At 40.3% G+C, this 144,179-nt stretch overlaps 4 protein-coding genes, 2 long non-coding RNA genes and 1 pseudogene across 26 annotated transcripts in view; 4 read left to right on the top strand and 3 right to left on the bottom strand.

Annotated features, from left to right (window-relative positions):
- The window catches only part of Washc3 (WASH complex subunit 3), a 123,043-nt gene extending 114,054 nt beyond the window's left edge, over positions 1-8,989 (bottom strand). For 8 of the 11 annotated variants that reach the window (XR_003948780.1, XR_003948781.1, XR_003948777.1 and 5 more), the window contains exons 1-2: positions 8,794-8,986; positions 8,176-8,274 (exon numbers count right to left, since the gene is read on the bottom strand). Coding sequence is in view for 4 of the 11 variants with exons in the window: in XM_030245232.1 (XP_030101092.1) it covers positions 8,176-8,274; positions 8,794-8,844 (150 nt within the window). In the remaining 7 variants the exon portion in view is untranslated. Of the gene's footprint in view, positions 1-8,175; positions 8,275-8,793 lie in introns of all 11 variants that reach the window. The other 3 variants (NM_026070.3, NM_001122960.1, NM_027487.1) reach the window with 1 other exon arrangement.
- A 22,701-nt stretch (positions 8,990-31,690) lies between these two features.
- On the bottom strand, positions 31,691-63,110 carry Nup37 (nucleoporin 37). 3 transcript variants are annotated; one of them, NM_027191.2, is made up of 10 exons: positions 63,014-63,094; positions 61,707-61,924; positions 56,438-56,562; positions 51,156-51,228; positions 49,116-49,210; positions 38,001-38,091; positions 35,519-35,700; positions 35,153-35,203; positions 32,920-33,013; positions 31,691-31,952 (listed from the first exon to the last, which is right to left on the bottom strand). In NM_027191.2, exons 2-10 carry the CDS (start codon positions 61,860-61,862, stop codon positions 31,839-31,841), a joined length of 981 nt encoding a protein of 326 aa, NP_081467.2. In that variant the 5' UTR covers positions 61,863-61,924; positions 63,014-63,094; the 3' UTR covers positions 31,691-31,838. The 3 variants fall into 3 exon arrangements, with proteins under 3 accessions (NP_081467.2, NP_082610.1, XP_006514120.1); NM_028334.4 differs by having other exon boundaries at positions 62,917-63,015; XM_006514057.3 differs by lacking the exon at positions 32,920-33,013 and having other exon boundaries at positions 63,014-63,110.
- Positions 45,013-45,124, top strand: Gm26357 (annotated as a pseudogene).
- A 6-nt stretch (positions 63,111-63,116) lies between the features above and the next one.
- On the top strand, positions 63,117-118,688 carry Parpbp (PARP1 binding protein). 9 transcript variants are annotated; one of them, XM_006514269.4, is made up of 12 exons: positions 63,118-63,234; positions 63,508-63,590; positions 65,991-66,146; positions 69,990-70,220; positions 76,888-76,992; positions 83,759-83,929; positions 85,124-85,278; positions 95,385-95,565; positions 98,312-98,490; positions 99,706-99,787; positions 116,356-116,491; positions 116,900-118,042. In XM_006514269.4, exons 3-12 carry the CDS (start codon positions 65,994-65,996, stop codon positions 117,229-117,231), a joined length of 1,725 nt encoding a protein of 574 aa, XP_006514332.1. In that variant the 5' UTR covers positions 63,118-63,234; positions 63,508-63,590; positions 65,991-65,993; the 3' UTR covers positions 117,232-118,042. The 9 variants fall into 9 exon arrangements, 8 of the variants coding, with proteins under 8 accessions (XP_006514332.1, XP_006514330.1, XP_006514331.1 ...); XM_006514267.4 differs by having other exon boundaries at positions 63,438-63,590; XM_006514268.4 differs by lacking the exon at positions 63,508-63,590.
- On the top strand, positions 74,233-75,523 carry Gm6653 (predicted gene 6653). The gene has a single exon (NR_169022.1). It is a non-coding gene; the product is annotated as a predicted gene 6653 (long non-coding RNA).
- On the bottom strand, positions 117,712-119,014 carry Pmch (pro-melanin-concentrating hormone). The gene is made up of 3 exons (NM_029971.2): positions 118,701-119,014; positions 118,200-118,398; positions 117,712-117,946 (listed from the first exon to the last, which is right to left on the bottom strand). The coding sequence occupies exons 1-3, from the start codon at positions 118,947-118,949 to the stop codon at positions 117,897-117,899; spliced, it is 498 nt and encodes a 165-aa protein (NP_084247.1). The 5' UTR covers positions 118,950-119,014; the 3' UTR covers positions 117,712-117,896.
- A 724-nt stretch (positions 119,015-119,738) lies between these two features.
- Positions 119,739-142,013, top strand: Gm30233. The gene is made up of 2 exons (XR_871930.1): positions 119,739-123,236; positions 141,387-142,013. It is a non-coding gene; the product is annotated as a predicted gene, 30233 (long non-coding RNA).
- Positions 142,014-144,179: the final 2,166 nt, after the last annotated feature.

The raw sequence follows: 144,179 nt of genomic DNA, 5'->3' as shown, positions 1-144,179 counted from the left end.
GTGCACACATATGTGTCTAGGTGGAGGCCAAAGGTCAGCACTGGCATCTTCCTTAACTCATCTCTACTCTAGGTTTTGAGACAGGGTAAATCAGTTCTAATTCTTCAATTAGACTGGCTGGAAAGCAGCTCTGAGGAACCCTCCTGTCTCTGTCCTCTGACACAGATTAAGTCACCTCCCTGCTTTATTTGGGCTCTGAGGAATCAAGTTACGGAACTCCTACTTTCAGGGTAAGCATTTTATCACCTGAGCTATCCCTCCAGTGCCCCAAATTAAAGTTTTAGGTTTTAATATATGCCCATATAAATATACACTTTCAAACATTTAATATTATAAATGTCTGAGCACTTATGTATAAAATACTGTATCTGCAACCTATCATTGAAGCCCTCACACCACCTCTATGAAGTAGGGATTATTTTGCTAATTTTAAGGAGAAAAAGAAAAAAGTGAGATAACCTGGACCAAAACTCTTCAAATCCAGAGCTGATAGAAGTTTGCTAGGACACTATGGTAAATCTGGGGGCTGCAGACTATGTTCATTACCCAGAGTTAGGAAACAATTAACTAGCCTCTCAGCAAGCCTCGGGCCATACAGATGGGAAATCTATTGTTCCTGATCTTGGAACACTTGCTAAGGCGGATGCCCTTCACCTGGAATTATTTTTCTAATCAGTATTAATTACTCTCATGATTAGAATATAAAACTAACTTGTCACTGAGTACTGAGCTGGGATTCACATAGGGTTGGCTGAAAATGGAAACACAGAGAGCTTAGAAATTAAGCAGGGGTGGGGTGGGGTGGGGAGGGAGAAGATGGTTGCTTGGTTGGAAATCTACCTCCTGACTAGACTGTCAATCACTTCAGAGCAGTAATTCCCCTTTCTGCGTCCTGTTGGACTGTTGTGGTACCAGCGCCCCTTCACTTGGAGCTCACTTTATTACTCTCCTCTGCTGCTCTCAAAGCCTCAGATGGGGAGGTGCTTGATCCTTGCAAGACATGAAAGACTGACAGCAACAGCAATACAAGTTAGTATATAACCTTTTATCTAAATGCCCTTATAAATACAATTATCATAGTTGTCTTTTCCTTACTATGGCTACTACCATCTATGTTAAAGATAGGTAAGCCAATGTAAATGTAATTTCAAGAAAGAAAGAAAGCAAGTAAGCAAGCCTAGCAGTTTTCTGCTACATTGAGGTTCTAGAAACTCCTCCAGAAAGTCTACCTATTGATTTAAAAACTCATGCGAGTGCTGTGTGCTAAGTGATTCTCACAAGTGATACAGAATAGAAAATCCTGAAACACTGAGCATCTGAGATTCTCAACCCAGCCCCAGAGAAGGCTAATTAATACCACTGAGAATAATAGGATGCCATAAACTTGTGATTATGAAATCCTGAGCATGTCTAGCCACATCTCTACGAGCGTTCTAAAGTACCTCTCAGGGTACTCTGCTGTGTTTGGTGTCCTAGAAGCCAGCAAGGGAATGGATCAATGTCTTTATTAATCTGCATATAACTCTTATGCCTCCCCACTATAAAGATGTGGCAAAAAACAAAACAAAACCGGGTTTAAGAAAGACATCTGTTTAAAAGTGAAGTTCACTGTGGGCCTAAAGCTTGGCTATAAGAGATAAACACTATAAATTTGTTAGATGAGAACTCTCAACACCTTTGCCTGTATTTAGAGACTTTTTAGAAGAAAAAGATTAGAAATGATTTGAAATCCAGTACTGTGTGTATCAAATGTGAGTCAAGATAGAACATGCACGTCTCGTTTACATGGGGTGGCTGACTCTGTAATTCACAGTTAGAGTTTGCAGATTTTACTGCACTAAGAACTCGAGATGGCCCTGCCCAACGAGTGGTGAACTGTACTGACAACTCTGGAACTTTGGTTTTTTTAAAAAACACAGAAATAAGACTATGTTTCCATTTTAACCCCAGGTGTGGGGATATGGGGCTGCTTCAGACTGTCCCCAGCAGCTGACTATACTTTGCCACTGCTCCAGCAGAGGTATGGCTTTGCCAGTTGCGGATAGTTTCGGTGATTGTGTGATGTTTGGAATTCAAAGGGTATATAAATGCTAGAGCCCAGAGAGGCAGGGGTAAGTGGTTGGTGCTTGTTCAGGATTGGTTAGGGTTTGTTAGTAGTTATGTTCAAAGGAGAAACAAGAAAGCAATTAGATTCAAGGGTCTCTATCTCTTTCCCCTCTATCCTTCTTTCTCTCCTACCTAGTGATAGGGGGTGAACTGGGGTGGGGGGGGTGGGATGGGGGAGAAAGGGTGGGAGAAAGAAGAACCTACAAAGTAGCAAAGACCAGCTACAGTGGGCCATCATACAGTTGTGCTGACTAGGACAGAACAAAAATGTTTACTGAGGATTTGTGAAGGAAGAGGAGATGACCCTAAAAACTTTGTAACTTGGGTCTGATTCAACTTCCTTCCTTTCTCTGGCCTCGGTTCTCAGCAGGCAAAGAAGAATTATTTACAAAGTAGCCTAGTATGCATGGAGTTTTAAGAAAGTTGAGTTCTTTACAAAAAATAATAAAAAAGAAGTCCTAAACTCTTCTCTTTATCAGAGAATTCTAAGAAACAAAATAACAGATAATGAAGGAGCTCAGTTTGTTTCCATTTTAATCCCAGTTGAGGCTGAAATGGTTACATTTATGCCAGATTTAGATCAGATCAGGGTGTTGGTTGGTGGGTGGGTGGTTGGGTGGGTGGGTTGGGTGGGTCTTTCTCCCTGCAGCTCACTCCTAAGTAAAAAAGCAATAGCTGATGCTTTTTTTCTTTTAGGAAAGTGATCATTTTGGTTTCTGTTAAAGCTTGCCAAACAAGGAGAGGTTTCCCAGGGGCTCTGAACAGATTAAAAAATGATTCCAGAAAGCAACTTAGAGATACATTTATAATATCTTCAAAAGTTATCATATTCACAAAGATACTACATTTAGTAGATACAGAGCCACAGAACTATAATATAGAGAGACTTTTTTAGTTTCTTCACTTCGATAAGGGCTAGAATCTCAGTTCGGTTCTTTGGGTTCTGTGCTTCTCTCAGCCAGTTAGAGTGTATCACACAGCTAGAGATAAACCCCAGGGACTCAAATAGTGTGGAATGAACAGAGAACAAACCAGGTCAAACCCCCATATCTGAGTTTGTGGACACGCCAAAGAGAGATGCCTGGACCTGTCCTTAAGGAAGGGCTGTGACAGCTAAACACATCTAATTCAGTTAGTATCACTAACTGCATATAGCTTACAACTGACAAAAGTATAAAAAAACTGCCAAAATATCAACTGTAATTAATGAATCATATATTCTATTATCAAACATAAAACCAAAAGGCTGGATAGCAGGAAGATGGTGACCTAGGACTTTCTAGTACCCATGTACAAGCAAAGGCATTGATTTAATCAAAGAGCCACACACAAAGACACTTCCACAAGAGCAGTGGTGTGTGTATGTGTGTATGTGTGTGTGTGTGTATGTGGTGTGATGTAATTTATGTATGATGTAGACAATTCATATTTCTGGGCTTACCTCTCACCAAACCCCAAAAAGAAGAAACACCCCAAGAAGCGAGAACCACCCTCTGCCTCAGAACCCATCATAAGGACCACCCCAGGCAAATCTAGCACTAGACAAACCCCAGTGGCCCCAGATGGCTAGTACCACTCATTATCTGTTCAGATTTCAGAATTTCAGACTTCATGCCTGGCCCACTTGACACTAGGTGAACTCTACTGGTCTAAATCTCCAGATCAACCCAAGATTCAAGACAGCCCAAGGGTCAGGATACTCCTCATAGACTCCGTTTCCACCCTCAATAGGGCCATGATGCCCAGACTCAGCCTTTAAACTAGCCTCTGGGAATGCAGGTTCTAGGTCTATCTTACATTCTAATTCAGCCCAGAGCCAGGCAGACCACACAACTTAAGCTCCAGGTTTATGTCTCTGTCTCTGAGTCATCAGAATGACATTCACGAACACAGTGGGGCCATTCCCTCCAGTCTCACTATCCAGTCTGACTACAGAGCTTCAGGCTCTGATGGACTCAGCCCAGAACAACCTTCCCAGACCTACGATTCAGGCCAATATATGCAGTCCCTGGTTAGTTTCCACAACTCCAAGTTCCAGCCCTCTAAACATGTGGCCCATAGAATCAGCCCAGCACCCATTATCCCATACTATAGACCAAGCTTGTGGATGTAGGCACTGTACGTGGTGGCTAGTCCGCGGAGCTAGCTACGCAGACTCAGAATCCAGGTAAAACCTAAACAGACCCTAAAGCCCCCACAAACTAAGGCTCTCAGAAGACCCCTGCAGATGCAACCACCAGATTATACAGAGTGGACTGGATCTACCCTCTCAGATTCAGGTTTCCAATACATCCCAGAGGGTACAGGACTGGCCAGGTCCACAGCCTGACTTTGTAAACTCAGGCTCAAGGCCAACTACAATTCCAAATCAGTCTCTGTAGACTTGGTATGTAGGATGGCTTCTTAGAGACCAGACTCTAGGTCTTTCCTTGCAGATCCACATCCAAGGCCCACCTCCTAAGCTTCTCAATACATCCATCTCACTGGATCTAAGCTCAATGCAGAACAAAGGGTGTGAGATCTGTATACCAAATGCTATAAGACATCAGAGAAATCAGACAGAAATAAATGCAAAGACATCCTGTGTTCATGGGTTTGCAGAATATTGCTAAAATGTACAAATGACCTGAAAATGGTTTATAGATGTAACATAATCTCTATCAAAATTTCATTATTTCTTACAAAAGTAGAAATTGTTTCATATAGGAATGCACACACACACACATACATATACACACATACACACACACACACACACCATACAGACTCAAATATCAACAGCAAATCTAAACGAAAAGCCTAACTAGAAGCATCACATGACCACACAGAGATGGAGCTTATACAGGGCTCACTAACAGAGACTGTCGTTCACCAAGGCTGACCTGGTTACAGCGGCTGCTGAGTGCCAGCAGCTGCTGAGTACCGGAGACCAACAGCGAAGCCCTGGCAGGCACCATTGCCCTGGGTGACCAGCCAGTCACCTGATGGAAGGGCTACTTCACTGGGCTTCTTTCTTCCTGGAGAGCTCACTGCTTTGTCGTTACTGGAATAGATACTTCTTCTGGCCATGGATTTGCCATTTCTGCAGGTATTGTCTCTGCCAAACTACCACTAGTGGACTCAGAAATGCCATCTCCACCATCACAGTGTTCCACACAGCATCCTTCTGACCCAGGAACTCACTTCATAGCCAGAAACGTGCAGCCATGGGTCCAGGCTCATGGAACTGGTCTTACCATGGTCTCTATCATCCTGAAGCAGCTGGCCTGAGAGAAGGGTAGAATGGCCTTTTGAAGACAGAGACAGCAACGGTGAGGTGGTAGCTGACTGGAAGATGGAGGCAGGCTTCTCTAGAAGGTAGTATATGCTTTGAATCAGCACCTAATACTTAGTACAGTTTCTTCCAGAGCTAGGATTCATGAGTCCAGGAATCAAGGGGTGGAAAAGGGAAGGGCTCCACTCACTACAGCCCCTACCTAGTGACCCACTACAAGAAATTGTGCTTCCTGTTCCTATGACTCTAAGTTCTGCTAATGTCGGACTTCAAAGACTGACGGCAAAGCTATACAGACCAAAACAGGATGGTACTGATCAAAACAGGCTGTGGAACAGAATAGGGTACCCGAAATAAAGCCAACCATTTATGATCCATTGATTTTCACAGACATGCCAAGAACACACAATTGGAAAAAAAAAAAAAAGACAGTTTTTCCAATAAGTGGTGTGGGATATACATAAGCCAAAGAATACAAATCAGAGGCTATTACACACCATGCACAAAAATCAACTCAATATGGACAGAACAGTCGCACGTAAGGCCTGAAACTATAAAACCAAAATCAAACTCAAAAAACAGAGCAAAGAACAGAGTAAAAGATCAGCGGGGGGATGGGAGAGGTGAGGGGCCTGGAATGGTATTGCTCAAAGGCACGGAATCTCAGGAGAGAAAGTTCACTGGGTTCACTGTACACTATAGTGACTGCCGCTAACAACAAAGGACACTCTCAATCAAGAATGATGAGACCACAGTGGGGCAATGGTGGCTCACGCCTTTAATCCCAGCACTCGGGAGGCAGAGGCAGGCGGATTTCTGAGTTCGAGGCCAGCCTGGTCTACAAAGTGAGTTAGTTCTAGGACAGCCAGGGCTATACAGAGAAACCCTGTCTTGAAAAACCAAGTAAAAAACAAACAAAAACACCACAATTTTCATTCTTTCCACACATAGCAAAGTAAGTGAGGCAGCCCGCATGAGCTTAGATATTCTATAGTGGGCACAAGAACCAAAACAGCACGTTTTACATCTGAAAGACTTTGTAATTTTTACTTGTCAAAATGAATACAAAAAAGAGCGAAAGGGAGTAGGCTAACTTTGTATGATCTGAGCTTTTTATCCAACACCACTTTTCTCTGGAGTTCAGGGAAACACTAGGAGAAACGGACCAATTGTGGGGAACGTCAGGAGTGTGAGAGCTGAGGGGAAAGTGTGGTTCTGAAGGCTCTGCTGCATTAGTGCTCAGTGAGGTGACACCTGCCATCTTTGATCCTGGTCGTCAATAAGCAGACAGCGGAAACTGAGGGGACTACAAAGACAAGGGGTTATCCTCACCCCAAAGCAGCTTACAGCAAATGGCTTTTCTACTCATTTGCTAGTTTTATTTACCTCAAAAAGGGCAAGCGCACAACCATAGAAAATGAATATCTGCTTTCTTCTGCTAGAAGCTCAGTCTTTATATACTCTAACCTAGCATAAAAAGGGTAAAAGAATTCATATAAGAATGGAAAGGTAAAAAACCCCTTTACTCAGTGGGTTCCTTATCCTATTTAGAGAAGCAACTGTGTGAGAGAAATACCGACAGGGCAGACGGCTCTGCAGCTGAGAGCACTTGGGCAAAGGACCCAGGACTGAGTGCCTGCACCCACAGCGAGGCTCATAAGTGTCCATAAGTACAGTTCTAGGTAGCCTTCAGCATTCTTCCGACCTCCATAGGCATCAGACATACATGCAATCAAAACACTCACACACATATCATAAAATAAGTACATCTTAAATGTTCTCATAAACCAAAAAGAGAAGAGAAGAAGTGAGGCCTAGGAGCAAGCACCAGTCTTGGGGCTGTTCAAACACAAGGCACGCAGAACTGGGCTCCTTACTGCATCAGCACATGTTTTACTTTCATTTGTCTCAGTGGAAAAGCTGAAGGAAATCTGATAAAGAAAGAAAGACCACGGCCGGGCTGGGGGTGTCGGGGCAGAGTGCATGTGCGGAGCATGTTCAAGGCCTTAATCACAACCCATCATAAACAGATCAAACTGTACTCAAACCAGAAGCTTCCTGTCTCTGGGCAATTCCGATGAACAGCCACACATTCAGCAATCACCGTTTTCTCAACGATAAGCCTCACATATGACAATATAAGAAAACAGGATATTAAATCGATCCGGCTGTGACTTGTCTATAGGTTTCTAATTTGTTATTTCCTTTCTTAAATTCAGTTTCAATATATATTCCCCATTTTCCTCTAAAATAAACAAAAAACAAAACTTTTTGCAAGCTCAGGAGAGGTTCCTGGACCTGGCACCTAATTCTTATCTATGTACTTAATTATCACTTCATGATGTATCCAGTTATTTGCAGAAAAGTATTTTTTGAAACATGTATCTCTAGGCTGCCTCCATGAATCCTTTTTGGCACAAAGGATGGAAAGCAATTCGATATAAACTCGAACATACATTTAAAATGTAATCTCTAGAATAGGAAGATGAAACAAAACCTTTCAAATAAAAAAAAAATTCCACTGTGAAATTCTGGAATTCCCTTTGTTATAATTACAACAAACTTGGCTGAGCTATCTCATGGAAGCTTCTAGAATACTAATTCAGTTGAGACAGCGCACAGGACTTATGGGGACAGAATCAGAGATGCTAAGGCCTTAAGACATTTGAATTTCATGGCAAAGTGAACACACGAAGGCTGTAATTCTTGTTTGACTTCATTTGACTACATTTGTCACCACGAAAGACGGAAGGCGACTTCTCGGCCGCTCCATGAAGTAGTAGCCCGGGACCTACCTCCTCACAAACTGCGGAAAACCGGTTGAGAAACTGCACAGTGTGCACCACAAACTGGTTTAGAAAGGCCACGGTTCTTTTCTGTTGAATAGCTGGCACCTGTGTCATGTAAAAAAGCAAACACGATTCTTACAGGAGAAACACACTCTCTGCAATCCTTTGGATATCTGGATTTCATAGAGGGGGATGGATGGTCTTTGCCCTGGGACATGTGGTTCACGAAGGGCTAAGAAGAGTCGCTGATTTGTTTTTCTGAATCTTGTGTGAGTCAAACACACACACACACACACACACACACACACACACACACACACACACACGAGCAGCTAGAGAGTCGAATAAGAGGTGAAGTGTCAGAGGTGGTACTATCTCCAGACTGTCAACCTCGGGCGTAGAGACACGTGATGTGGGGAGCAAAGGCTGCGTGGCACACCAATTCTTTTCTTAGCCCAGGAGGGACCCCTTTCAAAGTGGACTGCAGGGCTCCCCCCATTGCCCAGAGTAGGAAAACAGGGGCCCGGATTGGGCCTGGAGAGGTGGCGTCTCCCTGGGAACCAGGGCCCCTTGGCCAAGCCTCCTTCCCTGTTTGTCGGACGCTCAAGTCGGTCTTTTACAAACCTTGGTCAGGTCTATGCCTGACCCCATGAGAGGAAGCCCATCCTCATCCATCTCCTCAGCGGATGGGGACCCCGGGGCTCAGGCACAAGCTCCTCCCAGCCCAGTAGAGAGCCCAGACTCCTTTCCCAAGTTCCTGCCTTCGGGGCCTTTCCGGAAGAAAGCGCGAGTGTTCACCATTCAATGGGTGGCTTCAGAGAGGCCGCCCCGCCCCCTCGCTCTCGCTCAGCATTCTGGGATTGGTAGTTCATGATTCCGATTGTAAAATTGGGCCGGGGAAAAGCTGCTGATGAGCAGGTTTCACAGTTGCTGTTTTAGCTGTAAAATCTGAAAAAATCTGAAAAAGAAAAGGGGGTGGGTGGGTGGGAGTGGTGGAGTGAGGGAAAGAGACGGAGAGAGAAATAGAGAAAGAGAAACAGAAAGAGACAGATTCAGACAGACAGAAACAGGGAGACAGACGCAGGGTTGGGATGAGGTCAGACTGGGAAAGTTAGAAGCTGAGCTGTATCCGTTTTGAGATTTTAATTGCTTAGTCCTGTTACAAAACAAACAAACAAAAAAAAGATCCATAATTCACTGAAGAGCACTTCTCTTTTTGTGTAATCCTACTAAGTGCCAGATACTCTGTTAGCCCTTGTGAAGTCTAGAGAAGTCTGTCAGAACTTGTCTTCAGCCCTGGCAAGCCTCATGCACTGGAGATCCGTTTCTAAGGGTGTTTGTTTGTTTGTTTTGACATAACATAATTTCAAGCAACAACTGAGACACACAGCTGTGAAAGTGACTGCACTTACGTCATGTAAACGATCTTACACCTACAGTATGAAGATTTTGGTTCAGAGTTTGGCTGCACATTTTACCAGCGATGTGAGTTAGGGCAGGTCACCTAAGCAAAAGTAAACCTTTTTATTGTACCAAAACAAGTACTGAAGAAGTGACAGGATCTCCTCTGCTACACTAGTCAAAGGGAGGACATGCAGAATTTTGATGTGCAAAAGTTAGATGGACGTGCAAACAAACTCCTGTGAAAGTTGTGGCATTGCAAATTAGCATGTACAAACACTTGTAGATCCACGAGTACATGCACACCACATGCAAAGTGTGCGGTTCTGTGGATAATAGGAGCTTCTAAGTTGTACAAGAAGAGGAAGCCGACTTTAGTATCTACTTAACATTAAGAGCAGTTAAGATGACAATCTGGAATAAACCTTTGTCCAAACAAAGGTACAGAGACATGAGGGCATATGGCGTTTAAGGCAAAGGAAAGATTGTTTGGTGGTGTAAGTAGAAATGCCCAGAAGTGGAGAATAATGAAACAAGGCAGAAGTAGACACAAAAGCTGACGAAGGGCCTTTTATGGCAGAAGAAGAGTCATGTTTTTCTGAATGGGATTCGTGAGCTTCTGTTTGGGAGTGCTTCTTAAAACGCCCACTCCAGGGCCGGGCGTGGTGGCGCACGCCTTTAATCCCAGCACTTGGGAGGCAGAGACAGGTGGATTTCTGAGTTCGAGGCCAGGCTGGTCTACAAAGTGAATTCCAGGACAGCCAGGGCTATACAGAGAAACCCTGTCTCAAAAAACAAAAAAACAAAAAAAAAACAAAAACAAAAAAACAAACAAACAAACAAACAAACAAAAAATGCCCACTCCAGAGGTTAGCCTTAGACAAGCCAAATCAGGATCTCTTTTGGATAAACGTGAATACTTGCATTCTAAAATGCCACTCCCTGGAAAGCTGTGTGGCTAGCATAGCCACCTTCTTCATTGATTGTTTCTAGGCCTTCATTGTGTTACCTGCAGCAATGCTTTTACTGTCAGGGTCTATGGGACTTCACTGACCAAAAGCTCTAAAAGAGGTAATCCATTCCTAGTTCTAGGCTTTTTGTTAGCCTGCAGTATCTAGCAGGGGCATTGTTGCCATGAAATAGGGCAGTTCCATTAAAATTATATATGCACATTGTATTACTCAGGGTTCTCTAGAGCCACAGTCTCTACATACCACCACTCCTGAATCTGGGACTTGCTTTGTCCCAGGCTGACCTTGAACTCAGAGATCTTCTTGCCTTAGTCTCCTAGGATTCATAGCCACTCTGCCTCAAGATCTCCATGCCAAGATCCAAGTCAGAAATTTGTATCTCCCAGCCTCAAGATCTGGGTCACAGGTGAGCCTTCCGATTCCAGATGGTAGTTCATTCCAGATATAGTCAAGTTGGCAACCAGGAATAGCCATTATAATCCACCCCTTGTCACTTGACATAAATAATATCTCATGTCCCCATGAAACAATAACAAGATCACGAATATGCATAACATAATATAACTATTCCTTGTAAAATTGCAAACGCATTTGTAAATTTACAATGGGGAAATGTCCCTTGGGAACGTTATTTTAGTATCTCAACGTAAATATCAATTGATATTAAATAAATTGGAAGAAAGCACAAATAACTACACAAATATGTTCTTAACAGAATAAAACAGAAGAATTCATATTACTTTATAATCCTTGTTTCTGCAACTGGTTATGTGGCCTTAGATGGTATTTATAACTACCTTTCTTTACTACCCATTCTGTATTTCCTTTACCCTCGGCAAGGACCTCAGCAGGTCTTGGCTCTTTTCTTGGAGGAGTGACCCATACCTTCATTTCTGATGGGTCTGTGTCCTTTGTCATCCAGCTTGGATTAGGCTGTTTTTGTTTGCCATTGACTTTAGTCACAGGACATGGTAGAACTAAGAGAAAACCTATGGGATCTCCTGCACTCCAGACATAATCCCTCTTACCTCCATTGTGGAGAGGTGATCCAATTTCTCCAAGGTAATCTGGATCTATCACCCCTCCTAACACTGTTATTCCTTTCTTAGCCTGTTGGGCATTAGAAGCCCAAAATGACCAGTGGAAAGTCCCAGCTCCCAGTTCAATGTAATGTTTGCTGTGGCTCCTGGTACAAAGCACTCCCCACTCCGAAACAAAAATTTTTAGGCCAGCAGAACACAGAGTTGTGGGGACAGGAAGCAAAAATTTTCCTAGAGGGTCACTAGGAGTGATAGTGAGTGGAACTATTCCCTTTTCCACCCCTTGATTCCTGAACCCATGGATCCTGACTATGGGGGAAACTGTACCAAATATCAGACGCTGATTCAAAGCATATACTGCCTTCTGAAGAATTCTGCCTCAGCCCTCATAGTTGCTGCTGCTACATAATTGGCGCTGTAACCGTGTCTTCAAAAGGCCATTCCATCTTTCTATCAGACCAGCTACTTCATGATGTGGAACATGGTAAGATCAGTGGATTCTATAATTGTGGGCTCGCCGTCACACTTCTCTGGCTGTGAAATGAGTTCTTTGGTCAGAGGCAATACTGTGTGGAATACCATGATGACGGATAAGGCATTCTGTCAGTCCACAGATGGTGATTTTGGCAGAGGCATTATGTGCAGGAAAGGCAAATCCTTAACTAGAAAAAGTATCTATTCCAGCAAGAGCAAAATGTTATCCTTTCCACAGAGGAAGTGACCTACCTGACCCCAGGTTGCTGGCTGGTCACCTTGATGAATGGTGCCATGTCTGGGGCTCAGTGTTAGTCTCTGCTGTTGGCAGATCTGGCATTCAGCAGCAGCTGTAGCCAGGTCAGCCTTGGTGAGTGGAAGTCCGTGTTCTTGAGCCCAAGCATAACCCCCATCTAGGTTACCATAGCCATTTTGTTCTTGTGCCCATCCAGCAACGACACGGCTGGCTGCAAAAAGAGGTCCTTTGTCCATTTGAAGAGATCTAACCACATACTTCTTCCCCAGATGTCTTTCTCACCAATTTTCCAGTCGTGATCTTTCCAAGTCTTTGACCATCCAGCCAATCCATTGAGCTACTTGAGATACATAGAAATCAAAATCATATCAGGTAGACTTTGTTCCATTTACAGAGCACAGAAAGAGTAGAGAATATAAATCTCAAGGGCCCTCGGTTTTTCAGAATGGTAAATTAGCATTGGCTTCAATGAAAACCCTCCAGCTTCTTTAATTCCTAACAAGAGAATCAGTCTGGCCCTGGAGGCTTTGACAATGGCATGGACATATCTCTGGCTATAAAAGTCTGACATGGCATCTTCCAATAGAAGGCTGTTCCCTCTGTGTTGAAAGCTGGTTGGCTAGCATAGCCACCTTCCTCACTGACTGTTTCTAGACCTAAGGGATATCTTGCTGCATCTTCTGCATCATCACTTGCTGACTTCATTGAACAACTTCTGCTAGCATCAAACTTGCCTTTCTTTGGTGGGGCCTTCCCCTGTCTCAATTTTCATAGAACTGAAGATGATCAAGACCTTGTTCTGGATTAGGCTTTGACTAAGGAGAATATGGTGGCTGGACTGACTTGCTATGCAGACCAATAGCTTTCTCCATATTAATAATAAAGCTTTTTTAGGTTGGTTTTATTATCATTCATATTAATTCCCTTCAAAAAGTTCTTCTCAAAAAGTTTTGTTTTTTACTTGCAAGTTTTAACAATAAGTTTTATAAAATCCAGTAAGTTATATCGTCTAAAAGCTTTGGCAACTTGATTGTTTGAGAGAACGGGAGTGGTTTGGGGCATGCCAGTGCTCTCTTCACACCTTCTTCACCATCCTTAACTCTTTTACCATTCGGTTTTAAATGAGATAGAGGAGATTCTTCGTTCACATGGGAATGTAATACACCACCATGTGTGAATTTACTGTTTTCATTTATTTTTTTGCTGTTATTTGTTTATTTTACAACCTGATCTCAGTCCCCCTCCTCCTGCCCCCCCCCCCGCCTCTCCCCCTCTCCTTCCCTGTGAGAAGGGAAGGCTCTCCTGGGTATCAACCCACGCTGGTACATCAAGTCACTGCAAGATTAGGCACATCCTCTCCCACTGAAGCCCAGTTAGGGGAATGGGATCTTCAGGGAGGCAAGGGTCAAGGACAGCCCCACTGCTAGGAGTCTCAGCCAGAGTCACCCCCATAGACTCCCTGGAGCATCCCTCATCTCAGGTCTCCCATGTCCTAGAGACATCCCCCCTGCTGCCTATTTACAGTCTTTTCTCTAGGCTCTCCCTACACTTGATCTCAAAACCCTGTTCCCATCCCTATCCCCTTTCCCACCCAGTTCCCTCCCTCCCTCCACCCCCTCCTCCTTCCCTCTGTCCCTCCACCTCCAATGTTTATTTTATTTCCCTTTCTGAGAAAGATTCAAGCATCCTCCCTTGGGTCCTCCTTGCTATTTGGCTTCCATGGGTCTGTGGATTCTAGTGTGGCCCATTATTGTGTTTCAGAGGCGAGAGGGAGACATAGGTGGATGGACTGGTCAGGACACAGACGATGCTTATGGGTTAAGTCTGCCACCTTATATGGGCATGATTTGTGGCACTCCAAAACAATCACGTAACATCAATGGTTACAGATGCCAAATTACTGTAACAGACACAATGAGAAGGTTGGAAATGCTGAGAACTTCTAAGATGTGATTTAGATGCCTGGAGTGAGCACACACTGTTGGAAAAGGGATTAAGAAATAGACATGCTCCATGCAGTTGTCACAGAGCTTCAGTTTGTAGGGAGAGAGAGAGAGAGAGAGAGAGAGAGAGAGAGAGAGAGAGAGAGAGAGAGAGAGAAGCAATTATCTGGAAAGCCCAGTAAAACTAACCACAATAAAAGGAGGTATGCCTAAACTGTACTTGTGCCACTAGTATAAATAACATACACACTGTGACAGTTCTAGGCAACCGCACTTATGCTCTGTTTTCTCCCCTTGATAAAGTCCATACGACCTGGAATTTTTCCACTAGGCTGTAAATTCCTTTGAGCAAAGGCTAGTCTTTTCTCTTGAGTCTTCAATTAGTACCTGCCATGCTGCTTTCCAGTGAAAACTCATTAATAAATTAAACATGCCATTTTAAGGGCTTATTATGACGCAGACACAGTCCTTGGCATTAAAGTCATCCTTCTATCCATTCCTTCAGCCATCTCGTCAAACATAATGTATTCAACTTATTAAAAACAGGCATATGGAAGTGAACAAAAAAAGAGATACAGCTTACATTCTCGTGTATATAAACATGATAATGGGTGTGGAGTTGCTCACAGTCTAGACCGGGAGACAAATACCGGAGAGATTAATAGTGTCATAATGGCTAGGCTAAAGTGTGCCCAAGAACAGAACCTAATAGATCGATGAATTCAGGCTTATCTTTTTAGAGGACCTGCTGCTTAGTTTTGAAGATATAATAGTTAGATGAATAAGACAGAGGTAGGAACCCCACAGCATGTACAGGAGATGGTGTGCTACACTGATGACCTTATTCTTCCTAGTTCCCAACCCCCCTGCTCTGACAGGCAGAAACCAGCAGTGGGCAAAGTCCCCCTTAGCCTCTCCTGAGGATGCTGCCACCTGTGTAACCTCTCTCTGGTCCTTTCCTCATCTTTAGACCCCTTTCTGTATTATGGGGGTGGGGGAGGGGAGGAGATGGCCATTTCCCTTGCTCCTCATTGGACCATTAACCTCTGTAAACATGCCTCCACAGTTCTGTGTTCACGCTCTAAGAGATGCTATTCTCACAGTTGGCTTTCTCTTGCTCATCCTCTTTTGAATGTCTAGAGATAATATGGATGCCCTGTTTTCTCAGTTCCTTTAACTGTCCTCCTAAATGCTTTTCCTCTTCAAACAAAGAACTTTCTGATGCTTAATCTCTAGTCCCTGTAGCTTCTTATTGTATCCTCGCCCTCTCCATTTTTTACTGAAACATTTCTGTCTATGTTTTGCCTTTCCAGTTTACTCTCTTGTCACAACTTTAATAGTTTTGAACTACAAGAAGGCCACTCTTTGTTCCTGGGGTTTTAATTTTTTTTTAAATTAAAAAACAATTATGTTGTTTCTCTTCTTCCCTTACCTCACTTCATCTACTCCCATTCTCCCTCTAAAATTCATGGAACACACACACACACACACACACACACACACAGACACACACACACACATATATATATACACACACATATATATACATATACACATATGTATATATGTATCTATCTATATATATATATATATATACAAACACATACATATGCAATATACTAATACACATATATGCAATATGCATGTTTGTGTATGTATACACGTATGTGCATATATGCACAACTATGTATATACAGTTTCGCCAGTCTATTTAACTTTACTTATGTGTGTATGATTTCAAGATTGGCCAATTGGTACTACATAAAGGCTCATTCCTAGAGAAGACTGTTTCTCCTACTCTAAGCCTACCTTAGTTGCCTATAGTTCTTTGTTAAGAGGCAGGGTCCTGTGAGGTTTTTCCATGTCCATGCCTACTGGTGTTGTACTTGTTTGGGTCTTGTTAAGGCAGCATATTCTTGGGGTGTCATGAGTGACGATTCTCTGTTATCTCAAGGAGATACAGTGTTGTAGATTTCCTAAAAGTTTCCATTTTCACTACCTCTCCCTTCCAGTATGGCCTCAGTTTGTCCCCTGTGTTTTATTATAAGAACTATAAGTTTGCTTGTCCCCTTTTGTCATACTTGTCTGGCAACATTTAAGTGCTTTTTTTCTATGACTGTCGTCTGTGGTATATAACTACCATTGGCTGGCCTACACCAGAAGCCCTTAATCTACCTTGAGGCTAGACTTGCAATGGTCCCTATGCTCCATCCATTTCTGATCTATATCAAAGTCTTTAAACATTTACTTGCCTTCCCTTAGTTTTGGATGCATTGTCCTTGATCCAAGGAAAAGACAGTTCCTCTACCTGAGCCCTAGATACTCACCCCCAGTACATCATTTCAATGGCTGCTTTCTCCGCAACACCATCGGCATGGTCTTTCATTGGCTCATTTGTGCCTCTGAGTGTGCCTCTTTGTGCAGGATAGAGTGAACATCTGCCAAGAACTACACACTGCTCCTGTTAGGAACTCTGCAGGGGATCTAATTTTGTGACTGGGGGCCTTCCAGACCCAGGTCTGACCCCACAGCTTATATTGTTAGCAAGGATCCACCTGATTTCTTCCTCTTAAGTCTTCTTGCGGGAGGATGCTTTTCTTTCTCCATCTGCCGTTTCCCTTCCACAGCGCCGTGTTCACCTGTGCGTCTGAAGAGCAGCCTCTTCAGAATGTGGTTCATCAGGGTCAGGCTGTCGTTGCGTCTCAGGACTCCCATGGAAATATTTGAGTGTTGCTTTACTTTGTTGCTTCTTATGATGGTGGCTTTGGAAGGCTTCCTTACAACTTTCTAGGTCCCAACCATTAGAAGTCATACCACTCCATCCTTAGTCTCTCTAATCTGCCCAAGGATGTCATTCTCCTGAGTATGCTGCCAGCCAGATCTGCTTAATCTTAGCAAATATACCTTTTGATCAATGGACTAAGGTACTGCCTGTTTGCTTAGAGCCCTGTTGGGAGTCAGTTTAGGGTGCAGTCTGCCTTGACTCTACTTCAGTTCAAGCCCAATGTTTGCTGCATAGCAGACTTTTAATAAGTGTCTCTGCAATGACACTTAGACCTTTGCACTTTCATGCCTGTGTCTTCCACGGACTCTTGACTTAGGTATAACTCAGAAGTTGAAGTCTTTCTGGGGTACAGCTTAATCTGTTGGCTATTCTGCCCCTCTAGAGTGAAGACAGGTTCCTGGTCTAAAGAGGGAAAATCCAAGAGAGAGTGAGGGGTGAGACCAAAAAAAAAAAAAATCACCACTACCCACTGCCTACTTGTAAGCAGTGTTTGTGTGAATATAATACAGGACTGTCAATGTCTAAACTTCCCGGTTGGTCAAAGGAAGGTCACAGAAGTTGTTTGATATATGATATGTATCAATAAGTATAAATAAATAATGCTGGAAGATGCGATGTCTAGTCAGCAGAAAGCACGGCTGTTTCTGACTGCCTTCTTGGGTCCTGGATGAGGATGGTTCGGCCATCATCCATAGTTCTGACAATAGTGCCCTGCTTAGTGCAAAAATGGACTTTCTAGGACTAGTAAAAAACAATCCATACCTAGCAGTTTTGGCAAACTACCATGAATCTTCTGACACACACACACACACACACACACACACACACACACACACACACATTCCCTACCCTGGCAAAAAATAAAAATAAAAATAAAACGTATTGCCAGATTTCATTTACTATAGTGAATTGTGGCAGAAAGCTGAGCAGATCACAGTGGACACTGACTTTAAGGATAGAGATGCTACCTGTCCCTTCTTACATTTATTTGCCCAAATAAAACAAGCTTTCAAATTTTAGGCACTTACTTTTGTTTTTGTGGGTGATTGGTAGATGGCTTTAACTCTTTCTTGGGTAAGTTCTTAGGTGGGAGAACAGATGAGAGATCGGCTCCCATTTTTACTCCATTACTTGTTTTAAGGTGAGAAGGTCTGGAATGCACAGAACTGGTCTGAAATCCCAGGAAGGATGAAATGCTTCTTCCTCTTATCCCCTCCTCTAGAACCCATGCCTTAAGAGTGATGCAACCCTCTGAGGAGACCCAGTTTAGGGAAGGAATTGTACTCTATTTATTCCTTGTGTCTGCTTTAGACTACTGCTAAGTGATCTGGCTTTCTCTCTCTCTTTTTTTTTTTTTTTCCTTTGGGGGGGTTTACTTATTTTCTTTTTTTGTTTTTTTTTCCATTTTTTATTAGGTATTTAGCTCATTTACATTTCCAATGCTATACCAAAAGTCCCCCATACCCACCCCCCCAATCCCCTACCCACCCACTCCCCCTTTTTGGCCCTGCCGTTCCCCTGTACTGGGGCATATAAAGTTTGCAAGTCCAATGGGCCTCTCTTTGCATTGATGGCTGACTAGGCCATCTTTTGATACATATGCAGCTAGAGACAAGAGCTCCGGGGTACTGGTTAGTTCATAATGTTGTTCCACCTATAGGGTTGCAGTTCCCTTTAGTTCCTTGGGTACTTTCTCTAGCTCCTCCATTGGGGGCCCTGTGGTCCGTTCAATAGCTGACTGTGAGCATCCACTTCTGTGTTTGCTAGGCCCTGGGTCCTTTCAGCAAAATCTTGCTAGTGTATGCAGTGGTGTCAGCGTTTGGAAGCTAATCATGGGATGGATCTCTGGATATGGCAATCACTAGATGGTCCATCCTTTCGTCACACTTCCAAATTTTGTCTCTGTAACTCCTTCCATGGGTGTTTTGTTTCCTATTCTAAGAAGGGGCAAAGTGTCCACACTTTGGTCTTCGTTCTCTTGAGTTTAATGTGTTTAGCAAATTGTATCTTATATCTTGGGTATCCTAAGTTTCTGGGCTAATATCCACTTATCAGTGAGTACATATTGTGAGAGTTCCTTTGTGATTGGGTTACCTCACTCAGGATGATGCCCTCCAGGTCCATCCATTTGCCTAGGAATTTCATAAATTCATTCTTTTTAATAGCTGAGTAGTACTCCATTGTGTAAATGTACCACATTTTCTGTATCCATTCCTCTGTTGAGGGGCATCTGGGTTCTTTCCAGCTTCTGGCTATTATAAATAAGGCTGTTATGAACATAGTGGAGCATGTGTCCTTCTTACCAGTTGGGGCATCTTCTGGATATATGCCCAGAAGAGGTATTGCTGGATCTTCCGGTAGTACTATGTCCAATTTTCTGAGGAACCGCCAGACTGATTTCCAGAGTGGTTGTACAAGCTTGCAATCCCACCCAAAATGGAGGAGCATTCCTCTTTCTCCACATCCTCGCCAGCATCTGCTGTCACCTGAATTTTTCATCTTAGCCATTCTGACTGGAGTGAAGTGGAATCTCAGGGTTGTTTTCATTTGCATTTCCCTGATGATTAAGGATGTTGAACATTTTTTCAGGTGCTTCTCTGCCATTCGGTATTCCTCCGGTGAGAGATCTTTGTTCAGTTCTGAGCCCCATTTTTTAATGGGGTTATTTGATTTTATGGAGTCTACCTTCTTGAGTTCTTTATATATATTGGATATTAGTCCCCTTTCCGATTTGAGATAGGTAAAGATCCTTTCCCAATCTGTTGGTGGTCTTTTTGTCTTATTGACAGTGTCTTTTGCCTTGCAGAAGCTTTGCAATTTTATGAGGTCCCATTTATCGATTCTTGATCTTACAGCACAAGCCATTGCTGTTCTATTCAGGAATTTTTCCCCTGTACCTATATCTTCAAGGCTTTTCCCTACTTTCTCCTCTATAAGTTTCAGTGTCTCTGGTTTTATGTGGAGTTCCTTAATCCACTTAGATTTGACCATAGTACAAGGAGATAGTAATGGATCAATTTGCAATCTTCTACATGATAACCGCCAGTTGTGCCAGCACCATTTGTTGAAAATGCTGTCTTTTTTCCACTGGATGGTTTTAGCTCCCTTGTCAAAGATCAAGTGACCATAGGTGTGTGGGTTCATCTCTGGGTCTTCAATTCTGTTCCATTGGTCTACTTGTACTGCTATACCAGTACCATGCAGTTTTTATCACAATCCCTGTTTAGTTTCTGTTTCCACGATCTGTCCATTGGTGAAAGTGGTGTGTTGAAGTCTCCCACTATTATTGTGTGAGGTGCAATGTGTGCTTTGAGCTTTACTAAAGTTTCTTCAATGAATGTGGCTGCCCTTGTATTTGGAGCATAGACATTCAGAATTGAGAGTTCCTCTTGGAGGATTTTACCTTTGATGAGAATGAAGTGCCCCTCCTTGTCTTTTTTGATGACTTTGGGTTGGAAGTCAATCTTATCAGATATTAGGATGGCTACTCCAGCTTGTTTCTTCATACCATTTGCTTGGAAAATTGTTTTCCAGCCTTTCATTCTGAGGTAGTGTCTATCTTTTTCTCTGAGATGAGTTTCCTGTAAGCAGCAAAATGTTGGGTCTTGTTTGTGTAGCCAGTTTGTTAGTCTATGTCTTTTTATTGGGGAGTTGAGACCATTGATGTTAAGAGATATTAAGGAAAAGTAATTGTTGCTTCCTGTTATTTTTGTTGTTAAAGTTGGCATTCTGTTTTTGTGGCTGTCTTCTTTTAGGTTTGTCAAGGGATTACCTTCTTGTTTTTTTCTAGGGCGAGGTTTCTGTCCTTGTATTGGTTTTTTTTCTGTTATTATCCTTTGAAGGGCTGGATTCATGGAAAGGTAATGTGTGAATTTGGTTTTGTTGTGGAATACTTTGGTTTCTCCATCTATGGTAATTGAGAGTTTGGCTGGGTATAGTAGCTTGGGCTGGAAGTTGTGTTCTCTTAGTGTCTGTATAACATCTGTCCAGGCTCTTCTGGCTTTCATAGTCTCTGGTGAAAAATCTGGTGTAATTCTGATTGGCTTGCCTTTATAAGTTACTTGACCTTTTTCCCTTACTGCTTTTAGTATTCTATCTTTATTTAGTGCATTTGTTGTTCTGATTATTATGTGTCGGGAGGAATTTCTTTTCTGGTCCAGTCTATTTGGAGTTCTGTTTGCTTCTTGTATGTTCATGGGCATCTCTTTCTTTAGATTTGGGAAGTTTTTTTCTATAATTTTGTTGAAGATATTTGCTGGTCCTTTGAGTTGAAAATCTTCATTCTCATCCACCCCTATTATCCGTAGGTTTGGTCTTCTCATTGTGTCCTGGATTTCCTGGATATTTTGAGTTAGGATCTTTTTGCATTTTCCATTTTCTTTGATTGTTGTGTCGATGTTCTCTATGGAATCTTCTGCTCCTGAGATTCTCTCTTCCATCTCTTGTATTCTGTTGCTGATGCTCACATCTATGGATCCAGATTTCTTTCCTAGGGTTTCTATCTCCAGTGTTGCCTCACTTTGAGTTTTCTTTATTGTGTTTACTTCCCTTTTTAGGTCTAGTATGGTTTTGTTCATTTCCATCAACTGTTTGGATGTGTTTTCCTCTTTTTCTGTAAGGACTTCTACCTGTTTGATTGTGTTTTCCTGTTTTTCTTTAAGGACTTGTAACTCTTTAGCAGTGTTCTCCTGTATTTCTTTAAGTGAGTTATTAAAGTCCTTCTTGATGTCCTCTACCATCATCATGAGATATGCTTTTAAATCTGGGTCTAGGTTTTCGGGTGTGTTGGGGTGCCCTGGACTGGGCGAAATGGGAGTGCTGGGTTCTGATGGTGGTGAGTGGTCTTGGTTCCTGTTAGTAAGATTCCTACGTTTACCTTTCGCCATCTGGTACTCTCTGGAGTTAGTTGTTATAGTTGACTCTGTTTAGAGATTGTTTTTCTGGTGATTCTGTTACCGTCTATCAGCAGACCTGGGAGACAGACTCTCTCCTCTGAGTTTCAGTGCTCAGAGCACTCTCTGCTGGCAAGCTCTCCTCTTACAGGGAAGGTGCGCAGATATCTTGTGTTTGGACCTCCTCCTGGCCGAAGAAGAAGGCCCCAAACAGGACCTTTCCCAGAAGCTGTGTTGCTTTGGCAGGTCCCAGAAGCTGTCAGCTTCTGTGGTGCACCCTCTCACCTGTTCAGACTAATTTCCTAAGTTCGGTGGAGTCCCAGAACCAAGGTGGCGCCTGCTGCTCCTGAGGCTGAGGCCTTCTGAGCCAGGCAGACACCTGTCCTCTAGTCAGGACAGTAGCCGGCTGTCTGCGGCCCAAAAAGGGTGCTGCCTCAGCGGCTCTGTGGCTCCGCCTGTCCCAGAAGCTGTCCAGTTCTGTGGTGCACCCTCTCATCTGTTCAGACTAATTTCCTAAGTTCGGCGGAGTCCCAGAACCAAGATGTGATCTGGCTTTCTCAAGGCCACTCAGAACACTGACCATAAATTTATATGCTGTTGGTGGGAGACTAGATTCCTCTTTAGAAAGCCAATCACCTCAAGGGAAGGGGCCGAAACACATTCAGTCAGAAAGTCCTCAGTAAAGCTATAGACAGCCCAGTGTTATTCTGTAGGTTTTTAATTTTATTTACTAATTAGTTAACTAATTAATTAGAAGGCTTTGGAGGAGAAAATTCTATCTCACTTTTCTAATCCTGGGACTTTTATTTAAGGAGGTGACTGATACAAAGAAACTGGTAGCATTGAAAGTGTTATTGGTCAGCTGGCTAGGATCTTTCTGCTCTATTGGGTAAGAATGATAAGTATGTGGGAAGCCATTCTTGTGAGCACCTTAGTTTGGGTTTCATTGCTATGAAGGGACAATATGATCAAGGCAACTCTTACAAAGGCAAACATTTATTTAGGGTAGGCTTACAGTTTCAGAAGTTCAGACCATTATCATCATGGTGGGAAGCATAGCAAGCCTGCAGGCAGAAATGGTGCTGGAGGAGCCGAGAGTTCTACATCTCCATCCAAAGGCAGCCAGGAGGAAGGTCTGATTCCACACTTGGTGGAGTCTGAGCATAGGAGCCCTCAAAGCCCACCTAGATAGTGACTTGCCTCCTCCAATAAGTCCAAACAACATAAAAGTGCAACTCCTTATGACCCAGCACTCAAACACATGAATCTATGGGACCAAACCTATTCAAACCACCACAGCATCCAAGTCCTATAGCTTGGATTCACAGACCCAGTGGCTTACAGTTCCTGGTTCTGTGATGCCTGGCTGAAGGCTCATAGCTCTGGGGCCTTGGCAGTTGTCACCTTTGGCTTCAGCAAGCAGAAGTATTTGATATCTTCTAATGCTCTCTCATACGGGCTGTAAATGCCCAGGGTCACAGCTCTTGATCCCAGAGTGTTAGGATTCTTGGTCCTTAGGCTTGGATAATCACAGGTTGATCTCCAGTAAGCAAAACCTGCAGTGCCCAGTTTCTAGCTCTTCTCGTCCCTCATTTGCTTTGCTTTTTGCCCAGCTCACCCACTGTCACCACTGCAGTGTCTGCTGCTGTCCTTCCTTCACTCTGCTGAGGGTGAGAAATCACACGCAGGCAAGGGAAGACCTCTCTAGAGAAGCCGTCTAAGGATAGTAGTCTTGCCCCACCTGGGGATCAATCCTATATTACAGTCAGCAAACCCAGACTCTATTGTAGATCCCTAGAAGTGCTTGCTGACAGGAGCCTGTTATAGCTGTCTCCTGAGAGGCTCTGCCAGAGCCTGACAAATACAAAGGTGGATGTTCACAGCCAACCATTGGACTGAGCACCAGGTCGCCAATGGAGGAGTTAGAGAAAGGACTGAAGGACCTGAAAGGGTTTGCAGCCCCATAGGAAGAACAGCAATATCAACCAACCAGATCCCACAGAGCTCCCAGGGACTAAACCACCAACCAAAGAGTACGTATGGAGTGTCCCATGACTCCAGCCGCATATGTAGCAGAGGATGGCCTTGTCAGATATCAATGGGAAGATAGGCCCTTGGTCCCTGTGAAGGCTTGATTCTCCAGTGTAGGGGAATGCCAGGGTAGGGAAGGGGGAAGTGGGTGGGGGAGCACCCTCATAGAAGCAGGGGGGAGGAGGGTGGGATAGTGGGGTAGTTTTCTGGCCAACTCAGAAAGTGAGCCCAATAGTGTGATTCTACCATTAGAAAGTGGGTGCCTGCATTCACCACGGCAATGACCGACTGGCCTCGAACCAGAGACCGTCTACTGGGCCATTAGAGGCAGTATGCCTCCTCTGCTCTGGGCTGAAAAAGTGAATCTTGAGTTGATCAAGGTTTTTTTTGGTGGCTCAAAGCTCTGCATGAGATGTTTGAAACAACTGCAACTGAGACAGGGCCTTTAGGAGTATAGCTATGACTTTAATAGCAAGCAGCTGTGGTTACTGGCTAGCCTCCTCAGAGTGGTCATTGCTGGTGGGAGGGTGATTTAGCTAGCTGCTTAGTTGATAGATCTCTGCTTGAGGCAGCCAAAGCACTAGGGAAGGGTCTATCGGTTGTCAGTTAGGGAGTCAAAGTTCCCTGGCCTCCCATACCTCAGCTTAAAGGAGACATAAACAGAGGGTGATTACAATAGACACATCATTAACAATGCTCTAGCTGCCTACACCAGCGCTGCAGGAAGGCTGACTCTGCTCTAGGGAGAGGTAGGTCTTCAGCATCCATCCTAACCAAGAAAAGGAGGCAAGACTCCACATCAGGCAGATGAGGGAAATGTCAGACCTTGTTCAGGAGACAAGGCAGCACCATAGCCTTTATTGAGACTTTTCTCAGGAAGGCAGGACAGGGCTAACATCTTAGGATTAAATAGTTTAAATGGTTCTGGACATCCTGAAGTCAGCACCAGACCCACCATTTGTTTGGCGAAACTTGGCAGGCCTTGATCACCAGCCTTTGCTTAGTTCTGCCCATCTTTACCCACCTTTAAAGCAAAGGCCTATTTTTTAAAGATGCATCGAACTGATGCTCCTCTCAGCCGCTTCTCATTAACCTCACCTGGCTTTTTCTGTAAGTGACTCAGCACCTGGACCTCCGAAAGCAGTCAGGTTCCCTTGAATCACAGCTTCATACAGTCATGGAGATGGACTCTAGCAGCTCAGCATCTACGTTTCCTCTTGAAGCTTTGTTTCTGGACTTCAAAACGATGTTGGAGTTGGATTAGAACTGATCCAAAAAAAAAAAAAAAAAAGACCAGGACAAAAGTTATGAGTACAACAGCTCAGAAAAGTGGTAATAATGTTGAGCATGAGAATCAGTCTTCTGTCCTGTTTTGATTTCTATTTTTTTTTTTCATTATTGGGGACCATACCTTAGGGCCTTCCATGTGCTAGGCAAATGCTTCACAACTGAGCTATTTTCTGAAGTAGAGAAAGACACAGAGAGAGAGGGAGGGAAAGGGAGGGGGTGGAGAGGGGGAATTTGATAGTTGCAAGACATCTGATAGTCACTGGACAAAAGTAGACATATTGCTGAGGAAGTATGCATATTAAATGGAAATGGGAAATTATTTCTGGAAATCAATAACAATATCCCATCTTTCTAGTCAAGCACACTATTTTCCTCCTTTATTTTCTAGGCTAGATTCCACTCGTTTTCCTTCTGTACCTTGCTTTAGAAAGCCTTTTTCCTATGTAACTGTGGCAGGAATGACTGAAGTATCCTGGTTTTCATCTCAATACCAGAGGCAAACCCAGAACCACATAGAAACCACCAAGAAGAAAGACTAACCTGGATGGATTAACAATTGAAACTTAACTTCCTCCAGAATTCTGGATAAGGACTGTACATTCCAACATGTTGAAGAATAAAGGTTTTACTGGCAGTCTTACTTCCCCTTCCTAGTTTGAAATTTTGAGGGTAGGAGGTGGCAGATGTCAGGACACATTAAATCAAAGTCCACTAGAGATATGTAAGCAGATTTGATTTTGGAGTGTCTATTATTCCAGGATCCTAAGAAATTGTCCTTTCTAAGGTTTTAATAATGATGCTATGAAATTATTTGTGTTCTGTGTGTTTTTCCTTCAGTAGGTCTGAGGAACAATAATGCAAGGTCTTGTTAAGATTATCTCTGCATAGAACACTTCTCAGAGATTGTAGCATCTAGGTGGTATGGCACAGAAAGGACTCAGACAATAACACTCCACACTTTCAAAACAGCTTGTCAGACATGAGTGAAATGTATCTGTCAGGCCAATCCAGGAAGCAGTAAGACCACTGAAGCAGATGTACACATGATTTGTTGAAAATCAAGTACGGGGGAGTCTTACGAGATAAATAGTGCAGAGCTCCACACACTACAGCTGAGGGATATGTCCACACATGTTCTCTAAGACCAGGCAACCTGGACAGGATGCATGATTGAGCATTTATCACACAGCTTGAGGTACCAGTGCACAAGTCTAAGGAGAAGAACCCACAAGAAATTTGTACACAAGAAAATTGTACATAAAACTCCTGAGTCTAGATATTATTGAAAAATATGATTTTCTTTGTTAAAATACATCTGCTTCGTTGTATTTTAGTTCATTTTCACTAGGGTTAGTGGAAGACAGACAAAAGAAATATTGCCATGAAGTTTATTAAAAAGTAACTTATTTTGGTCTGATTTAAACTTGATGTGAACTAAGAAAAGTAATTTCTCAAGATTACGGTCTAAGCAGAAATGAACCGAAACGAAGCACTTTCTACTCCCTTATCAGCGTGGTAAAGTCATCATTAGTTAACTCTGGCTTACTTTAGAGGTTGTCTGGGACCCTATTTTCTTTGTGTACTGTCTCAAAAGCCGAGATTTCCTAAAACAGCATTAGAAAGCTCTTACTTGAGATGGCTGTAGAGATTAACCTTCACTTTGGCCAGAGTCTCATCTTGTCTGGAGTTTGCTCAGTGATAGGATGGCAGCTGTGTTTATAAGAAAGATCAAAGTTTTGTAGCTAAGCACTATCATAAGAGAGCAGTCAGCAGCTTTTGTCTTTTATTACAGAAAGGGAGACTCAATAAAGCATCCTAAATGCAGATGGCAGACATGCTTGTTTCATAAACAATACATCTACTGAGTTATTCAGATTGTAAAGGCTAAGAAACCTGGTGGCCTTACTTTGCTCTCTACTCATTGTTCACATGGAGTTTATACGCTTTTATAAGTGTTGCAGTTCCAGGATCTTCTGTCAAAAATTACGGCAAACATGGAAGTAAGTTGATCCAGAGACAGAAATGTCACCAGTTCCTACTCAGAGGGGCAACCGTGTTCCCAGGGGAGTTACAGACCAGCTGAAAAGGTCATGAAGTAGTTTAATTCTCTGCTTTCCCATGAAGGCCATGTCCAAGCATGCAACAGAAACCACTCATGTAAATACATCATAAAACATGATTCTTTTCTCTTATAAAAATGAGATCATCAAAATGATAGCCTAATGATTCTATTGCATTACTGTGCTTAGGTTATAAATGTTCTTTGTAAAGTCATGATAATTGAAGAAGTCTGGGTCTTTAACAAATCCTAAGCATGAGGAGCCCCCTCCTTTGAGTTGTTGGTCAGAGTTGTCTAGAGATTATGAAAACATTATAGGCTTTTGCCCTTATACAGTATTGCCTTCATTGCCTACCAGAAGTAGAAGGTAAGTCTCTATTGCTAAAAACAACATGGACTTTGGACACCCGCCCAGAGGATCTGACAGGGCTAGGAGGGAGAGAAGCAACCAACAGTCTTACCTAGTTATAATGCCTATGAACTACCATGGCTAGAATGGGTATGGTAACTGGCATAGGGTACAGTAGTGGCATACATATCTTGGTGGTAACCAACAGATCTCTAATGGACTTAAGACCTGCTTAACAAGAGGGAGATAGTGATGACTACTAGAAACCTAGGCAAATTATCCAGGGCTACTGGAGTCATGGACTTTGGAGGAAAACTCAAAAATAAAAGTTTACTAAACTTTTATAATAATCCCTATGTTTTAAAATATTTGTTCTGCCTACAGATAAGTGTCTTTCTCATCCCTCATCAGGGAAATTTAGTACAAAAAAAATAGTAGGAGGAAAATAGTACAAAAAATTCACAACCAACCAAAATGTATAGTTGTGGAGTCTAGTTCCAACGTATACATTTACAATGCGACTCTCATGGTTCAGGGGAACATCACAGAGGAGCAGGTGGAAAGATTTTAAGAACCAGAGGATTCCCAGAGAGTTTTCTGTGAGGCTCGTGTCTCTGGTAATGTCAGAAGCTACACCAATAATGTCTCAAGCAACATGACTGCTTGAACATGAACTTGCCTAAACAAGGGCAAGAGGCACGTCAAAGTGGGTCAAGGTCAGGAGGCCTCAACCCTACATAAAGAACTACCAGCAACCACTGAATGCTTGCTTAAGAGTAGGAGAAATAGTCTTCCCCAGGGAAGAGCACACTAATTGGTTATCTAATACTAGAAGGTCAGCTCTGACAATAGACCTACAGGTAACATTTCAGAGACTGAGCAGGTTGCACTTAGGTATTTAAGAGTAAAAAAGGAGTCCGTAAATTTGAAAGAGAGCAGGGGTGGGGTGGGGGGAGTGGGCACATGAGAGGATTTGGAGGGAGAATAGGGAAGGTGTACATGATGAAAATTAAGAAAAATAACCACTGTAAAGTAACAAAACCAGACCTGTGGCTTAGGGTAATTGTTTTTTCTTTCTTTCTTTCTTTCTTTCTTTCTTTCTTTCTTTCTTTCTTTCTTTCTTTCTTTCTTTCTTTCTTTCTTTCTTTCTTCTTTCTCTCTCTCTTTCTCTTCCTTCCTTCCTTTCTTTTTTTTTTTTTTTAAAGATTTATTTATTATATCTAAGTACACTGTAACTGTCTTCCGACACACCAGAAGAGGCTGTCAGATCTCATTATGGATGGTTGTGAGCCACCAAGTGGTTGCTGGGATTTGAACTCAGGACCTTTGGGAAAGCAGTCAGTATTCTTAACCCCTGAGCCATCTCTCCAGCCCAGGGTTATCTTTCTTTAAATGTGCAGTTACATTTAAAGATGTAGATGTTTTTCAATCAGCAAAGTGTACTATTAAAGAAACTGCTCACCGCTGTCCGGTTACTGAGCACACAGGCAGTGAAGACACACTGGAGCAGAACACTAGTTCTAAGGACTCAACTGAACCAAGGGAAACCAAGCAATAGAAACGCCATTTCCACCTTGCAAACATACTTCTGCTAAGAGTAAAGATGCTACTAGTTGAGTCAAACCGAGTTAATGTCTAAACTATAGAAAATTTTGGAAACAGTCTGGAATAGACATTTCTTTCCTTTTGGGGCATAATAGTGTGTGTGTGTGTGTGTGTGTGTGTGTGTGGTTTTTTTTTTTTTGTTTGTTTGTTTTGTTTTTTTCTTAAACTCTCCTGCATTTCTGGGATTGTCTGACTCTGGACAAATTAGAAGCAACAACAATAACCAAGTCACACATACAAAAAAAATTTCATTTTTTTTTTCTACTGACATGAGACTTAAAACAGCTACAGGAACGTATCTAGGTCAGTGTCAGTATGTAGTCACAATTAAAGTAAGAAACAAACACGAGTGTGTGGTTCTGTGTTTTGGCATGAGAAGCACTGAAATTTCCCAACAGCCAGATCATAAAAAGGAGACTAATGACTCCATCATCTGGAAAGACCAGGATTAGTTCCGACATCCTGCGGATTTGTGAGATCCTGACTTTGTTCAACAGTGTCAAACAATGCAAGGTTTGACATGCCAGCACAGCTTTTTTTCTTTCCATGATGTCTGTATGTGAGGCCATCCTGAGGGACACTTCAACAGAAGGAAAACCCTCCGAGACGTTTATAAAAACACACGGGGAAGCTAAACCCAGGAAACAATATCAGAATCCAAGTTATTTACCAAGAACCAGAGTGATGATTAACAACAGGTTCCCATGGGCATCTTCTCCAGTTTTTGTCTGTCTGTCCGTCTGTCTGCCTGTCTCTTATTCACTAACTCACTAATGGACAAGGTCTGACATAGGCTGCCCTTGAGCTAATAGCACTCCTCCTAGGTTAAGGTTTGTGCTTTAGTCTAACGGAAACATAGTTCAAAGAACAGGCTTAGTAAGGAAAGAATTCCAGGATACAACATCACAGAATACAATAGAGTGTAATAGGTGAGAAGTTGGGCAGTGTCCTGTAACCTGTATGTAATTAAGGGAAACAGCAAACTCTGTTCTTTCAACTGAAGGTAAAGAAATCCCTCTCAATTCTTGAAAATGTTTTATTATAAAGTAATATTATAATTTACCACTGGAAACAGCATTTTCTTCCCTTTTGGGTTAATACTTCCTGTCCCTTTTCTTGGCAAAACTGTATTTAAACATCTATAAGTTATCTCTTTCCAAGATGGTTACCTTAAATAAACAGATGGCAGCTACAGTAAATAATTTCAACAGACAAATGGTACGTTCTGGATTTGTTCTCGGCAAGCAGTCCATCCTGGACCCCAACTTCAGCATACTCATGTCCCCAAACTCAATCCCTAAGTACAACTAACTTTGAGTTTACATCACTTCATAAACTTAAAGATGACAATTTTCAAATATTTGATTACTCTCTGGCCTCTCAAGTGTTTTTATCTACGACAATTAGGAAAAGTATATATACATTCAAGGTGTAGAGGCTGGAATATACAGCTGTTAAGTTGATACAAGATGATTAAAAATATCTGGGTGCTATGTACACACATTTGTTACACAGCAAAGGACAACAGTATAGTGAGAATTTTGGTTCATTAAAAATCCAGTTATGGTATGTGAGTATGTTTAGTTTGGATCTCTGGTGTGGGATAAGTGGCTGTTTCACAGAAGGTGACTATGATTTGCCTGGTGCATTACAAGGGACGTTGTGGTTTGTATATCTTTGGACCAGGGAGTGGCACCATTTGAAGGTGTGGCCTTGTTGGAATAGGTATGACCTGGTTGGAATGGGTGTGTCACTGTGGGTGTGGGTATAAGATCCTCACCCTAGTTGCCTGGAAGTCAGTCTTCCACTAGGATGAAGACATAGAACTCTCAGCTCCTCCTGTGCCATGCTCCCACCTTGATGATAATGGACTGAACCTCTGAACCTGTAAGCCAGCCCCAATTAAATGTTGTTTTTTATAAGACTTGCCTTGGTCATGGTGTCTGTTCACAGCAGTAAAACCCTAACTAAGACAGACGTGATTTTTGCCAGCTGCAGATAGTTTACATTTGGAATTCTGGGAACTTTTGAGAGGGTATAAAATTGAGAGACCTGAGAGGGCCTGCGGCAGCGGTTGCTTTCCCCTGCTGCTGTAGTTTGTCAAGTGGTTGTGAGCAAAGGGAGAAGAAATTGGATAGCTTGATAAGAGAAGACTGGACTTTCCCTAAGGAACCTGATGCCCCTAATCAGCAGGAAGTAGCCTACAGAGATCTACACCCCAGGTCGCTCTAACCTTCTTTCTGTCCTACCTAGTGTGTGTGTGTGTGTGTGTGTGTGTGTGTGTAGTGGGGGGGGGGAAGGAAGGGATGAGGCGGGGAGTGGGGGGGTTAGAAGGGATTAGGGTGGAGTAAGGGTAAGAAGGGAGGTAGATTAAAAAAAACAAAACCAAACATAGCTCAAAAAGTACACCAACACAATAGGAACATATTTTTCATGTAGTCTTTATCATTTTATTTATCAGAAAAGACAACTGAGGCATTTCTAGATTTACAGTATGTTTGATATAAAAATAAGGATTTTTCCAAAATATATACTAAAAATACAAAGTGAAGGATCAAAAATACAGAGGAAAATCATATTTCTGTCACCCAGAACAAGAGCTTGTGGTCGCCTCCAACTGCACACAGTGGAAGTGTTCTATGCCAGGAAAGACCAGAACCGACAGCTACAGAACCAATGAGGACGGGCTGGAAAACATGGGAATCAAAGAAGCACAGTGAAGTCTTAACTCAGAAAATAAAGAAAACTATTTTTTTTTCTTTTTAAAGAACTGTCTTTCACATTTAATAAATATAAGTGCTGATAAGTGTTGATGAAATAATTATTAGTTATAGTAAGAGATGTTACTTATTAGATTATTATCTCAAAGCAGAGGCAGCATCACAGAGGAGATATCTTAATAGTGCAACAAAGGTGGGCAGGAGTCAGATAGGCAGTAGAGGTGCTCTTATGTGAGATACATGTGCAGAAAAATAATTACAAAGCAGTGGACTCCTTGTTAGCCCCTAAATTATGATTATAAGCAAGACTGGGTCTTTCAGAGCACTTTCAGAGGACCCAGGGTTTAAAACCTAGCCTCCACACGGCTGTTCACCTCATCCCTAACTCCAGTTCTAGGGGATCCATAACTTCTTCTGACCCCGAAAGCACCAGGCATTCATATGGTGCACATACATACACCCAGGCAAAACACCCATACATGTAAAATAAAAATCTAAAATAAAAAGTAAGAAATGTATTGAAAACTATGTTTGTAGCAGAAGCATAGTAATAATGAAATACACATTATCTATTTGCACCTGACTTGAATGAAAATCTAAGCTATCTATAAAAAAATGGGTATGATCCAGAATAAAAAATTTTTGCAATCTACACAAATTAAGCAAGCAAAATTAGTATACTTAAATGAAAGTTAAAATGTAGATAAATGAAAGATAAACTATGATTTTTCATTAATTTTGAAGAAAAATATATCTATTGCTACGGGTGATTAAAACATTAAAAGAAAAAAACCCTTTTGGTTTAAGCAGATAGCAGACATAAGTATTTTTAGTTAGTAACTGCAAATTTGGGATCCATGGATAGAAAAGTAAAAAAAAAAAATCCAATTTGAAAACCAAGTACCCAGCAATGGCAGGAAGCATTTTCCATTACCTGAGAGTGCCCTAAATGATGAATCTGAAACTGACTGGCCATTTTGCCAGGATATCCAGTGGTTGCAAACAAGTTTTCACTAATGGCCGACCACCTAAGAGAGAGGAAAGCATTACAGTAAGCACCGTCCTGCAGACAACAACGGTCTAAGACAGGCCACTCCTGTGCAAAAGCAGCAACTCCACGATCCTCTGTGACTTTCCATGCAGACCTCCAGTTTACTTAGCTATGAATACTTTCTTGCTCTGCATTACTGTTGAATGCTAACTCTAAGTCCTGAACTATGTGCTAAAATCAAGCAAGGTTAACATGGTCTCTACAGATGGGAGACACAGGCATCTGCATGGAACATGGTCTCTACAGATGGAGATACAAGGCATCTGCCATGTATGGAGGTTTTGAAGATCAAAGCAGTTGTGAGCTGCCATGTGTGTGCTGAGATTAAATCTAGATCCTCTAGGAGAACAGCCAGTGTTCTTAACTGCTGAACCATCTCTCCAGCTCTTTTTAAAAGAATATTTATTTATTTATTTTATATGAATACACTGTAGCTGTCTTCAGGCACTCCGGAGGAGGGCATTGGATCCCATTATAGATGGTTGTGAGCCACCATGTGATTGCTAGGAATTGAACTCAGGACCTCTGGAACAGTCAGTGCTCTTAACCGCTGAGCCATTTCACCAGACCTCCAGTTCCATTTATTGATATTTCTTTTAAATTTGTGTGATACACTTGTGTTTAAGTCACTTGGGATGACATAACCACTTAGAACATCAAAGTCTTCAAGGTATCTGGGTCACTGAATTTTCCTAAGCCAGCAAGTGCTGGTGGTCGCCTGACAGATGACTAGCACTGCCAGTGTGGTAAAGAAGGCCTGAGGGAAAAAAAAATTCTCTGATAATAAATTACCTGGTCTCAGACATTATTAACTGTTCAATAGCTCTTCTGTTCTTTGTCTATAGCATCTGAATCTCAGCTGTGTTCTGCAAGTGTTCAGTTTTAGGGGCTGAGATATAAGTGGCATAAGGAAGCCATAGCAATCCAATAAACATGGAGTGTTCCTTTTTGTCCTCTGATTGCTCACTGAGTCACAGCGTCACCATTCCTTATGGGCTGACAGGCCAGTGAGCTCCTAGATCCATCTGTCTGCACTCCCCCGTGCTGGGGTAGGGCACTGGAGCTTTGAAGTCAGGTCTTTATACCTGCATAATAAGTGCTCTTACCCACTAAGCCATCTCCCCAGCACTGAGTCTGAGTTTTTAATGATACGGAAGAGTTGCTAAACCACACTGAGATGAGAAGGCCTTCTTTACAGTTCTCACAAATCATACATAATTCACTGGTTTCAAAAACATAATTTGATCATATCTCTGAAATTTGGATTATTTCATAATAACCTATAGAAAAATTTTAATATATAACTCATTTTATGTTCACTGGTGTTTTGCCTGCATGTCTGTCTGTGTGAGGGTGCCAGAAGCCCTGTAACTGGAATTAGAGACAGGTATGAGCTGCCATGCGGGTGCTGGGAATTGAACCTGGGTCATCTAGAAGAGTAACCAGGGCCTTTAACCATTGAGCCATCTCTCTAGGCCCAATCTATGAAAATTTAATACTATGATGAATATATTTCATTCTTAATAATAATGGAGTCCTGATTAGTTTAGTAGGGATATTTCAGATATGATTAAAAACAAAAAACAAACCCCTCCCAGCAAATTACAAATGCCTCGCTGTTCTCAGTCTTTTTGCTTAATGAGTATACAGTAGAATAAAATGACAAAAACCAAGATATGTTCACGCAAATAAAAAATTCAAACATAACCAAATAACACGTAACTAGCATGTTAAGAGCTATACGAGTTAGCATGACTATGTTTCAAATGCAGTGATACTTGTGTGTGCACATGGGTCTGAGTGCACTTGTACAGAGCAGCACAGGGAAGGAGGCAGCACAACCCATCCTGACCTGGAGGTGGACTGGGAGACTGGCTACATGGTCTCTGTGAATTATAAACATTTTCTAAGTGGTTGAAAAAATACATGTCCTGCTCACCTAAAGCAAAAGACAAAGCAACTACTTAGTAGGGAAAGCAAAACAACCCTTATAAAGCAGCCAGATAAAAGAGGAAAAGCAATCCCCAAACTGCACCGAAGAGGAGGCCAGGAACTTATTCTGGCAGTGGAACCCTACCAAAGCATCCACACAACTCCAGCAGAAACAGGACATTACCTAAATAAGTGTGCTCGGTCCATGTGAACAGGTCTTGTTTCTTGAGGATAACTAGAAAAACAAGAGTTTGCATTTTGCAAATTATGTGTTAGAGTGAAGTAGATGAACTTGAACGAAGGTTTTAAAGGTGTTTCTCTTTGGACCCCAATAAATTTAACAAAAGCCCAAGTAAGCACTCAGTTGGAAACAGTGAACAATGGCCATGAGTTAGAACCACTCTGAGGCCCCACAGGGACAGCACTTCTCTCCTTTTTCTACAGGAGACACACATTTCCATAGGACATGGAGGCCTATATGTACAAGAATGACTATATGGGTCATTTAACAACATATTTATGTAACATAACAGACATATTAAATAACTACCTGGACCGAGTGATATCCCAAATAATCCAATCATTTCCTGCCACAGCACCAACTTTGAAGGTGTTTTTTAAGCACCAGTGTGCTGACATTAAGGGTGTCTGCTCTGACTGAAGAGATAAAATTGCCTGCTGAGCCATTAGATCATAAAACCGGATTGTTCCATTCTTCTCTGCAACCATTAGCTGTAATACAGGGTGGAACAAGAAAATTCTACATGTATCTCATCAGCTAAATTTGAGAAAGAAGCAGATTCAATGTCATAAAAGAAAAATAAACATATATCACACACGTATGTATATATACACACATATATATCACAAGCAGAAGCCAAATGCATAAGTATCAGAGATACCTATAGGCTTGTTCTACAAGCACCTAGTAAATATTGAACTCTTAAATCAAGAAAAGAGTGGCTATTATTAGTATTAGTAATCCCTTGTAACTCAGTATTTCCTTGTTATAAGACTCCAATAATTGAAATGATTCCAATAATTTTAGATGTTTAATAAATTGTTATGAAATATATGAAATACGTAACCAAATGCATAAATTTATACAATAAATCCCAATCTTAAAAAAATTACAATATGAAAACTGTTTCTTAGATTTATGAAAACATGTCACAGAATATCATCTATAACGAACAAGATTTTTCCAAGTATGCTGGACAGGGTATTAATAGCTATTATCCATGAATATGCTTTATCTACTGTGTAAAGTCCCTTCTTTCTGAGAATGTTTGTTTCATTCAGGTGCAGACATCTGGAAGTGTGAGGTAGCAGTGACAGAGTGGAAAGAGTGGGGACTGGTCAGAAACCTAAGTTCTAATATTTAATGTGTTCAATGGCTTGGAGTTTGTTTTTAATTATTTACAAGAGGGAAAACAAATTTCAAACAGAATGTACAAAGAAACACACACACACACACACACACACACACACACACACACTCACACATGCACATGTATTCATCAGGACTAGTTTCAAGAAATAGGCATTCACCATGTTAAAGCTGTCTCCATTTAAGAATGAGGGGGAAGGAGAACATTCTCTAATGCATTGTGGTAATTTGGGAGCATAATAACTAACTGAAATTGCGGAGTTAGATCATAATTATGAAGTACAAGTCAAGTTAAAAGAGGGATGACCCCTGTTGACCTAAGCCTCCTGTATATATACACCAATATAAAAGTTAAAATCTAGGATCTGAACTTAAAGAAAACACAAGAATAAGTCTTACTTATTTACTTTGTATAGGTTTCAATTTGCACCAACTGACCTGCAAATGTTGTGACAATTTTTTTCTATGGCTAAATACTAAAATCCAATTGTGTGTGTACATATACATTTCCTTTATCCATTGATAAACATTTAGACTATTTGTTAGCTATTCTGAATAGTGTAGCAGTAATCACTAGACACATCTATGAACACACATATGTACAAACACACAAACACACACACACACACACACACACACACACACACACACACACACACACACCATGAAACTCAAAAGGGGACCTATGAGAAGTGAAGAAGAAAGGGTATTCTAATATCAGAGGGTCAGAGAATACTGTGACGTGAAGGAATGATGGAGGTCTTGGAGGACAAGAAGGGGACCAATAAGAAGGTAGGAAGACAGTGGAAGGGCAGTGGGGTATAGTAATCAATAAGAACAAAATATGCACGACAATAATGAAAGAAAGCTAGAACAACAAAAAAAAAAAAAAGGAAAATATATCCAAACATTTAGAAATAATAGGTAGGAAACAGCCTTAAATTTAAAAAGAAGTTGCCATAATATAATTGTATATTGAGAAAAAGCTTTAACAATGTATATTTGGTAGACAGGATCAATAAACTCTATCTTTTGTGCAAAACTGAGGGCAGAACAGTGAAATGAAAAAACATGAGGATGTCAGAGGTCTATGGAACTCAGGTGTCCAAGGGAGGTGTATGGCTGCAGGAGAAGCTGCAGGGTTCATTCTGAGGTGCACACGGCATTCGCATTCTATGAGAGAACGTGTTGAATGGCTCCTGTTTTCACCATGAATTACGGCTAACTGGTATTTAAAACTCATTAGTACTTTAGAAAGCTTTGAGTGCCTCTAATCTAGGACACATGCGCCTTATGCCACTGACACTTCTTGTTTATATATGGCTCATATGCATGGATTTAACTTCGATTTCTTTTTTCTTTTTTGAAAACTGCATACTGCTAACTAGACTGAATACCAATTTTTAGGCTGTAATCTGCCAAGGGCCAGGAAAAGCACACTCTGTATATATGAATGATAGTTGCAAAAAAGCTAACAGTTTTCGAGAAACTATGAACGTATTTATTTCTATAAAACTCAAATGCAATTGTACTAATCTGTGCCTGAGGTAGAAAGCCATTGGTCCTTTCCTTTATGGGTATGAGGATTATACCTGTGTGCCTTTTAAACTTGGTAAAGGAAATTTAAGTTATAGATAACAACCTTGAAAGTTTCCTCGGGATGCCAGCATACACTCATTCCAGGAGAATGCAGAAGAAAATGAGCTGTCTGCTTTCCTTCCAAGTTCCAAATCCTAATAAAACAGTATGGATGTTAAATACATCACTACAAAATAAAATAAATGAAACTTTGACAAATGTATTTAAAGTCATTACCTATGTATTATTACATGTATTTGTATTTGATAAACATCTTTGAGAAAAAATAGTCATTGGAAAATATAAAAGGAGCATACAGAATTTAAGTTTTACGCTGGGCGTGGTGGCACACACATTAATCAGGTTGCAAGCCTATTTAAGTCATTTCTAATAACAATTATTCCTACCCAAGGTGTTCTCTGTCTCTGTCTCTGTCTCTGTCTCTCCCTCTCTCCCCACACCAGCCTTTCTATTTTCAGAGTAACCCATGAAGAAGCCAATGTGAAGTGACAGGCTTTTAGTAGGAGAGTCATTTCCCACAATGCTCATTCCTTCTACTTATACAACGTACTTTGGGGATGTCCTATCTTATACAAGTTCTCATCTGTCTGACTTCTCTAATGTTTTCTCCCAAGAGGGCCATGCTTAGCAGTTGCCAGATTAAAGATGGACTAGAGAAGCACTGTCCTGTCTGTACGGGTTCTGTACTGTCTATCAATAAGCATCAACTTACTCACAAATACGGCTCTTCATCTCAATGGCTTTTAATCTCAGAAGTCACAGGCATGGCACTTGGATGTGAGAGTACTGTCCTTGGGAACTATGATTTTTGGCTAGCTCACAATTGGTTCTTAGTCAGCCACTGTTACGCTGTGCTGAGTGGAGCTAGCATGTCAGGAAACATAAGTTCCATGACCGATGGGTAACAAAGTGCCTCCGGCATTTCGGTCCCCAAGTGAACACATTCAATGCTGAGGAGCACAGCTCAGTGGAGTGTGTGTTTAGCATACACGAGGCTCTGGGGTCCATGCTGAGCAATCTCCTAACAATAATCAAATGCATTCATGAGGATTTCTCCTTTCTCTTGTAGGTTTTATAGTTCTTGACTTCTTTAGGACTATAAAGAAGTTTTAAAAATTAAAGTAGGCTAAGTTTTTTTCTAAAAAGTAAAGATTGTCAAATTTGATATATCATAGTAACATTTGAAGTAGCAGACATATGTCTGAGGATCATCTACTTGATTTAATATTAGAATCATATATTTTATCAGAAAAGACACTTTTCTCTATATAAAGGAGACAGTTATGGTTTAACTGAAGAAGCAAATCACTAAGGGGTTAAGCTCTGTCCTTCAGTCCCTAGAACAACATTAGACATTTAGGCAACTGAATCTACTTTCTGCTGCCATTTCCATAATAAGTATTGGGCTAGCGTAATTCTTATCACTATTGGAATAGTAGGAATTTGTCTTCTCAGTCCAATGGCTTTCATTACAGGGGGGACTAAAATATCCATTCTTTTGATTTTATTTTAAAATGAATTTGATTTTTGTTGGTTATTATATAAAACTGAACAAATACAAGCCAATATTTTCATGGTTATTTTCCCACTTTCAAATCCAGAAGACAAAGAGGTGAAAAAATAGAGATAGTTATGAAAATAAGTCAGTTAACTAGGAAGTATATTGTGGTCTAATGAACCAAATTTGAGTCTAATTTAAGCAGTATTTTACCCTGATCAGAACCTGATGATCCTTTAAAGAAGAGAGCTAGCTCACTCACGCGTGAGGAGGGTCATATGGATTACATTTCAGAGGACTAGGATACAATGATTTATGGTTTGTAATTATACACTGATTCAATAATTCCCAACTGTTACATAATCTTAGTACTAAGTATGCAAAATACAACAAATTGGACTAAAATAAGTTCTCCTAACTAAATTAGCTGCACATGGTACAATTTAAGTTGTTATGTCTTATTTCCCTTTTTGATAGATTCCATAATTAAGCCCTCTGAAATCCTTTTGTGAAGTTCAACGTATTCTCTCTCTCTCTCTCAAGATTTATTTATTTATTTGATGTAAGTACACTGTAGCTGTCTTCAGACACACCAGAAGAGGGCATCCGATCTCATTACAGATGGTTGTGAGCCACCATGTGATTGCTGGGATTTGAACTCAGTGCTCTTAACCGCTGAGCCATCTCTCCAGCCCCATATTTTCTATCTTTAAGGCCATCTGATGAAGTCACACTTCTTTTCCTGTTTTTGAAGTAGATCATACATACAGACAGTACATGAATCTTTGTACACAAGCACAGACTCCTCACAGGAACAAGATAAGAAAGCATGCTCAGCAAGCCATGGAGAGCAAGGCAGTAAACACCATTCCTCCATGGCTCCTATTTTTGTTTCCAACCCGAATTCTTAACCTGACTTTCTCAATGATGGAGTATGATCTAAGAGATATAAGCCTCCCCCCCCTCCCCAGTTCCTTTTGGCATGGTGTCCTATCACTACAACAGAAACCCTTACTAAGACAGTGGTAGCACAATATGCACCCAATTCTTTATGGAGAATTCTTCCTACCTCCCTCTATGAAATCTTAAGAAAGAGAAAGCTATTTCCTACTGTGCTCTCATGTACAATTGTTGTACGCTTACCAAGATGGAATATGAGTGCTCTGCCTAGTTTAATAATTATATAAACTGAAAAAATATGAACAGGAAAGAGTTATGTAAATGAAATTAAGTTGATGGCAATTAACTAAAACTTAAAAAAAAAACACCCTAAATTAGGTACGTGAGAAAAATTAATCAGATATTAACTTCCTCTCAACTGTTTGTTAACTATGCTGTTTATACTGCAATATTTATTTATTTATTTATTTATTTATTTATTTATTTATTTAATTTGAGACAGGGTTTCTCTGTATAGCCCTGGCTGTTCTGGAACTCACTCTATAGACCAGGCTGGCTTCAAACTCAGAAATCTGCCTGCCTCTACCTCCCAAGTGCTAGGATTAAAGGCATACATCACCACTGCCTGGCTTATACTGTAATTTTATTATGGTAGTGGTATAAAATGAGGGCGAGAGACAGAGAGAATATGAGAAAGTGTACGTAAGAGCACGAATGCTCTAATGGTTATCAATGGATTAATAAGCTAAGAAAAGAAGCTTTGCCCTACTATCAAAACCTTGGCAAATGAATTTCCATATACATACTGGGCATTAAAATAAGGTGGTGAGCATGTTTCAGATGGTTTTATAGCTTTCTACTTTTCTAAAAAAAACAAAACAAAACAAAAAAAAACCTACTGGTCTAGTTCATGTCAGATAGGAGGGTTTCTTATAAAAAAAAGACATTGAGAACTAGAAATTCAGATATTAATAATTCCAAATTTATTTGCCAACAAATGTGTTAATAATATTAAAAAAAAAAACCCCAAAAACCGTGGTAGAGACTGAGAACCCTGTAGTCAGGGAACTCCCCCTCTGTGGCAGAGTACTTATCTACCATGTCTAAGGGCTTGGGTCAGAGCCCCAGCACCTCAAAGGGAAAACAAACAAGCAAACAAACAAACAAAAACAGAGCTGTTAGTACACATGATCAAATGCGTGGGAAGAAACAGGCAGTTTGTAAAGTATAGGCTAAAACTATCAGGTTCAATTACTGGGGCAAAAAGCCAAGAGTTTTATGAAATGGACATGTGTACATATGTAAATGCTTGCAATTAGCTTTAGAGGGAAAGGTTTTAAGGTCTTAAAGAAGCCTATCTGTAATGAACTGAAGGCATCAGAGAACGGGATAACACAGTGCCATTGTCAAAGAAAAGGCAACAGCAGCTCTCACCCAGCATGAATTATAACAAGGGATTCCCACTTCAACACCTTTAATCCATAAATTAAAACAAGGAATTCCCACACCAATACCATCCTGAAGATTTAGCTGTAACATGGAGGAATCAAAACTTCATCTAAATTTATGAATTATACTTACTTTAATTTTATAGGGTCTTGCTGAAATCATTTCAGGCTGAGTGCTTTTCAGCAGAATATTAACTTCCTTACCATATAGTATTAAAATGTAATTGTCATATAATTAATTAATTAAAAGATCCCACAAAGTGTGTGTTGGCATAGGAGATACCATAGATATTTTCAAGGGTTATTTCAATTGACAATTGGTGGCCGACACTGTTTGAGAACTCAAGAGGGAATTTCCTGCGTAATACACTGTTCTTTTTATTTGTTTACTGTCTATTTGAGTTGGCAGCTCATTGTCTGCTAGAAAGTGTGCTGCAGAAGGACATTTCTGCTAGCAAATGTTTTTAAACAACAGACAAAAGAAGGAATGGATGACATTAAGCGACACATCTGTATCCATTTGGCACTCTGTAATGGGTAAAGCCAAAATACAAACCACAGTACTTCTAAAAGACACAACTAGATCACATGAACTGGAGTGCTGATTAACTAAGTACGGGAGAACAGAAGGGAGAGTGCAGAGCTGTAGCTGTAAGGCAGAGAAGGCACGTTCACAACGCCCTGGTGTTGACAATACAGTTTTCAGTGACTTTGCTGTGATAGCAAAACGAGGACTTCCCTTCTGATGCTAGCTGATTACAGAAAGCAGTGGACTATTCTTTACTGAGGACACATTAGGAAAGGAGAGTGAGTTGAAAGGACTTAGCATTGACATAGGAGATGGTAGTGGCACCTCAGGGCCAAGTTCAGAGGCGGAGCTTTCTAATAGAAAGCCCAAACCTGGGAATTAAACTTATAAAATCTTGAAGACACATATTGTCAGTAGTTTACAGTTAGTTTCTATAGCTTAGATTGTAGAAAACTTTGACAGCCTTAAAAGTAGAGATAATTAAATGTAATGATAATCTGAAGCAAGAAGTTTGCAAAGGGTATGTCAATATATGTCAGATTTTCAAATATACTCTGAAGTTAGCACTGGAACTGAGTATTATCTTTTTTTAAATACTGAAGTCTACTTAGCAAGCAGTAGCAATAACTTTAATATATTAGCAATATTAATGATGAAAGAAATGGGTTTCTAATCACAGAGTAATAAGAATTAAAGCCAAGAATTATCTATGCTTGTTTTCTCTTTCATTAGCATTAATTTGCTCACTGAGTTAATAAAGGTATGCAAATGTGATCCAGTTTGTGGTGTGTTTCCTGAATCATGAGGCCATTACATAATAGTGAATAATACATTATTCTGATTTCATTCTGTGCTTGGAATTATTCAGGGGCTGGGTATGTGGTATTTAATGCTAATTATTCTTAAAGAAATGCTGCACTGGCCTATCTTCAGAAAGATCACAGTTTCCACTTTACCACTTCCATCAGGGATATTTAAAAATATCTCACATATCTTATGGCTCCAACTGGAGAAGGAGGAGAGAAACTCCATCTTAATGCCAGATCCTAAGAGTCTTTCAGATGTATGTAAACAGACAGACTGGCAAGAACTTGCTAGCATGTGATACACAGAAGTGAGATATTCTTTTTTCTTGGAACATTCTTTTGAAAAACTACACTTGTGAATAGTTTACATCATCAGTTAGTATTCCTAGCCAGTTACACGGTCACACGTGAAAAAACAAAAAAACCCCAACCAACCAAAAACCCCAAAGCAAACAACAACCATAAAGGGGCTAGAGATGGCCCAGAGGAGAGAGGTCCTCCTGTAGAGGACCTGAGCTCAGTTCTCAGCACCCATATCAAGTGGTGGTTCACAAGTCCCTAGAACTGCAGTTCCAGGAATCTAATGCCACCTTCTGGACTCTGCAGGTACTGCACTCACATTCACAACTACCTCACCCCACATATACCAAAGTTAAAAAAATATATAAAATTTAAAATGAGTCTTATCTCTTTAAGAAAAAATTTGCATCCTGTCCTTCTCCCATTCCTAACCAGAACATACAATCTATAATATTTCATATTTTATAGAGTGTATGGACGGTATATTACATGTCTCATATACATTGGTCTTAAACTAAGAGTATCCTGGTTTGCAGAAGTAAATTTTTCCCTCATTGTAAAACTTCATCCAATATTTTTAAGGCTTGAGGGGGTGGGGAGAGTTTCCTTCTGACAGCTTTTGTAATTATAGTGAACACTGAGTCTACTTCTTTTGTATCCCCCAAAGTACTAAGTATTGTATATAGTAACATGCTTAATAAATATCTGTTGATCCGAATTGTTCTTACAGAATGACACTGTTTCTAATATTCAAGAACATCTGTGATTTGCCACTGACTAGGAATAGGATTTTCTTTATTGATGAATTTATAAAATCATAAGCTTAACCCATTAACCACGTAGACAAAGGCTGCAGAGGCAGTTCCCCAGCGAGAGCGCTTACTGCTCATGCACAGGACCAGAGTTTCGTCTCTAGCCCTCAGGTTGGGCTGCTCACAATCACCTGTCACCTGAGCTTCAGGGGATCTGACAGCCTCTCCTGCCCTCCACGGGTATCCACATATATGTGGACATATAATTACACATAAGTAAAAAACTTAAAAGAAATATTTAAAATAAACCAATGAAAACCAGTTAAGTATGTGACTGAAGAAATAGCTTTGCTCTTGAGAGCAATGGCTGCAGAGGTCTTCCAATGTCCACAATGTGGGGCATTCAGGTACAATGAGGTCTTCTTTCTCCTTTGCTGAGAAAGGACTTGGTATGTTCGTTGTCTTGGCTAGCTAGCCTGGTACTCAAGTAGCTCTTGGAGGTTTCAACCCCAGTCTCCCAATTGACCAATATAGGCATATGCCATACCTAGGTTTTAATTTTTTTGTCATAAGTTTTGTAAAGTTCAGTTTATTTAAAGGACTTGGATTCAAGTTTGTTCTATCTTTTAAGAATCTTTTTCTTCCACAAGATGGTGGTAATAAAGTGTGAGAGGTCTTTAAATTTCTTTTACTAGATACAAATTTATCAATTCTCATAATTTTGGGAAAATTTAACAAGTCTACAAAAACAGAACATAAAAAAATACCCCTTAAAACAAAACAACAAAACACCTTCTTAAGTCTAATGTAAGAAAAACAAATGAACTGTAGAAAGGTCAGCTCATCCTTCACAGGGAGGAAGAGGCCTCTGGGCTAAACAACACGCATGTGGTTAAGGCATCGCCACCTCGATTGTGGCATTGAACCACTGTACCCAAGAATGGAGGAGATAAAGGTCTGTCTAGACATCTTCTGCCACCTGAGGGCACCTCCAGGGCCAGGAATGGGCTATTCCTAATTGAGTTGTTGGCCAAACAGGCCCAAAGAAACCCCCCAATAACCCAGTGGGTGTAAGGCTTGTTTGCATAATGTACATATTTTTCACATTTCTCTGAGAAATGACCTCTTTGTTAACATTAATGACTCTATGATAATCTAAGATGCACTAGCGGCAGGAGTTGAAGGTGTGGCTAATATCTCAACAAACATTAGGACCTTCAGGACAGCCCCTAAGGCTATGGAAAAAAGCTCTAAATACATGTATACACACATACACACACACACACACACACACACACACACACACACACACACACATTTCTCAACTATGCAAAATATAAGGATGCAATATGAATTATGAGGGGCTTCATGAATCTAAAGGAACAAAGGCAGCTACACTATGAACCACCTTGTCAGAAAGATAAAAAGGCAGGCAGATTCTTGAGTTCAAGGTCAGTCTGAGACACAACAAGGCTAAACCTAAGTGTGGCAGAAATGGTAATTTCAGGTCAAGGTTCTACCCAACTAGCATACAAAGAGATCTGTGCTTAACAAAGGCAGACAGATCTCTGAATTCTTTTGCAATGTTAAAAAAAAAATGTACACTTGCTGTCTCCTAAGAATCAAAGGTCAGTGGATGCTGATTCATAAAATAATCTAAAGGAAACCTGGAGTAAATGCCTGGATTGATATGGAAAATATAATACTGGACCTGTGTTCTGCAGGAGATGAGCTATCTAGAGAATTTTTTAGGATAAAGAGAATTGCTGCTGGGCTGGAGAGATGGCTCAGTGGGTAAGAGCACTGACTGTTGTTCTTCCAGAGGTCCTGAGTTCAATTCTCAGCAACCACATGGTGGCTCACAACCATCTGTAATGGGATCTGATGCCCTCTTCTGGTGTGTCTGTAAACATTTACAGTGAACTCATATACATAAAATAAATAAATCTTTACAAAAAAAGAGAACTGCTTGGAGAACAGATATACATAGACACACAGACACAGAGATAAACACATAGACACACACACACTCACAAGCCTGCAGCATGGACAGAGAGATCTCTTAGAATAGCAAGCAAACTGAATATATATAGAGAAGTCTCCAGAGAGAAAGCAAAGGACAGAGAGAAGCAGATTTGAAAAGTTGTATCAAGCAGAACAAAGACGTCAGCTCGTATCCACATTTGACTTCAAGTTGTTCTTTTCACCACCCTTAGACCCCTTCTTACTCCCCGTCTCCATGCTGAGGCTGATCCTGGGAAGTTTCTAAAAGCTGATGGGAGGCTTTGTTGCTGATGACAACACTCACTGACGATGGATAAGTCAAGCTGGTTGTCCCCCTTCCTGGAACTGTAAAGAACTCTGCGTACTATCAGAGGAGAAAGGCTAACACCAATCCAACTACAAACCTTTCAATCTACAATGGTGCTCTGTCTTCAAGATACAATGTGCAACAGAGGAAGAAAAGTTGTGTGAGCAGCCAATCACTAACTGGATTTAAGGAACACTTCAAAAGACGAGACCCGCACCTGACACTGCTCAGGGAGCCTAAAACATGAGACAAAATAGTCCATGTACCCAGCGGAAAATCAAATACTGCTGTTTGCCAAAGGAATGTAGCAATAAAATGACCAATGGCATTCTGCTATACTCATAGATGAATGCTTTGGTTAGTCATCAGAAAGCTTGCTCCTGCAGCAGATGGGAACAAATACAGAGACCCACAGCTAGATAATATGCAGAGTGAGACAGCTAGGAATACACAACCCTAAATGGGATGTCTCCCTCAAATCTCTCCCCTCAGAGCTCAGGGAGGAAGACACCAAGGAAAGGAGCCTTCTAGACACAACAGGACTGACACCCATATGAACACAGCGACTGTGTGAGCAGCATGCGCAAGGCGTGCATAGCTATAGCTGTAAGCCAGTAGGAGCCTCAGAACTAAGAGGGGAAATGAACACAATCCTCCTTACCCAACCCAAGAGTTCTCTCCAGCTGGTAACTGCTCACAAAGGAATACCTTTATCCAAAGGAGTGCTCTCACTATGCATACAAATCAAAGGCAGGTCCCAGGCCCAGCAGCAGATGCTAGCACAAAACAACTCAATGGTGTTTTTGGAAGTCGGCTCCCGGCCCACACACCACCCCCCCTCCCCCCCCTTCTGGTCATGTTTTGTTTAAGCATTATATACATATATACACACACAAATTAATTATTAAAAAATATTTATTACATATTTATAAATTTAAAATATATAATTATATAATATATATTAAATATGTAATAAAATATATACAAATATAAATTATATAATAAACATATATTACATTATTAAACAGGCTTTTTGCTTCTATATTAATGTTTCTAGTTTTGGGTTTTCATGGGATTCATCCTGTGTGTGCTAATGTGTATGTCTGTTTATATATGTTTCTTTGTTTTTTTTTTTTTTTTTCAACTCTTATTTTCCCTTTCTGTTTCTTTCTCTGACTTGTCCTATTCAGGATTGTTATCGTTTTACTATTATTGTTAATGCCTGTTTGTTTCTATTGAGAGAGCAAGAAAGGGAGTTAGTTTAGGTGGGTGAGGAAGGAGCTCTGAGGAGCTGGGTGAAGGGGAAACCCCAGTCAGAATAGATTGTATATTAAGATAAATATTTTTTTCAATTAAAAAAAGTTAAAGTAAAGAAGCAAATATAAACAAAGTAAACCAAGCAAAAAAAAAAAAAAAAAAAAAAAAAAAAAGGGAAAAAGCCCTTCTGAGAGCAGCCAGCGATGCTGTGTGCCTTGGCTGTGGCCTGCCAGACCCAGCTTCCTCCTGGGTTTTGCAGGGACACACATTTCTTCCTCTTTCAGGTGTCATTATTCTAAATACTTCTTACTAGAAAAATCATAATTTTATAGAACTGAGTCACCAAAAATAGTTTTAATTGCTTTAAATAGTCAGTTTATTATTTAGGCTTCTATTCAAACGGGTTACTAAGTCCTCAGGGCCCTTGGCTTTTATGCCTACAAACCTTTCATGTCCCTCACAAGAAAAATTTAGCAGGTAATACACAGACATAATAGCCTATAACTGTCACTATATCTTTAATTATAAGCTGGGCATGGTGGTGCACAACTTTAATCCCAGCATTCAGGAGGCAGAGGCAGGCAGATCTCTGAGTTCCAGGACATCCTGGTCTGAAGAGTGAGTTCCAGGACAGCCAAGGCTACACTGAGAAACCCTGTCTGGAAAAACGAAGCAAATAACCAGAAGAGTAAATTGTATAAAGAGAAAAAGATGCAAGGAATAGCTATGGATTTACTGTCAATGTGAGGCACTAAATAGCTAGAAGCTGTATAGATGTATGTACATTACTAAGTATGGTTTTAAAAGAACAGTAAAAACAGAAAGAATTCAAGGTGCATTCAGTGACTTTATGTTCACAGTACCGTTAAACCAGAGGGACCATAGGCTGCACTGAGAACCTGACAGGCTTTAGGACTTGTCAGATACTACAGCCCCAGGCAGTGCTGGTGCATTTCATCTTACTAGTTTACTAGTGAGCATTAACTGATATGAGATATGATATAATATGTCTGTGATATGAGAAATGACTTCACAGTATGACAGCAGCCCTGTGGTAGCCTACCGAGCTTGCCCAATGTGGGAGACTTTGATCCAATGGTGTATATGTGCTGATAAATATTCAATCTAAAAAAAGAGGGCACGAGGTACATAGGAAGAAGCAAGAGAGCATCCCGTAATTGGATGGAAACTTTATTGGTTTTGGAACTCAAGATTGGGACGTTTCTACACCTTAAATAAAGCAGACTTCATTTCCAGCATTTTGTAGAGGCTATACAGAAGCTATAATGACTTAATTTTTAAAATGTTTATCAAAAAACGAGAAAAGAAAAATGTGGCTGGAACACAAGCAACCTACCTGCAGGTGTGGTCGTCACTCACGCTTGCGAGCTCCTGGCCTTCTTTGGGATGGAACACCAGATCATTAATGAAGTCTGAGTGGCCCTCCAAAACCTGTGAGAGAGGAGGGCTGGTAAGCAAGAATGGATTGTCTACAATGTCCCTACCGAATAGTTTCACTCCATACTGTTTCCTATAATATTTTAACAAATCTGCCATTTTAAAAAGTATGATTTATATAGTGACTTTCCTAGAAAGGCTATTGAGGTGAGAAGTCAGTCACTTAACACACTGCTACTAGCTCAGTCTTTTTTTTCTAGTGCGCCTTTAAATAAAACACATCATTTTCTTTAATTGCATCTGTCCTTATATCACTGCTTTTCTCATTTACTATATAAAGCTCAAATAACAAGTGAAGTTGCAGAAACATTTTGGGGCTCCCGAGACAGAGTCTTTCTAAGCTTTTTATTATGTTTCTGTTGCTCTGCACACTTACAACCACCTAGCAAATATGAACAATATGAAGTTCACCTCTAATGTTTGTATCATTTGTTCAATGTCAATGACAGCACTGGAGATAATGAATATTAAAACTCATTGTCACAATCAACACAAAATTCCCCTTCCCCGATGGAACTAATGGGAACTTATGAGGGTTAATACTATTCTTATACGAAAATATGATACAATTTCAACTCAACATGAGAGCTACTTACTACTAACAGAAAACATGTGTGTGTGCATATATATGCTACTATGTATAAAATATTGTTCTCTAAGTTCTATCTTAATTAGCTCAACCAGTACTCACAACCTTATGAGGCAGATGGATGCTATACCTAACTTTATCAATTAGGAAGAGTTTTCCTGCTCCCGGCCTGCTGTGAGGAGAACTGAGTTGTAACACAGGGAGTACATTTAGTTTTCTAAAAATCTACTGAAAAAGTCCCTCAAGGAGTGTGTTCTACAGTAAATGATAACTGCAGCAAGGTCACTGACCTACCCTTCACAAGGTTTTAGGGTCATGTGCGTCACTTTTTCCTTTTCCTTTTTGGTTTTCCAAGTCAGGGTTTCTCTGTGTAGCTCTTGCTTGTCCTGGAACTCACTCTACAGAGCAGGCTGGCCTCGAACTCAGAGACCCACTAGCCTCTGCCCTGCCTCCCTCCCTCTAGCACCCCGAGTATTGGGATGAAAGGTGTGCACCACCACTGCCTGGCTTGCTTCACTTTTCTTTCTGTGTTGTGAGACTCTAAGACAACATAGTATTTGTTATGTTTGTAATTATCAATGCATGTATCATGCTCATTCTCCGCCCACCACCACTCTAACCCAGCCTAGGCTGCCTGTCCTCAATGTTTGTTCTCTTCAAGTTACCTGCATTTCACTCTTCTCCTCTGACCTGTTGTTCCTTGTATCTTTAAGCGACAGAACACCAAATCTAGAGGCTTCTTCTAACAGCCTAGTAACTAGGGTGTATGAAATAGTAAATGAAACCTAAATTGCAGTCTTTGAAGAGATGGTGAGTAATAATCTACTTGAATTAATACTTGCTGGATGTTGAATTAATTAAGACACAGGCCTCTGGACTGAAGGGGAGACCCTCACCCGGAATGGCTGGCTACAGATATAAAGTGGTCCCAGGAAGAACTGTGTTGCTTGCCAGCCTGCCTTCACTTCTGCCTGGAGATCATGTCCAGCCTGCTGTGGCTGCTGTCCCTGTTCTTTGCTGACGTCAGTGCCATGTGTCTCACTCAGAATATTCCAGGCCTTCAACACCGACTGGAGTGTTGAGGTGTCAAGCCTCAGACAGAACAGTCCAGGGTTCCCAGCCTCTTCAGCATGCAGACTCCTATATATGACCCAGCTCCTATTGTGTTAGTCATATAATAAATCCACTGTTATAAAATATATTCATTCTACTGTTCTTTTCCTCTAAAAAATTCTTGGCTAATCCAATGGTCATTAAAGTGTTATTTTAAACCATGGTAAGTACAATTTCATAAGCAAAGAAAATAAACATTTTAACATGAAGATGTATTCATTATACTGGTCAATATACCTTATATTCATTTTTATCTTGAAGATCTGAAGTAAATAATCTAATCTTCAAATCAGCAGCTGAAGTACAAAATCTAAAGGGAAAAAGAATCAGATTATGTATGTATAGCCTTTGAAATCCAAGTCCTCTCCTGTGCCGCCTTTGCCTCTCAGCCATCCAACCTTGCCATAACTCGTAAGGACGCTTCTGGGTCTGGTGATGGCAGGCTCAGGGGTTATTGCAGTTTACACTAAAAAAATATTACAGCCATTAAAGAAAGTGAGAGGCAAATCCAACGTTTTATTCTGGAACACATGAAGTGTCCCGACATTCTGGGCTTGTGTCTTCAACCATAAACAGAATTTCACACTAAGATGGCATTCTCTATCTTTTTCTGAATCTTTGCTACATTAGGGGTTTACAAGTTGTCCTTTAAGGAGACCAGAACACCTCAGAGACTGAAACATGGTGGGAAATCTGAGCTCCACTACAAAGAAAATGAAGCAGAGATGAAAAATGCAGCAAGTCAGGAAGACAGCAGACTAACACGCCATGCCCCAACCCCACTGCATTACCAATTAGAACTTTTGAAACGTAAATTTAACAATGAGAGATTCTAAGTTGCACCTCAGCCACATACAGAGCTCACTTTGCAGAAACAAAGAAATTTTATTTATTTCAGAATACTCTTAAAAAATAAGGCAAATAATAGAGCATGTACATGACTATAATCATATATAAATATATTTAAATCAGGACATCCAACATTTTGGCTTCTTTTAGCTATACTGAATGAAGAAGTGATTGAGGCAGACATTATATATATAAATATTAATAAAAAAGCTGATGAGTAAACAGAGCCTGTGTATAACTTTCATGATATTTGCTGCTGCAGACAAACAAGACGTCTTCACACAACAATCCTATGTATGAAGTGCCTGCTTGCAGAGTCTGAAAGCCACCAAGCTAGACCACGTTTGTCACCCCTCATAAAGAAAATGGAAACATCTAAGTAACACAATATCGTTTTCTTTTTCTATTAAGGAAGTAAAAGGGCAACAGAAAACAAATGAGACACCTGGCATTGTGCCTTAGAAACCGCTGCATCTGAGTTGATGGACAGTGTGACAACTCTCAGTCTTTTGTCAAGATGCTCGTCACATATTCTGGTTTGGATTGTACTAGTAGTATTTTATATTTTTTAAAATAGTTGCCCACAAACATAGTTGCTGTCAAAAAGCGATGAGATGAATGTATTTAAAGCAAGGGATATTGATCTCTGGAAAGATGAGACTTACAAAGTCTAGTTTAAATAAAAGAAACTTGATCAAATTTTAAGTAGGATGTCAGGCAGCAACTCTATGCAGTCCATGTGAAACCTTCGTATTCATGTTGATGCAATCTTCGTCAATTTGATAGAATTTATTATCATCACTGAAACAAATTCCTGGTCTGACATGTATGATGGTATCTGGCACTCTAGATAACCAAATGAGCATAGCTACTTCCTCCACCACAAATAACAAGCCCATGGTTTACAATGGTAGGTCTAAACAGTACTGGTAATCACTGTGCTTCACTCTCTAAGTCATTCTGAGCATATATAACATCTGATGGTGCCAACTCAACTGTTTGTATTTGGAACATAAAACATTAAAAGCCACATGTAAAACTGAAGACAGTACCAGCATACACATATTCATATGACACAGCAGCACAATGTTGTTATCTACAAAGTTCCTGGGTTAGTAGTGCATTATTGAGTTACCCACCCCTCACCCCCCATCACCCCCCCCCCCGCAAATAAGGCTTTATTTATTTATTTATTTATTTATTTATTTATTTATTTGGGTTTTCGAGACAGGGTTTCTCTGTATAGCTGTGGCTGTCCTGGAACTCACTTTGTAGACCAGGCTGGCCTAGTTACCCGCCCCTCACCCCCCATCCCCTAGCAAATAAGGCTTTATTTATTTATTTATTTAGGTTTTCGAGACAGGGTTTCTCTGTATAGCTGTGGCTGTCCTGGAACTCACTTTGTAGACCAGGCTGGCCTCGAACTCAGAAATCCGCCTGCCTCTGCCTCCTGAGTGCTGGGATTAAAGGTGTTCGCCACCATGCCCGGTGACAAATAATGTTTTATATAAGTTTATGATTTTGTGTTGGGTCAGCTTTGTAGCTATACTGGGTCATTTCAGCCTTTGGGATATAGGTTGAATACTCCTGTGAGCAATGAAAAGAATTTTGATATAAAAATAAGCTTTTCTTTTATATTCCTGATCTTTCTAAATTATACACAATAAGAATATATTATCTTTATAATAAAATGTATATTTTATTTAAAACAATAAATGTATGCTGTCAGCTTGCTCTAAAGTATTCTTTAAATTATGTAAGTTCCAAAATTGATTTGAGGCAGCTTACAAAAAAAAAAAAAAACAAGAAAAAAAACCAAAACAAAAAACAAAACCCGACAAATAAACCAAAATAACCCCAAGTAAACAAACAAAATCCCTCAAAAATAATAAACTGTAGTAAACTCACTGAAACAAGTGGAAACAACTTGTTTCACTATGGATAAACAAGTAGTGAAGAATGATTAAGTGTGTCTCTGATGCAGTGACTAGGTCAGGGAAGCCCCACACTGCCCGGGGTCTGATGCAGTGAGTGGGTCAGGGAAGCCCTGCACAGCCCAATTCAACACTTTGTGAACAAGATTTTCTACTACTTGCTGTTGTCTAGGCACATATACTGTGAATATTTCCTTTTAATATAAAGGCAAACAAAAACCATACCATCTATGATAATCACTTTGTGTGTGCTGACAAAAGGAGATGTATAAATTATTCAAAGTTAATTTAGATAAATGTTGTAAATCTGCCGGGCATGGTGGCACAAGCCACTTGGGAGACAAAACAGGCTTATTTCTGAGAGATCAAGGTCAGTGTGGGCCACATTAACCCTTTCTGTGTTGGGGGGAGGCTGTAAAATCTAGAAAAAAACAGAACATCTTCACAGCCTTGCAGGCAGACACATCTTATCGAAAAAAACCAAATCATCAAAGTGCTAAAAATTATTAGTTGTAAAGGAAATGTCATATTTTAATGAAACCAGAAAATCTCAGAACTGCACTAGAATTGCTAAAATTAAATATACTAAATGTTGGGGAGCAGGAAGATCAACATGAACACTCCCATTATTCTTGGGAGTACAGAATGGCAGAAAAGCTGCAGGCACTGGGCCTTCCTCCTGTGCTTTGCAGTGCTGGAGACAGAACACAGGGTCCAGGCACAGCAGCCCAGGGTAACCACAGAGCCACACCCAAACCCCAAATCTGGCACTTTCTTTTCTTGTTTTTGTTTGTTTGTTTATTTTTTGGTTTTTCGAGACAGGGTTTCTCTATGTAGCCCTGGCTATCCTGGAACTCACTCTGTAGACCAGGCTAGCCTCGAACTCAGAAATCCGCCTGCTTCTGCCTCCCGAGTGCTGGGATTAAAGGCGTGAGCCACCACGCCCGGCTTTAGTTTATGTTTTGTGTGTTTTACCTACATGCAAAGGGGAACAGGATCCCTGGAACTTGAGTCACAGGTGGCTGTGACCCACTACGTGTGTGCAAGGAACCAAATGCAGGCCATCTGTCAGAGGCCGCTGAGCTGTCATCTCCCCAGCTGCCTGTACTCTGTAATAGTAATATACATCTATTTGTGACCCAGCAATTATACTCTTAAGAGAAATAAAAGCATCCATCCATTACAGCTCTATAAAGGTGTGCACATGAAGCTACAGCTGTACGAGCTAAAATCTGGACACTGGGCATCAATCACAGAATCGTGGAGAAGCAAGTTAAGTAGAAAGAATGCAGTAGGAGGAGACAGAAGAGTTGAGGCTCAGAACGCTCACGCCTGTTAGAAAGAGCACATTCCGTCCGTCCTTGTGATTCCACGGATTAGGCAGAGCTCAGCTATGCTCACAGAACTCTATCAAAGCTGCTGTGCAGGGAGTAGGGTTAGAGATGAACTGGGGGACATCAGAGCAAAGCCGTGTGTTATAAGAGTATGAACTATAAAACTACACGCAGAGCTGGGGTTGCTGCTCAGTTGGTAAGCAGTGCTTGTTTTGTACGTATGAAGAGCTGAACTTAGTTTCCAGAACCCACGTGAACGTGTTGGGTATAGTGCTGAACTCACAATGTTGGGGCGGTAGAAGTGGGAGAGTCAGCTTGCACCACGGATGACACCCAGGCTTGTCCACCAGCTACTGCGTGAATGTACCCATGCACATGTGCACGCACACACACACACACACACACACACACACACACACACACACACGTCAAAACTTGGTTTGTGTAGGTGTGTGTGGAAGCCAGAGGCATCGGATCCCCCTGGAGAGGAGTTTGTGTAGGTGTGTGTGGAAGCCAGAGGCATCGGATCCCCCTGGAGAGGAGTTACTGGTGGCTGTGCGTTGTGAGCCACCTGATATGGATTCTGAGAATTGAACTTAGGTTCTCTAAGTGTGTAATTTCTCTCAAAACCAATTTTTTAAAAAATGCTTTCATCAAAACTGAAGTCCACTGAATAAACTAGACATGAATGCTATGCTAAACATGAGAATATGTCCTTGGCTACTGTTTCAAACAAATGCCGTTATTTTAACAAAGTAGCACTGTATTGTCTCCACATTTAGTTTGTGTGCTTATGTGTACACACAACGGTGCTGTGTGGAGACAGGATGACTTGCTAGAGTTAGCCTTCCTTCCATCAAGTGGGTTCTGGAAAGTGAACTTAGGTAGAAAGGCTTGGTGGCAAAGACCTTTACCCACTGTGCTATCTTGTCAGGGCTTCAACAGTCCTTTAATTAAGAATAAGAAGCACGGGCTGGAGAAATGGCCCGGCGGTTAAGAGCATGGACTGCTCTTCTAGAGGTCCTGAGTTCGATTCCCAGCAACCACATGGTGGCTCACAACCATCTGTAATGGGGTCTGCTGCCCTCTTCTGGTGTGTCTGAGGACAGTGACAGTATACTCATATACATAAAATAAATGAATCTTAAAAAAAAAAAAAGAATAAGAAGTAGAGTGTCTGTGGTGACTTTGAACAACTCTGATGGGACTCAGGTACAGAGATTTGTAGTTTGGACCAAACACATGGTCAAAATATCAGTCACAGTCATAAATCTAAACATAAACACATAATTATTAAATAATAGCAAACATCAACATATCTAGTCATCTAAGGTGACCGACAATAGGCATGGATCACTGACCAGGAAGGACAGTAATCCAGCACTGAAATGTTTCAACTTACTTGATTACAGGAGGCAGCGAGTCAAGTTTGGTCTCTGGGCTCCAGGCAATGCCGTCAACTCGGACTCCATGGTGAAATGTTCGTAGTGTTTTATACTGAATCCCTTCGATGTCTGTTTCTTCCTCCTAAATGGATACAGCAAATGTTTTAATGTTATAAAGACAAACAATAAAATACTCCGAACTTCATTTTAATCTATAATTTATCACAAGGCATGCATATGCTTTTGAAGAGTGCAAAAGAAAATTAGATATTGAGATTATAGTAGTTTATGGAATTAAAAAGCATATTGGGAACTTGAGATGTAGCTTTAAAGTATTTGTCTAATGTGCACAAGGTCCTAGTTTGATCCCCAGTGTCCTCGGAGAGAGGCAAAAGAAATATAAATGGACAAACAAAAAAGTTGTTAAGCCTCATTAAAAACAAAGACACAGGTGAAGCAAAGCAGTAACATGGTGCCCTTCACCTAGGCGACATCTCATTTCAACAGCAAATACACTGCAGAGCAACTCAAAGAATAAGATGGCTTCAAAGTCAGTCTTCTAGGTAAAGGAGTAATTATACATCCCTTACCAACCGACAGAAAGATAACTGAGCACATACACGTGTTTTAAGTATGTGGAAGATCCTTTGAATGGTAATGCATGCCTCCAAATCAGTGTTAACTTTTTCACAGTAGTATGTATATATGCATGAGCTATTATAATTTACCTGTCCTATTAGACCAGTGGTCTCAACCTCCCTAATGCTGCGACACTTTAATATAGGTCATCCATCCTGTTGTGGGGACCCCCAACCACAGTTTTTCCCTTGCTACTTCATAACTGTAATCTTGCTACTGTTAGAAATCATAATGTAAAGTATCTGTGATTTCCAGTGGTCCTGGGTGACTCCTGTGAAAGGGCCATTCTACCCCTAAATGGGTCACAACCCACAGGCTGAGAACCACTGCTCAGAAGAGCATTTGGCAGTGTTTTTCTTGGCAGTTTTCATGGTCTCTAATGTAGAGACCATGAAAGTGATATAAAGGTATACTGATTCAGAATACTGGCGCACAGTGATAATACTATAATAGGGAACCAGCCACACAAATTTCCAACCGAGAAAGGCAGTGAGGGAAGATATTTAGGAGTCTTCCAAAATGGCTAAACTCCTAATTCTCAGATTAGTTAACAGGTATACAAGGATCTATTTTATTTATTATTTACATGTTTTACAGTATGCTCTCATATATACTTTTGTTGAATCCCAGTAGATGTATTGATTTTTCCAAGATAGATTTTGAGATCCCAGCAAAGTCATTTTGTAGGCATGCTACCCAAGTCTTGATACAATTCAAACACTATTTGAATGAAACTTTAAATTCCAGGTAAACTTAACAAAAGGATTTTCTATTAACCAAAGAAGTGAACTGAAAAAAAAAAAAAAAAACCACTGCCAGGTTTTAGTACTTCATAATTTGTGTATATTACAACTAACCAGCTAACAGATATGCCAATGCAGCAACCACTAAGCAGTTTAAAATTAAGTGTAAGAGCCTAATCATAGCTGCCTTCACAGACTGACTTAGATCTATTTTTCCATACTTGATGAACCTAAAAATGAATTTTTATATAAAACACACATTACTTTGCTACTGTAACAAGAGTGATGAAAAGCAGGGCCTGAGTTCGTTCCTCAGATTAGATATGGAACGACTGAGCAGTCTTAGGAATAATGAAACCACAGGCACTGCACAGGCGAAGCTTTATGTACCAACAGGAAGACTTGCCCTGCCCCTGGCAATACTGTCTGTTCGTGAGTCAGCCGATGAAAAGGGTAGTGTGTGTGTGGTATAGACAGAGATGAATGCTATTTTTGGTTCAGTGTGGGGTGTAGGCCGTATTGTATAGGCAGGAAATTAAGAGACTTTGGAAAACTTGCTGTAATAGAAATTATTATGGAAGGTTCCAGCAGTTTGAGGTTGAGGAACAGCCAAGTTGGTGGAAGAGCTTTTCTGAGGATTTGAAGTAGCAGGCCTTTCCACCACACCCACTGAGGCCTCATACAGAATGCCGGTTAGCCAAGGCTGGTTTATCTAATGCAGCTAGCTCTCTTATTTAGTGCTCTCAGTTTAACTCAACACCTGAAAAAATATTAAAAAACAAAAAAAACCTCTCTGAATAATTCCAATGAGAAAAGCAGTTGTTTTGGGAGAAGCAGATTCAGTAGTAGATAGGGCTATTAGTGTTCTCAATGGTAAGCAAGCCAGAGTGTTTCCATGTCAAGTGTATTCAATGCCCCAGTTCTGTCTCTGGAACTGTGTAAAATAAGCTGAATTTAGTGATGTCAAACCTTGCCAGGGGAAGCTCTGTTAGGTGAACATATTCAGAGCAGAATTAGCACCCGTTACTGCAAACAAATGGAGGTGACAAGTCAAAATTTGCCAGCCTAATTCCTCTTCCATGAGTTTTTAAATATTTTTAATATAGCTGTGAAATTTGTTTCCGAATACATTTCCTTGTAATTAGAATACAATGCTGAGAAATAAAGATCAAAAACATTTTTTATCAACTTATAGAGAACTGTTGTCCGAAAAGATAGCTCCTAGAGCCTAAAGCATTTGAAATGCAGCCAGTGTGTATAGTTACTTTATAAGGTATAAAATGAACATGTATAAAGATCTCAATGAAATCTATCAACATAAGACAAAGTCTACGATAACCTTTATATTAATTATATATGAAGTACTCTACTTAAAATTCATTCTGCCTTTTACATTACTTTTATCGTGTGTGTGTGTGTGTGCGCGCGTGTGTGCTATATACAGTACACATGCTGAAACCAGAGGACAACCCTCAGGAGCTGGGTCTGTTTCCCACCATGTGGACTTTGGGCATTGATCTTGGGTCAGGAGGCTTGGTAAGAAGTGTCTTTACCCACTAAGCCATCTCCCTGGCCCTCCTTTCACGTTATCCTGACGTCTAAGCTTATCTTGTGGCTCCTGTTATATTCTAACTGAATTCTAGTACTGAATGAGCTCTGTTCAGCTCCGCATGGTGTTGACTTGGGGTTAATATTCAGGTGACTAACATCTGAGTCACAACTCTGCCTTCCCAGTTCCAAGTCTACTGTCTTAAGACTTCCAGTCATCTTTACTAACTGTCCCTCGTTTGAGTTGGTCCAGTCTATTAAACAATGTTTGGCAGACAAAAGGCACTCAGTCAATACTTGTTCAATGAAGTCAGTTATCAAAGGATTAAGGTATCTTTCTGTTTCTTTTTTCTCCACAAAAACGTGCCTGCTCAAACCATTCTCATTCAAGCCCAGCCAGACTTCTTTATTATGGAAGAGTGAATAAGGTTTGAAACTTTATCCTTATTTGGTCTTTTATAAATGAGGCAGTTTTAAGAAGGCGCTGCTTTCCGACTCTTTGGGAATAGGGCAAGAATCTCTCTTAGTTTCCTGGCCCTTACTACACTCATGACGTTTTTACAGATGTGTGGCAGTCAGCAAGCCTACCATTTGTACTCATATTTCTGGATATGTAAAAGGACAGCACAAGAGTCTGAAAACCGTCCTGCTGAAACCCAGAGTTTTCTGTAGTTAGTGCTTCCTGATGACCCTACAGTGGAGACTGGTGTTTTTCTGATAGGCTTGAAGGTTCGAGGTGGGAGAACGGGAATGAATGTTCAACAGCACCCAAACTGACAAGAGAATAGGGACTTGTTTTGGATCTCCAAGGGCAGAGTGAGGAAACTCAGCTCTCCAGGATCAACGGCTGACTTCATTTGAACAGAAACACAAGAACGGGTCTGACGGAAGAACAGATTTGATCTCTTCCTTTGTCATGCCCCCCAAACACCGCTGAAGCAGAATGGAACACGAGGAACGGCACAGTTGTACTGAACTCCACCAGAATGTGATCTGTCTTCTCTATGTGCTCATAAAAGGAAAAAGCCTCTTGTTTTTCCTTACACAGTTTGGAAATAAGACCCGAGGATCAGCAAGGACAAGCGTTTGAATGATACAAACATTCTTCTCATTTCCCTGCCTCTCCTTGTTGTCTGCCTTCTTCATCTTTCCTTTTTCTGATTTTTCTCCCCTATTGATTTCCCCTGGTGTTTCCTAACTGAACTTGAACTGCAGGTAGATATATCTGTCAGTATTTGACAATGAGATTCTATGTCCACATCTGTTAACACAGCAATGAGGGAAGCTCAAGCCTACCTCTGGTCGCTTGCGTTTTCAACACGTAAGTGGTCCACATTGGAGAAAGTTTTTAATAAGTCTTTCTTAAGCCAAGGCCACATTATTTGCCTGACGCATGACTTATGATTCTGACAGTCTAGCAGAACTTAGGCCAAGGGTCATAGAAATATAGTCCTGTAAATATTATTTTGGTACACCATAATAGCAGAAACGAAACTCTGGGAAGATGGGGTGGTGTTGAGCCTTCAGTGCCGAATGCTTCCTATGTGGACCCTAGGTTTTCCGTGAGGAACCATGTAATAAGTCTCTTGGAAGCGATTTCTCTTGGATGATTAAATATGAGGGTATAACTGCCACTGCTGCTCATACTAACCACAAAATACACATATATGGATTACCATGTGCCGAATGTATTCTGGGAACTTTATGTGCACTCACACACTACCCCTCACAAACCAAATTAGGTTTCCCGAATCTCCACTCTTAAAGGGATTCAATCATATTCCTTACCTTCAGAGAAGAGCGGTTCAGTATCTAACCAAGTTTAGCCATTCGAAACTAAGTGTCTAGGTTCTCAGGTTACACAGACCTCAGAGAGAGCTATGATGAACGCCAGCTGTAAATGTAATCCTATATGGTTATATGAATATCTGCTGCAGATACACAAGGTGTGAAAGTAAGCTAATAGGAAAGCTGAACATTATCTATGAAAGCTAGGAATTTCTTGGAAGATAATTGTTTAGCCTTTCAGTATCACCTTGTTTCCTATGACAGAATGATGTGGGGAAATCTGAAGTGTATCTAATACATAGAAATACATGTGTGCTCAGTTATGTTGGACTTTATCAGAATACACCTCTACGAATCATTGGTGAAAGAAGACCTTCATTGTTTTTACATCTATCATCTATATAATGTATACACATGTCTCAACAATTAGTAACGGGAATTCCCTGTAGATCTTCAAAAAATTTTTTTTTCTTGTATTAAAAGCAACATACTTTTAAGTTCAGCTTTGGTTTGTACACATTACTGATAAAGTATCTCTACTGTCACTCCGTATAGTTTGTGGACTAACCTGAAACGTACACATGCCAACAACCACATAATTACTGCCGCCATATGCAATCAGGTTTCCTGAATCTCCACTCTCAAAGGGATTAAATTCTACCACGTGCACATAATCTTCGCAATCCACGGTGTACGCAGCATTTCTTGTAGCATCTTGCTTCATCTTGTATCCCAAAGCTGGAGCAGTTGTAAGAATCAAATAGTTGTTTATTGCCTGTCAGGAAACTGTGGATCACAAACAAAATTTACAAAGTGTTTGTCATTCAACAGAAGAATCATAATGGGGCTTGGTATAGCAATGTCAGAGCCAGCTCAAAAGAGAAGTCTGCTTATATTAACACACACATGAATAAATTTAATACAAATAGAGTCCTAAGATTATTAAGCAATAGAGATGCAGCACTATTTGTAGTTGGAAAGTTGTACTGACACTGTCATATGCAAGAGTACCATAAACGCCGGTACTACCAATAGTCCCTTCTTTGCCTATGAAGAAATTTGCCAAGTTCGTCAACAGGTTGAGGATTTAAAAGATTTAGCATGTGTTGGGCCTACATGCTAGAGAAAACACAAATACACACACCTGCCTATCTCAGGACTATGCTACATTATTTGTTCGAATTATATGACCTTTAACATTCTAATTTGACAGACCACCTGAACTATCAAGGGTCCGATGAACTGGAAAGTCCCACCCCTGCCTAAAGACACATGGAGTCCAAGAGCCTTGAAGGATAATATCAGGTAGCAATAGTTATAACCAACCATTACCCATGCAATAAAATAAGGAGATTAAAAAATACAGGCTCTGGAGTAATGTGTGATACTAACGTTATTAACACCTGTCACAATCCTCAACTAATTTGTCTCGAGACAGGTAGTGTGTACTGTAGAAATAGCATTCTCACGTGCAAATTAATTTTTACTTTGTTGTTAATGAAAAGGAGGCACCCTAGGCTAAGAAAGAACACGTAAAATCCTGAGTTATCTGCTGAGTTTTTTCAGATTAAGTCCCATCTCAGAGAGACTGGACACATGTTACGCGGGACCGGCAGGTGAGAAGACCATAGAGCAGAGAGGTATAAGGCATGCAGGGGACTTGAGGTCCGGATTTGATGGCAACCCCTGACCTCCAGGTCTTTAAAGCCCTGGGTCAATATTCCCAGGGTCCCTGGAGTTGTGTCCCCCACGCGTCGCCCGAGAAAACCCACTCCCACCTCGCGAGGTCACAAGGAAGAGCTCTGGAGAACAGGGAAGCGCCCCTGGGGAAGCAGCACAAGCTGGCGATCCCCGGTCACCGCACTCGATACGCACCTAAAGCAGGGGAGGCGACCTGGGCAAGGCTCTCCCGACCATAGGTGGCCAGGGCGTGCGCCCGCTCTGCTTCCGGGTCGGAGGGCGAGCGCGGCGATTGGTTCCCAGGTCGTGCCGCGAGATTTGAAAGGGACGCCGAGGCGATTCAAACCTCTGCCTTCCGGCGTCCTGGCTGCGCTGCTCCTCCCTCCGCTTGCACCCAGCCTGGGTCACTGGACGAGGTGGGTCTGGTCTCTTCTGTGCCCCCGGGTCGCAGTTCCAGTGGGCATTCGGGCTGCTGCTCTGCGAACGCATCTCGGTGACAGCGACGTGCCAGCCAGTGGCGTTGTCTGCGCAGTGGCTTCGCCCCGACTTCACGGTGTCCCGTGGAAAAAAAGACGCTAGGGCTTCGGCAAGACCGAAACCCATCAAAATCTTCTTTTAGTCCGTTAGATCGGGGATCTGGCACACGACGAGTGCAGGCTTCTCAGATTTTCTGTCGTTGCATCCTTCAGAGGGCCATTCCGGACCAGGCAAGAAGAATAACTGTCACCTGTCATCTTTTAATGGAGATTTGCTAAGTGCTGGCAATAAGGAGGTTGGCTATTTCCTTCACTGGTGCCTTATAATTCTGTTAAGTAGTCCCAATTATGGACGTGGAGAAATTTGTGGTAATCACGAGGTACAGCTAATGCAGGGGTGTGGTGGCAGGGATAGTTAGCTAAGTGTGGTGCTCTCTCACTTTACCTTCCAGCGACAACTACCTGTCTCAGATTTTCTGCTCCAGTGCACTTTGAATCCAGTTTAAAAGCAAGAGTTTATTCCCTCTGACACCTTCTGTTTTGTTCATATCCAGCGTCTCATCGAGTCTTCACAACAGGCTGGGAGGTAGAACAGAGGGGGCGGCATAGTCCTGATTGCTTTGTGACCATTCTTATACCTGGGCAGCCAGATCTAAAGTTAGGTAACCCTGGAAAAGCTGGAACTACAGTGGATATTGGCATGCCAGCCCAGATGCCTGTTGGTGAATAGCCAGATCTAGAACTAAACATGGTTTTACATGTTTAAATGGTTGATGGAAAAAAAAAATATTTCAGGCAAACTAATCATATCACCCATAGCTCATGCTTTTGTGTCTTCTTCAATTTTGTTTTTTAAGAGATAAATAGGAGATAACCTAGGTGCTCATCAGAGAATTGTGAGTGAGGCCTGGGGAGGTGGCTCACTGGATAAAGCGCCTGGACAGCTATGAGGACTGGAATCCAAATCCCCAGGGCTAACGGAGACACTGGTGTAGTAGTCTGCTTGCAACCCCAGTGTGCTAGAGGTGTAGACAAGTGATGCCGGGGCAAGTCAACAAGGTGGAGAGCAGTGGAGAAGACACTCAGTGTCAACCTTGGGCCTCCATACACATGTGCTTACATAAAGGCGAACATATACACACAGCAGACTTGTAAAAAGAGACACAGAGAAGACTGGAAGTAGAGAGGGGACTGATTCCATAGCATGGCTGCCTAGAATACAGACACATCTAGGCTTATTTTGAAAGGGTTCTGTATGCATGCAGAAGTTAGGGAAAACTTAGAAATCTTGAATTTATGCTTTTTTGGCTATTTACTAGCTTCGTGTCATTGAACATTATTTTCTTCATGTGTCAAAACCAGACATTTGTAGACTGACATCATCAGGACACAGGAGATGGAACAAAGTAATTAATATTAAATGGAAAGTATTTGGCACTAAGAAGCTTCATTTGTTCGTTGGCTTATTATCAGTTTGCTGTGTAACAAAACATCAAAAACCATAGTCACTGTACAATAGCAACCGAGTATTTGCTTTGAATCTGTGGGTCGGCAGTTTGGGCTGGTTAAGTTATTGATTCCTCTGCTAGCCTTGAGCAGATGACTGGTGCTGCCGGCTCACCTTCCATGTTGATGGGGTCTCCCCAGGATAAGCTGCCTCTTTCATGGCTGTGAGTTGTATCAGTTGGCAGCAGGAATACCTTACTTCTCTTTGCATGCTTTCTTCAGCACCTTACCCGGGCTTGGGAGTTAGGTCTCCCCAGAGGGGTCATTTGCTAGGAGGAGCAGGAAAGTCAACATTGAGGTGTAGCTGCAGGTGGGAACCACTGTAGCAAAAGGATCAAGGTAGTGTTAGTGAAGGGAAAAGGCATGTGAAGTAGATTGAGGGAGACCAAGCCCAGGCTTCTCAATGTCCTCAGAGAGTCATGCTTAGTTCTCCCAGACACAGGCTGTGACAGTCATGGGGAATGTTGTCTATTGAGGAAAGTTATTAGAAACTCTGCCAGAGTTTTTACTGGGGAGTAGACTCATAGGCATGCCCTGTCCAACATGTACCAAAAGAGACCAGAGTCAAGGAAATTAGGTGTTCATCATAAAACACATATGATTTATAAAAACAGTTCAGCACAGTTAAATACTCTTAATGGAAACTCTACTGGAATCTAAGTTTTTAGAGCCTTGCTATAGTAACTATTTCACACAAACCTCTTAAAGCCTAGGCTTAGAATTCTAATTATTTCATAGTCTACTACTCAAATCAAGTCTAAGACTGTTCCCAATTCAAGTGAGCAGAAAAGAAAACCATTTATTTTGGAACAATACACTCCCACCCCAAATCTACTACATATAGTACCATTTGTCTCAAAACAACTATCTTAAAATACAGATTTAATTAGTGACATCTGTGTCTATAATTACAAATTTGCATGTCTGTTTTATGTGAATTTTCAAAATTGAAGGTTGGATTTTTATGATTTCAAAAGATTTGGCTTAAGAAAACTAAAGGAGAGGAAAATATGATTGGGCAGAAATGGTATTATTTGGTTTTTAAAATTTCATTAAAAGCACTCTTGGTAAATGTAAAATGAGTTCTTGTTCACTGCTTATGTTTTCTAACCATGCTTGCTTACACATGTTAAATGTTACTTTCCAATTAAAACAAGGCACTTTAACATTGTATTCTGTTCTTCTCTAAGAGGATGGCTGTGCTTAATCAGCTGCCCGTCTTGGGTATGATTAAAGAGTTTAGGAGGAGTTGGCGTGCTCTTTGTAGCTCTGAAAGAACTACGTTATGCGGTCCAGACTCCATGCTCCTGGCCCTGCAGCTGTCCATGGCAGAAAACAACAAACAGGTCAGTGTACTATGGTTAGCTTAACTTTTTTAACCCAATTTTACTTGTTGCCCAGTATAATAAGTTTGAGCCTAATTACACACATCATTTTCTTTGCATTATTTGCCTTCCTAAAATAGAGTGTTTCAGAAATGCTTCTGCATATCTGTCTCAAAATATTACAGTTGGAACTTTTGGAAAAAAATTGCCTGTATATCTGAAATGATTTATTTTGTGTGTATAATTTGAATGTAAAATGTGGATACTTGGTGTGGTGGTTTGTATATCCTTGGACCAGGGAGTGGCACCATCTGAAGGTATGGCCTTGTTGGAATAGGTGTGACCTGGTTGGAATGGGTGTGTCACTGTGGGTGTGGGTATAAGATCCTCACCCTAGTTGCCTGGAAGTCAGTCTTCCACTGGCAGCCTTTGGATGAAGACATAGAACTCTCAGCTCCTCCTGTGCCATGCCTGCCTGGATACTGCCATGCTCCTACCTTGACGATAATGGACTGAACCTCTGAACCTGTAAGCCAGCCCCAATTAAATGTTGTTTTTTATAAAACTTGCCTTGGTCATGGTGTCTGTTCACAGCAGTAAAACCCTAACTAAGACACTTGGTATCTCATGAAAGAAATCATAAAGATTAAATCTGTAGCTCTTATGATTAAATATATTCCTACTTAATAATTGTTCCTTTGTTCCCTAAAAAGAAGCCCTAGAGGAGCAGGTATCATTTTTATTCAATGTAAAGTATTTTATGTCTACTTTCAGCCCTGTTGTATGGATTTAGTGTTCTTAAATCTGTTTATGCATCAAAATCATTTGGGAGGTATTAATTAATTAGTTTGTTTGTTTATTCTTCTCTCATATATTACATCCTGACTGCAGTTTCCCCTCCTTCCTCTCCTCTAAGTCCCTCCCTCTCACCTCCCCTCTCCCTAGATCCACTTCTCCTCCTTTCCCTTCATAAAAGAGCAGGCCTCCCAGAGATATCAACCAAACATGATCAAGGCTGGATAAGGCAACCCATTAGGAGGAAGAGGGATTCAAGAGCAGGCAAAAGAATCAGAGACCGCCCCCACCCCCAGTGTTGGGAGTCCCAAAAGAACAACAAGCTACACAATTATATATGCAGAGGACCTAGGTCAGACCCATACAGGCTCCGTAATTGTTGGTTCTATTTCTGTGAGCCCCTATGAACACTGGTTATTTGATTTTGTAGGCTATGTTCTTATGGTGTCTTTGATCCCTCTGGCTCCTAAAATCCTTCCTCCCCGTCTTCTACAGGATTTCATTTTGGGAGGTCTTTAAAATATATTAGTTCATTGGAGCTTGGTGCCCACAGGCCTGTAAATCCAGCTGCTCAGAAAACAGAAAGGTGATTATCAGAAATGAGTTCAAAGCCTGTCTGGACTAAAGAGTGAGCTCAAAACTAGTCCATGCCTTGGGCCTTTGAGGCTCTGCCTCAAAATAACATATAAAAGGGGGCTGGAGAAATCTCAGTGGTAGAGTGCTTCCGTAGCTCATAGGAGGTGCTAGGTTCAATCTCCAGGACTACAAACAAACAACTCAAAGTCGCTGCCATGTCCTAATGGAGTCTTCACTGACCTGCTGGAAACTACCCTGAAGAAAATCTCTACAAAGTGATTCACATATAGGCAGCTGGGGTCCACCTTCCAATAGAGATGGGGAATTGAGTCCATTGAGACCAATGCTTGTTAATTTCTGTTTTGTTGTTGTTATTGGTGGTGGTAGTGTGTGTGTGTGTCCCTTCATTGGGTTTTGCTGGTGCGAAATTATTTATTGCCTATATTTTCGTGGATGTACTTGACCTTGTTGGGTTAGAGTTTTCCTTCTAGTACCTTCTGTAGGGCTAGATTTGTGGATAGATATTTAAATTTGACTTTATCATGGGATGTCTTGTTTTCACCATCCATGGTGATTGAAAGTTTTGCTGGATATATTAGTTGGGCTGGTATCTGTGGTCTTAAGAGTCTGCTGGACATCTGTTCAGGTCCTCTGGCTTTTAGAGTAAGCTTCCTGGACCTTTATAAACATAACCTCCTTTAGGTTAGAATTTTTATTTTTGATTTTGCTTCAAATATTTTCTGGGCCTTTGAAGTGGGATTCATCATCTTCAAGTTCTATTATTTTTAGATTTAGTCTTTTTATGGTGTCCCATGTCTAAGAATAGATGTTTTGTGTCAGGAATCACTTAGATTTAATGTAATGTTTTCTTTGATATATCTGTTTCTTCTGTCCTATCTTTAGTGCCTGAGATTCTCTCTTCTATTCCTTGCAATTCTGTTGGTGATGCTTGCTGGTGTCTAGGCATCTGGGTTTGGGATAATTATTGGTTTAGGTGCCGATTTCTGAGGTTGTCTTTGTTAGATGGATCTTTTCTTTTCTTTTTTCTTTCTTTCTTCTTGTTTCTGTTTCCTCTCTGGTCTTCTGGCTGAAGTGGCTTGTGGTTGACTAGAGGGGTTTTTCCTGAGTTGGCGGCTGGAGTTCTGGTGGCCTGCTGGGGGTCTTGAGGTTCTGGGTGCTGGTGTGGCCTCTAGTGGAGCAGGGGACTTCCACTGGAGGTGTGGGGCAGGATATGGTGATGAGGAGAGAAAGGGGTGTTGGGGATAGCTGGGTGGGTGCTGGGAGAGTGTTGGTAATCTGAAGGTTGGGGGCTTATCTGGGAATCTGGATGCTCAAGTGTCTTCTTGTGGAGGAAGGGTCTCTTAAAGATGCTTTAAGTCTGGATTTCGAATAACATATATGACTGGTTATCATAAAAGATATAAAGATAGAGATGTTTAATAATTCAAACGTTTGTTTTGGATGTATTGTTTTTTGTGTGTTTCTTAAGATTTCATGTCAACTACTTAATTACCTAATTCATCTTTGAATGGGATTACTGTAAAAGTATTAGCAGAAACTGGAAAAAATTAAAACTGTGGAAGGTGGCATATATCCCATTTCACAGACCCACATATGGATACTAAAATATTTCCTTTTCATGCTGAATTGAAAATGAGAAGTTAGAATTTTGAATGAGTTAAGGCTGGTGCCTTTTGGGATTATTAATATCTTACATATTAATGTGGGAAAAGAATGCATTGAATAAGAAGCAAACCTTCAGTGCATCTGCTAAAAATGTGTCATGTGGCTATCCAGAGAGATACTTGAAGGAAAGCTTTTATACTCAGATGAAATCCTGTCGGTAATGGTATTGGATCTCCTATCAGCTACATACTAGTGTAGTTAGATCACAATCTTTTGGTTTCTTTTAGGAAAAAGGAAAAAAAGAAGTAGAAGAGTAAGTTTGCCTGCTTAGTAGCATCTGAATACTCACATAAAAGAGTGTAACTTGCTTTTTAACACATTCATTATAATTTAGTGTATTTAGGACCAGAGAAGAAACAAAAATCTTTGTAGGCTCTTAGTTTTACAGTGATACTTTTACTTCTCTGTAATAATAACAAAATGGAAATAAAGTCATAATAACAATAACCTGAACACTAAGACTGGATTTTAAAGCCAGTACTTGGGATATATTTTGTTATGTGGGAATCCTTCATGGCACTGGGAATGTTAGTAAGAGAGTAAAATCCCTGTAGTTGAGTTTAGTATATTGTGCATGCATCCTGCCTCCACCTCCCAAGTGTTGGGATTAAAGGTGCACTCCGTCATGACCAACCTCATTTATCAATTTTTTATCTGCAAACATGCCTACTTATTTATATTTTATCAAAGTATCAAGGTTTTGTGTTTATTTTAACAGCATGCTGTTGTATTTTTCATATCAGTTAGATAAATGGACATTGAAGCATTAAGCACTCAAATTTACCCTTGTTCTTTTGCACCTTTCAGCACAGAGGAGAATTTACAGTCTGTCTCAGTGATGTCTTACTGACATGGAAGTACTTCTTACACGAGAAACTGAACTTGCCCATTGAAAATATGAAAGTGGTTGAGCACTATGAAGACATTAAGAAAACATATGATGATTTCTTGAAGAACAGTAATACACTAGATCTGATTGATGTTTATAAAAAATGTAGCAGCTTGACCTCTAATTATGAGAATAACATGATTTCCCCTGTAAGTATTCTAAAATTAATTCTACTTTGATCAAATTAAAGTTCAGTTAAATACTTTTATTTTAAACTACAGATAGAGTTACTAGTCTTAATAGTATGGTGGGAGGCAGAGAATACGTCTTTGTTTTCATAGTACAAACAAAAAAGACAAAAGTTGATAATTTTTTTGCTTTTTAAATCATGTTAAAAAATGGAAAATTTGGCTACCCAAAGCCTAGTTTTTACTTGAAAGAAATATTTTTGATAACTTTGTTGGGTTTATGATGTTATTTGATATAAGAACATTTTTCTGTTTTTAATATTTATTTATTTATTTATTTAATGTATGTGAGTACACTGTTGCTTTCTTCAGAAACATCAGAAGGAGGAGTCAGATCCCATTACAGATGGTTGTGAGCCACCATGTGGTTGCTGGGAATTGAACTTATAACCTCTGGAAGAGCAGTCAGTGCTCTTAACCACTGAGCCATCTCTCCAACCCCCTAGAACATTTTTCTTAATAGATAAAAATTTGGCAAAGAAATAAATTCCAAATGTCAGATTTCTTTTGAATTAGATCAAAGATTACCTGTCTACAACTTTTCTTTTTGTTGAATGTTCATGTTTATTAGGTGTGTGTTGTATAAACAATTATTATACTTCTTTTACATGGTTTTATAGCTTCTTCAATAGACATGCCATATATTACTATCACAAACATAACAATATAATATGAGATAGTAGACTTCATTATATAAACATTGAATTTAATAGAAAAACATTTAAAAGCTGTAATATTTCTTAAATGTGTTTATATTAGAATTGATAAACTATTTAAAATCTATTTGTATATGTGCAGGTTTTACTTTTTGAGTGTTGAAAATACTTTAATATTTTCTGTGTGCTAATAAAGTAATAAGTAAATGTTGGTAGTGGTTGAATAATTATATTTGGAATCAGGAATTATTTACTGTATTTTGTGATATACTAAGCTCTTTTTATATGGTTATTAGTAATATCATATAAGTTCATTGTAATAGAAATCTCTGGTATAAAACTATGTTTTAAGAAAGTAGCAGCTTGAACAAAGAATTCTCACCTGAGGAATACCGAATGGCAGAGAAGCACCTGAAAAAATGTTCAACATCCTTAATCATCAGGGAAATGCAAATCAAAACAACCCTGAGATTCCACTTCACTCCAGTCAGAATGGCTAAGATCAAAAACTCAGGTGACAGCAGATGCTGGCGAGGATGTGGAGAAAGGGGAACACTCCTCCATTGTTGGTGGGATTGCAAGCTTGTACAACCACTCTGGAAATCAGTCTGGCGGTTCCTCAGAAAATTGGACATAGTACTACCGGAGGATCCAGCAATACCTCTCCTGGGCATATATCCAGAAGATGTCCCAACCGGTAAGAAGAACACATGCTCCACTATGTTCATAGCAGCCTTGTTTATAATAGCCAGAAGCTGGAAAGAACCCAGATGCCCCTCAACAGAGGAATGGATACAGAAAATGTGGTACATTTACACAATGGAATACTACTCAGCTATTAAAAAAATGAATTTATGAAATTCCTAGGCAAATGGGTGGACCTGGAGGGTATCATCCTGAGTGAAGTAACCCAATCACAAAGGAACTCGCACAATATGTACTCACTGATAAGTGGATATTAGCCCAGAAACTTAGGATACCCAAGATATAAGATACAACTTGCCAAACGCATGAAATTCAAGAGGAACGAAGACCAAAGTGTGGACACTTTACCCTTTCTTAGAAATGGGAACAAAACACCCATAGAAGGAGTTACAGAGACAAAATTTGGAGCTGTGACGAAAGGATGGACCATCTAGTGATTGCCATATGCAGGGATCCATCCCATAATCAGCTTCCAAATGCTGACACCATTGCATACACTAGCAAGATTTCGCTGAAAGGACCCAGATATAGCTCTCTCTTGTGAGACTATGCCGGGGCCTAGCAAACACAGAAGTGGATGATCACAGTCAGCTATTGGATGGGTCTCACGGCCCCTAATGGAGGAGCTAGAGAAATTATCCAAGGAGCTAAAGGGAACTGCAACCCTATAGGTGGAACAACAATATAAACTAACCAGTACCCGGGAGCTTTAGCTGCATATGTATCAAAAGATGGCCTAGTCGGCCATCACTGCAAAGAGAGGCCCATTGGACTTGCAAACTTTATATGCCCCAGTACAGGGGAACGCCAGGGCCAAAAAGGGGGAGTGGGTGGGTAGGGGATTGGGGGGGGTGGGTATGGGGGACCTTTGGGATAGCATTGAAAATGTAAACGAGGAAAATACCTAATTAAAAAAATAAATAAATAAAAAAAAGAAAGTAGCAGCTTATTTTATTGCCTATAGAAGAGCCAGGTGATTCCTACTTAAATGGTCAAAGGTAGCCATTGAAGTTCTAGCATGATAGCAGTATTCATTCGGGAGGCAGTGGGACCAAATGACCAGAGAAAAACAGCTCCTTGCCTCAGTCTGATTGCTTGACGCTTAATTGAGGGCGTGTGGAGAATGCAGTCTTTATTTGGAGTGGTGGTGTGCCAGGGTAAGAGCAAGCACTCTGTCAGTGAGTAGGGAGGGAGAGCAGACCCTGGGCAGCTTGCTGTCTTTACTTCACTGGTACACCACACAGACCTTTGACCTGTTATAACTTCTTCAAGCACACATTCACACGCACTCTCCTCCTCCACATGCAGCCCCTGAAAGGCGGCTTTGGCTTTTGTTTTTTCTTGCCTATAGGGCCGACTTTTGACTAACCCTCCATAGTTAATGTACGGAGCTAACCGAAGGTAAGCACTGAGTTGTAGGAAGGAAAACGAGAAGATGCCCAGAATCTTGGGCACAGCGTTTTCATCCTGTGCTTTTCCTGTTTATGGGGAATGTATTCTCTAACACGTTTCCTTGCTGAGCCAATGGGACATGTAAAGGCTGCTTTTCAGCCTGTCTGTGTGGAAGATTGTCTGCAGATGTCAACATTTCTGTAGAACTCCAAAAATTAAACCGAAGCTGCAAAGTTCATGAAGAAAACTCTCAAATTCTAACAGCTTAAATATCAGGTGTTTTCTTCAAGGATATTTCCACTAACAACAAAATTGTATAGCAAAATATATCTCTGGATTGATTTTTCAAAAGCACATTAAATGTGACCCTAATTAATTTGTGCTGTGTCTTTAAAGTTACTATCAGAGTACTCCAACTTGTTCCGATCTTTATGCTCTTGAATTCATGGCCTTCATAAAAGGTTGCTCTGCTTCTTATATGTTGTAGTTTAACTAATGCAGAGGTTATTGGGAATCAAGATAAAGATGAGGTAGTTCTCGACACATGGCAATTCTCTATCTGGGAGCATACAAGACTTTGGATTCCGACTGGAATCTCAGGGAGAGAGATTTGGGGCAGAGTTGGACCTCACATGAAAAGAACTCCAAGTGTCTGGACTGCAATATTGGAGCCCTATGGCCAGCAGACATGTAGATCTCCGAAGAACTTAGGTACAGATGTGTGGACCCTCTGGGCTAGATCAACAGATGTTGTCTCAGGGCTGATAGGGTTCTGTCTCTCTAGCCAAGGATTAGTCCCATTTTGGTAAGGCTTGGAAGAACACGGAGGCTTCCTTGACCTCGGCAGGTGTCCCGCAGTCTTGTTGCTTTCTTCTAAGGCTGCGCAGTAGCACAGAGACCATGTTACCTTTTATTACTTGTAGAAACCATCATTTCAGAGAGAGAAACAACCCAGCCTGGGATCATGATCATCAGCCAGACAAGGATGAGTCAACTGGCCACACATTATCAACCAAAGAGAGCTTTAGGGAGAATAACACCTAGAATACACAGAAATATTAAGTGCTTACAGAAATTCATGGATAACACACAAGCACAAGACTTGCTAGATCTTACCTAACAACGAAGATTCGCTTGCTGGGCATGCTATGTGATGACGTAAGGATGCTAGAGCACGCGCTCCAACCGTTGGACTACGGGGGTGGGGTGGGGGTGGGTGCGCAGTTTCCTACGTTGAACTCTGGGTAGGAGAGCTCGGTTTTCCTGATGAAGCGATGCTTTAAAAAAATCACACAAGACAGGACTTCCGAGGAAGCTACCCTTAGCTGTAGCCAAAGCCCTGTAGCAGACGCCCTGAACCTCTGTGAACCGAGTGTGGAAGGTGGACTAATGTCTTCACGCCTTTCCCGGGATATCCCTGTTCATGAGACAGAGGTCAGCACCACAGCTGCCTGTAGCCAAAGGAAGCCCATTTCCAGGGCTTCCAAGCAGTTAAGGCCCTGCCAGGACCTCTCAGCTCTTGGGGAAGATACCTCTGAGTCGGCCTCATTGATCCAACGGCCACCGCAGAAGCGACAGTCTCGAAACTCATCCTTACCCAAGGTTCTCCACAAAACCCGCAGGGGAAAGCGAGACCCCAAGAAGCTGGCAGCTGCCATGGAGCGGGTGAGGCAGTGGGAAAGTCGCCTTCTCCAGAACCTTGAGGAAGCCACGCAGCACCAGCTCACGGTTGAAACCGAGAAAAAGGAACCAGTGATCCAGCTCAATACAGATCAGCCAGACGCCACCTCCGAGGGTCACACAGGCCATAGACATTTGCTATTTTGGACACATGACCACTAAATATAAAGCTAGCGTTACTCTTAAATGTTTGTACCACCTACTTTATCAAAAAAAAAAAGTTTGTTCTTTTATTGTAAAAATGTAAAGATCCTTGCCTTCAGCCCCATCCATCCCTCCTGTTTTACCCACCTCTTCTTCAGGCACAAGGACATGCGTGCTGGCTCTTCTCAGAGAGGCAGCTAAAAGCTTGTTGGTAGAGTGGAATCAGCAGTTACTGGGTGAAACTGAGAACTGAGTTGGAAAAACAGTATTGACTAGATGCCAAGGGCACATAAGGTCTAAGATGCTCTAAGAGGCAGGTGAGAAGGTTTATTTTTAAGCTTCAGTTTGGGCGGAAAATATTTCTTCCAGTTTGTGTCAGAATTGAAGGCATTTTTTTGGAGAGTTCCCAACCTTCAGAAAAATCAGGAAATCTACTGCAAATAGATGCAGGCTGGCAGCAGCAGCCATTGGGATAGTTCAATATTTCATCTACCCCAGTTCTGTGTGTGGTAGGAATTTACTGTGTAGGATGTTTTAGCATTTGTATCTGATGAACTTCCCCCTATGTAAGTGGACTATTCAGTTGGCTCATTTTTTTCTTGTAATTACTACTATGTTTTAAAAATACCAGTTATAAAAATGATAAGTCTGTTAACTTTTCAAATAAAACATGAAACTATAAAGAAACATGAAAACTTGTTATGTAATGATATAAAAGCAAATACTTCCAAGTAATTCCTCCTAACTTTTATGAAAAATAATCTGTTTTCATGACAACTTAGAAAAATATGGGGAAGCCGGGCGTGGTGGCGCACGCCTTTAATCCCAGCAACTCAGGAGGCAGAGACAGGCGGATTTCTGAGTTCGAGGCCAGCCTAGTCTACATAGTGAGTTCCAGGACAGCCAGGGCTATACAGAGAAACCCTGTCTCGAAAAAAAAATATGGGGAAGATTTCCCAGTATAGCAGGTGTTTTGACATACAAATTTGTATCCTAACAATCCCAACAGAAAATTTAAAGAACTTAGAGGAAGAGTTACAGGACTTGACATGAAGATGCGAGTAGTTTCCCCAGAAGGGAAATGACCTGAGGGTGTAATGAAATATTTGTCATAACAAATAGTACTGTTAGCGGAAGAGGAACCATAGTCTACTGATGATCTAAGTTCCAGGTTATATTGATGAGAAAAGATATATACATAGACATAATCTGATAAAATTCCTGGACTATCAAATATTATAAAAATCCCTTAGTTATAATTTATTGAATTATATTTAGATATGTTTGCTATTTAAAAACCCATGGAGGGAGTTACAGAGACAAAGTTCGGAGCTGAGACGGAAGAAAAGACCATCCAGATGCTGCCCCATCCAGGGATCCATCCCATATTCCAACCACCAAACCCAGACACTATTGCATATGCCAGCAAGATTTAGCTGACAGGACCCTGATATAGCTATCTCTTGAGAGGCTATGCCAGTGCCTGGCAAATACAGAAGTGGATGCTCACAGTCATCTATTGGATGGAACACAGGGCCCCTAATGAAGGAGCTCGAGAAAGTACCCAAGGAGCTAAAGGGGTCTGCAACCCTATAGGAGGATCAACAATATGAACTAACCAGTACCCCCCAGAACTGTGTCTCTAGTTGCATATGTAGCAGAGGATGGCCTAGTCGGCCATCAATGGGAGGAGAGGCCCTTGGTCATATGCCCCAGTATAGGGGAATGCCGGGGCCAGGAAGCGGGTGGTTTGGGGAGCAGGGCGGGGGGAGGGTATAGTGGACTTTTGGGATAGCATTTGAAATGTAAATGAAGAAACTGTCTAATAAAAAAAATAGATTAAATAAAATGTCCCTTCCCAACCATGGTAATTGTTTATCATTCAGTTTAAAAGGATTTGTGAAAGTATGCAAAAGAATTTATACTTATTTATAACTGTCCACAGATGTCCAGCAATACTTTGCACTGGAACATCTGGGACGATGTGCAGAATTTCATGGAGTATAGGATTCTGTGTCCTGTACTGTTATTATACCATCTCTCGCCTACAGATTCAACTCCGGGATTTTCTGTCTGGCACAGAGTATGCAGTCAGTGACGAAGCTAATCCTCACATGCCAGAGTCACCAGTAAAATGCAGCCAGAATGACGAGCAGGTACCGAGAACACCGTCAGCCAGTTCAAGTAGGATTGAAACAATGTCATGAGTCTGGTCATTCATCAGGGTTATCAGTGAATCTGGTGATTCATCAGGGTTATAAATGGATCTGGTGGTTGTTCTTTTTTTCTTTTTTCATTTTCCCACATTTTTAAATTGTTTAAATCAAGCTGAATTTGCAAGGGATAAAACATTGGGATTGCTAAGAGTATCATTGTAATCTGTGTCCTTATGGTTTGGCCAAGGTAACCAACAGACACTGTGCAAATTCTCGGAGCCAGGGTACGGCTTACGCTTCAGGTTATCCGATTGTTTTCCTAGGTAAACTCACATCTGCTGTCTTGGAGACTATGTTCCATAACTGACGGTGTTCTTACGGCGGTCTATACTGTACACATGACTCAAAATGAGTACCATGTACAGGGTCGTCCAGGAGAGGTTAACCTTTTGCTGACTAGCGTGCCAGGTGCCTCTGACCTCAGCTAACCATGAGCTATGCTTATTAAAGTTTCTGTGTTTAATAGAATCACCGTTGGTGAGAGACCAAGAATGTTGGCAAAGTCAGTAAACTGTTTTGATGTATTTTTGAAATCCTTCTTTCATGGCAGTCTACTCCAGTAAAGTTAGCACATTTGATGAATCCCTCTCTTCGTTTTCAGGGACCATTGCTGAGTCTTCTGAAAGGCTTGTGCTAAACAAATTACACCTTAAAGAACAGATCCCATCGTCGCCTCTGACTAAGTGCTTACGTTCTTCCTGGATTTACTAATGCACTTTAAAAATTTTTTTTCTCCTTTTTCTTTTTCTGTCTTATTTAAAGATTACCAAACTCCTGTGCCATGTGTATGCCTGAAATTCTTCAGCATGCATTTTTGGGAAAAAACAAAAAGGATAAGCACAATGTCTAATGTCTCCGTGTGTTCCTAAAATAGTCATGTGGCTCTGTTGATGGTTTAATCTTTAAGGACTCCCTAATTTTTTTTCTTCCTTTGTCTACTTAATGCTCTGCTGTTCTTTAACCTGTCCCTGCGTTTGTTGTATCTCTCATAAAAAGTTGTGAGATTTAGTGTTAATATTTTCTAAGAAATAACTTCATGACCTATATGGGATATTTCACTTTAGGAATATTTCATATTAGGAAATAGGAATTCAGCTTGTCCTGAACTGGCAAATCCCTGTAATATAAAACTTAGTTTCCACTTTGCAGTTATCAACAAAGACCTGTGAGAAGGTCCTGTGACACCACGTTAACAATCCTGCTTCCCAGCAACCTTTTACTTAATGGACTTTTTAATGCATGCAGTTATGACCCTTGTCTGAATCAGTTGTTTTTCTGGCATTTGTAGAACCGTGAGTTTTTGATTTGTAATGTCTTCATTAATTACCTTTAGTCACCAAAGGTTTATCTTGTCTAATGGGGTAAATACAGTTTGTGAAGGTCATTGCCTAAACCTCTTTACCAATGTAGGAGCTGGTGTGATAGAGCTATACTAGAGATAAATTGGATAAATACTTTTTCTAATTGTCTTTGTTTGTTCACCCAGTGCTAAGAGTTGCTGTACTTTTAGTGCTAAAATAGAGGGAGCCCGGTTAAAGTACCCTAGTGTCCTTTTTCATGTGCCCTAGTAGACTTTTTTTGAGTAATTTCTTGTTTCTGGTATAGAAAAAATATCAGTCCTACTTTCTGCCCAGAATACCAGGTTCTTTGTAATGATTTTATAACTATTTACTCTTGTTGAAAATTATTTTTTTAAATTTGTTTTCTATTTGTTTTGTTCTTGTCCTGAATATTTACAAATGCTAATCAAACATTTTCTTACTTAATGAGTGTGTTCCTGTATATCAAGTGAGCACCAAGTAATGTCTTATTGATCTTGTCTCTGATATTTCTCTTATAGACTCTGTTTGTGTGTATGTGAGGTTTGATGGCCAGCATTATACCGATGTCAGTAGCACAGTGTCTCTGTTCTCCCTTAAGTATGCTGTAAGGAGGACATAGTAATTGTTATGCTCTTTCTAGAAAAAGGACTGACTTGTGTGTGAACTGATGAAAGCTCTTAAATAGAGAACGCAGTGTCCTAAAGCCCAGCTGCAGCAAAGGGTTAAGTGGCTAGGAGGGATGCGCTTCCACTAGGCTTCCGTATACTCTTTTATTTTAAAAACACAGACACTTGAGGTAGAGCTAAGTGGTAAATGTGTGGAACCTGTGTCTGGCTCTGGGTTTCAGATCCTGGACTCCATTCCAAACACAAAAACAAAACAAAGACAAAACATACATACACACACAAAAACACAAAAAACCACTCCATCAAAAAACAGTACTTTCTTTCTTGAGTTATATTTTCTTTTTCTATTTTGTTTTAAGTCAAACTATATATGACTTATTAAATCTATTTTCTATAATCATGAAAGTTGAGGCTGAACATAAGCAGTTATTAACAGCATTCAGCTTTCATCTTCCCTTTAGTGTGAAAAAGTTAGAAAGCATCTATAAAGTTCGATGAAGGCTCCGGTTAACGTCTGAGCAGGTAGCTGAGTGAGGCCCAACTGTTCCACAGTAAGCATGCTTCCTAACTTCTTAGACTGACCCTGACTTTGAGGAAAGGAACCAAAATGGCAGACTAACCAGTCCGAAGACGACAATGTAGAGAAGAGCCCACTGTCCTAAGGAGGAACACCATCTCTGACACACTACCAAAGCCAGTTTTAGGGATCAGGTCCTGACAGGTGTCTGCTTTTAAGGGTGCGCTACTGAGGGAAGGTGGAAGAAAACACAGATATTCTTGCACCACAAGGAGTTTGTGTCAAGCAACAGTCAGGTGTCAGTACTCGCAGGAAGGAGATGCTCTTCTGCACATCAGTCTAGCTTTGGAAAGTTTCTCTTCGGAGCATTGCCACAACAGTAAAGGGTGCTGTATGCTTGCACATAGCTTAAAACAACACACACTCGCACACACATTTGCACACGCACTTGCACACGCACATGGGCACACTCGTTCATGCGCATATACCCCCACATTAAAAAGAGATTTTTTTAAAAAAATAAAACTTGATGTGGAAAATACCTTTTAATACTACAGCCAAAAAAAGTAGAGTCTTAAAATGCGCACCCTTCACTCGGCATCTCCAGCAGCCTTTAGCTGGCCGTGCCTTCTCTGTTCTGGCATGTCCTGTCCTGCAGAGCAGTTCCCAGTCTTGCTGACATTGGCTTCCCCCTTTTCACGCTGGGTACCTGTCTCCTTTCTAGGTACCTTTATAAGGCTTGTGCCTGACTTAGCAGGTGCCTTTAGAAATCAGCATATTTAAGGTTCAAAGAGACTTTTGGGGATGCAGTCTTGCAAAGGTATATTCTGATCATCAGAAACATTTACTAATGGCACACCAAAATCTTCACAGGGAGCAATAAGATGAATTTAAGAAATACTCTTTATTTTATGTTACCCTACTTTGCCCCCCCTAAAGTGTTAAACTATTGCTTTAGAAATTCTTTGAAGTAACAAAGTGGAATATACGAAAAGGCTTCCTGCCAGGTCTTTAAGCAAATAAAAAAAATTCTTTTTTTTTTTATTACGTATTTTCCTCAATTACATTTCCAATGCTATCCCAAAAGTCTCCCACACCCTCGCCCCCCCCCCCCAACTCCCCTACCCACCCATTCCCATTTTTTGGCCCTGGCGTTCCCCTGTACTGGGGCATATAAAGTTTGCCTGTCCAGTGGGCCTCTCTTTCCAATGATGGCCAACTAGGCCATCTTCTGATACATATGCAGCTAGAGTCAAGAGCTCCGGGGTACTGGTTAGTTCATAATGTTGCACCTACAGGGTTGCAGATCTCTTTAGCTCCTTGTATACTTTCTCTAGCTCCTCCATTGGGGGCCCTGGCCCTGTGATCCATCCAATAGTTGACTGTGAGCATCCCCTTCTGTGTTTGCTAGGCCCTGGACTAGTCTCACAAGGGACAGCTATATCACGGTCCTTGCAACAAACGCTTGCTAGTGTATGCAATGGTGTCATCGTTTGGAGGCTAATTATGGGGTGGATCCCTGAATATGGCAGTCTCTTGATGGTCCATCCTTTTGTCTCAGCTCCAAACTTTGTCTCTGTAACTCCTTCCATGGGTGATTGTTTCCAATTCTAAGAAGGGGCAAAGTGTCTACACTTTGGTCTTCGTTCTTCTTCAGTTTCATATGTTTTGCAAATTGTACCTTATATCTTACTATATTAAGTTTCTGGGCTAATATCCACTTATCAGTGAGTACATATTATTTGAGTTCTTTTGTGATTGTGTTACCTCAAAAAATTCTTAATCTACTAAATGTTTTCTTATTACACAGAAGCATTTACCTGCTAGCCAGGAACATCTTTAGCAAGGAAGGCAAGTAAAACTTTTTGTTTAAAAATCCTGACCTCAAATTAAGGTTGGGTATTTGCATTTTAGTAGGAGTTAAAGGAGACTATGGGGCAAAATCAATTTACTAAGCAAATAGAACATCTCATCTTTGATGTCTTGATAAAGCTCTAGTCTTGTGGAATTTTTCAAATTAGGTCCTTGCTGCTGGATGTCATAACTGTGTTTAAGGACTGCTTCTCCAAGGAGCCTCTTAAAAACACACTTGCACATATAAGAGCCCAGAAACCATAACTGCCATGTTATCTGACCATAATGAGAGGGATGCAGGTCCAGCTGTGAGGACTCCAAGATGCTTTCCCAGCAGCATAGATGAGAGAAATGGAATTTGTAAGCCGTAAAGAGCAAGTTGTAGGTATGGAAGCTTAAAGTTTGGCTTCGAACACACATGCATACACACACACACACACACACACACACACACACACGCGCGCGCGCGCGCGGGGGCACGCACACGTGTGCATAGAGGCACTCCTGTTCCTTGCAAAGAGACACTTCTCTGACTTAGGCTGAGACTTAGGCCGAAAGCAGCACTAATCTATGCATACAAACACAAATATTTAGAAGGTGGTTTGACAGTATGACACCATATGTGTTTAGTAAAATGACAGCAATAGATCTTTTCTCACTTCTGTCAGCCTTACAACCTCCCTCGTCACAGGCTTTTGACCAGGTTTGTAGTATTAGGAATGAATTCCATTCTGTAATATGAGTCTCAAATCCAGTCAGAAAGTGTCTGGTTATAGCCATAACAAAAACCAGCACTATTGTTCCTGTGGGTACATGTTTCCTAGCATGTCCATTTGGTAGCATGTACACTGCTAGGTAAAACAATTGGCAACCTTTCCCTACCAGTAGCCTGCACAGTACCTTCTGGAACTATGCAAGAACTAGTGAGTAGTCTTGCTCTAGTTTGAAGTAAAATGTGTTGTGTCTTCAGTAATACTGTCTGATTCTCTATTTCTGGTAGGCAACCAGGAGCAGTGATGGCAGCCTGTATTGTTTTGAGGGTTTGAGAGTCTCCTTGGCCAAAAACCTGTAGGGAGGTATTCTGCCATTTACACTGAGCTAAGAAAACCTAGATAAAGAAAATACTTTCCTTAAGTTTGGAGAGGATACATTATGGGGCTTCAGATTTCTGATGTTATTGGAACATTTGTGAATTTCTTGTTTTGACCGTGACTTGAGTTCAGCATTTGTAAATCCAATATCTGAAGGGATGGGCTAGATTTCAAGTATACATTATGACAATTGGAACTAGAAACAAGTGATTCCAGAGCCATAGGTGGTAGTCATAGTTGAAAGGAAAAGAACACAAAGAGAGTCCATAAGAGTTTAATGTTGCTGTGATCTAGTTGTCTTGCCTTCCTTCCTTCCTTTTCTTGATTATGCTTTGGTGTCAAATCTAACTTCACTGCCCAATGCTCAGATTTAAGGATTTTCTCCTATGCTTTGTTCTAAAAGCTGTATAGCTATATTGTAAATTTAGGTTTATGATCCATTTGAGCTAATGTACATAAAAGGTGTGAGCTTTGGGTTGAGGTTCATGTGCTGCCACATGAAAGTGGAGATCTGTTGGCCCAGTCCCAGTAATGATACTTTGGCAGTTTTGTACTTTTGTTGCTGTGTCTTTGTCTATCTGCTTTTGGATTCTTTTCAAATTCTGCTGACCTGTGTATCTGTCTTTTTGTATACACTTTTCTATCTTGATCATTATAATTCTGCAGAAACTCTTAAGATTATTTCATATACTTAATATCTTTTTATATGACTTACATAATTCTTGGTAAATTTGTTAATGCTCCCAGAAGTCAGTTAATATCAATACTCACTAAATTTCATTGTTTTCTAAACATTTATTTCATTCATTTTGATATTTGGTTATTTCATTATGTCAAAGTCATTATCTAATAGCTCTCAAAAACTTAAGCATTTAACTGTAGCTCTGTGCCTGGCATCACAATAGGATGTAGACTTGGGTCCAGTGGCAAGATGGCTCCTGCTGTAAGGTTCTAAGACTGTGTCCTTGGCTATTATTTCCTGGCAGGCTTATACAGGGAAAGAGGGTGAAATCTCACCAGAAAGGCCTTGTTGCGAGGTATCCTTTTATATCACTTTGTAAGGGTCAGTTTCCAGTAGCCACTGTAGTTAGTATTTGCTTGTTATTAAGTTCAGTCAGTAAGAAAGAACATATTAACTGTCCAATTTGTTTCCAGTTTGTCTAGCTGTTCCTTTTGCCTAAAGAATGGGATGCAGTGTTGTGATTACATGAGTCTATATGCTGTTTCTGCATATATATCTAAGAAAAAGGTCTAGAACAACTGCAATAAAGAAATAACGAATACTTTTCTGTACAGGTACGGGTATTGGTAAAGAAAATTTTCTTTTCATATTTGAGCCTGCTAGTGAATTCAAAGAATGACCTGGCTTTGGCTTCCATTCTCAACATCCCTGATCGAGGACTGGGGAGAGAGGCCTTCACCAACTTGAAGCATGCTGCTCGAGAGAAACAGTTGTCTATGTTTCTGGTATGGATGCTTGCATTTTCAGGGCTTGCATTATAATGAAACAATTTTTAAGTAGTTTGTTTATGTTTTATCTTCGTATTTGAAAAGCCATTGAGTTTTAATTTTTCCTGTGTCTTCCAAGGTTAGCAGGTAAGAATTTCTGTTAAGCAGTATTTCTTACAACAATATATTCCTTAGGCCATTACCCCTAATAAATAAATGTACCAGTTTTCTCCTCTTCTCTCTTATTTTCTCCTTCCTTCTTTCCTATCTTTTCTTTACCATGAGGGGTTGGCTATGTGGCCCAAGGTGATCACAAATTCTCAATCTCCTTGTCCATATTTCACAAATGCTGGGTTATAAACATGCATTACTGTGCCTGGCTTTGATAGATTCTTCTTGAATAAGTATTTCTAAGGGCAAAAATCGTCAGACATGGCATATGTGATGTTTGTTTACATGATACATATCTGTATATGAGGAACTCTGAGAAGTCCTTCAGTGAAGTAACATGTCTTATGAACCTTGGTACTTCATCTGTGATTCCCCAAGCTGTTTGACCATACAGTGTCTCCACAAGTCACTGATATTCTATAATGTGCTTAAAGGATAATTTGGAAGATACTGTTTTTGGAACATCTCATCTTTTTGATGGAGATGTTCTTCAGTTAGCTATCACATACACATTTTTGTCAATGTAAAGACAGTACTTTCAGCTGTTTATCCTGGGATGTGAAAGCTTGCTGGAATCTAGTGGTTATCTGGTACAAATCTATTTTCATATCAAAGGTAAAATAGAGGTTTGGTTCCATTGGAAACAATGGAGTAGTTGACATTGAAAATGAATTTCTTCTCAGTAATGATTTCAGTAGTTAGTTATCCGTATAAATGAAGCTATATTCTTGAACAAAATCTGCACAGTCAAAGGTCTGCTCTTACTACGAACACATTCCTTCATCCTTGCTTCGACATCTGACTTGACATATCAGTTTCATCCCAGCTACTAGCTGTCGGTCTCACCCTGTGTCCTGTGGGGTCCACATGACACTTGCTCCTGAGATTAGCTGCTCCTTAGCGTGTGACATGGCCCATGAAGTGTGCTTCATTGACTCTGCATCCCTAGGATTACATAAGTGTACCCAGCTTCAAGATCTCTGTTGTAGTTTAACCTTCAACATCTTTACAGGGTGCTAAGTGGTCCATTTTCCTTCACAGATGGCCACGTCATTTATCAGGACATTGGAACTTGGAGGAAAAGGATATGCGCCGTCACCATCAGATCCTCTGTGGGCGCATGTAAAAGGCCTGTCGGAGTTTATTAATTTCATTGACAAGCTAGATGAAATTCTTGGAAAGATACCAAATCCAAGGTAACAATTTAGAAATCATAAATGTTTGCTGTTAATCTATCTTTAAAACTTCACAGATTCAGAGGTAGGAATGAAGGTAATACTGAAATCACCAAGCATCAGACCAAAGCACAGGTAGAAGAAATAAAGTACCAAAATGAAGAAATCATAACTACATGACCGTCCTTGAAATAGCTGTCTTGTGTGTATGAAAACCAAAGATATATTCAAATTGAGTTTGTTTAGTTAAGATAGTTATTATTTATTGTTATCTGGAAGAAACAGTTTTTTTTTTTCAGAACTGGAAATGATCAAGTTAGTTTTTAAGAAGTGTTTTACTTAGCAATAAAGGAAACACCAAGAATGAGAAAGAAAATTGAAAAGTGAATGAATTCCATATTCTGGTTCTTGCTATTTTTCTTTTTTTTTTTTTTTTTTAAAGATTTATTTATTTATTATATGTATAATACACCTTAGCTGTCTTCAGACACACCAGAAGAGGGAGTCAGATCTTGTTACGGATGGTTGTGAGCCACCATGTGGTTGCTGGGATTTGAACTCTGGACCTTCGGAAGAGCAGTCGGGTGCTCTTACCCACTGAGCCATCTCACCAGCCCCTTGCTATTTTTCATCTTACATCTGTACATCTTTGGTTTATCTAGGATTTTTTTATGTGACATTAGAGATGAACATGCTTTTTTGTTTGTTTGTTTTTTTAATTAGGTATTTTCCTCATTTACATTTCCAATACTATCCCAAAAGTCCCCCATACCCTCCCCCCCGACTCCCCTACCCACCCACTCCCACTTTTTTGGCCCTGGTGTTCCCCTGTACTGGGGCATATAAAGTTTATAAGTCCAATGGGCCTCTCTTTCCAGTGACAGCCGACTAGGCCATCTTTTGATACACATGCAGCTAGAGATGAACATGCTTTTTAAATCAGGAAAATGTGCATTTATAATAACGGTATGTTAGAGTCATTTTGGGGGACTGGAGTAGCTTGTACCTATTAGCTATTGTGGATTGCTGTCATTCTGATTGGTGAGCCACAGCATTGTTCAAATAAAAGTAGCTGATGCTTACTGAACACTGTGCATTGCTTTAAACCCTTTTCTATAGCTAATCCCTTGGTCAGTATACAGCCTCACCTGGTGGATACCGTTAGCGTTGTCAGTTCAGAGATGAAAGCTGCAGTGTGGGGATGAAGCAGTGTGCCCTGGATTGTGCTGTTGTTGAGTGGCAGAGCTTAGACTTGAGTTTATCAGTTCAGTTCCTGATACACATCCTTTGATCTCCTCCTGAGGGGTTTGTTTCCACTTTATCCCACGTTATTCATTAGAACTTCCATATTTGTTTTCTTTTTTTTGGTTAACGTATGTGTGTACCTTTATGGGTGCGGGGGGGGGGGTACATATGTGCCATGATGTGGAACTGGGGGTCAGAGGACAGTCTGTAAGATTCAGTTCTTCCTACCATGTGGATCCAGGGATTGAGCTCAGGTTGTCCAGCTTAGCAGCAAGTACCTTTACCCACTGAGCCATCTTGCTAGCCCCCAATTCCACATTTTTAAGGGTTTTGTTCTGAATTGCATTGTATCTTATGTGGGTATCTATCACATAAGGGCAGGAAGGTGGCTGGTTGTATTGTATCTATACTCAGGAAGTAGAGAGTAAAAGAAAATGAAGCCAGTGTATAAGGCTGCAAGATCCACCCAAGTGGACCACTTCCTCAGAGAGGTTTTGCACCCTTCCCAAACAACTCTCCCAGGTGGGCACCCACTGTTCCATTGAGTCCAAGGGAGATACTCTGCATTCAAAACATCCTTTTCTTTGGATCTCTTTCCTGTTCACTTTTCATCAATTACTTATCAAGCTTGACAGATTTAATATTTGTCCTCCCATGGGTCCATCCCCTGCCCTGCAGACATTCCTTCTGCAGTCTCCTTTAGTGTTCACTGCCTACCTTCGCCTGCCGGGCCTTCTTGAGAGAAGAGGAACTAGACTAGAGAGCTTCCTCAGCCCCTTTGGAATCTTCTTTGCCTCTGCCCTGCTCCCGGACCTCACAGTTTTACTTTCTATTGGTAAGCTTTACTTTGCTCATGTGGCTTCTTAAGAGCAAACACATGGACAAGTGACATGGCTCAGCAGGTAAAGGCACTTGCTGCCAAAGCCTGATGACTTACTTGATTCCTGCAACTTACAGTGGAACGAGAAACTCAACTCCTGAATGTTGTCCTCTGCCTGCTGCGTGAGTGACATGCCTGCTCGGCACCCCCTCCCCCAACCCTGGCAGTAAGAACAACAAAGGAATAAGACTATGCAAAAGCAAACAGGAAACCAACACCTTCATCCTCACATTTGATTTGATATGGTCTTATCATATCTTTGTAAGATTATTAACCATATTTAGCTTCAGTTGGATGTACTGACTCACACATGGTCCAAGCACCTGGGAGGCTGAGACAGGAAAACTGCCTTGGGCTCCAGTGTGAGACTTTCCCTTAAGGGTGAACAACAACAGCAACAAACAACAACCACAACAAAGCAAGAAGAAGAGTATTCCGTTTTTCTCTGCTGTCTAGACGGTGCTTGTTTATCTAAGGATTTTTTTGGTTAGAGTTTCCTTTTGTCCTGTTCAGTCTAGGACTCCCAGAAGGGATGGTGATTCAAACCTGTATTTTCCTACTTAAAAGTGAGGCCCTGGAAAGCTGACCAGTAGTGGCTTAATGCATAGTGGGCTTAATGACAACTTGGTGACCAGTCGGCCCTGTGGTTAGGGACTTAACTCTGCAGATGTCAGATAACCGGGCATCATTTCTTTGACTCTTTCCAAATGTTTCCGCAGACCCATCAGTTAGTCTCTGAAAGCTGCAATTGAGGCTTGTGATGGACCTGCAGACACTGAGCTCCAAGTTCACTGTGAAGATTTTATTCCCGTTATTTTCCCTTGCTGTCCCGGATTGGGTCTTGCCTTGCTTACTCTTTGGGTGTCTCTGCCTTCCATGTCACGGTGGAAGAGGCACACTGGCTTTACTGCTGAGAGTGAGAGAGGATCTAGGGTACCAGTGTCCCACATGCACGCTCAGGTCTTCAGCACCCCTTGCTACAGGGTCTTCAGGCACTGGTGGTTCTTGAACAGTGACCTGCATTTATCGTGTGTGTGTGTGTGTGTGTGTGTGTGTGTGTGTATGTATGTATGTATGTATGTATGTATGTATGTATATATATTTTTTTTTTTCTGGGTAGTTGATGTAATGACTCTACTATTACTAGTATTGTCTTCTATTTTCTTTTTCTGAATGTATTTAAAAATCTGGCTTGTTCTTTTTTTTTGACTTCAGTAAGGTTTAGGGAGGAAGCAAGATAAATGCATACATTCAGTCTAATAAATCAGTTAAAATTCTTGTGGACTGTATGGTTGGGAAAATAGACCAAATGGTTAGAAATGCATTTCTTTTATAGGCAACCTTGTATGAGATAATATATTTCTTCAGTTTAGCAGCCATTTATTTAAAGCATTCATGAATAATTACCCCATTTTCTGGGGAAGACACTAAAGAAGTGGGTATCTAAATAATGTCTTCAAGTGGGAGTCTACTTAGACAATTTTGTTTTCTTCTTTTTAAACAGTATGTTAATCTTATAATTCAAAATAGCAAGATTACTAATGACTAGGTGGAAAAGATACAGTGAGAAGGACCTACTTGGCCTGCTTTGTTGGTGCTTGATGAGGATGTCAGGAAAGCATGCCTAGACAAAGGTCGCAATTGAGCTTAATCTAAAGGATAAACTTGCAGTGAGCCAGATGTGGGGAAGCCGCTAGCTGAGTGAACGTTTACTCTATAGTTACGCATTTCATCTTACACTTTTATTCTTTTTCTTGATTTGGACTTTATCCATCGTCTATCAGGATAGTAAGAAAACCTCAGCCAGCTTCTGTTCCCGTTCCTTCTGCATCTTTTTGCTCAGACTCATGAAAAGTGCTCTTCTTTATTTCCCCTTCTCTGTTGGCAGGCTTGACTCATTTCTTCCTGGGCAGCAAGTGTAAGAGTTTGTTGGTTGCCTTCACTGTCAGCACTGGACTGTACCGGCCATTGCAGTCTCTGGCACAGAGTAGAGCACAGTTCCTGTGTACTCTGCAGTGTCTCACACTTCTCTCCTTCCTACCCTTCTGTCAGTGCTCTTCCGGGATCTGGCCTTGGTTACCATCGGGAGGGTTTGACTCCTCATGTTTGGTCACTTGTTCGAGCGTCTTCTCATAGCTCCTGTGGCTCCAGCTACCCAAGTTTAAGTCTTACACATCTCTAAGTCTGCCTTAACTTGACTCTTACTTATTTGTTTGTTTATTTATATTTATTTATTTTTACCATGTTTGCATCTCATGACTCTATCCCTGTAGCTACAGCAGGTCGGGGTTTTGCTGTCCTGTTGAGTCCCATCCTTTTTTCTCTGGGCCTTTTCCCTGTCTGAGTTGCTCATCCTGCCTCCGGTTCTATACTGCGCAGTCCTCTTAGTGCACTGAGGTCAGGCAGACTGATCTTTCTGAATGGTTTTGATAGTTCAGGATTCCATACTAGGCACAGGAGAGACCTCAGGAACTGTGGTCAGCATGTACAGTGTGTATAATCTAACTCCCACCTCTCACTCTGGTTTCCGTCTCCTCTTGGTTCCTTCACCTTACAACTTAAGACATAAAGATAGACTTAATTCTTGTATCAGAGGGTAAGTTTGTGCTTGCCTTATAAAGGAAGCAGTATATGGTCTTTTATTCCAAGGAAGAATGAAGATGTGTAGATAGGATGTGTGTGTGTGGGGGGGTGCAGAGAAGAAAATGCCATTGGACAATCATTGTCCTCTGCCCACTCTTCATGGAGTCATTTTAGCTAAGCTGGCTGCATTTCTGAACTTTGCCAGTAGATGCCACCAGAAAATGCATGCTATACTTTTACCTGAAAAATGCCTTGGAAGCTCCAGTTTATATAAATTAATTAGGTTCTATTGTTAAGAATTTAAAAATGTACTTTTGGCTTACCACACAGCTTTTTAATGAATACCTATGTTATATATTAGGCTAAATATGTGGTTACAGAATATTAATTTGGATGCAAATTACCTGTCTCATGTATTGTTAATTATTGTTTTGTTTGAAAATACTTCAGAAGAGTTTTTATACTACTTAATGCACCTTTAATCATATTCAATTTTAAAAAACTATTAAAGCAAATAGTTATCAAATTCTTGAATACATAATGGCAGAGCCAGACACACTGTATTCAGTAAAATGCCGAGTAATAACGTAGCTGAAATGTTTGTTCTAGTATTACCTAGGATTTCTGCCAGCCACTTTCCTTTTGAACTGTTGTTTTCATTGCCAGTCTCTGTGTGTTTGCTGCCGGGGATTGTAGTGTGGTGGGGTTGGGAGCTACGGTGTAATTCTCTGATCTAATTCTCCTTTGGATGTTTATTTTAAATTAGCAAGAAGGTATGTTTGGGGAATAAGTCATTCTTCCTTTTACTCTCCACTCATGTGCCCTCTATCCCTTGTCTCATTCTGCTCCCTCAAAAACTTTTGGTGATGGTGTAAAGCCAGCAGAGCCCAGAATGCCTTGACGATTGCGTCCAAGACTTCTGTAGCTTCCAGGTTCTAAAAGCAGCAGCGTGAATGAAGCTACTAGATTACCAATCGACACAAGAGAGTCTAATGGCTGCTTTGTTAGGAAATGTATGAATCAGTCACAGTAGCAGTGTTTAGAATGTTTGCTAGTGACCAACATCTTAACCTTGGCAAGTAGTTGAACTATAAGTCTGGCCAATCTTTTCCTAGAAACAGTTCCGGCAATGAATTACACCATTTTGAGAATTCAGCAATTTTGTTCTTATAGAAGGAATGGGGTAAAATAAATGATAACGTTCTTCCTAAGATGTGAAAATTTTTATTTTTATGATTTACAACTAAGACATTCTTTCATCTTTAATTATCCTTTGAATCTCTATCAATTTTTTAATTAGATATTTTCTTTATTTACATTTCAAATGTTATCCCCTTTCCTAGTTTCTCCTCGTAAAATCCCCCCCCCCCCCCCCCCACAATTCACCCACTACTGCTTCCTGGCCCAGGCATTCCCCGATACTGGGGCATAAAACCTTCACAGGACCAAGGACCTCTCCTCCCATTGATGACTGACTAGGCCATCCTCTGCTACATATGCAGCTAGAGTCCCTCTGTGTGTTTTCTTTGATTGGTGGTTTAGTCCCAGGGAGTTCTGGGGTTACTGGTTAGTTCATATTGTTGTTCCTCCTAGGGGGCTGCAAATCCCTTCAGCTCCTTGGGTACTTTCTCTAGCTCCTTTATTGGGGACCCTGTGCTCTGTCTAATGGATGACTGTGAGCATCCACTTCTGTATTAGTCAGGCACTGGCAGAGCCTCTCAGGAGACAGCTATATCAGGCTCCTGTCAGTAAGTTCTTGTTGGCATCTGCAATAGTGTCTGGGTGTGGTGGTTGTTTATGGGATGGATCCCCAGGTGGGGCAGTTTTTGGATGGTCGTTCCTTCAGTCTCTGCTCCGAACTTTGTAACTCTTTCCATGGGTATTTTGTTCCCCCTTCTAAGAAGGATCCAAGTATCCACATTTTGTTCTTCCTTCTTGAGTTTCATGTGTTTTGCTCAAAATTTTTGTTAGTTTATTTGTAGCTTTAACAAACATGTATAATTAATTGACCTAGCTACTTCAATAAAAGGGATACACTTACCACTTGGAAGACCATTTTTAATTTTTCCCAGGCTAGTAACCTCACCCAGCATTACCTTAATTGGCAGAAGTTCTGTGAATTGTAGCTACTGTGCTAAAATTGCCCATTAGTATTTGCATTATTACTTACAGGGCTCCGTAACATGAGGAATCATGTAGGTACAATATGAATAGCATTTCACGACTATAAGAACAAGTCTAGTGTAGTTAGGGGAAAACAAACCAGAACCAGAATTACACAAACATTATTGACAAGACTTCAGAACTTATAACTATAAAACATTTAGTTTAAAATGTTGATACAATACATACAATAGCTATATATGCATATAGTGTATTCTATAGTAGTCATCCTTAATGGCTCTACATTATGATCAACTAATACTAGTTTTTTTCAAAAGGACTGATTGCACATTTATCAATTCTTGTATATTAATAGTTAACCACCACATCATTAACATACATAAACATGCATCATGTAAAGAAAAATAAATTGCTGTCCCTTAGGCATAGTAGTAGCAGCTTGTCACTACCAAGCAACATCATTCGCATCATTGAACTCTGTAAACCATGACTTTTATATTCATCCTGAGTGATAGAATGACTTAAGAGCATGTATCATATACTGTAAATAATTTTTACAAATAAATGAAACCAAAGTACTTTATAGAATTTCCTACCAAAGCTCTTTTAGAAGAGTAGTTCCCAGGAAAAACAGAAAGTGCCAAGGTGCTAACTTTGGATTCATTTTGGCTATAGTTCATCCAATTTGTCTGTTCTTTTAAAAGAAAAATAAGTTTAAGTTTAAAGTAATAGCCGAAAAGAATGTTCTTATTTAAGTAAAGTGATTCCTAGAAGCAGCCTAGACTTCTGGTTACAGAAGTAGGACAGACAAAATACCAGAAATTACCCTTTATTAATAAAAAATTAATAATGCTGGATAACATTTTTAAATGCTTCTTAATGCTTTGCATGAATAGTAAATAAAATATAGGCCAAGAATCAGGTGAAGAAAAGTCAGAGAGACAAGTCAAAAATGGAGCAAGTCACATAGTGGACCTGGAGAACTGGAGATTGTATTCTGTGTGTGTGTGTGTGTGTGTGTGTGTGTGTGTGTGTGTCTGTGAAGGTGTGGACATGTGAATGGGGTGCCAGAGATCAACCTGTCTAGGAACTGTTCACCTTGGATTCAGAGGCCTGGTCTCACTGGCATCTGGGTCTCGCCTGTAGACTGTGGTAGCTGCATAGTCCCAGGGACCTAGCTCTGTGATTCCTCTAGCACTCCATTATACTGGGTCTTTTATGTGTATGCTGTGGATCAAATTCAGGGATTCAAGCCTGTGTGATAAGCATTTTACCCACTGAAACAGTTTCTCCAGCCCAGAAAAGCATTCTCTTTGGATAGCCACTAATAATACTATGGCACAGTATTGAGACAGTTCAAATTGCAGGTCTGATAGGAACACATAATCGCCCTGCAGGGGTGATTCTTCAGTGTAAAGAATGAAGACTGTCTAATCCGATAAAAGGGTTCCTATAAAATCCTAGTTATTATAAATTGTCTTAGCATTCAATTTAAGATTCAGGTGAGAGCTCCCGTGTCTTTGCAGCCCAGTATTTGATGGGCAGTTCAAATCAGTGTGGCAAGAAAAATAAATGAGGTAAAATAATTAAAAGGAATAAAACTATTTGGTAGTCATATGATTATATTAGTACAAAATTCAAAGAGTCTAAAAAAACATTAATATAAGCAGTAGAATTTATTGCTCTGTTTATAATGAATAAATTCAAAGCAATCTGATTTCTCTATTGCCTCTGTAGGAAAAAGCTTTAAAAAAAAAAAAAAAACTTTCCCAAATTAGAAAGTAAAATAACTAAATATAAGAAGAGTCATAGTAGCTTCCTACGTCCTGAGTACTATATCTAACGTGGAACTCTCTGTCCGCGCCCCCACCTTTCTGCTCTCTCCGCACTTTACCCACTGAAAGCAATACTAAAACATTTGCCTCCAGGAATTGGCTGTTTATCCTGCTCATTTACCAGTCACTAGCTCTTTCCCAGGGACAAGTCGGAGATCTTTGAAGATTTTCCTCTAGTCTTACCATGCTCATTCATATGTCTACTCAAGGTATATATTCCTTCCTCAGAGCTGATTTTTGCATGAAATGCTTCCCACATTGTTTAGCGTAAAAGTTACTGCGGCACCAATGCAGTTACATAGCACCGTTCTTGGGGAAAGCGATTCAGGAAGCTAGCATCAGGAGTTGGTGTTTCAAACAAAACTGTGTAAGATTCTTATGCTTGGAAACAGTCAGAGACTGAGCTAGTGAGCTGCCATTAGACTTTTAGTTCTCTGTGGTTGTCTCGTAAATTTTCCTTTCCTCTTGGCCCAAATATTTACCTGATCAATCTTACTTCACATGCTTGCTAGAATACCTAAGATGTCTAATCTAGTTTTAAGGTATTGAGGATGAAAACATCAGTTGCTAGGTTTTCCTTTATGCTACTACAAAAGAGAAGCTTAGCAGCCCCAGGCACAGAGAGGCAGCACTGTGACTCCATGTCAAATCAGCCTGCTGTCTCATTGGACACAGTCTTTCTAATGATACCTCATGACTTCAGTGGACACCCCACTTGTACTGTTGGACACCTCTATTTTTCTCTCTAGAACAGATCAAGACCCATCCTCCTGTGCATTTCTCACACTGGACCTGTGCTAGTCCTGTAGAGCAGGGGCTGCAGCCGAAATTCAGGCATAGAAAGAAACATTGATTGCAGGTTCTGAAAGACACTAGTCTACTGGCCATAGCTGGTTTAGGTTTTCGTTTGTTTTGGATCAATATTGACTTGCTTAATTTCCTCTTCTATATCTAGTAGTCCTTCATGTATGGTGGCATAGTATTTCTTTTGGGTTAGCTTTCTTCTTTCCTCCTCTTTTCCTGGAGCATCATGTTATCTAGGACAAGTTATTTCATCTTTATGAGACTCAATAGAAGCTTGTTGAGTTGGTTTTAAGATTAATTAACATTCTAGGCTGTTCTAAGTGACTTTTTGTTGTCTTAGTATTGTGTACATACTTTAAGTATTTCAGGTATATAGAAATTCATCTGGACTGTTATTATATTTTATCATAGTTAACATATTTTTTTCAGCTTTATATCAAGGGAGATGTAATGTATGACATTTTGGGTTTTAGAAAAACTTTTTATTTCTCGTGGTTTTTATTTTTTCCTTAAGTGCTTTGCTGTTTGATCTATAAGATCAAAGTTATTTTATGTTTTTGAAAGGTGTAGATTAGCACTGAGAAGTAAGTTTGAAGCTTATAAGCATACTATCACTTACAAAACTATTACAAGCAAACTCTTACTTCTATTTCCAGCCTTGCAGGGAGTCGGATATTATCAGCGATAAAGATGCAGCTGATCAAAGGCCACAGCAGTGGGGAGCCTTTTTATAAAGCAGTAGAGGAAGTTGTTCAGGATTTGAATTTGAGGATTAAAAATATTATTAATTCTCAAGAAGGTGTAGCTGTCAGCGCCAACAACATCAGTCCTGTCCCGGTAAAGGATTTATTTTTTTATTGTCCTATATAAAACATAATCTCTTCTGTTCATTACAGAAGTTGTTTGCTGTTGCTACTTAAGTCAGAAGATGTATTTTCTGTTTTAATTTTCTCAATAGGATTATGTTCAACTTAGGTTAAATCATAACATCTTTAGTGAAAATGTATTTGTTAAAAAGGCATTGGATAATTTCTTATATCTCTTAATACTTAAGGTGCTTAGGGCTACTTATCAATAATTATTCCTATAATACCATTCTTTTTCTGTTTACTTAGATTCAAAATAATAATCTGGTTTTTGGCCAGTACTCTTCTCTCTGCAAGACAGCAACAGTCCCATTAGACCAGGTTTTGTAGTCAGAAGTTTAGTTTTCATTTGTAGAGCTATATAATTTTTTATTACTAACTACATTTCCAGTTGATTACAATTCACTCTTACTTATACTTGAGAATCTTATACAATGTGTACTTCTTCCTTGACTTTCTTACATCAATGGTCAATTTTAATGGATTATTGCTACAGAAGTGAGCTACCATAACTTTAAATACAGAACAGAACCTTAGAGTATATATTATAGTTGATCTACTTTTTTTTTTCTTTCTTTCTTTGTTTTTATTTGAGGCTGTCTTACTGTGTAGCCCAGGTTGGTTTGGAACTCACTATGTAGCCCAGGTCAGCCTCAAACTCTTAGCATAGTCTTCTGATGCTGGAATTACACATATAAGTGGTTGTGCCTGACTATATTGTAGTGTTTATTTGGTTAACAGAGGCCCTTTCATTAGATATTACCATGGAAGGCAGTACAGGAAGGAAGACTTGCTTTTCCTATTTATTAATTCTTTCACCCACAGGCTTTGGTGATCATTTTTTTTTTCTATTTTCCTGCAAAAATGTGGCTTCTTAGATTTACTTCAAAGGCATCATGGGGAAGATTCTGGGATTCTCCCCTATTTATTTCATGTGCATGCCAACATTTTGAGTGACTGTGTTGGCACAAAGCCCAAGGGAGCTCTCACTGCAAGTGTCAGCCAGGAGCCCTGCCATCTCAGCTCGCTCAGTGCCAGCCTCCATCCATAGGCATCAGGATCCTGACACAAGCCACTTGTTGTTAGTTTGTTTCCCACTAAATCACAAATCTTGAAAATGCAATCAGATGACACTCAGTGAAGGTGCTGTTAGCAATGTGGCACGTGCTGACACTTATGGGCAAACTATGTGGTAAGTACCAGATTATGGTAGGCTCCTGGCTTTACTTGAGTAGTGCTGTACAGTACAGTTCATCTGGTGACCTGAGCTGCCAAATAGAGACAAGAGGGCAAACCACTGGATGCACGCTGAGGGGATGGCACAGGCGCCACCTGAAGATTATCCCTGATATTTAGGCACTGTGTCCCTCACTCACCCCAGAGGGCAGGGCACCATCATTGTTCCTCTTTTGCTGGTGACTACATCATGAATATAGACAAGTTAAGCATCTCCCCAGAGTCCTGCAGTGGGCATAATTAGTTAGCAGGATATTTCAACCCTAACAAAAATGCCTGCGTTTATGTTCACGTGCACCTGTATGTAATTTTGCATTGCCAGATTACCCATCACATTCATTTATTCTCTGGTTACTAGGTACTCAGCTCTTCTTTTTAAATCTGTCTTATCTCTAGTGCCCTTTAGTTCAGGCTATTTCATTTCAAAACTAAGTTATTGTATTCTTCTAATCTGCTCCAGCCGTGTGTGTCTATATTTGACAAATTTTACTGTAAAATATTTTACACATTGCTATTGATTTTTCTAAAGTTTAAATAAGATTATTGTACTTGCTTAATAAAGCAAGACATTTTACTTTTGTAGCTGGCCGACTCATGACATCAGTGCATGACATGCAGGGTTTCTTCAGAGTCCTTTACTAGAACTCCTTCTCACCTAGGGACCTAGACTTCTCCTCCTCCCTCACCTCTGAGCTCCCTCCTCCCTCTCTGTGACTCCTCTCCGAGGCTGTCCTTCACTCCATACACCAATGACCATTGTCTTACGGGTGCTTCCACCACAGTTATGTGCACACTGGAAATATTACAGCACTGTAATGAAACTGTGATGGCCTATTTATCTTACCAAGGGGCTGTGATTTCTTTGAAGGTATGGTTTTTACCTTTGAAGCTTTAGTTTCTTAAAATAAGGCTTAGAACATAGAATAATCATAATTTTTCATTTAATTAGATCTTTTGGTTTTGCCTTCTTGAGACTGGGTCTCATTATAAGCCAGGCTGATCTTCAACTTAAGTAACTGAAGCTGGTCTTGAACTCATGCTCTGCCTCCGCCTGCCTCCCCAGCGTGGGGCATAGGCACACACCACCACTTCTGGCTCTTGAGGCGGTCTTAAGCACATGTGAGTTTGTTTTGGAATGCCAGAACCCCAGCCCCTTTTGTATAAGAGAAAAAGTACACAGAGATCAAGAGGTAAAGTCATGGGGTAGAGGCCTAACTCGGTAGTAATTAGATTTTTCTATCTTAAAGTCTAATGGCACTCACATCAGAAACAAATGTCTTTCATTGATGATATTCTTTTATGTCTAAAAATCATAGTGTGGCTTAAAGGAGAAATGTCTACATATCTTATATCCACTTTTTATAGCTGATTTTCTGTGATTTTAGCAATAAAATAAGAGTGCCATTCGAAATAGAAATATGTGGCTGATTCACTTAGCTGGTGCGATTATTATGTATACTTTAAAATTAATTTTGTTTTAGCCAAAATCTTTTGCTATAAACCATGATACTGCCTACTGTGGCAGAGATGCTGTGAAAATTTTGCTGGTCCTTTTGGATGAAGATGCAGCCAGTGCTCCTACCAGAAATAAAGCAGAGCTTTTATACAATGACGAAAGTACAGTTCCTCATAGTGGACCATCTGTTCTCACACTCTTTAGGTATGTAATACGGGAGTTATGTGTGAAAGCACTAACTTGACTTGTTTTTATTTTAAATAAAAAGTACCTGTTGATTATCAAAGGAACTTACACTTGGTAGGAAAAAGCAAACAAAAGCTAAAGGAAGACCGGGCATGTCACTGTAGCCAAGTTATAGTTACAATGTAACATTAAAGAGTGTTTCAAGTATATTGCTGTAAAAATTACTTATTTGTTTTGGTATATGTCAAGAGCTTTGTTAAATCACAGCCCTTAAAGCAATTCTTTGTAGTAGCATTCCCAATGTCTAGTGAAGAATTGAGACTCAAGAGTAATTGTAAAATATGCCAAAGAGAGCTCAGTTAGCAAGTAGCAATGAGTTCTTCTCCCAAACTTGAACATTTTTTATTGACCACTATTCTATGTAATAACAGAATGAGGCATACACACCATATTTATAGCAGGGTCAGTATTTGTTGGCTTCCTTGCTCAGTAAATGTTGGTGTTATATGAACACCGTGACACGGCCGTGGCATCGCTCCAGCAGCCATAATAAGTACCATAGGCAGATACAGACTGCCGTTAACCAGAGGCCTGGTGTGACGGTAGCAGCAGAGGTGGCGTCCTTAGAGGACGCCAGCTTGTTTGGCTTTGCTTTACTCGCATGAGCTGTTTTACCGGGTTTTCTCTCTTGCCTCTTTCTTACCAGGCGTTTATCCTAGCCAGTTGAGTGGTTACCCTTGGAGATCCTTTAACTGCAATTGTCTCCTCAATTCATTCATGTACAGTCACGTTTAATGGTTAAATACAGTCACATGGCAGTTTTTTTCTCTTGTAAATATTACTATGAGAGAGAACACGAGTTTGAAAGCTTCTCTGGTTATGGTGTCATAGCTGCTACCAAAAGGTATCTTGGACTGGGTAACTTACAAATAACAAATTCCTTTCTCATAGTTCCGTAGGCTAGAAACTCAAGATCACAGTGTCAGCAGGCTGATTGTCGTTAGCAGGTAGAGGCCCGTTCCTCGTGAATTGCACCTGCCCATGCATGGGGTAGAAAATTCGAAAGGACAGCAGAGAGTGAGGCTCTCAAGTGCTCCCACTAATCCAAATCACTGCCCTCAGCCCTTTTAAAGGCCTTCCCTCTTCCTGGTGTCTCAGTGGTGGTTAAATGTACAGTTTGAAAAGACACACATCCAAGCCCTATTAATATGTTTCTTTGTTTTCCCCCTATAGGTCTCCCACACAAGAGAAAAACACATCAGTTAAACCTCTCAGAGAGCGAATCCATAAGTCACTGCAAACAGAGAAAAATAAGGTATAGGAAAGTTCCATTATAAAATGATAGATATTGTTTTATTTTGAAAGAAATGAATATATAAAACTGGTCTGGATTTTGTAATTATGAAACTCACATAACACAACAAGGAGTAAATTAAAAATTAGCATTGACAGGTTGTATAGAAGAACATTGCTTTTATATAATCTTAACCTATCTGTGGCATGTTAATTTACTGAAACTAAAAAGAAAGTAAGCAGTAGCTGTTGTAACAATTACATCAGTGTGTATGGATAAGTGAAAAGAAAAACAAAGAAGCTGTGTCCGTAGGTGTCTGTCTAGCATTTTTAACAGAATGGAGACTTTTTAAAAATTATATTCAACACAATATATATTTTTATACCAATCATAAAAATGGTGGACATATTATTAAATGAACATAAATAGATAGTCTTTTTGTTTCTTTCTTTGTTTGTTTTGTTTTTAGTAGAGCTTTAAAATCTTGGTTCTTACTGTGGTGCAAACCCAAAATGAGAACAATTTTTGGACATTAGAGTTCATTGTAATAAGGCTGTATTTCAATGTCCCTCACATCACCAAAAGATTTCACCTCCATAGTAGCTAAGCTAAGAATTGACAGTTCTGCTGTTCCAAGGAATGAATTGTAGGCACAATTATTTGGATAGAGATTTCCTGCTATGGTCAAAACTATTTGACTTGAGTTATTGTCATAATTCTCAGTCTGCAGGGAACAGGTTACAGTCATTTAAGAAATGGTGTGTGTATTAAGATGGTCTGTCTAAAGAACTCATTCATCAACTGTTTCAATGAACAATGGTTCTGCTTGGAGGGTGGCACAGACGTTAGGTGAGGGTAATATTCTGGCTTGTTGGCTGTGATGATTTTGAAAAGCATTCATCTCAGAAAAGGAGTAGCTTATAAGGTCCTCTTCTTCAAAATTGATACAATAATTATAAACATTAAGCAAAACATTCAGTCTCACTCTTTGTTCTCTTACAAGCCACCTCACAAATTGCTACAATTCTTTTGGCTGTATAAATAATTTTGAAATATATAAGCTGTTCTGAAAACCATAGTTTAGTGTAAAAACATCTGATAAACAATTTTACTAATAGAGAGGCTGAGATAGGAGAAACATGATTTCAAGACCATTATGTGGTACACAGCAGGACCCTGTCATGTACAAACAAGCAGAAAGTGTATTTGGATTGTACAATATTGGACCTATTTCTCCAATTACCAAATTCGAGAGATCGCTGGATGATAGCCAACAAATTTCTAATTCCTCATATTTTTAAATTTCAATTGATTAGGACATGTTGATAATATTAATTTTCATATTAAGAGATATTAAGGAAAAGTGATTGTTATTTCCTGTTGTTTTTGTTTTAGAGGTGAAATTATGTTTGTGTGGGTTTGTTGAAAGATTACTTTATAGCTTCTTCTGGGGTGTAGTTTCACTCTTTGTGTTGGTGTTTTCCATCTATTATCCTTTGTAGGGCTGGATTTGTAGAAAGATATTGTGTAAATTTGGTTTTGTCATGGAATATCTTGTTTTATCTGTCTATGGTAATTGAGAATTTTGCTGGGTATAGTAGCCTGGGCTGGCATTTGTGTTCTCTTAGGGTCTTTATGACATCTGCTCAGGATCTTCTGGCTTTCAAAGTCTGGTGTAATTCTGATAGATCTGCTTTTATATGTTACTTGACCTTTTTCCCTTACTACTTTTAAAATTCTTTCTTTGTTTATTGCATTTGGTGTTTTGATTTTTATGTGACAGGGGTAATTTCTTTTCTGGTTGAGTCTATTTGGAGTTCTGCAGGCTTCTGGTATGTTCATGGACATCTCTTCCTTTAGGTTAGGGAAGTTTTCTTTTATAATTTTGTTGAAGATATTTACTGGCCCTTTAAGTTGGGAATCTTTTTTTTTTTTATAGATTTATGTATTTATTATATGTAAGTACACTGTAGCTGTCTTCAGACACTCCAGGAGAGGGAGTCAGATCTCATTACGGATGGTTGTGAGCCACCATGTGGTTGCTGGGATTTGAACTCGAGACCTTTGGAAGAGCAGTCGGTGCTCTTACCCACTGAGCCATCTCACCAGCCCTAAGTTGGGAATCTTCTTTCTCTTCTATACCTATTATCCTTAGATTTGGTCTTCTCATCGTGTCCTGGATTTCCTGGATGTTTTGGGTTAGGAGCTTTTTGTATTTTGCATTTTCTTTGACTGTTATGTCAATGTTTTCTATAGTATCTTCTGCACCTGAGATTCTCTCTTCTATCTCTTGAAATCTATTGGTGATGCATCTATGACTCCTGATCTCTTTCCTAGGTTTTCTAAGTCCAGAGTTGTCTCCCTTTGTGATTTCTTTATTGTTTCTAGTTCCATTTTTAGATCCTGGATGGTTTTGTTCCTTTCCTTTGCCTGTTTGATTGTGTTTTCCTCTAATTCTTTAAGGGATTTTTGTGTTTTCTCTTTAACGGCTTCTAGCTGTTTACTTGTGTTCTCCTGTATTTCTTTAAGGGAGTTATTTATGTTCTTAAAGTCTTCTATCATCATCATGCAAAGTGATTTTAGATCTGTATCTTGCTTTTCCCATGTGATGGTGTATCTAGGACTTGCTATGGTGGGAGAATTGGGTTTTGATGATGCCAAGTAACCTTGGCTTTTGTTGCTTAAGTTCTTATGCTTGCCTTCCGCCATCTCTAGTACTATCTGCCCTGGCTATCTGACTGGATCCTGTCCTTCCTGTGATCCTGGTTGTGTAAGAACTCTTGAGAGTCAAGGTGTCTCTGTGATCCTCTGATTCTGAGGTCCTGTGATCCTGAGATCCTGGGTGTGTCAGAGCTCCTGGGAGTCAAGCTACCTCTGGGACCCTGACATCCTGGTGTAACCAAGCTCTTGTGATCCTGTAAACCTGGGCTTGTTAGAGTGCTTGGGAGTGGAGCTTCCTCTGGTTGTTGTGGGACTGGCTGTGGAGTTTATGCCCAAGGTCTGCTCAGGGCACTGGCCCATACCCAGAATGGAGACTTGATGTGTTGTGATCACTGTAATATCTGAGATAGTCAGCTGTAAACAGAGAAGGCCTTTGGATGACATTCTAAATCATTTATAACCTTAAAATTACCTATAATATAAATTTTAATTATGTAATATATAATATTTTATATTATATTATATATATATATTATATATATATATATATCTTTATGTATAGATTCAGATGAGAGAGTCTACATTGTTCCTTAGTGGTTGTCATCTGTTTTCATTTAACTTGAAGTAAGTTTCTGATTTTTCCCTTAGAACATTTGTATCTGTAGTTTGATAATGTGTTTATTCAAGCATTTAAATTTTTTTGGTTTTATGTTTTAACAGAATTTATTCATTAGTTGCTATATATTGGGCATATAGTATATGTTATATGTTAGTAATTATGAATTTGTTAAAAGTTTTTATAAAAAATTATAATTACACTGACATTATTAAATAATTTTTTCATAATGCTGTAACAGAATGATAACTCTTTGTATTTTTTATATTCGTTAAATTTATTTTATATTGTTTGTATATACATATATATGTGTACACACACACACACACACACAATTTCTCATTTCTAATTCTTCTAAACATTCCCACAAAACCTCTCCTTATTCCACTTAAAATTCATGACCTCTTTCTTGTTAATTGTTATGTTCTTTTGTGTTATGTTATTAATCATGTTATGATACACACACACACACACACACACACACACACACACACTATTCCAGCCTGTTTAATGTGTAGAATGCTACTTGCTTGTATTTACTTTCATGGCTGACCATTTGGTGTTGATGTCCTTTTCCCTGGGAAATACTCTCATCCTGACTTTCAGCATTCCTGCATTGCTTGTAGTTCTCTTCCTAGTGTAGAGGCCTCTTGAGATTGTCCTCCTACCTCCCTTACTGCCCTCAAGTGTGTTAGCACGTGCAGGTCATGTTGGTAAGACCTTTTGAATGTAGCCTCTACATTCTTAAGACATAACAATCTTAAGACACACAATCTTAAGACACAATCTCAGCAAATTCCCTATCCCCCACTTTAAATATTCTTTCTGCCCTGTCTTCTACATTGACCGCAGAGCCTTAGGTGCTGGAGTTGTGTTGTAGATTTATCTCCTCTCCATTTTGATTGGTTATAGTTTTCTATAGTGGCCTCCATCTGTCACAAAGAGAAGTTTCCTTGGCAAGTGACGAGAACTGCACCCACTTGTGGGTGTAAGGACAAAAATTTAGAATGTAGTTTGGTTTTGTGCATTTTCAGAAATTCTCAAGAGTCAGCTAATTACTATAAAATGAAGTCAAGTGCATGTGTGTTAGAGAAATAGAAAAGATCAGCTAATTTAGTGTCATTTACATAGGTAGAAACACATTTTAGACGGATGCTGTCTACTATTACAGCGACTTTGCAGTATCTTATGTCCGTTGGCAAAAGCCTGAAATTAAACTGACATTGCTTTGTCAGCCTCGTCTACACAGCTCTGAAACTAAAAGACAGTAAAGCATTACTATTCTCAGTTATGTGTTATAGTAAATAACCTTTGCAAAAGCAAACTGTGAAGTCCTTCAATTTAGCCAGACATATAACTGAAGCAGAGCCAGGTAGAGTGCTTGTTGGAAAGAACAAGAAATATTGTCGCCATTAACTCCTGGAGTGATGACGAAACAGTGTTCTAACATTTAGTGCTATATTTCTGTTACTTTTGCTCTTGTGGTATAAAGTTGTGGTGAGGTTTTTGTATGTTTTCATTTTCTTTGTTATGGGAATTAGATGTGGTCTACATTTGAACTCCTTCAGGCATTTTAAAGAAGGAAATATTAGAGAATTTATACCTAGGTCTTCAACTTTCATTTCACACTCGTCTATTAGGAAACTTGCATCTGATAGTCCAGTAAATTCCCCTGTGAAGGAAACTGGAAGGCCCTCATTAAACCTCTGGTTTGATACAGACAGACCTTTGGAGACTATTTCTTCCATTTCTTTACCATTACTTCCAAACTAATTTAAATAATTTACTAAATTGTCCTTATATTTCTTATTAGAAGGGTTTTAAGGGCCCATTTAACCTTCTTAACTCCTGTGTATTGTGTGGTTCAGCACTTCCATCCTGATTTACTGGCCCCTTGCATATCTGCCTCAACTGAAAGGGCATAGATATATTTTTCTCTACGGTGTCTTTCATGTTTTTTAGCATCTCAATGAATCTGTGTTGTATAGATAGTTATCTACTTAATAATGCAAATGACCCAATCCAGAAGATATGGGATCCTTAAGGCAAGGAGCAGGAGGAAGTACAGGGAAATGTAGATGTCAGACGATTACCTCTCTGTAATTGTTGCCTCCATAAACACTCTTTGTCTTGGGGTGTTAGAAAATTCTTTCTTAGATAACCAAGTTTACTCTGGGAATTTGAAAACTTGAAAGCATATCCAAGTTAAATAGGTGCACCGAGACTGATTCTCAGAATCTCCTCCCTCCTGCTTTCTAACATGAATTGCAAAGTAATTAAGACTAAGAGAAATGGCTGAGGAGATGGTGGCTCAGTAGGTAAAGTGTTCATCGTGCAGGCATAGAGACCCAGGTTCAGATTCCCAGCAACCAAGAAATAGCTGCCATGGTGGCTTGCTCCTGTGACCTTAGCTCTGGAAGAGGAGGCAGGCAGTAGTAGGGTAGTGCAGTGGATCCTGCTGCTCATTGACTATCCAGCCAAGCCGAATTGGCCATCTCCAGTGTCAGTGAGAGACCCTGTCTCAGAAATTAAGGTGGTGGAGTGACTGAGGAAAAACACCTTTGACTTCCACGCATGCCAGGTCAGGTGAGCGCAGCTCATGTAAACACACACACACACACACACACACACACACACACACACACACACACACACACACCAAAAGAAATCACTGAGAACAAACAGCAGAAAGTATTGTGATAAGTTGCAGTGTACTTCAACATAACCCACAACAGAGCCAAAAGCTGCAGAGGCAAGAAGCTTAGCGTGATTTAGCAACTTAATCTAGCCCTGGTCATCAGATAGAGATGCAGTCCTAATCTAGCTCTGGTCATCAGATAGAGATGCAGTCCTAATCTAGCCCTGGTCATCAGATAGAGATGCAGTCCTAATCTAGCCCTGGTCATCAGATAGAGATGCAGTCCTAATCTAGCCCTGGTCATCAGATAGAGATGCAGTCCAATCTAGCCCTGGTCATCAGATAGAGATGCAGTCCTAATCTAGCCCTGGTCATCAGATAGAGAGAATACAGGACTGATCTAACCGTACATGCCAGATAACAGAGATAGAGAACTATTGAGTACACAGGATTGCTCTTTGGATTCTCAAACTGGGAAGTCAAGTAAATGTGTTTCTCCTTTCTTCTTCTTTTTCAAAGAAGTGGTAGGCATAGCAACTGCATAGTGATGTGTGAAAGTGGACTATGAGATGCACGTACTGAGAGAAGTGAAGGCTCTCGGGCTCCTACTAAATCTCATCCAAGTGGTCCTCTTATTAGAATGAATTATAGCCCCTGACTAGACAAGGTAGACCTTCTGATGATATTTAGTAATAAACTCAAGAAGGGGACCAGAAACTTCCTTAGACTGTTGCCTCTGGTGACTCCTGCATCTCCCCCCAACCATTCCTTCTGCAACAGAAAAATGAGAGCCAGAAAATACATGACCCTGGTGAGAAATAAGATGCTTTCAAATAAGAAGTGAATAGAATTAAGTAATCAGCCACAGGCTGGTGATTCCTGGTCCAGCTAGGGTATAGGAGGTGGTGGCTGAGCTCCACTTCTCTTACAGTAGCATGATTAGAAAAGGCAGATACGGTTGGGAAAATACTGTTTAAAGGCACGGTAAAGCTATGAAACAGAAGAGTTTAAACTAAGAACCCAGAAAGAATAAGTCCTTCTTAGACTGTTGTTCTCGGTGTGTCAGTGATTGTCTTCTGGTACTATCTTCCAGTTTGGGATATACACTGAAGATTGCCATTTGGCCACATAAAGAGCTCCTAACCAAGGAAGGAAGGGGCAAGTGACTGCAGCTTTGTGTGTTTGGAGAGGGTGACCACCATTTGAAAACTGATTATCTAATATGCAGCAGTATTTTCTTTTTCTACCAAGAGCACTTAGAAATTCTGTCCTGGTTAACCCTTATTAACTCTGGAAGTTATTTTATAGATCACATTAATAGCAAGTAGTAGCAGGATAAGGTTTTATATTTAGGTTCTAGAGTTGGAAGTTTGGTTTATTGCCAAAGAGTAAATGAATGGCTCATAAGAATATGTAAAATTATAAAGTTATTGCTTAGGTTACTTTTGTATTTACCTGTCTAGCAGAATTTTCTTTGATAGCAAAAAACATTATTTTATATATGTACAAATTCTTCGGTATCTAATAAAAGACAGAAAAGTCTATTCTTTTGAAAAGGTGGTAATATAAGAATGAAAAGCTACATTTGGAATAACTTATTTAAGATGCATAGTTAACAGGTATTGTGAGGATAGTTTCCCTTTTCAAACTTGTTAATTGTCCAGTGGTAGCTCAAGACTGGATACACTTACCTCTGTCTGTGCTTTCACAGAACTTTAACTAGCGTCAGGCTTTCCTACGAGAAGTAGTACTTTCCTTTAACTGGGAATCTCCTAATAATTTAAATTTAAAAAGAGTGGCAATGGACTTTCCCAGTGTGTGGCAAATCTGAAGTTCATTAGAATTTCACTGTGGATAGCAGTCTTCCCAAAGGAGAGAAATTTTGGAAAAGATAGCTGCCAATCCTTTTCTCTCATGTTACTTAAACATAAAATGATTTTAACAGCTATGTACAAATCAGGACATTATTCCGAGTTGTTTGGTACTTCAAAAGCACTTTCAAGAGGGAATTGTTTTGTTTATTTGTCATTCCAACTAAAATACACAGAGAGATTTGGAAGATTTGCAACAGGAAGTAATTTTATTTCTATGTGGCCACTAATCTTATGCAGAGAAATTCTGCTTTTATGAACAAAGGAAAAGCATTCCCTTTCAAGTTATAAATGCAAGCCAGTGGAGCTTGCACTCTCTCATAACTGAATAAGGTTAATAGATGAAGAAGTTGATTATAAAGTTTTTGTTTTAAGCTACATTCTATTATCCTTTCAGAATAATTGGCCTGGACCTGAGAAATCTGATCCAGCAAAACTTATATTATAGGGACACCTACTTCATCTGTGTTATAATAGCTATCCAGTGTCTGCATTGATCTCCTGAGTGAACATGCACCTCTCTCTCTCTCTCTCTCTCTCTCTCTCTCTCTCTCTCTCTCTCTCACTGTCTGTCTGTCTGTTTTTGAGACAGGGTCACGTTGTGGCTCTCATTGTCCTAGAACTTGCTTTGTAGACCAGGCTGTCCTTGAACCCACAGAGATTTGCCTGCCTCTGCCTTCTCAGTGCTGGGATCAAAGATGTACAGCAGCTCAGGAATGTTTACATTCTTTTTTTTTTTTTTCCATTTTTTATTAGGTATTTAACTCATTTACATTTCCAATGCTATACCAAAAGTCCCCCATATCCACCCACCCCCACTCCCCTGCCCACCCACTCCCCCTTTTTGGCCCTGGTATTCCCCTGTACTGGGGCATATAAAGTTTGCAAGTCCAATGGGCCTCTCTTTCCAGTGATGGCCGACTAGGCCATCTTTTGATATATATGCAGCTAGAGTCAAGAGCTCCGGGGTACTGGTTAGCTCATAATGTTGTTCCACCTATAGGGTTGCAGATCCCTTTAGCTCCTTGGCTACTTTCTCTAGCTCCTCCATTGGGAGCCCTATGATCCATCCATTAGCTGACTGTGAGCATCCACTTCTGTGTTTGCTGGGCCCCGGCATAGTCTCACAGGAGACAGCTACATCTGCGTCCTTTCAATAAAATCTTGCTAGTGTATGCAATGGTGTCAGCGTTTGGATGCTGATTATGGGGTGGATCCCTGGCTATGGCAGTCTCTACATGGTCCATCCTTTCATCTCAGCTCCAAACTCCGTCTCTGTAACTCCTTCCATGGGTGTTTTGTTCCCAAATCTAAGGAGGGGCATAGTGTCCACACTTCAGTCTTCATTCTCCTTGAGTTTCATGTGTTTAGCAAATTATATCTTATATCTTGGGTATCCTAGGTTTGGGGCTAATATCCACTTATCAGTGAATACATATTGTGTGAGTTTCTTTGTGAATGTGTTACCTCACTCAGGATGATGCCCTCCAGGTCCATCCATTTGGCTAGGAATTTCATAAATTCATTCTTTTTAATAGCTGAGTAGTACTCCATTGTGTAGATGTACCACATTTTCTGTATCCATTCCTCTGTTGAGGGGCATCTAGGTTCTTTCCAGCTTCTGGCTATTATAAATAAGGCTGCTATGAACATAGTGGAGCATGTGTCCTTCTTACCTGTTGGGGCATCTTCTGGATATATGCCCAGGAGAGGTATTGCTGGATCCTCCGGTAGTACTATGTCCAGTTTTCTGAGGAACCGCCAGACTGATTTCCAGAGTGGTTGTACAAGCCTGCACTCCCACCAACAATGGAGGAGTGTTCCTCTTTCTCCACATCCTCGCCAGCATCTGCTGTCACCTGAATTTTTGATCTTAGCCATTCTGACTGGTGTGAGGTGGAATCTCAGGGTTGTTTTGATTTGCATTTCCCTGATGATTAAGGATGTTGAACATTTTTTCAAGTGCTTCTCTGCCATTCGGTATTCCTCAGGTGAGAATTCTTTGTTCAGTTCTGAGCCCCATTTTTTAATGGGGTTATTTGATTTTCTGAAGTCCACCTTCTTGAGTTCTTTATATATGTTGGATATTAGTCCCCTATCTGATTTAGGATAGGTAAAGATCCTTTCCCAATCTGTTGGTGGTCTTTTTGTCTTATTGACGGTGTCTTTTGCCTTGCAGAAACTTTGGAGTTTCATTAGGTCCCATTTGTCGATTCTCGATCTTACAGCACAAGCCATTGCTGTTCTGTTCAGGAATTTTTCCCCTGTGCCCATATCTTCAAGGCTTTTCCCCACTTTCTCCTCTATAAGTTTCAGTGTCTCTGGTTTTATGTGAAGTTCCTTGATCCACTTAGATTTGACCTTAGTACAAGGAGATAAGTATGGATCGATTCGCATTCTTCTACACGATAACAACCAGTTGTGCCAGCACCAATTGTTGAAAATGCTGTCTTTCTTCCACTGGATGGTTTTAGCTCCCTTGTCGAAGATCAAGTGACCATAGGTGTGTGGGTTCATTTCTGGATCTTCAATTCTATTCCATTGGTCTACTTGTCTGTCTCTATACCAGTACCATGCAGTTTTTATCACAATTGCTCTGTAGTAAAGCTTTAGGTCTGGCATGGTGATTCCGCCAGAAGTTCTTTTATCCTTGAGAAGACTTTTTGCTATCCTAGGTTTTTTGTTATTCCAGACAAATTTGCAAATTGCTCCTTCCAATTCGTTGAAGAATTGAGTTGGAATTTTGATGGGGATTGCATTGAATCTGTAGATTGCTTTTGGCAAGATAGCCATTTTTACAATGTTGATCCTGCCAATCCATGAGCATGGGAGATCTTTCCATCTTCTGAGATCTTCTTTAATTTCTTTCTTCAGAGATTTGAAGTTTTTATCATACAGATCTTTCACCTCCTTAGTTAGAGTCACGCCAAGATATTTTATATTATTTGTGACTATTGAGAAGGGTGTTGTTTCCCTAATTTCTTTCTCAGCCTGTTTATTCTTTGTATAGAGAAAGGCCATTGACTTGTTTGAGTTTATTTTATATCCAGCTACTTCACCGAAGCTGTTTATCAGGTTTAGGAGTTCTCTGGTAGAATTTTTAGGGTCACTTATATATACTATCATATCATCTGCAAAAAGTGATATTTTGACTTCCTCTTTTCCAATTTGTATCCCCTTGATCTCCTTTTGTTGTCGAATTGCTCTGGCTAATACTTCAAGTACTATGTTGAAAAGGTAGGGAGAAAGTGGGCAGCCTTGTCTAGTCCCTGATTTTAGTGGGATTGCTTCCAGCTTCTCTCCATTTACTTTGATGTTGGCTACTGGTTTGCTGTAGATTGCTTTTATCATGTTTAGGTATGGGCCTTGAATTCCTGAACTTTCCAAAACTTTTATCATGAATGGGTGTTGGATCTTGTCAAATGCTTTTTCTGCATCTAACGAGATGATCATGTGGTTTTTGTCTTTGAGTTTGTTTATATAATGGATTACATTGATGGATTTTCGTATATTAAACCATCCCTGCATCCCTGGAATAAAACCTACTTGGTCAGGATGGATGATTGCTTTAATGTGTTCTTGGATTCGGTTAGCGAGAATTTTATTGAGGATTTTTGCATCGATATTCATAAGAGAAATTGGTCTGAAGTTCTCTATCTTTGTTGGATCTTTCTGTGGTTTAGGTATCAGAGTAATAGTGGCTTCATAAAATGAGTTGGGTAGAGTACCTTCTACTTCTATTTTGTGAAATAGTTTGTGCAGAATTGGAATTAGATCTTCTTTGAAGGTCTGATAGAACTCTGCACTAAACCCATCTGGTCCTGGGCTTTTTTTGGTTGGGAGACTATTAATAACTGCTTCTATTTCTTTAGGTGATATGGGACTGTTTAGATGGTCAACTTGATCCTGATTCAACTTTGGTACCTGGTATCTGTCCAGAAATTTGTCCATTTCGTCCAGGTTTTCCAGTTTTGTTGAGTATAGCCTTTTGTAGAAGGATCTGATGGTGTTTTGGATTTCTTCAGGATCTGTTGTTATGTCTCCCTTTTCATTTCTGATTTTGTTAATTAGGATTTTGTCCCTGTGCCCTTTAGTGAGTCTAGCTAAGGGTTTATCTATCTTGTTGATTTTCTCAAAGAACCAACTCCTCGTTTGGTTAATTCTTTGAATAGTTCTTCTTGTTTCCACTTGGTTGATTTCACCCCTGAGTTTGATTATTTCCTGCCGTCTACTCCTCTTGGGTGAATTTGCTTCCTTTTTTTCTAGGGCTTTTAGATGTGTTGTCAAGCTGCTAGTATGTGCTGTCTCCTGTTTCTTCTTGGAGGCACTCAGCGCTATGAGTTTCCCTCTTAGAAATGCTTTCATTGTGTCCCATAGGTTTGGGTACGTTGTGGCTTCATTTTCATTAAACTCTAAAAAGTCTTTAATTTCTTTCTTTATCCCTTCCTTGACCAAGGTATCATTGAGAAGAGTGTTATTCAGTTTCCACGTGAATGTTGGCTTTCCATTATTTATGTTGTTATTGAAGATCAGTCTTAGGCCATGGTGGTCTGATAGGATACATGGGACAATTTCAATATTTTTGTATCTATTGAGGCCTGTTTTGTGACCAATTATATGGTCAATTTTGGAGAAGGACCCGTGAGGTGCTGAGAAGAAGGTATATCCTTTTGTTTTAGGATAAAATGTTCTGTAGATATCTGTCAGGTCCATTTGTTTCATAACTTCTGTTAGTTTCACTGTGTCCCTGTTTAGTTTCTGTTTCCACGATCTGTCCTTTGAAGAAAGTGGTGTGTTGAAGTCTCCCACTATTATTGTGTGAGGTGCAATGTATGCTTTGAGCTTTACTAAAGTGTCTCTAATGAATGTGGCTGCCCTTGCATTTGGTGCGTAGATATTCAGAATTGAGAGTTCCTCTTGGAGGATTTTACCTTTGATGAGTATGAAGTGTCCCTCCTTGTCTTTTTTGATAACTTTGGGTTGGAAGTCGATTTTATCCGATATTAAAATGGCTACTCCAGCTTGTTTCTTCAGTCCATTTGCTTGGAAAATTGTTTTCCAGCCTTTCACTCTGAGGTAGTGTCTGTCTTTTTCCCTGAGATGGGTTTCCTGTAAGCAGAAGAATGTTGGGTCCTGTTTGTGTAGCCAGTCTGTTAGTCTATGTCTTTTTATTGGGGAATTGAGTCCATTGATATTAAGAGATATTAAGGAAAAGTAATTGTTGCTCCCTTTTATTTTTGTTGTTAGAGTTGGCATTCTGTTCTTGTGGCTGTCTTCTTTTTGGTTTGTTGAATGATTACTTTCTTGGTTGTTCTAGGGCGTGATTTCCGTCCTTGTATTGCTTCTTTTCTGTTATTATCCTTTGAAGGGCTGGATTCGTGGAAAGATATTGTGTGAACTTGGTTTTGTCGTGGAATACTTTGGTTTCTCCATCTATGGTAATTGAGAGTTTGGCCGGGTATAGTAGCCTGGGCTGGCATTTGTGTTCTCTTAGTGTCTGTATAACATCTGTCCAGGCTCTTCTGGCTTTCATAGTCTCTGGTGAAAAGTCTGGTGTAATTCTGATAGGCCTTCCTTTATATGTTACTTGACCTTTCTCCCTTACTGCTTTTAATATTCTATCTTTATTTAGTGCATTTGTTGTTCTGATTATTATGTGTCGGGAGGAATTTCTTTTCTGGTCCAGTCTATTTGGAGTTCTGTATGCTTCTTGTATGATCATGGGCATCTCTTTTTTTATGTTTGGGAAGTTTTCTTCTATTATTTTGTTGAAGATATTAGCTGGCCCTTTAAGTTGAAAATCTTCATTCTCATCAATTCCTATTATCCGTAGGTTTGGTCTTCTCATTGTGTCCTGGATTACCTGGATGTTTTGAGTTAGGATCCTTTTGCATTTTGTATTTTCTTTGACTGTTGTGTCGATGTTCTCTATGGAATCTTCTGCACCTGAGATTCTCTCTTCCATTTCTTGTATTCTGTTGCTGATGCTCGCATCTATGGTTCCAGATCTCTTTCCTAGGGTTTCTATCTCCAGCGTTGCCTCGCTTTGGGTTTTCTTTATTGTGTCTACTTCCCCTTTTAGTTCTAGTATGGTTTTGTTCATTTCCATCACCTGTTTGGCTGTGTTTTCCTGCTTTTCTTTAAGAGCCTGTAACTCTTTAGCAGTGCTCTCCTGTAAATCTTTAAGTGACTTATGAAAGTCCTTCTTGATGTCCTCTATCATCATCATGAGAAATGTTTTTAAATCTGGGTCTAGATTTTCGGTTGTGTTGGGGTGCCCAGGACTAGGTGGGGTGGGAGTGCTGCGTTCTGATGATGGTGAGTGGTCTTGATTTCTGTTAGTAGGATTCTTACGTTTGCCTTTCGCCATCTGGTAATCTCTGAAGCTAGCTGTTTTAGTTGTCACTGTTAAGAGCTTGTTCTTCAGGTGACTCTGTTAGCCTCTATGAGCAGACCTGGAGGGTAGCACTCTCCTTAGTTTCAGTGGGCAGAGTATTCTCTGCAGGCAAGCTCTCTTCTTGCAAGGCAGGTACCCAGATATCTGGTGTTCGAACCAGACTCCTGGCAGAAGTTGTGTTCCACTCACTAGAGGTCTTATGATCACGTGTGGAATCCTGTGTGGGCCCTTGCGGGTGTCAGGCGACTCAGCTGGCAAGGTAGCCGGGGCTCGAGTGGAGTGGAAGGGGTTTGTGCCCCAGATCAAGCCCGGGTAGCCTGCTTCCCTATGTACCGCAGTCTCAAGTTCCACGCGATTGGATTGGGGTAGGCGCTGTGTTCCACTCACCAGAGGTCTTAGAGTCCCGTGGGGAGTCCCGTGTGGACTCTTGCGGGTGTTGGGCAAGACTCTGCTGGCAAGGTAGCCCGGGGCTCGAGTCTGGAGTCGAGCGGAAGGGACTTGTGCCCCAGATCAGGCCCGGGTAGCCTGCTTCCCTATGTACCGCAGTCTCAAGTTCCACGCGATTGGATTGGGGTAGGCGCTGTGTTCCACTCACCAGAGGTCTTAGAGTCCCGTGGGGAGTCCCGTGTGGACCCTTGCGGGTGTTGGGCAAGACTCTGCTGGCAAGGTAGCCCGGGGCTCGAGTCTGGAGTCGAGCGGAAGGGACTTGTGCCCCAGATCAGGCCCGGGTAGCCTGCTTCCCTATGTACCGCAGTCTCAAGTTCCGCGCGATTGGATTGGGGCAGGCACTGTGATCCACTCACCAGAGGTCTTAGGGTCCCGTGGGGAGTCCCGTGTGGACCCTTGCGGGTGTTGGGCAAGACTCCGTTTACATTCTTTTTTACTTCTATAATCTAACAATTCCATGGGGTGACTATTATTACACTTACGTGTGGACATGTTAGAGCTTAATGGTTTATTCAAGATTGTCTAAGTAATAAGGGTCTAGCATGGCACTGTGGATAAAGGTGCTTGGTTTTTTTTTTTTAATTTTTAAAAGTTTTCTTTTTATATTTTGATATGTATTTTATGGCTAATCATTTTTTTCTCACCTATATCTGTCCTCATTACTATAAGAACCCACTGCATTGTAATTGTGTTTTTCTGAATTTTATACTTTTTTGCAACTTTTCACATCTTTGTGACTAAAAACCTCCAATAATTTTTCATAGAAAAATATGGAACATAATTTTTTAAAACATTACAAATCTTTTAAGTCCCCATAGTTTTAACTTTTTAAAAATTATTATTATTATTATTATTATTTACTATTATGAGAATATCTTTGATTGCATTTTAACCAATAAATACTCATTAATATTCAGCATAATTGAAGTGTTAAAAGGATAGGAGGTAGCATCTGATTGTTTGGAGAAATCGCCCATAATAACGAACGGTTATAAACAATGGGAAGTCATGCCATTGATGACGTTCACATTATGTGTGTAGATTGCATTGTTCTGAAATCTTTTCCTACTTCTGTAAAAGCTCTATGGTCTTGTGTTTGCAGAATGCATTTTAAAGCTGCTTGTCTTCCTGTCTTACTTTGTAAGTTAACTTTCCCTTCTCCCTATCCCCGTGGCCCTGCCTTCCAGTGTCTCAGAATATAATCCAGGCCTCCAACATTGATCCACCTACTTTATCCTCTGAGCAGTAGGACTACAGTGGTGTGTCCACACCCTGCTTAGAACTAGCTCTCTCTGTGTGATTTTCTTCTGTTTATGAGAACATTGGACTTATCTCTGAGGTTAAATGCAAGTGTATATTTTAATATTTTGACCATTAAAACTGTCCATTGCATCTTTCTAGAATGATAAAGACTCTGGTTTTCTCAAATACATGCTTTAACCAAGAAGACGTGGCTTCCTGTTGTTTATGTTCTTGCTAAGCATTTGCCATTTCTATTTCTTTTAACTTTTCAGCCCTAATTTTTGTCTTAGTATTTTTCCTTCCACCAATATCTTTAATCACATGTCCCATCTTTCAAAGCTTTGTGCTTCTTATAAGATATAGAACTACCATCCTCTTTAATGATTGTATGTGTATATATTATTACTTCACTTATCATAACACTCCAAGAAGCTCAAAGGAATGCGTTATGAAATCCCTAAGGAGTAAAAAAAATTAGAAGTGTTATAAAAATATAAACTATATGGATAAAGCTAGTATTGCTAAATGAACTAAGAGGCTGGTCATAGTAACAAGTGAGTTTGAAAATTGAAACAAAGTATGATTAAAAGTTCCAAGTGAGTGATGGGACTCGTAAGGACAGTCGTTATATTATGTGTCAATCACTAGGGAATGTGTATAGAACTAAATAGAAAATAAGACAGAATATAATTGCATATTTTCTTCTTTTTTTGTTAGCAGATGTGGCAGACATTAATTAGATCACAGTTTGCTTGTACTTATAAAGATGACTGCATAATGAGCAAGAATAAATGGCATGTTAACTCATCATCAAAGCCCTTGTCTGCTCTTCACTTGGAAGATGATGTTTCTGGTAATTGACCTTGTTTGAACAATTATTCAACCAGTTGGTTTTACCTTAGTAAAAACTAGATTATTTCTACAACATACTAAGAAATGTAGAGATGTGTTCTTTAAGGCTTGGATTGTTTAAGAAATTGTATCTAAGTACAGATTTATGAAAGGGAGTATGAGTTAACTTAATCTAACTAAGTAGATTTAAAAAATACTTCATAATTTAGTCTGTTGTGATTTACATAGATATTTATTGCTTAGGCTGAGAGGTGGCATAGGAAAGTGAACGCTAGTGTGATAACAGCTACTTCCATTATAGATAGTATGTTCTTAAATGTGCTAGCCATTTTTAATGACTACTTCATATGTCTCGTGATTTATAATACTAAATATCATCACCCTCCCCACTTGTCCTCCTTCATGGCAGAGGGAGCACAGTCATCTGTTGGAAAAGCAAGAATTGAAGCAAGTTCTGAAAATGCCCACGTGGGCAGATGGAAGGGTGACAAACTACCAAGAAAATCTACACAAAGGCAGATATCGAAGAGGAAACAGCTGGACTTAGACAGTGAGAATCTTCACTGTGACCGTGGAAATGAACTGTACCAACATAAGAACATTAAGATCCCTAAAGTGCCCAGTGGCTCACACAGTAAAGCTGGTGGCAAACTTGCCCAAGGAACAAAAGGCAATAGGTGTCCTGCCAGGGGCAAGTTGATTCCTGGCCAGACCAAGTTGACGCAGTTTTTTATGCTATGATTTTGCCGACTATGTACTTTAGATTTCAGTAAGACCATTCACCAAAGCCCTGAACTAACTTTTTAAATCTTAAGATATGTTGTGGTTTTTTTTTTGTTTGTTTTTTTTAGTGAACGCTTTCACCTTTGTTTCTCAATATTCGTGTGATACGAACAGTTCACATGTAGCATTGTTTAGTGACTTGTGTGAGTTTTATACCCAGACCTGGGTGGAATGAAGGATAAAGACATTTATTTAGCCCAGCTTCCAACAAATCAAAGAGGGTGCCCAGAAGGTCCTCACCCACACTTCAGTGCCCTGTATCCCTGGGAGGACAACGACTCCGTAAAGCGTAAGGAGGGGCGAAGAGCTCTGGTTCTTGAGGTCCAGTGGGTTATTACATCGTTTCCCAAGATGTCCCATGTGATGCTTTATTATTTTCATAAATGTATGTGAGGCTCACATATTAACCACTGTTCAAAAATACCAGTAAGGCAGAATTATGCAGAACTTTTGTGAGGTTTAATGCACACGTCAAGCATATCGCTTACATTATTACATATCTTAACCAGGTCCTTTTAAAACAGACATTTACATAATGCACAAGTTATAGCAACATCAAGGGCTTTTCTCCCCGCTTGCAATGAATTGTTTTCTTCTGTAAGGATGTTGCGGACCAGCAGGTATCAGACTTGCCAACATGGTCGGTAGACTCTTCCCAGCATACACCTGAGCACTGAAAGAGAACAAACAATGACTATAAATACCATGCAGAATTGAGAAAAACTGTGGACTTACAACGAATCCAGAATAAATCAAACTCTATTACTGATTTTGAAAAATCCCCATTTTTTGACACGGGTCGCCTACTATTTGGTAGAACTGAATTATGGGTCTTGATTTTGTTATGGTCAGATCCAACTCATTTAAGCTCAGAGCTCTTTTATAAAATTAATATATAGGAATTGAATGTTTAGAAAGCTACTCACTGTCAAAATCTCTCCTTCCTATGGGAAATTTAGCTGAGTTTTCTTCATCCCCAATTTCTCTCTTTTCCTGTGTGGACTCAGCATTCTGAACTCCATTCTCAGCTGGGAAGGCTACGGATCCTTTCAGAGCGAGGTAAGGTTTTACAGCCAGACTCAGTGGCAGCCCGTGAGTTACAAGATTCTGTTTGGAGCCTGTGTTCTGTGAAGAGAAGTTCGGTTTGTATCCCAGCTGTCTTCTTTAAAGAAGAACTAAAATACAGTTGTACAACATTCTTGCTGATCAATTCTAAGAAGCTCTACACTGCGTTCACCTCCCAACATGTGAGATACAAGATACAAAGATTTTGGATAAGATGGAGAAATACCTGGTTTATATGAAATTTTCCTAGTTATCTTAATGCACACGATGACTGTTTGCATGTATGCCTATTTATAAAATTAAAATACAAAGTTTACTTCTGGGTGGTTTATACTTATAAAAGGCAGACTATATATACTTACCTTTGAATTCTTATTGTCATCATCGTTCATGAAACCGCTCTCGTCGTTTTTGTATTGTTCCAGAGAAGGGGCGACAACGGATCTTTCTGCAGTATCTTCCTTCTGAAAGGCTTTCCCCATTCGAAATGTATTAAATACTATGTCATCTTCCAAATTCCTTATGGACTTGGAAGCTGAAAGTAAAATACCTTGAGAAAACAAAGAAAAAGCCAGCATTAACATGTAGGAAGAGAGAGTCATCTTTGCCATCCTTAGTTTGATGCTTGCATAAAGCCAAACAAGAGTGCATTGGATGAAAACTTTCACACTCTGCCAGTGGCTAAATGATCCCCACCTTTATATACTTTCTGTCTGAATAGAAAGCACTTGAAGGCCTTATCTTTTCAGTTTAGAAATGACTCACCCCGTAGAGCCTTTGTAAAGCTGCGAATGCTTGCATTGTTTTGGATTTAGTGGCCTGTTGTTTATTTCGTGTGTAAATTTTCTCAGAATCTGATTAAGGTCTTTGAGAGAAGGCTTTCTGTGAGTAGATTATAGGCTCTTCAAAGTGGGATGTTATTAAGGAAGACCACAGGATACCAGGCTCGCCTGCTATTACAGTTTCCTTCTGCGTATTTTCTGATTAAGATATTAAAACATGTTATTTAATTCATGGATAATAAGATAAAAGTTTTATGCCCTTTTAATCCTTATTAAATAGAAGTTATCTCTAGAAAAGAGCTTCCTTTATAAATACTTGATATGGTCTTTTGTGATTAAAGTACATATACTTGTCCGTATAAACAACAACAGCAAAACCTGTTCACACTTCTTCATCTAAAACTTATCTGTCTGCTGTTTTTATCTGAGTTCCTCCTAATGCATTTAGTAAATAATTGATAAAAAGTCTGTGAGAAGAATATTCATGGTCTCCATAAGGAGTAGTTTTAGAAGTTTTAGGTTTTTTGCTTCATTTCTATTTATTGAGACAGGGTCTTGCTATGTAGCCCTGGCTGGCCTTAAATTTATGGCAATCCTCCTACCTCACCCTGCCAAGTGCTGGGCTTACAGGTATGTGCTGTGCCACCATCACCAGCTTAGAAATTGTGTTTTTAAAAGCATATTTCAAAATTAATTCTAAGATTCTAATGAGTAATACATTCTTACGCCTATATTCCTCTCTCTCTCTCTCTCTCTCTCTCTCTCTCTCTCTCTCTCTCTCTCTCTCTCTCTCTCCCTCTCTCTCTCTCTCTCTCTGTGTGTGTGTGTGTGTGTGTTTACAAAGCTGTGTTTCTAGGTGTGGAATTTCTAGGGCATAGACTTCGTATGTGTTTGGCTTTAGAAAAGCCAAATGTTTTTCAAAATAGTTGTGACCAGTTTATGCTTTTATTTAACAGGGTACAAGAATCCCCATTGCTACATGTTTGACCTTGGCAATGCTAAAAAGGTTGGGTTTTGCTTGTTGCTGTTTTATAGGCTCTCTTCCCTTGTTCTGAGATTTGAACCTAGGGTTTACACATGCCAGCCAGGTGCTCTACTGCTGAGCTGTGTCTCTAGCTCTTTTGTTCCTTTCGGTTTTCTCTTTTAGATGGTGTAATACTCTTTTCCAATGTGGTCTTGAACTCACCCTGTAACCCACCTAGGCCTTAAATTTTCAATCCTCCTTAACATTTAGAATAGCAAGAAGACCAGGCCTGGTTTTTGATTGTCTTTTGATAACTGATTATAAACACTCCTTATACACTATTTTGGACATTAGATATACATATTGGAAATATTTTGCTTGGTTTGGGGCTTGTTATTTTAACTTGTTTGTGGTATATTTTAGTGACCCAGTCTGTTTAATATTAATATATGAATTTTTTGTGTTTGATTATTTCTAATATGTTGTTTTTAAAAGAATTCTTTCCTAACTCTGCAATTATTAACATTTTTCCATTTTTTTCTTTTTAGAACGTAAATATGCTCATTTTCACATTTATTATTAAATCTAAAAGATTTAGAATGTTACAAGCGGTGGTATATTTAGGCTTTTATGTTTCTGGTGTCTACAAACCTCCTGGTCCATTATGCGCCCTCTTTCGGCTGATCTGCTGTATTGTCTGGAGGACGACGGGCTTCCTTGAATGTGTGGGTCCCTTTCTGAATTCTTCACCCTGCTGTCAGATCAATTGCCTTATCTATTTATATTTTTATGTCTAGTAAATGAAGCCTATCAGCATCTCATCAGCCATTCATTTCTCTTAAGCAGTTCCTTGGCAATTCTTGGACAATTCTTAGTTCAAAAGCATGCGGCTTCCCATAGGACTTTCTCTGAAGACACACTAACCCAGACTCCCAGCAAGTGTTGAAATGGAGGGAGCAGACATCTTTGCAGGGTAATGATTTTATAGAGGATAATAACACTTTATCCTGGAGAGCAACCTTAGACCTCCTGTCTACTGTCTAAATGGCAGGAGATTCCTATTTCTGCCTTACTGATAGCTTTACCACCATTTGTTGGATTTTATTGAATACTTAATACTATATGTATTTTAGAAATGGTGATATAATTTTCTTTAGTTTTTAGTAAGCTAATAGATTGTTTCTAGTATTGAAGTTTTCATATGCCTGTAAAACAAATCTTTTATTTATATTCAACTTGGAAATATTTCATTCAGTAATATTAAATTATTACCATGAATGTGATTTATACGTTCTCTTTTTAATATTGAATTTGTCTGAGTTTGACATTAGATTATAATAATTTCATAAGATGTAATGAGAGAGAGCCTATTCCTTTACTGTTGATCTATTTGGGTGTGGGATTCTCTTGATAGGATTTAATTTTTTTCATCTATAGATAGGTATTTACTTTTTACTTTTTTGTTTAAAGAATTCACATTCTATGACATATGCAATGTAAAATTTATCAGATAGACATAGTTAATGCCAAATCACTTGGGGCTACCAAGATCAAAATAGGCAAGTGTTTCCTGATGTCTTTGTTCTTAAGAGAGTGCTTATCTATGTTTTTTTGTTGTTGTTTGTTTGCTTGCTTTTAATCTTCTTAATGCCGTTAGTCGTGGCCTAGTTTGTTTTCTAGCATTGAAAACCTTCTATGGAGGTGTGTGCAATTTATAGAAATGCTTGTTAATACTAACCTTTTCCTTTTCTTCTTAGTTGCAGTCTTGGGCTATAATAAATATTAATAATTATGTATTGTGTTCTAAGTTTCCACTGGGTGAATTATTTTGGCTAGGCTTCCTCTAAGATTGGGGTCAAATCCAAACCATTCTGACAGTTTAAAAAATTAGTGTTTTCCTTTATTTTGTTTAAACTGTTCTAGCTTCTAAACACTATGAGGTTTCCCATAACCATTTAATTATGGAGATAGTTTCCAGTTTTTAATGATAACTTCTTTTACATCGGTTACTCTGATGTGCAATAGTGCGTGGCAGATTTCTTTTTCACTGATGCTGAAAATGAAAGTTCCTCAAGTGGTAGAAAGCAACTTTGAAGAGGAAAAACTATTACCAGATAGAATCGTATAGTTCAGGAAAATTGTACTAGGTTTATCGGAAATGAGGCTTCATTTTTTGAGAGGCTATTTCATACAGCATCACTATAAATTGTCTTTCTTCCAATTAGTGTACTCCTTCTATATGATGAGTATACATTTGCTGAGAATTTCGTCCGAGGAACCTGATATTTTTTGCCTTTGCAGGTGATCAGTTATCCTAGAAGCCAGGGAAGCATGCACTGTGTATTCAAATAGGTTTTCCTTAGTTTGTTGCTTTAGAAAAAAAGTAGCCCATAAGTACCTAATTTAGTGTACATTTTAATAATATATAAGAAGATTTTCAATAAGACAGACAGAAAATTATGGTAAGCTATTCATAGTGAGACCAATTGTCTCTCCTTTAGCCATTTTTATACATTAGTGATGCTTCTTTCATTGTGGTTTTAGTTCCATTTCCCAGAGAACTCATGCTGAGAACGTTTTTATCTATCAATGCATCTTCTGGGTATAAACTTTTTGCCCCGACATTTTTTAATAAGGCATGTTTGTTTCCTTTTGTTGATTGAGTTGTAATATTATTGTATATTTCTCTCTCCCTCCCTTTTTCTCTTGCGAGCTCTCTCTCTCTCTTTCCCTCTCTCTCTCTCTCTCTCTCTCTCTCTCTTTGTGAGGCTATTATCTCTCTTAAAAGAATTTTGGTAAGCATAAAATTTTCCTTTTGATTAAACACAATTTTTCAAGTTAAGAATTGTTATTGCTTTCATTTTCTATTAAATATTTACTTATTTCTAACACATGAAAAGGTATTTTACTTTTGAAGCTTTAAAAAAAGTCTTATATTTAAATCTATCAAGTTTTATATTTATTCTTGCACTTTATAATCGTAGCACAGATAGTTTCTGTCTTTTTTTCCTTTCCGCAGGAGACCCAGCCACCCCATTGTATCAGCTGAAAGGTTTCTTTCCTCAGGTTGCTTTGCTTTGATGTCTGTGTGAAAAGTTAAATCCCTAACAGTAAAGAGTTGTTTGGGACTTCCTAACTCATTTGTTTAATGGGTAATGTATTTATTTAAACGTTATTGCTGTATTATCTTGATGCATAATACATATACACTTCCTAGGGAGCAGACTTTAAGGGTTCTGGAATAGCTTTGCTATATATCCGTTTGTATGAGGAATTTTTATCCAGCAATATAGCTGCTTTGGCAAGGAATCACATCTAAAGACCTTCTAGGTCTGTGTGATATGGCTGGAATGTCACACATTTAATCCCTCTGGCTAGAATATAGACACATCCTTAGTAGATTCCTTTAATTACAGATAATGAAGGCAAAGGTTGTAGAAGGAAGCAGCCATGTTTGAAAGTTGCATCTAATTGAGGGGCAGACAGAGTGACAAATGAGAGAAAGACTTGACAGAAGGAGTTGGATACGCCCAACTCTGACAAGACCAGGAGTTGAAAGTCAGTTGATGGGAGTGCAATGCTGTTGAGTTTGTGACTGTTCAGTTCTTGGAGTTCAGAGGCAATTTTCACTAGGACAGTTTTATAGACAGGTTGCAGAGAGAACAAGGTAGACACAGGTGAAGACTGAATGACCCAGAGAATGAGAAGGAGCCAGAAGAGTAGAACCAATTGATAGTGTTAGTTTGAGGCCAAACAGAGCAATTTAGTCAGAGGCTGGGAGAAGCCAGTTTGAATTAGTCAGCTGGGAAAGGAGTTAGAGCCAGAACAGCTATGTTGAGCCAGCCAACCAGAATTCAGAAAGAGCTAGGGAGGGTGAGCTTATTCAGCAGTAAGCCTCCAAGACAACAGGCGAGGAAGAGATACTTTTACAAACTAGTTTTTATAATAATATTGAAGTTGACTAGACAGCTTGTTTCTTTTTCATGATTGCTATGTATGCTAAGCTTTGTTTTTTAAATCATAGATTATGCTTTGGATTTACACTGGAATTAAGTTAGAAATCAATAGCAGAAAAAATATGCAAATATTTAGAAATTGATAAAAGTCATTTGATTTTGGAAATTAACAATAATAAAAATTAAAGAATAGTTTGGATTAAAGGTAAATATGACATAATTTGTGGAACCAGCTAATGTGCTTTAAGGGAAACATATGCTTGTAAAATTAAAAAATTAAAAATGGGTTCACATCTTAAGCTTCCAATCTTAAGGAATTCAAAAAATAAATTCAGAAAATGAAAAGAACTGCTAAACATAATACGACTTAACACAATGTGAGTTAATTATACAATAGAAATTGAGCAAAGATTAGTAATGCCTTTAGTGGTATTGATCAAGAAGGAAACAAGAGTTACTTATTACTTACATCAGGAATGAAAACAATATTACTATGATTCTTAAAGTTAATGAAAGACAGAGATTAAAGACCAAAGAGATGGCTGTTTGTAAACTGCTTGCTGCAAATGTGAGGACTCGAATTCATGCTCCAGCACCCCTCTAAATGTTAGGCATGATGACGTTCCCTGGTAATCCCCATTCTGGGGAAGCCAAGACAGCAGGATCTGTAGGGCTTGCTGGCCAACCACTGTAGCCATATCACTGCATTCCAAGTCCAGTGAGAGACTGCATCAAAACCTTATTTTTTTAATTAGATATTTTCTTCATTTATATTTCAATTGCTATCTGGAAAGTTTCTTATACCCTCCCCCAGCTTTGCTCCCCAACCCACCCACTCCTGCTTCCTGGCCCTGGCATTCCCCTGTACTGGGGCATATAATCTTCACAAGGCCAAGGGCCTCTCGTCCCAATGATGGCCAACTCGGCCATCCTCTGCTACATATGCAACTAGAGACATAAGCTCTGGGAGATACTGGTTAGTTCATATTATTGTTCCACCTATAGGGTTGCAGACCCCTTCAGCTCCTTGGGAATTTTCTCTAGCTCCTTCATTGGGGGCCCTGTGTCCCATCCAATAGATGACTGTGAGCATCTACTTCTGTATTTGCCAGGAACTGGTATAGCCTCATGAGAGCTATATCAGGGTCCTGTCAGCAAAATCTTGCTGGCATATGCAATAGTGTCTGGGTTTGGTGGTTGTTTATGGGATGAATCCCCAGGTGGGTCGATCTCTGGATGGTCCTTCCTTCCATCTCAGCTCCAAACTTTGTCTCTGTAACTCCTTCCATGGGTATTTTGTTCCCCATTCTAAGAAGGAATGAAGTATCCACCCAATAGAGCATATATTACAGTAGGCTTGGCTTATAGGAGAATTCATCCTGCCACACCCTTCCCAGGAGCCTCTGGGCTATGTTATATAGTTAACAGGGAAATGTGGTCCTTTTGGTCACTCAGAATCAACAATACTTAGCCGGACATGCTGGCTCTCATCTACCATCCTAGGATTCTACAGGTAGAGGCAGGGGGATCATGACTTCAGTACCAGTCTCAGCCATACACAGTGAGGTCAACCTGGTCTTAGATCTTGTTACCAGATGGAATGTTGTATTTAGTGTGATATAAACAGAAGCCAATCAAAGCGCCAGTTGTAAAGACTAGAATATACTCAAATATTCGAATTTTAAAGTGGTAATTTTGAGAATTCCCTTCATGCTCTTGTCACAAACAAAGATTTAAGTCACATTAAAAGTTGACGAATATGCTTAAGACAATATGCATGATCTTTTTTTAGTTCCTCAAAAAGATGATTTTTGAATTTTGTTTAATTCCTAGCAATTTTGGAGTCATCTGATATCTTTCTTCCAGAAAAACAATCTGATGATATCTTTCAACATTGGGTTACCAACAAGAATTGTTATATTTATACATTGATTCATAATTCCAGGTTTCTTCACATTATTTACTGTAAAGCTACATTGAATCTTCATTGTTATGCATGTTAGGAATGTACTCTCACGGATGTCTTGCCCCACAGACATTCCTACTTATTATATTTCAAACTCTAAACTCCTAAAACATTTTTACAATGTAGTGGTTTCTTCTATATAAGTTAAACGTGTCACTCATTTATAAGATTGCATTTTCCTGTGTGTGCTAGACTGGATAGTGAAAGCATCTGGATAACTGGTATACCTGCTGTCTTTTTCATCATTTCCATGTATAATAAGTACCCTTTACTATCATCGTTGCTTTACTCAATAATTCTTGCTCTTAACATACCTTAATTTTGTCTAGCCATTTGTCACTTCATCCATCCATCTGTCCATCCATCCATCCATCTACCCAGTCATCCATCCAAATCTTAAATATCCTTCAACATTCTTCTTCTGGGGTTGGGATGATAGCTCATTCCATAAAGTTTGTTCTATGCAAATATCAGGACTTTGGTTTAATCTACAGAATTCATTAAAAGAGCCAGGCATAGTGGCATATATCTGTAATTCTAGTATTTGAATATGTATAATACGAAGAATTCCAGGTTCAGCAAGAGAGCCTGATTCCCAAAGTAAGGTGGAGAGCAATTGAGGAAGATACCTTGCATTGACTTCTGGTCTCTAAACATGTACATTTGTACCTGTGCAAACATGTGCACCCACATACATTCATGTATCATCAAATATGTGCACAGCCAGCCTATAAATATACTATGCACATATGTATGTACATACATACATACTCGAACATATAAACAAACAAAGATCCTTCTTTCAACTTTGTCAGGGCACAACATCCAAACTCTCTATTTTGAGTCTTCACTCTTGTAATACATTATAATTAAAATTATGTATTTATTAGTCCATAAGTGCTATACTAGTTTGCAGAGTCTTGCCTTCATGACTTCATTCTCTGATATATCCATGCCCACTATGGGTTCCAGTTTAGTGGCCTCCATTAAGGGCAGACTTATCAAATATCACACAAAGATATGCTAGGAATAGAGTTATATTTGGGAAGTCTTTTATATCCTAACCTTTGCCCCATCATCATAAGAATATTTACTAGCTAGGAGGACCATGTCCCTCTAGGCCTTTCTCAATCTATTTAATCACAAGAGGGAAGTTGAGATCAGCCTCTTTGCCTAGATGGTTCCTAATTAACCCCAAAAGCATAATCCATAAATATTTATTGTTGAATGACTTCCAAAGTTTTGCATGCTTTTATTAAATGAGAGGAAAATTAGTTCATCTTTCTTATGAAAGTCATTGTAACCATAGTTAATTGACATAAGTGTTCTCCTTCCTGTCTGCCTTGTTGAGTGTACCTCTTACTGGTCTCCTCTCTCAACACTCTCTAGCCATGTTGTTCTTTCTATTACCATGTTATGCCAAGATCAGTTTTGGTGAGTCTCCTCCACCATTACCTGTCAGAAGCATCTGCCTCCTCTTCGTGTGAGCATTTGCAACTCATCATGAGATACATCCAACTCTTATAGCTTCTGAGGGCATTTCCTTAGTTACATGAGATAAAAGAGCCCCTCAGCTCAGTCATGTATGACTCTGCCTACGTCCTTACATTGTTCACCGTGCTTCTCTATAAAATCATCTCACTTGTTTACATATTTACTGTCCATCTCATGCATTAGTACTTTGTTTACTCCCCTTTGCTTGAAGAAGAGTGACATGTAATACACTTTCAATGCATATAATTTTAAAAGGTATGGGTGCTTTTTCTTGTTAAGATACAAGATGGTACAATATATGATAGATAGTTTGTTAATTATCTAGGTCTGCCGTAAAAATGGCCTTAAAGCCATTTGTTACCGATGACTCTTTCTTACAGTTCCAGAAGCCACAAGTCAGAAATCAGTGTGTGGACAGGACTGTTCTCACTCCAGATGCTCCAGTGGGTCATCCTTTCTTACCTCTTCCAGCTTCAGATGACTGTTAGCTTTCGCTGGTTTGTGGTTTTCATCGTTTTCAACTCTGCCTTTAGCGATGCTCTTAGTGTCTGTTCTCAATACTACTCTGCCTTTCTTCTAGAAGTATTCATATAAGGGTGTTTAGTGCCCGTTGTGATGACCCAGAATTATCTCCATCTCAAAAATCTTTAACTTAGTTATATTTTCATTTACACTTCATAAGTGTAACATTGACAGGTTTAGGGGATCTGATAATTAACTAGTATATGGGAGGCAGCTTAGCCTGTGAAAATGTATTTGAACAACAGGAGCATCATTTAAGGACACATGCAAAGGGGCCTAACATTCTCTAAGTTACCTCTCGGAGATACTGCTTAGATAGACATGACCATGTTACCTAAGATTGTTCTGTGCTTATTCCCTCTTTGGCAAGGCACTGGAAATAATAGCTATGTTAGAACATTGTAGAGATTGGTGTGTAAGCACTGAGAACAGTTAATCAGGCACTGACTGCACTTGTAGACTAACACCGTGTATTAACTACGTACCAAGTTTCTAAATGAATGCTATGTTTTAGCTAGCCAAACTATTAAAGCAGAGACAAAAATCATTGCTCAAAATCATACATCTAACTTGTGGTCCAGCTGAAGTTCAGTCACAGGCTGCTTCAGGGGTCTGAGTGATGCTGGTATTTTAAAATTATTACTGTGAGAATAGAGTTGGCTCTTAACATTTCCAGGAAATCTAGAAGTTTCTGATGGACATGGGAAGCATGAATATAAATTATGAATCCTTGCAGCTTTGTGTTAAGTTGACCTCTTCTGGGCAATGATTAATCTCACTACGTGGATTAAGGGTACATGTTCTAGAGACATCCATCTCTTTGGAGACTTAGGCAAGTAGAATCAGTTCATCTTTCCATTTCTCATTTTGCTTAATGGAGAACATACTTGGTTCTTTTTAGTTACTCTCCTGTTCTGATAAAGTACTTTGACAAAACACTGTAATGGTTTCTTCTGGCTCTTAGCTCAGCTCAAGGATATGGTCCATCATGGTGGGGAGATCACAGTGGTAGGAGCTTAACATCTAACATTCACAGTTGGAAAGAAGTGATGACTACATCCTGTGGCTCAGGCTGTTTTCTTTCTCCACCTAATATAGGCTCCCAGCCAGAAAATGGCACCACCTACACTGAGCAATTGGCACCTCAATCAATACGGTCAAGGTTATTCTCTATTGGATATACTCAGAAGCTCAAGTCCCAGGTGACTCTAGATACTCTTACCTTGACTACTTGATGGCACAAAGCATGACAGAGTCCATTAGAAGTACTCTTTGATTCTGTGGAGTGTTGCTGCAACTATCTGTAATATCAGCTTTTAACAGGTCATACATGTTAGTGTAGATAATATATGAATTAAGAAAAGGCCCTCTATTAAGCTGAGTAGAATTTGTTCCTGGCTATTGCAATATATGTATGACAATTAGAGTGTAAGAGAGCAGAGAGTGTAGTAGTCTTTTCTGTTCTGTTCCAGTCCCCTCCCCTTCCTGCTACCTCCTACCCTCAACATCCCCCTTTAAAATTTCACACCCAGAGTAGACCTTTGAAAGTGAAAATTGCATCATTACACGTGTCTATTAGAAACCTTTCCAGGTGTGCTAGCACACATCTATACTCCTTCCACCTAGGAGATGGAGCTAGGAGGATCAAGCCAGCCTAAGCTACATAGCAAGTTTGAGGCCATCTATGGTTAATGAGTTTCTGTCACCAAAAATAAATGAAACCTTAGGTACTGTATTCTAAGGGTTATGTTTCAAGGCCTTGTAACTACCCCAGTTTCTTCTCAATCCAGTGCCATTTCTGTTCTCTTTAGTGTTTGTCTTCATCGTGACTGTGTTTGTATCTCAAATGTTTGACTTTGTAATCCTAACAATGCTGCGTGCTTAAAATGCTGTTGGTATGCTATGTAGCTAACAGTGGCAAAACCCTTTCCTTCTCTTTCTTTAAATATAATTTAGAAGTACATTTCTCATGTAAACAACCCACTGATTATCATTCTTGGATATTTTTTTTCCTGTTGTGTATATCTTGGGTGTACTGGCAATGGAGATGGGAAGGGAATGGGGATCTTTCGTCCCCAAACATAATTTAAGATTCCTCATCCTCTACTCCAAACCCCGAGACATTCTTCAGTGGATGTTTAAGAAACACTAATGGGTGCTGCATCGCTGGGTGGCAGTGAGGCATTGTGGTGATACTACAGTGGCCACGTTTCAAGGTCTCGATTGCCACGTGCTGGAGGGTGCAGATGCAGAACATTCTCATCCTTGGAGGGTGCGCTGCTCCATTCTGGCTCTGCATTAGAACTTAGATGCTTTTCTCTCCCCATCATCTCTTCCCTTCCATCTCTATCAAGCAGCCCCCGCCAGTCCTTTTCCCAGACTTAGGACTTTTGCTTCTGTTTTGTGGCCCATTTGCCTTAGCTGGGGCCATCTATGTGATGGTTGGATTGGGGCTATCCATTAGAACCCGTCAGGATCACTGGTGGGTGCACAGATGAGTGCAATGACTCTCCCCTGAATCTATCAGTAGCACAAGGTTCAGCAGTAAAGAGTAGGTCCCTAAGCCCACCTCCATGGCTAACGGTTGATAGGTTCGTTCTTGTGCACATTGTGAGCATGCATCCACAGATGCTGAGTTCCTGACTGCAATGGATGCTTTGCCTAGATGATGGCAGGTTGGAGCCCTTCTCCCTATCTTTTGTGGCTTACATTCTTTCCATGCCCCCTTATGCAGTGTTCCCTTAAGCCTAGAGGGAATCTTCCTTTTCTCCACCCCCGCATTTATGTATCTGTAGACACACTTGGGCATTTAAGTGGAGAGGCCAGAGTAGACCAGAGTTTAATATCAGGTGGTTTTCTCTACCTCAATTCACCTTACTTTTTCTCCTTAGGTTCTCTTGATGAACCAGAAATTGACCAATTTGGGTAGAATGTTTGGCTAGGACCTTGTCTTTGTGTGCCTGAAGCACATGCTGGCTTTTTACTGGGCCTCTGGAGGATCTGAATTCAAGTCCTATGTACAGCATCATTTTCCTCACAGACACCTCTGCCAGCCCTGTTTTAGGTCTTGCCTCCTCAGTAGGAAATGAGAAATTTGTGTCTCATAGTTTCCTTATACCTATTTTCACTCAACAAATGTTTTTGGTCATATATTGTATGCAAGTCACTAAACTAAGTGCTGAGAATTTGGTTGTGGATAAGATAGTTTCAAGCCTTTTTGCATGGAGCATATATTTTAATGGGAAAGGCAGTCATTAAGTAGTCAGATAAATAACCAGAATTATATCATGAAATGTATCATAGCTGCTAGAGTGACTCTTGAGGAATTGACTAATGGACACCACCAATTTCTTAGCTACTGACAAGTTGGAAGCACAGAAAGCTGGATAGGAATTTATGGCTGAGGCCTACAGATACCATCAGCATTTTAGTGCAGTCAATAAATTAAGTGATGTTCAGGCTGTTTTCTGTGTTTTTCTCGTTTCTGACATAGAACAATGATTATGTCAGTTGCTCTGTGGTTTAAAGCCACAGTTATTCTGAGAGGACACAGTTGCCATCAGTGAGCAGTGACTGATCCAAAAGAATTCTGGCCGAGGTCTTGCCAGTGATGGAAAGAAACGGTATGTTCTTGCAGCTGCCAGAAGTTATGCTATTCTAGCTGATGGCAACTTTTTTTGTCTTGAAACCCTTTCTGTATTGTGACTTGTGACCACATGAGTGATTGCTGAGAAAGCAGAGAGCATGCTAATTCATTGAACAGCTTTTTATCCACAGATAACTTCAAGTTGTCTGGATACCTCATAGATGCTTTTGATAATGACATTCCAGAGAATGATGTAGAAGATAAACCTGGAACATTGGGGCTTTACTATTGTTCATTATTTTAGTTGTCTTTCACTCTTTACACCCTCAGTGCTGTTACTCTGGGAAGTCCTAGCAGCTTTCTTTAGTACAAAGGGGGCAAAAGAACTGTAGTTCTTTTCTTGGAGATATTTTTTGTTAGTGTGTGTATCTTTTTTTTTTTAAAGGTATTTTCCTCATTTACATTTCCAATGCTATCCCAAAAGTCCCCCCTACCCACTCCCACCTTTTGGCCCTGGCGTTCCCCTGTACTGGGGCATATAAAGCTTGCAAGTCCAATGGGCCTCTCTTTCCAGTGATGGCCAACTAGGCCATCTTTTGATACATATGCAGCTAGAGTCAAGAGCTCCGGGGTACTGGTTAGTTCATAATGTTGTTCCACCTATAGGGTTGCAGATCCCTTTAGCTCCTTGGGTACTTTCTCTAGCTCCTCCACTGGGGCCCTGTGATCCATCCAATAGCTGACTGTGATCATCCACTTCTGTGTTTGCTAGGCCCCGGCATAGTCTCACAAGAGAGAGCTATATCTGGGTCCTTTCAGCAAAATCTTGCTAGTGTATGAAATGGTGTCAGCGTTTGGAAGCTGATTATGGGATGGATCCCCGGATATGGTAGTCTTTAGATGGTCCATCCTTTTGTCACAGCTCCAAACTTTGTCTCTGTAGTGTGTGTATCTTAATCCTTGCTCCTGTTAAATGATGTGCCAGTGGATGCTGACACTGTCGATATAAACAACCACTGGTTATCCTATCAGTAATTATCGGAAGAGAAATACATAGTAGAGGAACAGAAGTAATTGGGCTGGTGTGGTGGCTTTGAATCTTCCTGAGGACAAGACTCAGTTAATTCTTGTTGGGTGAATGTAGGGACTGGATTCTTTTCCTTACAGGCATGCGGTATTTGCTGTAGTTCCAGCCGCTCCAGATTCCTGCCTGGAAGGTGCTGGAAAACAGGCAAAGATTAAATGATGGATGTTGTGATTCAGTTATTCCCTGTAAAACCCTTTTCTTGAAGCCCCACCGGGTTGATCTTGCCTACCTCTCATACCATCACCCATCATTGCAAGGCATGGCAGGAAAGGAATCCTAGCCGTCGTCAGCTGTCACGCCAAATGATGTAGTTTCAGTTTTTAAGGGACCTTAGTAGCATGGAAATTATATTGCAGCTAGGTAGGCTGGTGCATGTGTTAGAGAAGGAGGGGGCGGGGAGAGAGAGACACACACAGAGACAGAGACAGAGAGAGGGAGGATAGAGAGTTCCAGGCTGGCTTGTAAATGTCCTGTTGCACATTTCAATACCTAAGTAAAGAAATGGTGCTGGAAGCTGACCATCTGGACAGTGGTTTCATTGGTGAACAGTGGAGTGGACAAGAGGAAAAGCCAGGCTTAATCCCCTTTTTAATGTTTTTTTATTTGGAAGTTTTTAAAAATAAAGTCTTAGTTACTAAAAAAAGAAGTTTTAAGAGATGTTCTGGGGGCTGGTGAGATGGCTCAGTGGGTAAGAACACCCGACTGCTCTTCCGAAGGTCAGGAGTTCAAATCCCAGCAACCACATGGTGGCTCACAACCATCCGTAACGAGATCTGGCGCCCTCTTCTGGAGTGTCTGAAGACAGCTTCAGTGTACTTACATATAATAAATAAATCTTTAAAAAAAAAAAAAAAAAGAGATGTTCTGGTGTGCAATAACTAAATGTGCATTAAATGTAGCTCTACAAAAACCTGGAAAAATGTCCATCCTCCTGTTTATGTTACCTAAGTTGTTCTAGTAAGCATCATTTATTCATTGCTAGTCCAGTTAAACCCACGACCTTCAGGATTGATCTCTCAGAGGAGAAAACTTGGTATCAAATAAATGCTATTGAAATGGATTGTATTGACTTGTCTTTCTTTAGAAATCCCTCCTTCATAACCCATTAATAACCATCACATGGATTGTGGATTTTTACTGGTGCCTGGTAAAGGACGTCATCAGAAACTAAAATCAATTTCTTGTGTTTTGAGGGGAAGGAAATTGATTGTCTTTCATTGTTTTAGTTTCTGTACCAGAAGGTTCTCCCTATGTGTATGTATGTATGTATGTATGTATGTATGTATGTATGTATGTATGTATGTGCCTTGTCTGTGTGCATTGCCCTAAGCTAGACTAGAAGTCACAATTCCTGCAACTGGAGTTATAGACTATTTTGAGCTGCCATGTTGCTGCCAGAAGTTGAATACAGGTCTTCTGCAATGGTACCCAGTGATTTCAGCAGATGGCCATCTAGTCCTGATTTTGCTGTCTGTTTTTCAGACAGGGTCTCATTGTATAGCTCAGGTTTGCCTCGTCCTCTCTGTGTAGCCGAGGATGATCCCAGTGGATAGCTAAACCTCTTGGCACCCCATTCCAAGTGAGCCCTCCATCCACCTGTCACATTTCTTTATAGTTAATTGTCTTCACTTTCAAACTTGACAGGGGACCTAGGTCCTCTGTGTATGTGTTATGGCTGTGTAGCTCAGTGCTCTTGTGAGATTCATAACAGTGGAACCAGTTGCTGTCTCTGATTCCTTTCCCTGCCTTTGGGACCCTCCTCCTCCTACTGGGTTGCCATGTCCAGCTTTGAAGTGAAAATATGTGCCCGGTCTTATTGTTATACCTTTATTTGGTTGATGTCCCTGGAAGGCTTGCTCTTTTCTGAGGAGGAGTGAAGGGAGGGAGGGTGGATATGGGAAGAAAGGGGATGAGGTGGATGGGAGGACTTGGGGGGGAGGAGGAGAGGGAAAACTTCAGTTGGAATGTAATATATGAGAGAATAATAATTAAAAAAAAACTCTAAGAAAAAGTCTCAGCACAAGACCAGCTCAATAAACACTTTAGCTATTTAAAACCAACCAACCAACCAACCAACCAACCACCATGATAGAACACTTAAGTTCCTATCATAATGATTCAATTTCTATACAACTAATAAAATACAGATAAATAATAGATTCTGATGGTTGATGTTTATTGTCGACTTGACAGGTTCCAGATTCACCTTGTAGACAAACCTGCATGCACACCTGTGAGAACATTTCTAGAATGTTCTCTGATCATTAACTGAAGTGGGAAAACCTTAACTATGGGAGACACCATTTCATGGGCTAGATTTCTAGACTGAACAGACAGGAGGAGGCAAGCTGAACACTGGCGCTCATCTCTCGGCTTCCTGACTGGATGCAGTGTGGTCCGCTGCTTTACACTTCCCCGGCTCTACTTTCCCTCTCATGATGCATTCCACTTTCCCTGCCATGATGCACTCCACTTTCCCTCCCATGATGCACTCCACTTTCCTTCCCATGAGGCACTCTACCCTCAGTCTCAAACAGGAGGCCAAAACAAGCCCTTCTCTAAGTGGCTTTTGTCAGGTATTTTGTTACAACTACCAATACAGTAATTAATGGCTAATAATTTATAGTGACTATTGCCATTATACTATACAAAATACATTGTATTACAAACAAAAAACCAGAAAATGAGACATGTAAGGCTCATTGAGTTAAGAGATACAATACCCACAACCCAAGTCAAGAATCAGAACATTTCCTTATACTATCACCCAAGTCCCTTGGGCTCATTCACCTTGTCAACCCCTGCTTCTGCTCTCAAAGGAACTATTGTTATTGCTGTCATCATTATTAACTTATTAAATCTCGGTGATTTTTATTGTTGAAATGTAAACATTGTAATTAGAATTTAGTCTTGCTTATTACAAAGGTGTTGCCCCTGTACACATAGATATCTGTTTCATTATTTTCCATTTCTCAAAATTCACCGGATGAAAGAACCAAAAATACTTATCCGTAGAATTTCTGAGTCAGAATTTTGCTCATAGTGTGCAAATAAGAGTAATAAGTGAACTTCAACTTATTTATTTTCTTTTCATACAAGTTAGTAAAAGTGTCTAGAGAATTAGTAAGACTTGTGTCTTAGCCCTTTGACAGGAGTCCAAATGAGTCTTTTTGTTTCAAAATCAGAAGTAATATAATTATTAGTTGTTGATGGTTAATTAACTGGTAGTTTAAAGAAGTGCAATCCCAGCTTCTGGCTATTGTAAATAATGCTGCTATAAACATAGTGGAGCATGTGTTCTTGATATATGTACTGGCTAGTTTTGTGTCAACTTGACACAGCTGGAGTTATCACAGAGAAAGGAGCTTCAGTTGAGGAAATGCCTTCATGAGATCCAACTGTAAGGCATTTTCTCAATTAGTGATCAAGGGGGAAAGGCCCCTTGTGGGTGGGACCATCTCTGGGCTGGTAGTCTTGGGTTCTATAAGAGAGCAGGCTGAGCAAGCCAGGGGAGGCAAGCCAGTAAAGAACATCCCTCCATGGCTTCTGCATTGGCTCCTGCTTTCTGACCTGCTTGAGTTCCAGTCCTGACTTCCTTGGTGATGAACAGCAGTATGGAAGTGTAAGCCGAATAAACCCTTTCCTCCCCAACTTGCTTCTTGGTCATGATGTTTGTGCAGGAATAGAAACCCTGACTAAGACAAATTGGTACCAGCAGAGTGGGGTGTTCCTGTGACAACTTGACCATGTTTTTGGGAGGTCTGTGGAAGGACTTTGGAACTTTGGGCTTGAAGATCCATTCGTTGTTAAGAGCTCTGTCAGATGTTTTGTAGGAGCGTGAAAGATAATGTTGAGAACAGTGCAGAAGATGGAGGCCTGGCTTGTGAAATTTCAGAGGGAAAATTAAAGACTTTTCAGGGCCATTGCTGTTTTGATTGTGAAGATTCTGTAGTTCTGGTTAGCTGGGGCTGAAGAATCAGCTGTGATTAACAAGATACCAGAACTACTAAAGCAAAAACTTTGCATTACTGGGACTATTGATGCTGGTTAGCTGGAGCTAATAAATTAGCGGTGATTAAGAAGAGACCAGCATCATTGAGGTGACATCTTCTGGGAAGTGTTTTCTGAAAGCACAAAGTGGCTGTGTTCCAGAGGTAGCCAAGGTTGTACTCCTGCTGCAGCGGGACTTGGTAATATGTAAGGGTCACCCAGGTGGTACTGGTTTTGAAGGCATGAAGGGGTCATGCAGAGCAGCTGAGGCTCGGCACTGTGAGAGGGCATGGAAGGCCATTGGTGAAGGTGCAGCCTCAGTTGCAATTGAAGGCCCAGGACTGAAGGGGTCACACAGTGTTTTGGAGATGCCAGTACCACGAGATGACCACCAAGAGCAGCAGCAGCAGTGGAGTACAGGCATCTGGAGCCTAGAGGACGATGTGTGTGCTATAAAGGGCATGGCTGGAGAAGTGACCCAAGCCCTTGGAGGAGCCCAGAAGATCGTGAGTTGGATCCCAGACATTGGATGGTTAGAGATTGATTTTTGCTTTTGATTGTGACTGTGGCCTGATATTTTCCCTCTTGAAGGAAGAAACTGTTTTAGTGGAGCCCACAGTTAACAGACTTTTAATTGTAAAAAGACTTTGAATTTTAAAAGAAATGGATATTTTAAAGAGATTGAAATTTTAAGAATATGTAAAGACTGTGGGACTTTTAAAGTTATTTAGATCTTGGGGATGAATAAGAATGTAAGGGTTGAGGCTTACTAGTGATGTGTTTGTGTGTCAAGTTGACAAGGGGTCAATTGTACTGGCTAGTTTTGTGTCAACTTGACACAGCTGGAGTTATCACAGAGAAAGGAGCTTCAGTTGAGGAAATGCCTTCATGAGATCCAACTGTAAGGCATTTTCTCAATTAGTGATCAAGGGGGAAAGGCCCCTTGTGGGTGGGACCATCTCTGGGCTGGTAGTCTTGGGTTCTATAAGAGAGCAGGCTGAGCAAGCCAGGGGAGGCAAGCCAGTAAAGAACATCCCTCCATGGCTTCTGCATTGGCTCCTGCTTTCTGACCTGCTTGAGTTCCAGTCCTGACTTCCTTGGTGATGAACAGCAGTATGGAAGTGTAAGCTGAATAAACCCTTTCCTCCCCAACTTGCTTCTTGGTCATGATGTTTGTGCAGGAATAGAAACCCTGACTAAGACAATATATGTTGGATCATCTTTTGGTATATGCCCATTATTGGTATAGCTGGGTCTTCAGGTAGAATTATTTCCATTTTTTTTCTGAGGAACCACCAGACGGATTTCCAGAGTGGAGTGTTGCTCTTTCTCCACATCCTCGCCAGCATCTGCTGTCCCCTGAGTTTTTAATCTTAGCCATCTGACTGGTGTGAGGTGGAATCTCAGGGTTGTTTTGATTTGCATTTCCCTGATGACTAAGGATGTTGAACATTTCTCCTTTTTTATTCTTTAATCTTTGTTTGCAGTCTAGTCTTTATCCCCCTCCTGGTCTGCCCTCTGACTGTTTCACATCCCATACCTCCTCCTCCCTACCTCTGTCTCTGAGAGGTGTCCCTACCCTCCACCCCCACCCCATCAGACCTCCCCACTCCCTGGGGCCTCAAGTCTCTTGAGAGTAAAATGCATCTTCTTTTACTGAGTCAAGACCTGGAGGTCCTCTGCTGTATATGTTTTGGGGCCTCATATCAGCTGGTGTATGCTGCCTGGTTGGTGGCTCAGTGTCTGAGCAATCTCGAGGTGAACCTTTCTTTAAGTGCTTCTCAGCCATCCAAGATTCCTCAGTTGAAAATTCTGTACCCCATTTTTTCCCATTTTTTATTAGGTATTTAGCTCATTTACATTTCTAATGCTATACCAAAAAGTCCCCCATACCCACCCACCCCCACTCCCCTGCCCACCCACTCCCCCTTTTTGGCCCTGGCGTTCCCCTGTACTGGAGCATATAAAGTTTGCAAGTCCAATGGGCCTCTCTTTCCAGTGATGGCCGACTAGGCCATCTTTTGTTATATATGCAGCTAGAGTCAAGAGCTCCGGGGTACTGGTTAGTTCATAATGTTGTTCCACCTATAGGGTTGCAGATCCCTTTAGCTCCTTGGCTACTTTCTCTAGCTCCTCCATTGGGAGCCCTGTGATCCATCCATTAGCTGACTGTGAGCATCCACTTCTGTGTTTGCTAGGCCCCGGCATAGTCTCACAAGAGACAGCTACATCTGGGTCCTTTCGATAAAATCTTGCTAGTGTATGCAATGGTGTCAACGTTTGGATGCTGATTATGGGGTGGATCCCTGGATATGGCAGTCTCTACATGGTCCATCCTTTCGTCTCAGATCCAAACTTTGTCTCTGTAACTCCTTAGAACTGGGAATGTACCCCATTTTTAAATAGGGTTATTTGATTCTCTGGAGTCTAACTTCTTGAGTTCTTTGTATATATTGGGTATTAGCCCTCTATTGGATATAGGATTGGTAAAGATCTTTCCCCAATCTGTTGGTTGCCATTTTGTCCTCTTGACAGTGTCCTTTGCCTTACAGAAGCTTTTTAATTTTATGAGGTCCCATTTGTTAATTGTTGATCTTGGAGCCTGAGCTGTTGGTGTTATGCTCAGGAAATTTCCCCTGTGCTGATGTTTTCAAGGCTCTTTCCCACTTTTTTTTCTATTCTCAACAGAAGAATGGACACAGAAAATGTGGTATATTTACACAGTAGAGTACTACTCAGCTATTAAAAACAATGACTTGCTGAAATCTGAAGGCATTTAGATGGAACTAGAAAATATCACTCTGAGTAAGGTAACCCAGACACAAAAGAACACATTTGGTATGTACTCACTGATAAGTGGATATTAGCCCCAAAGCTCAGAATACCCATGATATAACCCAAAAACCATATGGAGCAAAAGAAAAAGGAAGACCAAAGTGTGGATGCTTCAATCCTACATAGAAGAGGGGGACAAAATAATCATAGGAGGTAGAGGAAAGGAGTCACCTTGGAGAGAGAGGAGAGGGAGGGAAAAAAGATGGGGCAGGATTAGATATTGGAAGGGACAGGAGAGAAGTACAGAGGATTAGAAAATTAAATAGAAATACGTAGCAGTGGTGGATGGGTAAATGGGGGTAGCCACTAGAAAGTCCAAGATAGCAGGGAATGGAGATGCTCCCAGAACCCATTGGGGATGACTTTAGCTGAAATACCCAACAAAGGGGAGATACAACCTATAGAGACCACCCCCAGTAGATAGGCATGGTCCCCAGTTGAGGGATGGGGCCACCCACCCATCTCAAAATTGTTAACCCAGAAATGTTCCTGTCCAACAGAAAGATAGAGACAAACAATGGAACAAAGACTGAAGGAAAGGGCAGCCAGAGACTGCTCCACGTAGGGATCCATCCCATCTATAGACACCAAACCCCAATACTATTGCTGATGCCAAGAAGCACTTGCTGACAGGAGCCTGGTATGACTGTTCCCTTAGAGATTCTATCAGCAAAGACTAATACAGATGCAGATACTCACAGCCAACCATCAGACTGAGCCCAGGGACCCCAATGGAAGAGCTAGGGCAAGGACTGAGGGAGCTGAAGTGGATTACAACCCCACAGGAAGAACAATATCAACTAACGGAACCACCCACAGCCCCCAAAGACTAAACCACTAGCTAAAGAGTATATGTGGAGGAAGCCATGACTCCAGATACATATGTAGCAGAGGATGACCTTATCTGGCATCAATAGGAAGGGAGGTACTTGGTTCTGATGTCCCAGTGTAGGGGGATGTTAGAGCAGTGAGGTGGGAGTGGGTGGGTGGGTAGAAGAGCATCCTCATAGAGGCAAAGGGGAGGGGAAGGGGAGGGGATGTGGTGTTTGTGGAGGTGTAATATCATTTGAAATGTAAATGAATAAAATGATTAATACAAAGTAAAGTAATGCAATTCTGTTTTTGTAAATGTTTTAACTGGAAAAATTATGGATATGGGTATTTTGCCTGCAGGCATATATATCGTATGCATATCTACGGCCTATGGAGGCCAGACGTAGGCATCAGATTCCCTGAAACTGGAGTTACAGATGGTTCAGAGCTGCAGGTGGCTTCTGGGAATTCAACCAGAGTCATTTGAAAGGGCACCCCGTGCTCTTTACCGCTGAGCAATCTCCAGCTGCATACCATTCCTTTTTCATTTATTGTTTGGAATATTTTTCATGAGGTACACACCCTTATCTGTCATTTCGTTACTCAATGATATGATTTATGCAAGAAATGAAGAAGTTCTTGATTATTTTTATTTATTGCTGCATTCAGAATAAGGGGAGGGGGAGAGTGCCTCTCTTCTTCCAAAGGTGGCCAGTTCCTCTCTAGATGTCAACAGAAACTTAGGTACTTAAATTTAATTCCTGTTTCATTATGCTGGTATTATCCAACCTAAAGCTCAAATTGCCCCATCTTTGGCACTGGAAGAGACTTCACTTGAGCACAAGCTTCCTTGCCAAGGCATGATTCGGACGCCAATCCGTCCTGTACATTTCTTTTCTCTATTTCATCCTGTACAATCCTGTACATTTCTTGCTCTGGGCTTGGAACCTGCCACTTTTTTCAGAAGTCTTGAAGTGAAAATTGAAATTGCAGTGGAACATTTTTGGTTGTTGGGACAAATGCTTATTGAGATGATGATCTTTTCTTTTCTAGGTCTCTGTGGTGGGTAAGAGCATGAAGACTGCTGAGTGAAGCACCTCATGACGTCATTCGGATGCTTCTGGCTGAGAACTCTCCAGGGCACATTCAACCCCTTCCTGAATTTTGTTTTTCCTTTCCCACACCCTGAGAGAAATCCCAATTCTTATCTCTAGAGCTGATATTAAAATGTCTACTAATCACTCATTTTTTTTTCCTTAAATCACAACGTCAAGACATAAACCTACTTCTACTTCGAATGTAGTTACAGAGAAGACTCTGAGAGGTTCTTTTTGTATATGCTTTGTTTCTTGTAGTTGTACGAGAGTTCATAATCTGACCACATAGCCATCTCAAATTACTGGCTTCCCTTGTAATGATCACTTAGACTTCATCTAATATTTTTTTGTTTTTATGTATAGTATAGTATCAGTCTTATTATATCTTAAACATCCATTACTGTCCTTAGTATATTTTGGTTGTATGAAGTAAATTCTCAGCAAGGGCATGCAAGAATATTAATTTATGATCACCTTTGCTGCATTTAAAATGAGCTCACCTTATGTCCTTGAATACCTCAGATGTGACTTTCTCGATTTCTTTTAAAATATTAGATTAAATCCTTTAGCTATGCCTGAAAATGAATCCTTTTTGTTTAGGTGTACTGTGTTATAATTTAATTATTTTGTATTAATTAAGTTACTTACTCTACATCCCTATCTCAGCTTCCCCTCCCTCCTCTCTTCCTATTATACACCCTTATCTGTCATTTTGTTATTCTTTTCTCCCCTCCCAACACTTCCACTCCTCTTTCTCTTCTCCTCAGAAAAGAGGATATCAAACATCCTTTGCATCTCAGGTTGTAGTAACTAGACACATCTTCTGCTGAGGCTAGATAAGGTAGGGGAAAACAATCCAAAGGCAGGGTATATAATCAGAGACATCCCCTGCTCCTGCTTTAGGAGTCCCACATGAAGACCCAGTTACACAATTGTTACATATGGTGCCCAGGGCATAGGTCCATCCCATGCATGATCTCTGATTGGTGGTTAAGTCTTTGTGAGCCCCTTTGTGCTCAGGTTAGTTGATTCTGTAGGTTGGGGTTTTTTTTTTTTTCCCCTGTGGTGTCCTTGACCCCTCTGGGTCTTTCAGTCCTTCCTCGGGATTCCCCAAGCTCTACCTATTTTTGTCTGCGGGTATCTCCATTTGTTTCTATCAGTTGCTAGGTGACACCTCTTTAATGACAGATATGTTAGGCTCCTGTCTGCAAGTTATCATTAATAGTGTCAGGGATGGGTTCCCTCTCGTGGCATGGGTCTCAAGTTGGGCCACTCAATGGTTGGCCATTCCTTCATTATCTGCTCCCTCTTTACCCCTGCACATCTTGTAGGCAGGACAAATTGTAGGCCTCAGGTTTTGTGGCTGGATTGGTGTCCCAATCCCTCCATTGGAAGTTTTGCCTGGTTACAGGAGGTGGCTGGTTCAGGCTCCATATCTCCCATTGCTGGAAGTCTTACCTAGGGTCCTGGGAGTCTCCATGGTCCTAGGTTTCTAGCTTGGCCCAGATTTGCTCCCGCTTACCTCCCATCCTGTTCTCTCTCTCCATCCTTCCCCAACCTCGTCCTTCCTGTTTCCACTCCTGAATCTCACTGAGAAGGTGCAATAGATTCGACATAGAGGGTAGATGGAGGGAGTGGAAAATAAATCTCAAATTAAAGAATAACACAAGAAAAATTATATTTCAGAAACCAATATAATAGTTTGCATTGAAATACTCCCACTATTGTCAGGTGAACACCAGTATGGCAATTGTTATCCATGATCATTGTATCAGAAATTGCAACAAATTCATTAGTAAGAAGCATGTGGTGGCACATGCCCATAATCCCTGCACTTGGGAGGTAGAAGCTGGAAGATCAGGTGTTCAAGGAATTCCTCGGTTGTATCATAAGGTCAGGGCCAGCGTGAGCTACATGAGACAGTACCAGAACCAAAAATAACAGTCAATAATGTAGAGACTCATAACTGTTTAAAGTAGAATAGCTGACTATTGGGTGCTCAGCCCTAAACAGGATATGTGCATCCACCCCTTCAAGGCCCAGGGAATATAGTGGAAGAGGATGGAAGGAATGAAAGAGCTGGAGGATGGGGACCAGTGCTGAAGGATGCTGTCTTCTGCATATGACTTGACCACTGTACTCTTGTGCAGTTGTGCCTACCTGCCGGAGCTCTGTACAAGGTGGACCCATCTAGATTCCATCCTGGATGAGGAGAGGATCGTGAAGCTGCACCCCTCCCTTAGGAGTTATTTGCAGTTAGTCCTTGCTGAGGGGATGCAGAGGGAGAGTATGTCTTTTTGGCAGTGTAGCCGCTGGTAAGTTGCCTATGCTCCATTAAATAATCCATCATCCATGCTCATGGAAGGAACCCTAGTTCAAGTCAGTAGGTCGCACATAAAACACACACACACACACACACACACACACACACACACACACACACACACACAAGAGTGGACTTATCAGGAATGAGAAAGGAAAAAGAGAGGTGTGACTGATGGGTGAATCTGTGCAATCAAAATATATTTATATATGTGTGAGACTATCAAACACTAACAGAGAAAATATAAAACATTTAGAAAGGGCCACAGTTGTCATTTGTACTGATATCATTGTTAGAACTCTGCAAGGGAAAAATAATTCTGAGTAGGGCATTATTAGTAACTAGGAAAACTTCCTTGTTTTTGTGATTGTGTGTGATATACATTTATATGTGTATGTCTACGTATGAGCGATATATATGGTCTTG

Source organism: Mus musculus, chromosome 10 (assembly GCF_000001635.26).
Source record: "Mus musculus strain C57BL/6J chromosome 10, GRCm38.p6 C57BL/6J".
In the NCBI taxonomy this organism is placed as follows: Eukaryota; Metazoa; Chordata; class Mammalia; order Rodentia; family Muridae; genus Mus; species Mus musculus.
Note: the sequence above shows the minus strand (reverse complement) of the source record. Positions and strands in the feature narration are given on the sequence as shown.

Bases quoted from the DNA above. Each gene is read 5' to 3' on its own strand.
- Nup37 (NM_027191.2), bottom strand. From the start codon at position 61,862: ATGAAGCAAGATGCTACAAGAAATGCTGCGTACACCGTGGATTGCGAA. The intron at 51,229-56,437 runs GTAAGTTGAAAC...TTTTCCCTTTAG, and splicing joins TCGCTGCCTCCTGTAATCAA to ATTTTGTACTTCAGCTGCTG. The intron at 31,953-32,919 runs GTAATGGAAAAT...CATGTTTTCCAG, and splicing joins ATCATTTAGGGCACTCTCAG to CCCGTCCTCATTGGTTCTGT.
- Parpbp (XM_006514268.4), top strand. From the start codon at position 65,994: ATGGCTGTGCTTAATCAGCTGCCCGTCTTGGGTATGATTAAAGAGTTT. The intron at 95,566-98,311 runs GTAAAGGATTTA...ATTTTGTTTTAG, and splicing joins ACAACATCAGTCCTGTCCCG to CCAAAATCTTTTGCTATAAA. The intron at 116,492-116,899 runs GTAATTGACCTT...CCTTCATGGCAG, and splicing joins CTTGGAAGATGATGTTTCTG to AGGGAGCACAGTCATCTGTT.
- Pmch (NM_029971.2), bottom strand. From the start codon at position 118,949: ATGGCAAAGATGACTCTCTCTTCCTACATGTTAATGCTGGCTTTTTCT. The intron at 118,399-118,700 runs GTAAGTATATAT...TTCTCTTCACAG, and splicing joins ATGACAATAAGAATTCAAAG to AACACAGGCTCCAAACAGAA. The intron at 117,947-118,199 runs GTGAGTAGCTTT...GTTCTCTTTCAG, and splicing joins AGGAAGGAGAGATTTTGACA to TGCTCAGGTGTATGCTGGGA.